Source organism: Anopheles coustani, chromosome 2 (assembly GCF_943734705.1).
Source record: "Anopheles coustani chromosome 2, idAnoCousDA_361_x.2, whole genome shotgun sequence".
Lineage (NCBI taxonomy): Eukaryota > Metazoa > Arthropoda > Insecta > Diptera > Culicidae > Anopheles > Anopheles coustani.
In genome coordinates this window covers 43,424,679-43,564,302 of record NC_071289.1, presented here as the reverse complement: position 1 = coordinate 43,564,302, position 139,624 = coordinate 43,424,679, and the positions used below count along the sequence as shown (strand labels likewise).

The following is a 139,624-nucleotide window of genomic DNA, read 5'->3' as shown; positions in this document are numbered from 1 at the left end:
GTGGAATTAAAAATTAGATGCGAATCTTTCTGGACCTCTTCCTGGTCCAGCTCGAAGCCCCGCAGTATCAGCTCGAAACCCGGAACACTGGACCCCCACCTTCTGCCCACACAACACATATGCATGTAAATCGAATATCAATTTGAAATAATCGTACTTCTATGCAACATGATTGAATCGTAAATGATGCTAAAATAATGCCTATACGTACAAAAGTGAAGGCGCTAACCGTACATTGTTCAAAATGTATATGTTTAGTCGTATATTTTCTAAGTCGGCATCATATACGACTTACGATATACATCAGCCGGACATTGCTCGTTTATCTATACGTATGCATAAAGAAAATCGTATTAAATTCTTAATCGGCATCATATGCAACAAAGAATATACATTGCTCGTACATTGTCTATGCTTTACTGCGATTCCGATTCGAAAAATGCTAATATGTGATTCAATTTCTTCAACTTAATACGACTTCGTGTTGTGTGGGTGTGTTGCTCGGAAGGATGTATCTCCCTTATCCCGCCTTGTTCGTTCCAATTAACTGACCACGTTGCTACCAAAGTCGGCCAGCGCACGGTTGTTCCCGTTCCCCCTCTTATGCTGCCCCTCTCACGCCCCTCCCCCCTCACTCCTCATTCTCTCTCTCTCACGCCTCCACCCTCTCTCCATCTCTCTATCTCACGCGCTTCCCACCCCTCTCTCTCTCTCTCTCTCTCTCTATCTCTCTCTCTCTCTCTCTCTCTCTCTCTCTCTCTCTCTCTCTCTCTCTCTCTCTCTCTCTCTCTCTCTCTCTCTCTCTCTCTCTCTCTCTCTCTCTCTCTCTCTCTCTCTCTCTCTCTCTCTCTCTCTCTCTCTCTCTATCTCTCTCTCTCTCTTTTTCTCTATTTCTCTTTCATTCCTGCTTCCCCAGTCTATCTGACTTCCTCTCCCTCTTGCAGCTTCTTCTCTGTCATGTCTCTATTTCACTTTTTTTGGCTTTCAAGCCCAAGGTATATATATATATATAGAAGGTGACATTACGTCGCTGTGGCAGGTGTGCCATATTTGAGTATTGATATGTCATAAGCTCAAACCTTGTCCAATACTCACTCAAAACTCACAACAATACCAAGAGCAGTGTTACGTCAAGTCATGAAATGTCATTTTACTCTGGACGACTTCACTTTCTAATATATACACCTTGTCTCCAGCCCTCCTCAAAGGTGTCAAAACTGTTGCATCAAGATGTCAAAATTATGACAAAAAATTATATCACCTTGCAATTCCATTTTTTTATTGAAAACAAATGATGATATTCCATTATCTCTATTTGATATGCTGTGTACACCTTGGGTTTGCACAAGATCAGTTTCACATGCCCATTATATTTACATGAAATAGAAAGTAAAACCGATTGCTATCGTGTTTCTGCTGATTGTTGTTCGCATAAACATTTTTTTTACGGAACGCATCACATCTTTTTGAAAACAAAAAATGTGCTTTTACAAAGATACCTTACAACTCTATACACACCTTGGGCCCACCAATGGATAACCAAAGTACTGATTTTATCAGTCTCCTTAAATTTTTGAATGCTCCTTGTACCTTCCGTGGACAAAGTTGTTTTCATAAAATAAACAGCGTTAGGATAGTCGGAGTATCTTTATTTTTCGAAACTAAAAGCATCATTGTATGTTCATCAAATCAAAATATGAAAACCACGCTTCTTCAGTTTATAGTATGCTAAACTAAAAATCCTGACATTTTTAGAACACATTGATCACAAAAACTATTGATTTTATAATAAAGTTACCTTGAAACATTATATATACCTTGGGCCTTGCCTGAAATTGATATTTGCATCAAATAACCAAGGTTGGGACAGCTGACGTATCTATTATTTTTCGATGATAAAAGAATCACCATATGATCGATGAACAAAAATAAAGCAAACAGTTTTTTTAAGCACTAAAGGTGCAATAAAAGCATTTTTTTATCTATTTTGATAACAAAACATGTTGATTTAAAAATTAGGTTACCTTGAAACGATGTACATACCTTGGCCCTGTCAGTGTCTTGAAAAAATATCATTTGCATGAAACTGGCTTACATTACCCTACCTTTACACAGGAAATCAAAGCAAGCTGTCAATGCTGTTCCAAGTTGTTCATTCGTACGTGTGGAGGTTTTGTTTACAAAAGTTTTTTCTAAAATACATTAAAACTTGAGCTTAAGTGAAGATGAAAACTTTATCGTTCAAGACACAGAGGTTTTGTGTTATGCTGTAGTGATTTTGCTCTTGATGTTCTGCTGATAACGATTCAGAGAGAGAGAGAGAGTGTTTCCATCGCAGGTTTGGTTTTAGCTGTGGCGGGCGCGACGGTCGAAAAACGCATGGTCGAAAAAACGCGTCAAACGAAAAAAAACGCTAAGTAACGCTCAAAACTATTTTAAGTATAAGGATACCATAGTTGTGTGTTTTTAAAAAGGTTGTTAACCTGCTTTTTATTGGGTCTGTTGTTGTTATTCTGAATTTAGATCTAAACTTATACTTTTACAGGTATTTGTTAGCAAAATTAGATGTGGTCGCGTATGGGCTAATATTGACTGTTTGTAATAAGCTTTGATTGATGGTCGGATTATTTTTTTCATGAATGCTTAAGGCATAAATGGAGTTGGCGTTGGCTTTATTTTTCAATGTTTGGGTTATACAATTTTGAACCGGTTTCAAGTTTTCTTCTACAGTTAAGTCCTACATCCACCACGAGCTTGATGAAAGGTACCGTTATTACCCTCCAAAGTACAGTTTCTTCCAAGAAGAAACATGTTCAGCTGAACGCTTTCCATCCGATGCTCAACCGAAGTGCTTCAGTTTTCTTGCGAGCAAAGTTTATGAAGTTTGTAAAGTACTTTCTCGTTAAAGAAAGTACTGAACGTTAGCAATCAAGCGACGCACTTAAACTTTTGGAACAACTCTTTTTAAAAAATCTTTAATCTTTACTTGGTGGTTCCGGCGGAAGCGCACAAGGACCTTAAACCTAAAAAGGAGGAAACACAAAAAAGCGATGGTACAAACGGGCAAGTTTAGGTGTTTTTTTGGCTTGTTTAGGGTTGGAACTGTTGTGTTGGTGTTCGTCTTCTCGAAGTGGTTCCAAATTCAATTTGCATAAACATTAGATCGTTCGCTTTGCGTAGTTGCTGCCTTCACTTGAGCGGAAGAAAAAACCTACGAAACTTTGGCAAATTTCGGCATCAAGAAAGTGATTTGAGAATCTTCTGACTATCCTTGTCACCAACCACACACCGTTGTTGAGCTCGGGGCAAACATCGTTAGAACAACCATCGACGAGCAACTTAATCAACCGTTGTCAAAACGTTAATCTTGCTAACCGACGTTTTCGGCCTTTGCTGTGGAGGCAGATATCCAAATACGAGAAGAGAGTTGGAAAGAGAAATTGGCCAGAACAGCATGAAACCCGTTAGTGAGGAATCCCGGTGAATTGAGCACGATACTTGACACGATGGGAGGAAACGAAAGCGAACTCTAATGCGGGGGATGGTGCATCGAGTTTGCGGTCAAAGCATATATTATCCAATTTTGAAAACAAATATAAAATCATTTGAAAGATTAAACCAACGGTTGCATCATGCCGCGATGCCTATCAGGAAGTTAGTTAGCACTAGGAAGACGAGACGAACGGAAGAGAACAAAACTAATTCGACTATGACCTGAGAACTAATCGGTCCTTTCAATAGAACTCTACGTCTCTTCGTCCTCTCTACGAAAGGAAGGAACGATTTTGCTAGTTCCATAACTCTTCCCAGAATCTCTTCCTCTTGGTGACCGTCTAGCTCATTCGGTCAGTGGAGTCCGAATACTAACAGCTGATTACGGCGGTGATTTGTGAAAGGCCGGTTCGGGGAGGTTCACCAGATTAGAAGAAGTAGATCGAGAAGAGAAGAATTGTAAAGGAAGAAAGAAGCAAAATATGAAAGGCACAAAAACCGGCCCTCGTTCCGCGGATTCGGTTGACGGGTATCCGTTCGAAAAGCTTACGACTGTTTTGACTGCTTGACGACGCCACTAAAAGCCGAGAGGTTCTTTGACAGGGACTGGTTTTGTAAGGCGCTAGCAAATCGCGTGGTGAGGGAAAATTCAAATGAGACATTCGAACAAATCCGTAGGTATGACAGTTTTGTCGATAGCGACTGCGCGCTCAATAGTACATTCACCCTGATTGAGGCAGGTTTGTGCGCGCGGGATGATGGATTGAGAGAACTTGTTTGGGACCAAGATCGTTGACAGTTGTTGCCCATCTCGGGAGCTCTTACCCAAACGAAGTTGGTAAGTTTGGGACGTGGTTTGAGCTACTGCTGCTTAATCAAAAGTCATCTCTGCTGTTGGTTGTAGGAACAAACCGACGCTTATCTTGTCTCTGTTGGTGTTACCAACAATTATGGAGTTGCCACCGTTGCAGCTAACGCCGTTCTATGAAGTGATAAATCATTCTCAATTTAGAGACAACAATCACTTTCCATATTGATCGGTCTGTTGTGGGATCTGCATCTCCCAAGTGTGCCTGGATCGGGGTTTTTCACGCGGTGGTCTGAGCCCGTTTGAAACCAAGGCAAATGGCAACACGAGTAATTCCGGAAGCGCTAATCCTACCGCCATGCCCTCATGTTCTCATCCGCCACCCTTCAGACATTTGATTGACTAACGTCAACCGCTTCAGTATGCCCGCCTCGGAACAGAGCTAGTGATGACATAGCAGCATACGTCCTCCTAACCTGCTGCTTGCTCTCAACGGCAAGATAATCACAAAATAATGAAGCCGTTTAAGGAACCCTGCCCGTCTGTAGAATCCCGTCGATCCGAGGGCTGTGGCAGTGACATGCAGTGTTTCTCAAATTATCACCCTCATCACCGTAGTTGGAACGAATAAAGCTACGAATAAAGATTAACGAAAACGAACTCCGAGAGAAAAATCAGCAAAGAAGTCAAATATTGACATCGATGGGGTATCCACCAAGAGAAGAAAGATCGAAAGTCGGTGTAATAGTGACAAGAAAAAAAAAACAGTGACGAAAAAAGGTAGCGTGCGTATTTTTAACCATCATTGGAGTACAATATTAGCGAAGGTGTACCGAATCCATCAACCAAAACCAGGTTTTTACATGGATGAACATTTTTCGGATGTAGATCAATGGTTTCTTATGTTGATCCGATGAGCCTTACGGTGTTCACATGAGACGGCATGGTATCAAATGCTCCTATCCCTTCGTCCGCACAGCTACAGCAACAGAACACCGGAACGATTGTCAATCAGCCGTAATCAAGTAACAAGACCGGTCATAGTCCGGGATGATTAGTTCAAGGTTCGGACGAAATTGTGTGCTTTAGTAAGGATGGGAATTGAATTTATTCCTTACCGCTCAACAGGAAAGGTTTGAGGGATTTCTCCAAGCAGGATTTCGGAAGCGGGCCATTCTAAGGCATGTTCGAGTAGTCCACGAGCTGCTTCAGAATCGATATTTTTGATAGCCGGCTTAATATAATATCACCAACAATAATGGTGGCAGGAAGTAGCATTCGAGTTTTCTGATTCTGCCCAAAGTCATTCTCGTCCCATACACCACCGAACGCTATTCGACAGCAGAATCAGTGAGATCTCCTTTTGGCTGGATCCAGCATGCAAGTATCTTAACAAGTTTGGCGCGTCGTGCAATTTTTTACACACACCTAACAATCGTGATTCGAAATCCGCAATTCTCACCATTGCCCTGGCACGCTACCACCGCTTTCTGTTTTCTGGCCTCTGTGTGGTCTCCAGCAGGAGTAAATTCGTACGGACGGGTTCTACTTGTGCAACTTTTTAAGGTGCACGAACACGTTCGACGTTGCATTTAAATTATACCAAACTACAGATACAGATTCGTGTAGCGAGGAATTGAAAAATAAGAAACTAGAGCCAATGGTAGACAAAGAAATGGCAAACAATTACCTCACCGGAAAAACATTGCCGCCGGAAAAAATATCTTGCACGACACCGCACGGATATAGTTTACCGCAAGCGTGCTATAGCTTTTCAAATGAATTGAGACATTCCACACAACTCTCACACTCACTTTAATGGCATTTTTGCAGCACATAATGAGAAGAGATCCTTCGAGGCCATTGGTTTAGAGCGGCAGAGAGGTATGTATGGACATAAAAAAATCAACTTAAAACAAGAGTCATGAATTCTCGTATCTGCCGAAACGCTACCATCTACACGCAATTTATCGCCATTCGATAAAAGATACCTGTGTATAGTGGATTGACTGGATTCATATACATAAAGCTCCTTCCATAATCAGGCTAATTGAGGGATGTTTCACAATGTATCATTTTGATAATTCCAAAGGTACGCTAAGTGGTAAAAACTCAATTGTTTTGGGTTCCTTTTGTTCCATTATATCGTTGTTAAATTTTGAGGTACTGTTTGAAGGACCCGGAAAAACGACAAGCACATTTGCTCTATCGGTCAAATCGATTGTGAGCTGGTTCAGGGAACAGCCTCTATCTTATCGTGTCCTCTTCGTGACAAGCTCATGCATGGATGTGCCTCGGTTTGCCACTGCAAACGGAAGTGTGTTAACGGATATAGTGTCTGGCATATGGGGCTTCTACTTTTGCTCCTAGAAAATAGGCTCTGCCTACCGAGCCAAAGTCATGTACTATTATGGTACAGTCGACTCTCGATAATTCGAAGTTGGAGGGACCCAGAAAAAAGTTCGATTTATCGAGAGTTCGAATTATCAAGAGTGGTAGGAAATAAGCGGCTACGGTTGCTGAGTTATGAACTGGAAATAAGTATGCGTGTATTGATTTACGCTATGCCTTTACCCACCGTTTTCGCTAACTGTTTTTTCTTCACTTTTCCTTGTGAACCTTCCTACAAAGCATGTGTGCCCCAAATATGTCCGTCTGCCCGTCTACACCATGTAGTCTAATTCGGACGAAAATCTTCGTCCCTGTTCAACAGAGTGTTATAGGGCACCCGCAATGTGACGCGTTCTATTGCGTTTCAACTTGATCAGAACTTCGAATTGTTGCGAGTTGAGTGGATACAGCTTCGAATTACCGCGTGAAGAGAGCAACCTAGCTTTGAATTTTACTTCGAATTATCGAGTGTACCAAATCGTATTGTTTTTATTCGAAATAGTGAGAGTTTTCCAAGGGACTACTGATATACTTCGAATTATCGAGAGTTTCGAATTATCGAACGTTTGAATTATTGAGAGTCGACTGTATATTCATTTTTTTCCTGCTTAGTGTCTCTCAGCGAACTTTACCCATGGAGATGCCTCTGAAGGGGCAAACAACACTGCGAGGTGTGCTAAAAAGATAACAATCTGCTCAGAACTAAAGACGAGAATCCGATTCAAAAGTACTGGAAGCTTACAATGGCGCCTGGAGGTGTGTATCTGTCAGGAAACCGCATCCGGAACCTGCAGAGCTCACACCTTGCGCTAAAAGAGCGGGGGAAACACTAAACGAAACGACAACGATGGCATTCGCTGTAAGGATCATTTGATGGTTTGGCCAGGATGTTTCGCGATGTTGGCGATGAGAAACAAGTGGAAACACATTTTGTATGGGAAGATGCACACGGGGTGTTCGAAATAGTTAAGTTACGAAATGATGAAACAGCAGTGGACTGTTTGTACAGTACTTAACGAAACGAAACCAAAAGTTTAATGATTTATAGCAGAACATATTTGAAAGTAAATTTTACGAAGAACATACAAATTGGTTTAAATTTAAAACATGTTCCATAAGTGATTGAAAAGTTTATTTAATTATTTTATTGTGAGAGGCATTGTTTGCATTGTTTCGTCTAGGGAAAGGAGTCTTTGTTGGCAAAAATGATGCAAAACTCTCAGTCAAACAACGTTCCTGGGTTATCCCGGCCTGGAGTGCTCGATAATAGGACGGACCAGTTAAAAACAAGAAACAGGAGCCATTCTGCCACACAGAAGGCAGGAAAAAGAAGAGCGAAACCGCACCCGGGTAAAGACGAAGGGCTTAGCTTTTCGAGCTTTTAGTCACGGTTCGCTGACAAGAGGGCTCGGTCGTCATGTCAAAGTCTGAAGGGCTCGCACGTTGGCTCAAATGTGTTTCGCTTCCACATCCCTCATGTCCGGAGTCCGGAAGCGGATGGGCGGGTGCCACCAGTTATCGCATCCACCAGAAGGCTAAGTAAACAACCCGACCGCGATTCGTTGTGGCGTCGCGGCGATGAAGCGCTTCTAAAGAACACGAAATGCAATTAGCTTCCCGTGGCAATCGTCAGCGGCATGGCGCTGAGGGAAAGCAATGAAAAGTCACATAAACGAGCGTAAACCTTCTAGCCGGTATAATCTTATCAACCAGACCGCGACCAACCGACAGAACTGGAGTTGAAAGGATGGATGCTCGTTTTGCAAATGTGGTCGTGTCACAGCTTCCTTGAGGTAGCCCGCTTTACATTTTGTGTTGTGGATAGGAGAATCTCCCGTCTACGGCAGATAAAACTGTCATGGTGCGATTTAACATTGCGCTTTAACTTTGTCAAATGATACTATTTTGTTTATTGCCATCTTATAGGATTTCGACAAAGAAAAACGAAATCAACAAAACTACATCAAATTATATTCCTGGGGAGCTTCAACGATGTACAAAATAACCTCTGATTGCATAGCGCTCTGGTAAGCTTAGAATTAATCTCAAATACTTTAAACTACTTTTAGATAAAATTTCTTGTCCTCCGGTTGACCTACACACAGATTCTCACAAGAACTGCATTAAAGAGAAGGGAGTCCTGCCTTGTCTGTTAGCTATATTGACCACACCTTCCATCACAGAAAGACACTTTTCTCGCTTACTTCTAATTTTGTTCTCTTTACGATAAACTCAAAACTTGTGCAAACACAACTGCAACTGCTTTTCGAGATGTTTATCATGCAATTAACACTTCCTTTAACAACATGGATTGGTGTCCAGGGAAAAACCTCGTTATTCCGAGCGTGCCCGACCCACCCATTAGCATTAAGTTCTTTTTCGGATGTATGGTCACATCCTAAAATCTACTCCCAGCGGCACAACCAGGCAAAAACACTCTATAGTAGTGAACGAAATCGTTGGTAGAAGACGAGGATCCACAAGATATAGCGGATATACCACGATAGATATACGGACGATGGAACTCTCTAGTTGTCAAATATTTGCACTTACATGATGCTCGCTTCGGTTGCTCAGTAGGCACCTTTCGTCCTGGGTGTTCGCTGGATGCCGATGTGTGTTTGCGCCAGAGAGGACACAATTCCGATAAAAGCTTAACGCCCCATACAGAACCTTCACTGTCGAAGGAACCGGATGGTGATGATCCATCATGAACGGTTCACTTTCGCAGATAAACTTTTTTCCCGCAAACAAGACGATCGTCCCCGGATCCCGAAATGTTCGACGATAGGAATCGACGACAGTTTCATTTATCCAAACGTCCAAAACCCATTGCTCATCGTTGGTGTCTGTTCGTCAATTTTCTCCATTGCTCGAGTTAAATGGAATGGAAATAGTTCGGTACGCTCTTCGGGTGGAGTTGGATCATCCGGTATTCTTACTGGTTATTTGTGGCGTATTGCCTGTGTGTCCCAGTAACATGAAGGATAAAGTGTGGATTCTTTACTAAACTATGGTAACTTATTTGATTCATCGGTTGGGTAATTTCGTACATCCCGAAGAGAGCCTACCTAATTTTGGACGCTTGACAACGTGCTGATGAGAGTTGTATGGCCACAATAAATAACGAGCCTCTGTTCCACCTTAATTTTCCAAAGCTCGCAGCAAGTGTCTTCTCGGGACTGGATTCCGTTTAAGGCTAAACTTCCAGATAGGAGAACTTGTTTCGGTCGCTTATATTTTTTCCGATTTTTCGGTCAACTCTCGCAATAGGACTCGACCACTTTATGTAGTATATTAGACGAAGCAGTCACATTTTGGATTTACACATAACCACATCAGTACACGTTTCTGCCACCAATTTTCGTTTTAACACTCTGACGGCCGGGTACATCTATAGATGTAATGGCTCCGTTTCAGTTTTCATCCGATCACATAATTTTGGTGTGCTGTCAACGCTGTCACCAGACACGCACCACAGACTACTGGATGTAAACAAATATCAAATTTAAAATAAACAAATTTCACTGGGAGCGTTGCTGTTCGTTCGTAAATTCTATTTTTTTTTTATGTGGCACGACATCCCCTAGTGGGACAAGGCCTCTCTCCGAAGAGAGTTTGTGTAACCGAAAGACGGTATATAATAGAGCCGTTCATAATACCGGAGGGTGCCAGACTCGAGATTCGATCCCACACCTGTGGTGTGGTGTTTCCTCGCGCTACCGCTGCGCCATGGGCACCCCCCGTTAATTCTAATAAAGATTGAAAAAGAATGATCAAACAGAGTGGCCAGATACGGAGGAACTAGTGCAAATGCGCCGGTAGTAAAGCATTGCCACACCTTGAATTGTGCGGCCGTCAAAGTGTTAATACCTACATCAATTAGTTTCTGTTGATTGGGCAGCGGGAGTGAGCGTTTTGAAATGAATCCACGACACCTAAGCGCTGCTTGATATGATGTGGGTTTGTTTAGGACCTTGAATGTGTGAAGAAGTGTCCTAGGCTCGTTATTATGAGGTGTCAGTTTTTAGTTAAATGAACGAACCGACAATATGATTTGTACGTTTCACCTTATTTTTACATCAGAGGATTCTCATTTGTTTTGTTCCATTTTGAGATCCCATTCCCTCGTCTAACCTTTTTCTACGAAAATGCATTCTATCTTTCTTTTTGGTATCTCTTTTTATCATACCAAACCCTCTAACCTCATGGTTTAAGAGTGGATAACAACACCAGTATTTTGCTTATCTCCGTATAAACATATTTCATCAATGATTGATTGTTAATAGCACTCATCAGTAAAAGCCGCAGAAGTTTACCGTAGATAACGTCGAATGTGACGACAGATACCTCGTTTCACCGGCTTGAGCCTTACGGAAGCGAATTAAAACCTATCCCTTCATCACATCCAATATCGATAAGGCACGCGTACTTTGAAGTAGATATTTAGGGACGGAAATAAACATTAGCATTACACTAAACACATCCAACCGGTGGCAGGTGTTGGTATCGTAAAAAGGAGTAATCTAATTCAATTCACCCCTCTATAAAAAGCATTAAAAATACACGCCATCTCTGAACGGGGCAGCCGTAGCCAAACATACCCACGTGTCAAAGGGACTGACCGTGTCCAATGACACCCATGGCCCTGACTCATTGCTCTGAATTTTGGTGAAACATAGACCCACAAAACGAATGAGTTTATCCTGTTTTCCCCTCAGAATGCGGGCTGTTATAATAGCAACTTTTCCACACAAACAATCAAAAGGGAGAGGATTGGTGATCGGGTGATAGTGTTTCTAGTCGCTTCCATTCTTAACACAGAAAAACGAGGATGATCAATGAAACTTCTTTGAAAAATGAAAATTTTTGGATGACACCTGACCTGAATAGGCCTGACAACTGATATGTAAAATCTGCAATTTGAGAGGTTTTTTCGAAGCATTTGTAATCCATCCTTCCTTCGGATAAATTAGCTGTCTTATGCACAGATACACAGACACAAAGCACTTTTTTCATTAAAATTCACTTTATGCGTGTTTTTAGACAAAACTCCAACTTGATCTTTAAGGGGGTCGCAAGTGCTTCGTTCTCACACGTAATGAAAAAAGTATACCTTCACAAACTGCTCAAAGTCCCACGAACGCACTTATTCGGACAGCATGTACAATTCGACTTGTTTGGTAGGAAGTCGGAAAGCAAACTGCAACGAATTGGCTTCCAACTCTCGCACGCACTTACTGCTCCAGGGGACCTGATACAATGTGTGTTCAATCGCCTTCTATCACCCTTGAATACTTCAACCAACGGATGACAGATGGCATCGAGTCGCAGCGTCATGTTCCGTCACTTAATACGTTGTGGCAATGGCACGAGCCTGCAGGTCTTTCGCTCGAGACTTGCAACTGAATAGTTGTGTAATCTTCACTCTCAGAATTCGTGTTTGGAAAGTGTGATAAAAAAAACCTGAAATTCTCCGAAGTGCATCTCACTTGTCGAAGAAATTGAAGGACATAATGTAGACGGATGCGAAAATACAATATGAGCTTGCATTGCAGGAGAGGACAGAAGGCTGAAAGCTATGAGTAGTTTGTTTTCTTAAAAACAACAGTTTGTAGTTAAAACATCTATTTCCTTAAGAACAATGTCATTTAGTCCGACGAGGTATAAACAATAATGTGTTTAGTTCAATATGATTTTTATCGAAATCTAAATTATTCTCGTCATAGACATAAATACAAAAAAGTAAAGCCATCGCATCAATACATTGCGTTCATTGATTCTTTTGTGGCTATTCGCTACAAATGACAAAGGACCTTACGCTGGATTTGCCATCTCAACCACGGTGGATCCACTGGAGGAAATGTGTTCCAGATCCAATTAGTCTCAAGAGGCCGTGAAAATTTGTAAATGCAGTATCCCATCGGCTCGGACCGATAACAGTCGGATTTCAATGAAGTTGTCATAACAAACCCCGGAAGAATTTTGAGAAACTTCACATTCCATTTTGGAAGACACACTTAAGGACATTTTATCATTGTCCTAAAGTCCGGAAAAACAACTAAAACTCCTTTTGTTGTATGGCTCAAGTTCTTCAAGTGGGGAGGAAATTTAAGTTTTTCAGTTTGTCTCGCCTGAAGGCAAAGGGTGTTCTGTAAATCAATTAAAACGAATCCCAATCACTCTATGGTGGAACTGGTTTCTTGGAAGGAATCATTCAAACATACAAACTTTGGTCAAAATTGGCGGAAAACTCTTCCCCGTTGAAGTAATCCTTGTGGGAAGTGACATAGGAAGGATTTGCTTGACGGATAATCCAATTTGCTAAGTCGATCACGAGTTTGATTGGGAATTTTGGGGTCAAGTGAAGCGGAGAATGGAGTGGAAAGTGAATGTTTTCTTTCTTCTTTCCCCAATCCAGAAATTCTTCTTCCCAGAGGGCTTTTCCTCAATTTGTGACTCAAATTAACAGCCCAAGAGAACAATTGAGATTTGAGATCGAGTTCATTTCATTCGATTGTTATCGAGAGCTAGGTAAATAAACTTTTCCGTAAAAACAGAAGTTAAACGCTTCTGCCTAATGCCCGCAAGGAATACATGAATTGGAAATGGGTTCTCAAAAATGGGGAACGGATTTCACTTCAAAATGTTTTCATAAAAATGTTTACAAATTGCTCTGTTTAAGAAATATTTGCATTTATCTCGCGTGCTTACAATTAGAAACGGTTTTCAGGCAAATTTTCATATGATGTTCATGAAACATTCTTAAACCTGGCACTTTTTTCCAGGAGTAAATGTTGCTTAGTATACAAAGTAGGTCAATCCAGTTGCGCGGTTCTTTTTACCCGCATGATGGTCAACTCCAGACATAAAAAACGGAAACATGTGTTTTGATGTTTTCGAATGAAATCTATTCTGCAACGACATTTACGTTTTCCTTCTATTGTACATGACTCTTTGCACTATGCAAGCTTGTCGTTCTTCAGAGCCTGCACTAAGAACGAACGGAAGCTGCTGCTGTTCAAGAAAGAAAAACATGAAAGAAGGAAGAATATATACTTTCTGTCTATATGCAAATCCTAGTGTGTCGCCATCAAACCGGGAAAGGATGCACCTCTGATGAAGCCACACACGGTGCCTTGATTTACATTTCATGCCACTGTTTGCTTGGCCTTTCTCCTGCAGTGCCACTTGGCCTTATTTTTCCGCCTTGTTCCGTCCACAGATCCCCCTTTTTCTCCTACGTTCCCTCGTTGGTTCCGTTCCCATCATGGTTCCTAAACGCTTAATGCACACGAGAGGACATCGTTGCTATTTGTTGAGTGCTTGGCTGGAGAGATTCATCAGTTTCTTGGTGGGCACACGTTTGCTAATTCTCAGACATGTACACTTTTCAACATGTACACTTCTATTCAATTTCGGCTATCTCTTTTTCGAACGAGAAGGTGCTAGCCAGCTTTTCCTAGGTCAAACTATATCCTTCCTGGAATGATTGAGTATCTTTAATCATTATACCATCTAGAATAACCAAAAAAAATCAAAATAAACATGCAATAGAATGTAATTGAGGTCGACTTTTAGCGAGGAAATCTATAAAAGAAGCGTCGGTAATGAAATCAAAGAATGTTATGTGTTTGATAAAAATATTTTAAGTGAAAGCAGATTCTTCTGTTTTCTATATGCACGTTTTTTTAAATCCAATGACCAAAACAAGATCAGTGAACAGACAACTCAACTAGCTTTTTCCCTTTCTAAGTTATATTACAGTCGCATTGAATAATGTTACTTATCTGCAGCATAGTTTTCACTGCTCATCATCCAGAAAAGACGAGATCGTAAAAAATAAACGCGTTAGCACACGTCAATGTTCCAGGACCTCACAGCTGCAGTCCACGGGATGATCATTGACCTACGCTCTCGTCGGAGTTTTTTTGGTTTCTTTTCACTTTCCACGACCGTTATATCCTTTTCTGTATGACTCCCACTTTCTCGTTCTATTTTACCGCTCCTGTTGACTTAAACATTTGATTCCATTCTTGCCACATTCCATGCATTACTTTCACCTCCGGTTTCTAAAGAGGATACAAAAAGAAAACTTGTGGGGGAAAACCCATTAGGAACGAAACACCGAAACAAGGCCCGGTGCGGCAGTTCAAAGTGTAAGGTTCGCAGCCGATGCGCCACAGCGTTTAACAAATATTTAAAATTTTAATGAACCGGTGGTAACAACACACATTGCCTTATTAAGGTTAACTTTAGGTTTTTGTCTTGTTTTTCATTGCTTTCCCTAAATTTTGCACTCGATTCTGACTCTTCCGGTGTTCGACAATCGTTGCTCGTGCGTTCCTCGAGGACATTTTCTTTAAGAGACAGAAAAAGTTCAAGCGAGAAACCAGCATGAAAAGAACTCCAACAGCCATTTTGATCGTTGTCAAAGTCAAACCTTATTGATGGCCAGCGATCCAGCATGGAAAAATATCTCGTGGAAAATACGAACCCCCTGAAAACAACACACATTTAATGTCTCTCTTTTTCCTCGAGTAAAGAAAGCGTTCACCTTGACCAAGTTTTTGGGCTCATGCTCATGCCCATGGTTTTGATTGACATCGCTATGGATCCTCCCCGAATTCTCCAGGAAGTCACGAAACTGTTAATGCTCGGTAATCGTAATTTTCCACACCAAGAAAAACGGTCCATATCGTGAAATGCACTCAACACGCTGCCATACCCTCGTTCAAAAGTACCGCCACCATGAAACCCGCCATTGCTACGAAAAAATGTTCTTCTTTCTAAGCCTGTCCTTTTTTTTTTTTTTATGTGGCACGACATCCCCTAGTGGGACAAGGCCTCTCTCCGAAGAGAGTTTGTGTGACCGAAAGACGGTATATTATAGATCGGTGGTCAGCCGTTCGTAATACCGGAGGGTGCCTGACTCGAGATTCGATCCCACACCTATGGTGTGGTGTTTCCTCGCGCTACCGCTGCGCCATGGGCACCCGCTAGCCTGTCCTTGGGATGACTAAAAAAAATACAGAACAACTTCTCACTTTCATTCGCGGGAAGCACGCACTGTTCACTTCCGGCAGCCGGGCACCGGGTTTATCAATCATCAAATTCACGATTATGTTCGGTGCGATGTTGGTGGGCCACCGGCCGGGAGAATACGCGTAACACCTGGAGTGAAAGTGAATTTAATTACGAAACCAAAGTGATAGTCATTAATTAAGATACGAGATTAGAGATCCGAAAATTTGGATGGTGTAATGGAGGCAAAAAATAAAAATACAGAACGCAAACGAGGCTAGGTGCTGCTGGCAGACAGGGAGGGCACCAAATATGCTAAGATAACTTTGCGCAAACTTGACTCGCCGCTTCTTCGATGAGAAAAATTGTAAGTGTTCAAGAGGAGCTGAGAATTTGTTGTCTGCGACCGAAAAGAGGCAATAGAGTAAATGGAGGAAAATCGAGCTTTGTTCGGCAGTAATGGGTGTCCATTTGTTACGCAGGCACAACAACAAATTGTGCACAACGTGAGCGATAAAGGGAGGAAAAGCTTTTAGCCAAATATCGAGTCTTATGGTAGTGGGAACGTTTCGTGAGCTTTTCCACACGTGAAAATGATGGCAGAAAGCATCACCCCACAACCTTTCCTAGCATTGCCTGGATTTCTTGAAGGATGATATAAATAAAACAGCGATGGATGAAATTTATAACTCCCTTTTAGTGGTGCTCTCTCATTAAATTCTCTCAAGACTAAACATGCCAACAAAACACTTTCACTAGTGTGGGCTTTATCAGAAATTTTAAAAAACATGTGTTGCATCCAACAGCATGTTCATCGTATGGAGGCCTCGAACTACAATCATATGACATTTTTCCTTGAACATGAAATGCATGCGAAGCAACTTTATTTCTACTCAACTAGTAGAACCCACCTGGAACCCGGTGTCATTTGTCATTTAAATAGCAATAGCTAATAGAATGTCATTGATTTGTGCGGAATTCGATGTAGTTTTTATAAAGAGTAGGATTTTCACAACAACTAAACAAACAAAAAGATTACCAATCTTTAATGTTTGGCTGCAACTAACATCGACGCTGCTCAAAAATGTGTGCTTAGATATCTCACCTACGCTCTCATTCAGGTTGCCACATCCTGATAAATTTTAATATTAGTTACCTATGGCATTTACTTTGAGTCTAAAAATATTTCATTTCTTTTATCCAATTCTAAATTCCAATGTGTAACTATCGATTTAACATTAGACAGTTTAAACTAGATACATTTAGATTATTATATATAATTATTAGTGTTCTACAATTCACTGCTAATTGCCCTAAAACTGTAGGATGAATTTAGTTGCGTACATAGAATAATTTATAAGTGGAACGTTAAAATTAATAAAAAAAATTAGTGTTATTTATTTAATTATATCCTAACAATAATCAATTCATAGAAATAAAACCATAAGAACAACAAATCACTATTATTTAATCAATGCTATTAGCAAATCTATCACTTTATGGGAATAAAAAAACACGATAGATGACCAACCATGACCAGATGACTATAATACGAGTATTTGCGGAATCAAAATTTAAAACGCAACTATCAAAAGCATGTCATCTTCACTTTTCAAACATTCCGGTTTATATTTCGTTAATGTTACGTAGACATGCCTCCATAAATCCAAACTGCAGTATCATGCTTTCATCCAGTTTCCATGTGCATGCTCTATTCCCGCGCCACACCAACTGACAGCATAGATAAAACATAGAAAACAAACCAAGCAAGCCGGCCGGCAAGTGAAAACATCGCCCGAAGCCCGTATTTTCGAAAATGCGACACGAGACATTTTCCATCTCTTTCCCTGACGGCTCCCGCGATATTGAACGCACATGCACCGATCAGTTTACTCTCGTCCGTCGTGTGAGTGAGTTCGTATTTCGCCGTGGTGCGCGTAGTGCAACGTGTTTTGATCTGCTTCGTCGCGAAGTGTTGTGTTTTCGCAGCTGGCCGTTTATGAAGTGCATCTTGTTCTGGTCGAGCGCAATTCACAACCTGCAATCATCTGCTGCAAATTTGCAGTTTCTAGTGGAAGAAATTGAGAGAAAATCATTGGATATTCGATTGTGTTTTCAACACGGGTAGATATAATCAAATTTGTGTGGAATCATAGCAGCAATTATGAAGTGGAAATGTGTGGAAAGTACCAAAGTGAAATCAAAACAAAGAAGCGTTGTTTGCAGTTCAAAGATAACGTGTTGATAAATTAAGTATAGAAGTGTTGTATCAATTCCCAGAAAAGATTCTGGACGGATGTTGGTGAAGTGCAGTATGTAACCTTCCTACCAGGAAGATCAAAATTAGTCCAGTTCGTCGTGGTTCAAGTTGAAGTCAGAAATCAGAAAAACGTCCGCCGTCAATCTGCATTGCCTCCAGTGTTGTGTTTTTCCTTCGGTTAATTGATTTGTTGAGTCTGGCAGTTTCCTTTCCGTTCTTAGGTATTACGTGTAAGGCATTCGTCATATCGCAGTTGTGCGTGTATTTGCGCTTCCAGAGTTAAAAAATACTCAGTGTGATGAAATGTTAAGTGTGCAATACAACGTAGAGGTAGTGTGGAAAAAGAAGGCAGTGAAGAAACGAAGCAAGAAAACCAAGTTAAACCAAGAATAACCAAAAGCAATTCGGGAACCGAAAACAAAGCATATCGCGAATGAAAAGGGAAGTAAAGGCTAGCAGAGGATAAAATACCGGAGAAAAACCTCAACAAAAGCCAAAACGGAAAGGAAAGAAGTTGAAAAGTGTGCAGCCGACGACTGAGGCAGCAATTGGGTGGGCAGCAAGATAGAAAGAAGAAAGAGTTTAAACCCCCACGCCAGAATGACAAATTTATGTGTTTATGTTGGATTATTGCTGTCCCTGCTGGTGGCATCTGGTCGGGCTCATCTTAATCTGTACCTCAACGAGATCGAAGTCCAGAGATTACTAGGTAAGAGTTTTTCCATTCATTCGAGGTTGTGCTGGATGTTCGAGTTTATGTGCTGGATGGTTTTATAAACTCGTCTTTAGAACAGCGGCGCACGGGGCGTGAACGCTATTGTTTGTGAACTATAGTCACACTCGAAAATGGTCAATCCATTGGCTTGTAGGTTAGATTGTTGGTTGTTGGAGACTCTAACCTAGATTTTAAAGTTACAGCGAGGTTCAAACCTTCGTCTTTAAACTAAGGTTAGTAGTCAACCTGAAGAACTGCGACTGGCACTTAGCTATGCTGCGTAGTGCTTCGCTGCAACAAACATGATCAGGATCCTATCGTATAAACTTCTTCAGTCAAGAAACGGTATTCTGACAGCTCACGACCCCATGTTTTGGAGACGAGTGTTTGACGTTTCCAGGGCGCGTGCTGAAAGAGTGAAACGATTTCTCAGTATTGTAGAAATCAAAAACATGCTAGAACAAGGAAATGATTTCAACTTCTTCCATTAGCTTGGTGTGGATGGGCTAGGATTTTATAAGATGCTTTCGTTGCTTAATGGAAGAAAGATGGTGTAGAGCAAAAGGCTCAGACACATTTGCGTTCGGCATCATTCCGATCATGACACGTTTGCTTTGACACTCATTTTTTTGCTAACATACGCATAAAGTTATTTTCCTGCATGAGAAAAGCAATTCATACAATTCCACGGTTACCAATGAATTTGCCTAGTAATTGTTTAGTAGCGGATGGTATCTTGTCAGTAAATTGTATTCATATATAATTTAAGAAATAACACAACAAAAGAATTATATTATTTCGGCATAGAATAAAGCTAGGACATAACCCATTTCAACGAAAGCAAATTGTCGGTTGTGTAAAAAAAGGCAACATCCGAAAAAAGGCCTGAGTCACTACCTCTTTCGCTATTGGCTCAAATGCTGGTTTTGGTTCCGTGTACTGAAGATGACATGTTTGTTAGATGCTAATCATGATCCTTTTCTGCACGCTAATAAGATAGCACTCTTTAGCACGCGCTTCTTCTTGCTTCTCATCTCCGTTCCCCCGTTGATCCTTGGATCCAGTTCTATTCATTAGGTCTAAACCAGGATATTTTCCTAATGGATCTATTCCTACCGTCACCCATCCTCTTCTTTGCGAGAGTTTTTCCCTTACTTTTCTCTACAAGTGTTCAATCATTCGATGCGTCCTTCAATGCATATCGTAACGCACTGGACGAGGCTTTTTTCGACCGAACCGAACCGAACTGTTTTTCGATTCCTTCTTCCCGGTGCATAGGTGTCATTGGAGATAACAGACGAAGAAAGGTTTATGAAAAAAGTAAGGTGACAGTAAACGAAAAAAAATCTAAACCCAACAAAACATTCGATGGAAAGATAATGGCTTGAAAAATATCGAGAAACTACCAGGAGGTGTATCAACTCGATCGGCGTGGGTTTCTCTATCTATAGGCTTCAATCAAACCGGGACAAAAATCCTCTAATCTTCTTTTTAGGAAACTCTCACATTTTCCTTCCTTATCTATCCGGCTTGTAGATCCTGGGGAGTGGGGCTGTCAGAAGGAGGAGAAAGGTTTAGGAAGCAATGTGGTAGAACAGGTAAACCCGTATCCTTTTTCTGGGCTACGTGTGTGATAAATCAATTAAAGGACTTTTCATCAATGTGTGTCCCAACGCCTTCCTTTCCACTCCATTGCCATCTCCGGTTTCCGCTTACCTGAAGTTTATCATGCCCAGGTTACGAGTTTCCTTTTTTCCACTTCACACACCAAGACCCTGGAAAGTTTTGGTTACACTCAATCCCCCAAACCCAATCAAACAGAAAGAACCCATAGCAGGGCAGGTACAAGTTGACCTAATCGTCTCTCCGTAGCTTCATAACCTACGTTTTCGTTTCTAGTGTGTCCTCATGGACCTGAAGGCGATTCCGATTATCACTGCGTCACTGATACCCCTTCCGTATGAGCTGGGTTTTGAGGCAAATAATGTGTCCTTTTTTCCTCTATTTTTACCGAAGGACCGGTAACCAAATCACCTTTCTCCACTTCCTGTCCATCTGGTTAACTTCATGTGTTTGTTACCTTTTTGCCCTTATTGAATCCTTAGTCCTTTTTTGAAGTCACGATAGGTACATATTGTCACCACAAAATCGTCGAAAATTTGTTTTATGATATTTCAACAACATCCTTTTCTACCACTGTACCCATGGGAACACACGCATACACATTCTTGGCATACCGGAAGAAATTGTCCCTTTTCATAACTGTTTATTTCATTACGCCCACGAAAGTTTTGAAATTTCTCTTCGCCCAATTACCGTGTCTTGATTTGGTTACACTATTACCATGGACTATGTTTTTGTTGATTTGGATACATAAAATATCTTGAGTATACCCCTTTGCGTCTTGCTCACTTTTCATTCTATAACGCAGAAGGATATGTTTACGTTATTTGCACGAACTTATCGAACGTATGGTTAACTTGTTTTTTCATTACTTTATCCAACACCTCAACAGTTTGGACTTTTTATTTTTACGTTAATATGTTGGTTGACACAACAAGTGCCACTCGAAATATCACGAATCAAAGCAGTAGCTTGTGAACTCTGGCCCGTAAGATAAGGCTGGTGTTTTATTTCAAGGCGCCTGAAAGGCATGAGCAACATATTCACGCCACCCAAACAGTTCTAAGTCAGGTTTAGGACGATGGGAATAAATTTTGGGAAGAAGATTAAACAATTTTAATGCTCAAAAAATCAAACCATGCTCCCATGCAAGTACCAATTTCCCTCGCCTTCTGCTGTGATAAGCAAATCTTATCTCACACGCTCGAATCCAATGATCAGAGCGTGTCATATTATTTTCTTTTACGTTACGGTTAAAAGCCAAAAAATCTAGCTTCAATCGATTATGCCAACAATGTGGTCACTATCGCATCTTTGAACTGTCAGAAAAGCAATAAAAATTGAACATCCCTTCCGTTTGATGCTTCCTCTTCCATTAATTGCGCATTACCACCACACTCCCACTTCCCCTCACGTGACATAACTTGACTCGTCGTAGGACCATCAGAATTGTATTCGTAAAATGTCCGCAGCAATTCGTAGTATGAATTTTAATTTGCGCGTCCACACAACAGCCATTTTTGACATTCCGGAATTCCGGGGGCATCGTGGAGCCAAAGTGGAAGAAAATCGAAGCATGGGATGATGTCGTCAATTGACTTCGTGACTACATCTTTTGCTGTCTCTAGCTCTCTCACACTCGCGAGAATACCCAGACTGTGGTGTGGAATGGTTGGGCGTACGTTCGAAAAAAATTACCGATAACGAGCGTACAGTATCCAGTCATTTTGATATGATAAAATAAGGAAAAGGAAAAGTTTTATTGGACGGTTGACTTCGGAAAACAATATAAAAACTTTTGCCATCTTTTGAACCGTGGAAATTTTTTTAGTAAAACGAGAAAAAGTGTCGAAAGAAAAGTGACAAATCTGACGAATTCTAACCATGAACAGTCCTAATTAAATTCCGAACATACACATCGCCACCTTCATCCCAAACCCGTCTCGATACGTTCTTTGAGTGCTCCAAAGGATAGATGCTGGAAATAAAAATCAATGTATGCTGACCAATGTCGGCGCGACGACAGAAGAACTGTCAAATTTTCGAGATGTCAACCGTAGCGAGGACCTTCGGAACTATTGTACCGATTGCGAATATTCCATGTCGGTGCGAATGGTTTGTCGCAGGAATAATTAAGAATGCGTCCACAACGGCTGTGTGTTGCCACCGTCTTTCCATTATCATCCCTTAGTGGTGCGTTCATATTGGTTTTCTCTCCTCTTTATGTTAAATGAAGCATCTTTAGATGTTGGAGAGCTGTTTCTTGGGGCTTTCATAAATGAGCGCAGGAGACATACAATTCCCTGATGCTGTTCCTGCTGATTTGCGCCAACTTTTTTCGAAACAAAGTTTATTTTGTATTTTATTCTGTTCCCAAGAGTTTCGAGCAAGTCCTACAACTCACAACCGGCAACCCTGTTTAGGTACTGTTGTCGAATTTTGCTGTTTTACGAAACCATGATGAAAGACAAAAACGACACATTATGAATTCAATTCATTGCATATCGATCGATCCGTTGGGACTTGACCGGGACACTTGCTTGTTTTAGTCATTGTTAATGGCCGAGAAATGTGGTCTGACCATACCATAAGCGAAGGAAAACTGGGCACAATAAACCCTTTTTGGTCAAAACTCGACTGCAATGAGCGACGATCAGAGAAGAAAAAAGATCTCAAATGCGTGTGTGCCTCTGTCGTGTTGTGGACTATTTATAACAAGGACGACGTCGATCTTTCGCAGTATTCAGCGCCGCAGTGCGGAGCATTTATATGACCTATTATAAAGATTTTATTGTAGAGTGTATCGCCACTTATCAAAACACATATCTTTTATCCGTGTACTTGAAGTACGTGGTTAGAGTTTATGATCAGCGTCCGAGACACTCTGCTTCTAGAGACAATCCTGTAATTCAGCAAAAGAACTGTTAATTGTGATGGATATGTCTTTGAAACGCAAAATGACTTTCCTGAGTGGTAGGCCATGCTTTCAATAAAAAGAACTTGCTACGAGATTCATATTGGAAAAGAATGAAAAAAAAGAAGATGCCCGTTTCTAAGGCGTATTGTTTACTAAAGTTTGGTCAGCATTCGCTTGAATTTCGATGAAAACAAGACTAAGAACAATGATAACGTATAACAACTCTCAAGATGGGATTGTGGTGTAATAACTCAACACATTTTATTACCATTTATAGCCGGAAGATGGATCAAAGATAGACCCCCCCCCCCCCCCCCTCCCCCCCCCCCCCCCCCCCCCCCCCCCCCCAGAAAAGTAAGTCATTTTTCTGACATCGGAAGGATTGTTGAAGCGGATATACATACGGATCCCTTCCCATTACGTGGTATTGTTGCCATACGCTTCTATTTTTCCGCAGTCGTTGATTGAGCCCTCATAGGTGGTGGTGTGCGACAAGCTTCACATCATCCTCGAAAAGGCAGACTTTAAGACGTTTTTTTCTTGGAAGAGGAAGACCGGTGGTGTTTTACAAATAACCGTAAATTCCTACCGCACTCTCCTCCACGGTATAGATCCTAGGTATAGATTCCATCACTGCGGCGCATTCTCGGTCTCGGATTATCGTAACAAATGTGTCAGTTTAGTGTGGCACACTAAAATCACACACAATTGTGCCCACGCGAACCTTCCCTCCAAACATGACGGTGGAAACGAAAGGGAAAATCCGTTTCCAATACATCACGACTTCTTATTGGAGGAGGATAAGCATCACCGATGGAGAACCTTCCACGGATACCCAATCCGTCTCCTCTACATCCCCTCAAGATTGACATGGTCGATAGACAACTTGTCGACAACAATCGAAACTCTTTTGCCACACTTACCATCGTTCTGTCTCTGGTAGCATATTTTGGAAGCCGTCTTGGGGCTATTATAACCAGAAAAAAAAACAAAACCAACATGCCGGACAGGCGTGCCGAGCCCCCAGTCTTAATGTGGCTACCGCTACAGAAGAGTAGTTTTTGTACCGAAACCTTTCCATTAAGCTTGAAACATTGTTCTGACGTTAGAATAGTATACTGTACCCAGGAATCCATCATATTCCACGAAATTTCCACCGGGAGTTCTCCATTAACATTAGTGATGAGAATAACAACTCTTTTTAGAGATTTGAATCAGAGTGAATAATCATAACGATGATTCGAATCTTTAAGTCACTCTTTTGTGATTTAAAACGTGAAAAATGATTTATTAACCTTCGAGGTGATTTGAAATATTAACTGGGATTCGAATCCTAAAAGAATGAACGAGTGGGTAAAAGAGTCACTAGTCGCCATTGGGATTCGAATCCCAAGTTGTGATTCGAATCCCAAGTTGTGTTTCGAATCCCAAGTTGTGATTCGAATCCCAGTTTGGGAATCACTATATGGGATTCGAAACCCAAAAGAATGAACGAGTTGGTAAAAGAGTCGCTAGTCGCCCATGTAGTGATCCCAAACTGGGATTCGAATCACAACTTGGGATTCGAATCACAACTTGGGATTCGAATCACAACTTGGGATTCGAATCACAACTTGGGATTCGAATCACAACTTGGGATGGGCATGTGAATCTGATTTTGTGCAAACCCAAGGTGTACACAGCATATCAAATAGAGATAATGGAATATCATCATGGGTTTTCAATAAAAAAATGGAATTGCAAGGTGATTTAATTTTTCGTCATAATTTTGACATCTTGATGCAACAGTTTTGACACCTTTTAGGAGGGCTGGAGACAAGGTGTATATATTAGAAAGTGAAGTCGTCCAGAGTAAAATGACATTTCATGACTTGACGTAACACTGCTGTTGGTATTTTTGTGAGTTTTGAGTGAGTATTGGACAAGGTGTGAACTTATGACATATCAATACTCAAATATGGCACACCTGCCACAGCGACGTAATGTCACCTTCTATATATATATACCTTGGGCTTGAAAGCCAAATAACAGTGAAATAGAGACATGACAGAAAAGAAGAAGCAAGAGGGAGAGGAAGTCAGATAGACTGGGGAAACAGGAATGAAAGAGAAATAGAGAGAGAGAGAGAGAGAGAGAGAGAGAGAGAGAGAGAGAGAGAGAGAGAGAGAGTTAAGAGAGAGAGAGAGAGAGAGAGAGAGAGAGAGAGAGAGAGGGGGGGGGGGGGTGGGAAGCGAGTGAGATAGAAAGATGGAGAGAGGGGGGAGGCGTGAGAGAGAGAGAAGGAGGAGTGAGGGAGAGGGGGCGTGAGAGGGGTAGCATTAGAGGGGGAACGGGAACAACCGTGCGCTGGCCGACTTTGGTAGCAACGTGGTCAGTTAATTGGAACGAACAAGGCGGGATAAGGGAGATGCATCCTTCCGAGCAACACCGAAGGTGGGGGATAGCATGCGTCACAGTGTTCCGGGTTTCGAGCTGATACTGCGGGGCTTCGAGCTGGACCAGGAAGAGGTCCAGAAAGATTCGCATCTAATATTTGATTCCACAATTCAAATTTGTATTTTAACCCGCTTACCACCATTTGACACAAAAGACCTTCTACAGAAAGAACTAGAAAAAGTAACGCGGACGACATGAAACCTTCCATGGGGCGGAAGGGGATCCAGGAGTTACCGACGGGCCAGGTACCTGGCCTCCAAAAAACTAGTCCATACATCTAACTTTGTAACGATGATCTACTTCTGAAAACGTAGCTAAGACGATTGGGAATTTCGTTTTATTGGTTTAGGTCTACAGAGAAATTCGTCTAGAAGCCAGTTGAAACAAATAGTTATGACAGTTATTTGGAAGATCGGATCAGGACCTGCACGATCAGATATGATTTTATCTTTGTTTAGGCCAGAACCAGTAAACCAAACATGCGATAGCAAATTGGACCGTGAGGCGTGTGTAAGAGGAACAATCTTCTGTGCACGGTGCATACATGTGTTGACAAAAAGTAAATAAAAATCGAGGAATACGTGGCTCAGGTATATTTGTCCAGTCTCCTTCTGTCAGCCTCTGCGTTGCATGGATTTTCCAATCTTTGTTACTCTTCTGTTTTCTTCGGCGTGTGTTCACTGTTCGGAATTGGAATGAAGGTAATGTTTTTATTGTTTTCTTTACGAGTTCAGGGTGGTGGAAAGCGTGCAGCGATGGAAGACATTCTCACGTTTCTTGATTCAACTGCACTCTGAAGTTATTCTTGTACACCAGGGGCGCATTAACCACGTGCTCGAATAGGATATTTCAAGTCTGTCCTCTCTTGCACACATATTTCTTTTTCTCAGGCCACGTGATGTGGTTATTGAAAAGGAAAGTACGTCAATTGTCTATTCTTATGTGCTGGTCAGTTGCTGGATAAATGTCAGATCTATTCCCATATTCCCTATAAGTCCCATCCGATCGATCGATATGCAATGAATTGAATTCATAATGTGTCGTTTTTGTCTTTCATCATGGTTTCGTAAAACAGCAAAATTTTCATTTCTTACACCGATGTGTCATTTCTGGTCCAAAACTAATCGTATTGAGACGACAGGAATTTTGCACTCGTCTGTCAACGCAACTTGGCTCATGTCTCTTGTTTAGAAAATACATTTTATAGACACGGTGTTTCAGTTTGTATGTATTAAGAAAAAAAAAGTTAGAAAATCTTCGACAGTAATCAGAAAACGTTCTTTATAAATTTGGGAAGAGCAACGAAGTAGAATTATTTAAAATCCGTTCAACGGCTATTTTACCGGTTTTTTACAACTGAATGATGTTTATTTGCAATGTTTCAATGTCCAGCAATTCTTATTCTATGTAATGAAAGTTCAACTCACAATCGTTTCGACGAAGTACAATCAATGCTAAAAGAACCCTCCATACGATAAAATATCCATGAATCTTCTCAAGGAAAAAGGGATGTAAAGGATTTGGGCATTATTTAGTAGTTGTGGGTGCGTCTGACTTCTTTCCTTCGTTAAACAATAACCCAACTTATTTTCCCTACTGCGAATAACTTTCGAAACCCACAACTACCAGTGGGTATACCAGTGATAGTTAGTTAAGGTTAGTGGCTGGCTGTTGGTTTGATTGTTTGTATTTATGGGTTTAAATACTGAATCCCCCGGATACAATCTTTTATCTTTCCTGAGCTTACTTTGAGTATTCTGTTGTTGTGTTTTGTTTCCATGCATTCCTTTTTATTGTTCTTCGAACCGTACGTACCACCAGCAGGGTTAGGAATTCTTCTTAAACGAAATTTTTGGTTCTGAAGTAGAAAAAAAATCTTTCGAATATACAAATCACATCGGCGGTGTTCTCCAACCTTTCGCCTTAACCGCGAACCACCGAAACCCCGCCTGGGCCATAAATCATTATCCCTGGGACCACCACGCCACTTCAATGCACCATGAAGATAATCCGGACCAGGGCTGGGCGTAAACCTTGGTGACCTTTTCCGTGTGGGTCAATCCAGTTTTTATTTCCTCTGAACGTGGATGGCTCACGGAGTTTCGTTTTTGGTAGCTGCACATCAAGCATTTTGATCTGTACGATTTTATTACTCAGATCAGTTTCAGAGGCATTTGCTCTCCTTTTTCGCGGTTCCGTGGAGAAAAGGGACATCTTCATTCAATTATTCAATGGTTTAGTTGCACTATTTCTTCCATGTTATTCCCAGAGCCGAAGTTGGAGAAAAAGTGTCTGTCTTGAAACATTTTTTGCTTTTAAATCTGCGATGATGATCGTTCTTTCATTACTTGGGATCTGTAGGAGAAGAATACAGCACCGCAAAGTGAGAGACTACATGCAACCGTCAGAATTCCGGGTTCGGAAGAGCAAAATGTAATAACGTCATAAATTAAAATGTAATTGTTTTTAATTGTTTTGCGTTTGCAAACGAGTCTCACCGAAACAAGAGATCGGTTACACTGGCAGCAAGGAAACAAATAAAAGTTGCGTTCCATCTCGAACATGGAACTCCTAGGAAAAGGACAAGAAATAGATCTCCAAGGGATCAGCTCGTGGAAAACCGAATATGAAAAGTGAACGTTTATTAATTTAGCCCGGCTAATCTCTCTGACGAAACCCCTACCTTTCTCACTAAATAATCTCAAGGAAGCGTTCACGAGGATCGCCCCGTTTCCTTACTCCATGTAACGGATGTCCATTGTAGGTGCACGGGGTTTTATTTAATTTGTAAGGCTTGGGCCATTTGTATTCTGTTTTTTTTACACTTGATCAATTTCCTGTTTTGTTGCGATTGGTGTTTTATACACTTTAGTATGCACCAGGCTTTTTTTTACGGTGAGCGTTTTAAAATTAATAATAAATTACGATCCGTCGATCATAGATCAACTCTCCTATTACGGCTTTCTTTAGATGGAGTATTTTTACGTTTGTTTGCAAATATTTGAGAACAAATTAAGCGCAGAGCAACATTCGTTACAATAAGAAATGCTAAAAAAGCTACTGGCTGCTAGACTTTCCTCATTATACTTGAAGCACCGTTTCCGTGGTTTGTTCACTGGCCGTCGTTACAGGATGCTGTTTCAAGAAATGGAAAGACAAAGTTTAACGGGAAACTAAAGGGCTTATTGGGAACGAAGTCGTCAAAGCTAATCGACTGTATAGCAAATAGACGATCGTCCAAAAAGGTATCCCGAACGAATTTCATGAACGATCGTTAATATGATATACGATCGATAACACAATAAGCTCGGGCAGTTTTAATTCCATCTAATTGCTTACACATAGCTTTTTGACAACTATTTTGCAACTAGAATATATTCTATATAATATGGGATATCCCAACCAGCCTGGATTTGGGTGCCATTTGAAAATTGAGCATCGCGGAGAAAACTCCATACAAAAAAAACCAGCTCTCGCGGACTTAGCCGATTTTTGCGATGCCACTCTCGACGATTGCCGTCCGCAGATGCCGCGATAGTGGCGGAGACCCGTCGCTCGCGGACTTAGCCAAATTTTTCAATCCCGCTCTCGAACATAGCCCGCCGCAGATGCCGCGATAGCAAAGGAGCGTCCTTTTTGTGCGATCGAACGAGCGCGACGATGTGCGTGTGGGTGTTTTTTTCCCGTTCGCATGGCGCATCTCACACGCAGAGTGATTTTGACACATCGAAGTAAACAAAGCAGCACGGTAAGTTCGCAAAAGTTTTTCGCTGATAATTACATGTTATTTTTACATTTCAGCTGTTACAGAATAACATTTTGCACTATCAAACAACAATCAACCGTTCGACATACGTTGCGAACCCGAAAGTGCCCGAAGTTTTTACCGCCGGATGATAAGTTTCGGACGAGCTGATCGAAGCGCGCATCGAGACGTGGATCCTTGCCAGGCAAATGTAAACAAAGAGGTAAGTTGTGCAGTGAAAGTGAAAGTGGTTAATCCAAAATAGTTTATTATTTAAATATTCATTTCTGTTCTTGCAGCATCGTGATTTGGGTTTTGAATGTGATGTTATTTTTCAATAGCATGACTGTATACGGTGAACACGGAAAAACTTCAGGGTTGCGATGAATCCAAAACCCCTTTTGTTTTATTTTGAGATCGACGAACGCATCCACCGTTTTGATTATCAAAAGAGGAACATCGTAAACAATCAGGTAAGCTGTGACATGTGTATCATTGGGAAAAAATCATTCGCTAATATTTTGTTGTATTGGTCAGGTTGAAAACTACCGTGGGATAACGTCTTTGTGTGTGCTCGTTAAAGTCTTCGAACTAATCATACACGAGGCACTGATGAATGCGTGTAAAAGTATTATCTCACCTCTTCAGCATGGCTTTCTTCCGAAGAGGTCAGTGTCGACGAATTTGGTTGAATTCGTTGATACAGCCGCTACCGGCCAGCTCTGTCGTACGCTCCTCGAACTTTGTCTTGTAAGCCCGATCGTTGGCTTCTGTGCCAATACGTTCAGCTTTCGCTCCGATTCGCTCGTCTTGTTCGTTGCTGAACAAGGTGACTAAACCAAGCTAAACAACTCGCGAAGGTTTATAGAGCATCAAAGTCAAGGTGTATAGTTTTAGTGTCAAAAAAAAATCAATTCTACTGCCATTACGACGGCCATTATTTTTTTATTTTTTTGACACCAAAACTATACACCTTGACTTTGATGCTCTATAAACCTTCGCGAGTTGTTTAGCTTGGTTTAGTCACCTTGTTCAGCAACGAACAAGACGAGCGAATCGGAGCGAAAGCTGAACGTATTGGCACAGAAGCCAACGATCGGGCTTACAAGACAAAGTTCGAGGAGCGTACGACAGAGCTGGCCGGTAGCGGCTGTAAGTGTATTGCGGCTTTTGGGCAAGGAAACCAGGTTGATGCAGTGTACTCGGATTTCAAGTCAGCGTTCGATCGGGTTAATCACCAAGTGTTACTGTCTAAACTGCGTCATTTAGGGATTGCCAATGACTTTATTTCTTGGCTAGCGTCATATTTGTGCAATCGAGTGTATAGGGTAAAGATTGGGGCGGTTATGTCACGTTCCTTTATTGCGGACTCTGGAGTGCCCCAAGGCAGCAATTTGGGTCCTTTGCTTTTTGTTTTATTCGTTAACGACCTGCCGCGATATCTTCAGTGGGATTCTGTGCTGATGTATGCTGACGACGTAAAAATTTTCAACGAAGTGCAAATCCCTAGCGACACTGACCGCCTTCAATCTGTGATACATAAACTGACTCATTGGTGCCATATTAATAAGCTACAACTTTGTGTGGATAAATGTTATGTGATTAGTTTCCATCGTCGTAAAAATCCGTACACTCAGACTTATATGCTCGATGGTCAAGAGATTAACAGGTGTACTACTGTACGTGACCTTGGTGCCATACTTGACGCTAGTTTGACATTTCGTGAGCACTATGAGCATATTATTAGTAAGGCTAACAAATCGTTAGGTTTTGTTTTAAGGAACTCTACGGAAATCTATGACCCTGTGTGCCTTAAATCTTTATATGCGGCGCTGGTACGATCAATACTAGAATTTAATGTTGTTTTGTGGGCTCCCTACTACGACGTTTGGAACCAGAGGATAGAGTCCATTCAACGTAAATTTACTCGCGTCGCCTTACGTAGGCTTCCTTGGTGGACTAGCGGCCCTCTGCCTGATTACCAGACTCGTTGCTTGCTTCTCGGTCTGCAGCCCCTTGAACATAGGAGAGGTGTGGCTCAAGCCATGTTTATGTTTAAATTGCTGACTGGTGAAATAGATGCACCATATATTTTGAGTCAATGTCCTGTTCGTGTTCCTGTGTATTCCACGCGTAATAATGAGTTCCTATATGTGAATCCAACTACAACGAGGTACGCTGAAAATGCTCCGATACTCGCAATGTGTCGTTCTGTGAATAAGTTTAGCAATATAATAGACTTTAACCGAACCTCTGTTACTGTTAAGGAATCACTTGTTCAATGTTGGCGTAGTAATTAGTTATAAATGTTAAGTGAAGATTGTTTTGTATACTGTATTAAAACTGATGATTCATTGGGGTAATTCACCTGTTGAATCTTGAATAAAGAACCTAATAATAATAAATAATAATAAATAATAATAATAATTTATCAAGCTCCAACTTCAAAAAGCAAGTAGAAAAACGAATTCCAAAAGACTCTCGTTGCGTTGTGTGTTCGAAGGCGAGCAGATCAAAGGAACGAAAAATAGCTGCGATTAAGTAATATCATGTCGACTGGTGGACATGTTGTGTTGGAAAACTAGGAAAATGCCCTTGGGAATCATTCTTTGGGACAAAAAAACAGTCATTTCCAAAGACAATTAACAGACAGGTCGCAGCATACCATGTAACGAGCCGAAAACCGTGGGAAAATTTTTGACAGTTGGTTAAAATTTTGTTTACTTCTCACGAACAGCGAAGAAAGTGGGATAAAACTGCAAATTTGGTATGTTTCATCAACAGAACAAAGAGTTGAGGCGTTCGAAATATGTTCTGGAGGAAGGCTCCGTATAAGGCAGACCAACACACTTAATTTCGGCAATCACAGCGAGCAAAAGGATCCATATTCCATGATTTCACACAGAAGAGCAGTTTCTATTCGCAAAACCATGGATACTGTGATCTAGAATTACCAACTACCTATTTCGCGAAGATTTTGGCGGAGACCTCCCACAAGTAAGCTGGAAATTTTTGTAAACACTTTTTTAACCAACTGTCACAAAAATGGCGGAGCAAAAAACAGCTTTGACCCGACCTGTCTGTTAATTGTCTTTGGTCATTTCCAATTCGTTCTGCGTAGGTAACGTGTGCGTGGCAACCCTTCCACTGGTGGTCTGTCCATGTGTGAATTCCCGGTGGGAAAATTGTTGTATTCCTGCACGATGGCGATGTTGTCTCAAAGCGATTAGCAATTATTTCCACTAGATGGTGGTGCTATGCAGGACAGACAGGTGGATTTGCGTCATCCGAGCGGGCAATCAAGTGTTTTTCCTCACTTTATTCCTTCCAAACAACGCCAGCTAATCATTAAATAATTTGAAGCGAAGCGGTATTTCAACAACTCTTTCCAAACACTTAAACGCACGAGTCATTCATTAGAAGAAATGAAAACATTCTTTCGTCGCTCTTCCTCCCTGGGGAAAGGTTTGGAAATACGATACACTTGGTTACATTAGGAGGGAAAATTTTCCGTCCACCTTTTTTTTTAATTTCCAATGGAAAAATGGGTTGAATATTTTGATCAGACTAATTTTACCCACGCTGGAAAACAATCATTACTCAACGAGGTTTATGAAGTAGCATCAGCTGATTTCCCGTTGATCGGTCCTTTCTTTCGATGGACATAAATCTGGGAAGGGTGTTTCAAGATGTTTTCGGGACATGGAATATCATTCATTACGTAAGATTTCTATTTGCAGAAATAGTTATGATTTTAAATGAAATTTTGTTTATTTAGATTGATAAACAATCAAATCAAACCGTAGATGAAATGTAGATTCATTAATTCATTAACCTTTTTATTTTTTAACTAGGTTTTTTAGGCCAGGTACCTGGCCCGTCAGCAGTTCCTGGCTCATCTACCGGCCCATTAAAAGTTCCATGTCGTCCCCGTTACAGTTTCTAGGTCTTTCTGCCGAAGGTATATTGTATTGACAATTGCCGAGCAGTTAGTGGGTTCTAATACAAATATGAATTGCGGGATCAAAACTAACGAAATAATCTGACCCGCTCCCTGTTCGACCAGTGCCTGATCTTGGCGTATAGAATTTATCCCTTTAACTGAAGCCCCCATCAACATAAATGTAAAAGCACTGTGTTGTAACAACAACTTTCGGATTTCGAAGAAGTTCGAAGCGAATAATTATTTTAGACTTAGTCAACTCGTCAAAATTAAGTTAATTCATCCGTTTTCCTGATCCTAACCCCCAGTCCTTTTCGGGTTTATATATCGTCCCGGGCTCCGGTTCAAACATTTGAACTATATAGTTCTAAACTAATATTAGTCCCGAGTGAGCGTTTCCGTTCTCACTCCTCAATTCTCACGCTATCACGCATGCAGCCCTGTCGTTTTGACACACTGTTACATATATCGCAAAATGTTACCAAAAAACTAAACGCGTCTATCAAACAGCTCGGTTAATAGGAAATTTTTCAAAGACAGATACTTGTACCGAGTTACAGCATATTGTACCAGTTTCTGTGCTCCACAGCGCATGCCCTGTGGTTGCACCACTTTTTATGCTTAGCTTACATGAACCGCAAAGCAACCTGTTAAATGTTATTAGTGAGTCAGTCAACGGTCAAAATCTGCGCACATTTGTTTTTCGGCCAGCGTGTGAAAAAAAGGTTTACAAAAAAATGTTTTTTGCGTCTCGTGTAAACTAAGCATAACACTCCTACTACGCATGATAATCCGTAAATGCGAATTGCGATGTGAATTGCGCATTGTTTCGGCCAATAGTAAGAATCCTCTCAAACAGTATTAAAACAATTCAGAGATGTCAATTGCATTGCACCTCCTTCTCTCTCCATGCCATCCGTGCCGCATTCTCTGGAAATTCTGGGGTTCACTATTCCCCGCGTATCAGTTTCTCCTTTCTTTCGTTTGTAATGGAGAATTGCTTCCATGTGTGTGACGATTCGCGAAAGGCGCAGTAACGACTCGACGTTCGGCACACTCTGCCGCTTTCTATCCCGCACTTCCTGTGTTTCGCGGAAGGAACGACCCCCATCTCTTGCCTTGTTCGTTTCGCGGAAGGTTAAGCTACCTGTCCGAACAACAGTACTCTCGGATCGGTCGTCCGTATACTCTGCCGTGGATAGCGGTCCCCACTTCTCGCTTTCTTCTTTTGTTTTCTTGTATTCGTAGATCCGCAAACACATGCATTGAGATTCGAGTACGAATCGATTGGCTGCGTTATAAGCTAATTCTGTATGCGAGCGTGATTGTTCTCACTTCCTCTCACATAATCGCGAAGTGAACTCGGACATACCGTCCAATGCCGTTGGATTTCTCTCTCTATCTCTTTTCTCTCTTTCTGTCTTTCTCTCTCTCCCTCCGTCTCTCTCTCTCTCTCTCTCTCTCTCTCTCTCTCTCTCTCTCTCTCTCTCTCTCTCTCTCTCTCTCTCTCCCTCTCTCCCTCTCTCTCTTTCTCTCTCTCTCTCTCTCTCTCTCGCTCTCTCTCTCTCTCTCTCTCTCTCTCTCTCTCTCTCTCTTTCTATCTCTCCCTCTCCATCTTACATTTCCCATTTCACATCTAACATCTACCACCTCCCACCTCCCACCACCCAACACCCACCCCCCAGCACCCACCTACCACCGTCGACCTCAAACCTCCCACCACCCACCTCCCAAATCTCACCTTTCACCTCCCACCAACATACCTCCCACCTCCCATCACAAACCACAAACCTCCTGCCACAAATCTCCCATCTCCCATCTCCCATCTCCCATCTCCCATCTCCCATCTCCTATCTCCCATCGCATTCACACTGCCTCTCTCTCTCATAATCTCTCTCCCTTTTTATTCATCTCTCTCTCTCTTTCGCTCTCTGGCTATATCTATCCCTATCCCTATGCCTCGCCTTGTCATACTTTCCATTGTTGTCTCTCTGTTCTCCACTATGACTGCCTCTATCTTTACTGTTTGTCTCTCTCTTTCTCTCTCACTTTCTTGTTCTACCTTTCCCCATTTCTTTCTCTCACTCTTACACACACTAACAACACAAAATTCCAACAATTACGCACAGAAGGGTCGGTTTTGTTTAGCAGGCCCAGTTTTCTGATTTTGAATTAGTAGCGACATCGAATGAGACTTCGATCGAATATGGGTTACTTTTCGCGCGCGTGTTTATTGGGCCATGGTCGACCCTCGGAAGGAAAATTATTATATAGGATTTCAGGTATGTTTGCGGGACGTTTGAAAGTTAAACTTACCATTTCAATGAAGAAATTCAAACATGAACCAAGCTTGTTATGCCGTTTGTGTGTAATACGACTTTTAGGTATAGAGTGTACAATGCGGTTTTGTTTTCATTCTACTGGTTTACAGTCAGATTTAAGTTTACAATCGCTATCGATCGAATTATCGTTATGATAAAAATCCTATTAGTTAGTTTTTAGTCCTCCAATATCGCCAGAGGCATAGCCGCGTTAAAGGCCGAGGCATTAACAATTCATTAGCATAATCAAAGCCAACAGATCCTTCCTACCTCCGGTGAGGCAAACTCAGTTTATCCTTTCGGGCAAAAATCGAACCGGCCGTTGCTGCTGCTGGCTAGAAAAATAAATTTATCGCCCGATCTGATGCACCACAACCGGATTATCATCGATATAACTCACTCGAACATCGTTGAAGTTCATTAGTCGTGGCAGGAGAGGGATGGTAGGGTGATGATGGGTGAGTGGTTGTTGCGTGGCTGTACCGCTTCACAAAGGCGAATATTGCTGTCCAATCGACCATGCGTCGGTTGCACTGATGCAATTTGTGTGTATTAACCTGTTGTGTGATAAAAAAAAAGAAAATTAAAAGCGAGTAATGGTAGGACTACGCACAGTCTGTTGTTTACTCTTGTTGTGGAAGCTTTTGCCTTTTGCCGGACAAACGGAGATGTGCACATTTGCATATGGCACCGTGGCGTGGAAAACGCCCACCTTCAGTATATTCATTCCTCGTTGAGCCGCAAATAAGTTGCGGCGAACTCTTCTGCTGCAGCAACAACTCCTAACTACCAGCTGATGAAACAAAGAGACTAACACTGGAATCTATGCGTCTACAGATGGAAACAAAGCAGAAAGACAAAAAATACGGCCACCTAAAGTTGAACTGCATTTCCATGTGTGGGATACACATCCCCATCACAGATAACAGGCTCTTCCTCCTTGTTCACAATTTCGCGTCCTGGTCAACTCTTTGTCGACGATAGCCAACGGAGGGTACCCCCTCCGAACGTACAAGAAATGATCAATAAAAAACCACTTGACCGTGTGCGGGAAAACAGCAGGAAAAAATATTGAACCCCGGAAAAGGAAGCCATCGTTGATGAGCCGAACTGTGGGGAAGATCTTGCGGAACTTGTTTGTCGCAAAGAATATGTTGATGGCGCTTAAGCGAGTCAAGGGGTGAGAGAAAGGAGAAATCATCGAACATGCGGAAGGCCGGAGTCATGATATGCAGTTATGGTGATGCAGTTTTCGACTTCGATGTTCCACAAGGTTCTCGCTCACTCCTATAGTCGAGCTTTTGTTTCGACGTGCAGACAAACATCCCGGCCAGACATATAGACATATACACGGATCCAATAAGTGCAGTAACATGATGGTATCATTTTTATTGCATGATCACTTATTTATTCTGGCCTCATCTCGCCAACCCAGCCCGAGTTATCATAGACCGAAAGAAGAATTGAACGTTGAATTACCGTATTGCAGTTGAACACTTGAAAAACATGCAGGAAGCAAATAGAATGGCGCAGAAAAAAGAGCCATACGATGGGAGGAATCAGAAAAACAGAATCTGCGTATTCCACGCTAGTACTGGCCCTAGCATATTGTTGGCGCGAATGTCCAGTCTACGAGAAATGGCCGGAGTAGTGTCGTCATACCATACCAGGGATTTTTAAGCCAGTTATTCAAGGTTCACACCATGAACACCAGTCGGTGGTCTGTGTTTGTCTGCGGATCAGAAGAACAAAAAATCAGGTCGCTGTTGTAGACACTCGACAGTGCAGAGTGTTGGCCTCGGCAGCACGGTGTAGAGTACCGTTCAGGTGTGCAATACCACACCCTGTGTACATTCGATTTCACGTTCCGAGGGCCTCGAAGCCGGTTGGGAGGTTGGGAAGTGGTTGTGCAGAATGCTTCCTCGTCCCCACTAAACATTGGTGAGCCAAGAGGAACTTCCCATGGAATCCGGCCCGCTTGTCACTTCCTAGCCCTCGCGATGTTGCCTTTTGGAGATACTAATCCACTCAAACACACACCCTCTGGCAGGGATCGTTTAGTTTGTGCAAAGCAATTTTTGTGGTGGCATACCATGGAGCTGATGATGAGGACAACTTGTACTCAACACTTTCCAATGACCAACGGCTTATCAGGAGCAGTTTAAGCACCAAAGGGTGATTCTTGCTTTGGGCTTGTGGTCAGGTGAAGCCATATAATTTTCTGTAACGGATCCTTTTGCTAGTCCTCAATTTTTAACATTACATACGCAAACTTAATGGGAATGCCACGTTGATCTTTCTCCATTGGTCATTTCATTTTTGTTTCTGCAAAAAGTGATTACAGAAGCAATACGTACCGCTTGTTTCTTACCAATGGTTTGCTCTTCACGACTGCATTGGAAATTAAAACCTCTCGTTTTTTTTTAAATGGTCGACGTTTATTAATGAGCTACTGAAAAGAAAAGCATGGCACAATTAGCGTGCAATCAGGGATGCGTAAAACTACCTCAACTATAAAACTGCAATAAACTCGGGGTTCCCTCTTGTGGGAGATAACCTTAACACCGCTGGTGCAGTAGTAAACCATTTGTGCATGGTTTTTGGAACAGAGCGATGAGCAGAAGCCCACACAACACATATGCATGTAAATCGAATATCAACTTGAAATAATCGTACTTCTATGCAATATGATTGAATCGTAAATGATGCTAAAATAATGCCTATACTGACAAAAGTGGAGGCGCTAACCGTACATTGTTCAAAATGTATATGTTTAGTCGTATATTTTCTAAGTCGGCATCATATACGACTTACGATATACATCAGCCGTACATTGCTCGTATATCTATACGTATGCATAAAGAAAATCGTATTACATTCTTAATCGGCATCATATGCAACAAAGAATATACATTGCTCGTACATTGTCTATGCATAATGCGATTCCGATTCGAAATATACTAATATGAGATTCTATTTATTCAACTTAATACGACTTCGTGTTGTGTGGGAGGTGTGTCTGTGCTGGCCATGCCCAAAAGTTCTTTAAATAAACATGGGCCCAAGACATTCCCGAAACGAACGTGCCTTGCGGGGTTCTGCCTTCTGGACAAAACGATAGTTTGTGGAGATTCGTTTGTCTCGTCGCGCGCGCGCGGTCGTTAAAATCGACCCGCTCCGCGCTTGGGGTTGATTTTTATTCTATTTGCTTTTCCTTTACAAGGCGAGGCGATCTTTCCGACAGAAGAAAACGACAAGTAGATTATAGGCGTTTCTTGTTGTATTTTTCCCTACTGTTGTTTAGTATTTCGCCGTGTGCACGTTTCGTTCTTTGCCCACAATTCTTTCTTCCGGCGATGATGATTTTCTTTCTCATCATCACCTTCTCGTCCCTTTGTTGTTGTGGTGTCCCTTGGCTCGGCGGTACCGAAGGAAACCTCTCCACGGGTTTACCTTCCTTTCACCACATATGCAATTAGCTGGTGGTCATTTTGTGTATTTCACAAAACACAAAAACAACACACTCTCTGAAACCTCGTTGTGTTTATTGAAGAACGTATTCTTCCCTTTGTTTTCTCCACCCAATGCTTCTGCTCCCATAGTTTTGGCTGGGTATCCTCTCTTTGGCAGAACGCCAATTTATCGTGCTTGCCATTTCACTGGTATGCCGCGTGTTCCCTTCGTGGGGGAAATTGGTTCGGGCAAATTAAAACCCACAATCTGTACCGCCAACCTCAACCCCCGCCTTCGTGGTCGATATGTTGAAAGAATATACGCAAACGCTATCCTTTTGGCACTGGCTCCTTTTGTAGCATAATTTTTAAGTGGCGTAATTTGGTAAAGATTTCTCTTTTCGACAACGTTTCGCGCGTAGAGTGAATCCGTGTTTACGGCAAATATGAACTGCATTCATGAACTTGAGTAGTAAAATTTTCGTATATAATTTAAAATGATTGATTATTGATTAGTTTATGCAGTGTTATGTGAATGCCTTATTTGTTATATTACCCTTACAACATGCATTTCCCTTGACTTTGATTGATGCACTGTCGAGAGCAAAGCAATGGTTTTTATATTTTTATTTTTATTCCATTTCGATATAGTTTCGAAATAGCTTTTGCCGAAAAAACCTACTGAAATCGAGTGCATATCGAACGTGTTTCATATGGACCATATTTGCCTATTACTCTTTACAGAACCATGTTTGCTGTTTCATAATAGAGCTGTCGGATGCCTTGGGGCGTATATTTCGGTTTTGCTTTTTTCTTGTTCTTTTTATCTCGCATGGACACCAATCGCTCCGTGAGGACTCCATTTTTCCTATTTATGTAAATGTCGGGTGTGAAATTGAACGATTGCTGGGCTGTAAAACATACTTCAATGATATGTGTATTTCTCCCGAAGTGATGATTTTCGGAAAGCTTAGCACCGTGTTACGCTTTTCGAAACCCCAAACGACGGATAGATAGCATGCACAATTTTTCATCTTTTTTACCCAGGTTTTGAATCTGGAGTTTCGTACGGATGCATCTGTGCATTGCATTCTTTGTTCGTTTCGCAAATGGGCTTTTTCCGTTTCTCTATTTTTGCTTTCGCGTTTTGGAGATTATTTCACAATAAAATATTTCCATTAGGGTCGAGATTCATGTTTTTTCTGACCATTTATGGAGCCATTAATTGAGATTGCAGATGATTAGTGTTCGAGTATACGTTTCGTACTTTGTCGCCTCCAACATAGCAAATTTTTCCCCTTTCCTCGTTTTGACTACTCCCGAGTCCTTTTGCTTTTGTCTTATCGGCTGCCAATTGCTTTTTTTTTCCTTTCGCCATGCGGGAGTATCCGGTGCGCGCTCAGACAACAGAAACGACCGACCGTGGCTGAAATATAGGCTTTGGGTAGGCATTGCATTTCCATTTATCTTTCTTCTAGTCCTTGTCCTTTCTTCTAGTCCTAGAAAAAGAGAAGCTACTTTTTCTCTTTCTCGATAGTTTGATATAGGACGATGGACACAGAAAGCTTTCCAGTTTATTGTCGCAATTTTTTTCTTCGTTGGTACAATTTCCTGCCCTTCGACTCCCTTTATTTTCTTGTTGGTGACACTCCATGAAACCGCGTCAGTGCGTCAACAGTCAACGGAAAATTTATACCAGATCGAGTCTTTTTCCGCTTGAGAGTGGGTTCCGTCCGGCGACCTGGAAGCTTGTTTGTGCGTGTGCCTGTCCTCCGACCTCTTCAGGGACCTCCGAAATACCATTTGAACGAAGTGAAACACGGGGTTACTGGTCGCATACACTGACGCTATTGCAAACACGTGGATGGACAGAAGAGTCAGGGTTACATGTCACTGGCGCCTCGGGCCAGACGAGATCATAAAAGTGTGCCTTTAGAATGGTCGGAATTCGCCTTGGAACGCCAGGATTACTCCGGTGAGAAAGTGCACGCGCCGGACTGTCGTCGACGGCCGTTACCATACATCTTTTGTACATTTTTTGCACCATCTTATGTTCACTTCTTCTCCTTGGCGTAACGACCGAGTTGGCCATACCCGCCCGTTAATGGATATACAAGACTATTTCCCTTTGGCTACGTGGATAGTAAGTCATCTTGTCTAAATTCTTACCCTCTGAACCTCCGGCTCGTTTAGAAGCTAGTATTTGACAAAGCAGTGATGATGGCACCATCCTCCATGTACTTGTCCATCAGCGGTATTTATTTTCGGTGTCAACGGATTTTTCTGAAACCCCCTATCCTCCACTCTACCTACTTTCAAACGATTGTCTATCTCTTTCCCAGTGAACAACAATTAGTCATAAGCCAAGCAAAACTAAGCCCCCGGATTCCTGGCCATCGAAGAGCGGTTGGTGTCAGTCAGATTAATTTTAAATTGAAGTTGTCTACCCTTACATGGGGAGAGCTGGAATGTAGTATCATTGGATTTGGGGTGGGAAGTGATACGATCCCGATGTAACTGATTGATGCAGTTTCGATGCAATTTGAGACATTCCAAGCTCTATCCTAAACAGTACACTATCCCGGATCCGAGTATTTCAAAACCTCACGACACCAAGAAAAGTGCATCGTCGTCGCTGAGCGATAAATCCATCAACACCTGAACCATTAAGAGCTATAATCTTCGTTTTACCTCCGTATCTGTTTTTGTTGCGGCGTTTCCGGAGGTCACGGTCTCTGGAATTGAGAAGAGGTACAACAGGCTTTATTTCTCAACGGACTTTTGACAACGGAACGAACTATCTTTACCAGGCCCAACCGAAAATTTGTTGCATTCGAAGTAATCTTCTGTTTTTTTCTTTCTGTATTTGCGATGGGTTCAAAAGGTTTTCTAGTAACGTTTTTTTTTTCTCACCGCGAATAAACTCATCGTTCGCACTTCTTAAATCGCGAAAGTCTGGTGACGCCACAAATATTCCGGGCTTATTTCTCCTGGCTGATTTCTCGACCGAACGGAACATGGCGAGATACTTTTCTGTCCATTGGATGCTTTCGGTAAAAAGAGAAAGATAAGTGCGCTTCAGGTCGATGATCTTTTTACCACCGAAATGGAAATGTCTTGTTCCAAAAAGTTTAGAATAAAGTACACTTCAAAATTTAACCTACTTTCGAGCAACAGCAGCCCATTGTTAAGGTTTACCGTTTCCGTGTTTAAAAGAGCCAAAAGAAATTGATTCTGGCGAAACGAAAAATGACAACTTGGGGCATATCACTTGAGGCAAATACCTTCACTGAGCAATAAAAACAGTTCATAAAGCTCTAGGGGTAACATTGTTTCGGGGGAAGGAAATATCGATGAAAATCTTGTAAACGACTTCCGCTAGCACCCAAAAAGATAATAAAAAGGTGTTAATAATAACATTTGTTTGTGGGCCAGAGAAGGGTTTCGGGAGAGTTTTTGGAGATCAAGCAAAACTGTCGTTATCGGTTTGAAAATTGGGAAAACGAATGAAAACTCGAGCCACAATATTTACACCTAATGATTTTTTACCGTAGCTCTCCATTAGTGTTTTGAAAAGCCTGTTTCAAAAATTGCACTTCAATAGAATTTCTCACTGCAGGAAAATGCTATTTTGCGTACTGGCCAATGTTCGGTCCCGACGGACGGGAAAGTTTTCCATTTTGGAGTATATTCATGTCGTGAAATGTGCTCAAATAATTGAGCTTACGTTTAAAATGGTAGTTGATATACCAAACTAGTCATTGGGGCCCGGTGTCTTGTAGGGTTTTGTTTTTTTTTAAAGAAATTATCAATGCATCATTCACCTAATTTTGGTCACTTGTTTCCAATGGTTCATGTTTGTGTATGACAATCGTGTACTAGTTATTGCTTTTTTATTTTGACCCTCGGTTGAGGAATGTTAAAGACGTCTGTATATTTCATCTGAGGTATTAATTAATCAACCTGGTACTGAGCAACATATGTAGCAAAGTCACAAAAGGTTGCGGAACAAAAACTGCTCAAACTTTGACGCGGACTAAAAAACGAGAAGGTCCAGCATCTTTTCCAGTTTTTCATACGCTTTCGCTTGATTGTGTTTCGTTCCTTGTGGAGGAAAAGTGAGAAGAACAGACTAACATTTTGCTTCATTGTAACAGCTGGGCCTTGATTATCCTAGAATGTCCGTAGGCACGTTCTCACCATGCGTCCTTTCGGCCTCCGCTCACAACTTCCTGATTGTGCATTTTGTTCTTCGGATCTCGAATGAATGGTAGAAGGGTTGTTTTTTCCCAAGCGCTACCTATTCTCCGTCCCTTTATTCCTACGCTATTTGCATCGTAAGTCTAACTTTTTGTTCACCTCCTCTTTCATTGCGGAAGGTGTCTGTGGTTGGTGGTGAAAGTTGGTGGCAAAAGTATGCGTCCTCGCGGATTTTTTTCTGCAAAATGCATCAATGAGACATTATGGTGGAAAAACTGTCACTGTCGATGGGAGGACAAAAAGTGAAATAACTGGAATATGTATGGAGATAGACTTTTCATTCTTATGAAACGAAACTGACCGGAGAAAAAGTTATGGCTTTGCGTCGCATCATCATTCACCCAAAAGGAACACGTGCGGCACGAAAGAATGTCGTGCTGAATAATTAGCACGTGCTGACAGGGCCGCCCAGCAGAGATGGTTAGTGAAATTCACCCTTCATCCCCTTCTATTCCCCTGTCTACAATCCACCACCCTCTCGCAGCCGTCACCAGCAACTTTAGAAGCAACTGCAGTAAAAGTTATGGTCAGTTGTGATAAAATGGTAATTTTATAACCATAGTCACTCATCTTCATCAGCAGGAGGCGACCATTGGGTTCTTGCAACTCCTGAAACTGCTGCTGCTGGGAAGCTTGGAGCAATCAAATGTGTAATAAGAAGAAGTAATTCTGTCCTTTATCCAGGAGTGTGGATGTTGTGGAAGAGATTAGGTTTGGTGTTGAAAGTTGGGTGTTAGAGGAGTAAAACACCTTATCCTTAAGCGTCATCAGCGGAGGAGGTGAACTCCTACTAGCCAGAGAAGGCAAAAGACGCACTCCTCCGATATTAAGGGACTAAATGATGCTGCATTCGCACGATTTTGTTCCAGACCAACAACAAAACCCAAGAAATTAATGAAGTAGGGGAGAAACGTCGAAATCACGATGTCGTTGGCTAACGAGGTGATCGTTACTCCCCACCGCAAGGAAAAGACAATTAAACGCCAAATAGAAAACGGACACGAACCCGCAGCTGCAGATCCTGGTGAAGATGGTGGATGGATATTCTGCGAGGTTCTTGTTGTTCTTGTCGAGGTTGAGGTGCACCGCCACCTATCAGTTGCAGACAATCTTTTCTTAGGTTTCTTTTCTTCTGCCTTGTAGAATCGGGGCTGGTGTCGTGTTTAATCCTCTTTAAACAATTTTCAGTGTTCACGGACTGGTGCTGCCTTGTTGTACAGTATTCAATGGTCAATATGTAAATTACATGTACTCGTAACTGTAAACGGATAGATAAACCGTTGAACCCGTTGCTTGATGTATGTTTTGCATTAGGTCTTATCGGTTATGGTGTTTCGTTTAAGAAAAACATTTGTCCTCCCTCCAGGGTAGATTTGTTATTCTGGTAAAAAGATTCCTCCCGTTTCTTAAAGGTTTTTCTTCCTTGTTCCCTCTCGTATTGAGAAGCCACCACAGGAATTGGAATTGCTACAGAGGCGTAGACCGGTGCTTCTTTCTACACGCATCTTTTTTCCTTTACTTCACACTGTCTTACCGTCTACACGCGCACACAATGCTGGTGCCAGAAACAACAACGACAACGGCCCACAGCTCGCGAAAATTTATATCCAAACAGATCATTATGCACTTTTGGTTTCCCTTCCTGGATGTTTTTTGTTTTCGATGCGTGCGCTTTTGGCAGAGAGGTGTCTTCGGGCATGTCTTGTTGGGTGTGAGTGCTCTTTTTGTGTGGGGACATGTTTCGTGGAGCAGATAATATTCCAAGAAAAAGAGGCCGGACTAAGGATGTATCTCATGTCCTTCGTGGGAATAAATTGAAAAATTAAATACACAATCGATAAAGCACACCCGTGAGCGGTGGTCGCCGCCGATCGGTCAGCAAACAATTGATATTCCTTCTTATCCCGCTCTTCGTAGGAGCATGGTGAAAGGATTTGTTAGCTTTTCTCGGTTTCTTTTGCAGAATTTGGGTTTAAATTGTTTTGCTCTATTTTGCGCGACACGAGCAAATTTATATGCCGACGTTAAGGCATATAAAAAAATTACTACTGGAATTTTGTGAGCACAAACAGGGTCAAGTTGCTGGCTGGCGACTGTTCAAACAACATAAATAAAAAGCGGTTACTTCTAGAAGATCTTTTGTGCTCATCGTGACCAGGCTTTTTAATCTGATTAAAGTTGGCAAGGTCCGGCGCTGGGTAGCTGATGCTTGCAGCCCCACAAATAGCAGCAGCACCGTAAATTATTTGTTTTGGATTTCTCCAGTGCTGGTAGTAGGTTTTAGAATTGTCACTCGACACTTTAATCCTTTAAATGCCTCGTTGTCTTACATTTTCTTTCCTGTTTGTTTTCTTTACTTCCAGGTATGTGAGTCTATAACGATGACAAACTTTTCGACTAGAACGATGCCTGAAGTATTTTGCTACAAGGTAATAAGATTTCCAACATTGAGAACGAAATCTATTGAGTGCGTATAACAAAGACTAGCTGGGTTAGTGATCAATTTGAATATTATGCTAATGTCAGTCCAATGTTAATCTAGTTCAGTTTATAACGCCAATAAGTTGGGCCGCTCGTAAGCAGAATTACTTTAGCAATTATTGGTAAATTTCGAAACGACAGGTGCTCCATAAACAGTTTACCATATCTGCTTAGTTATGGAACGGTTTCATCCAAAACTCGAAGAAGTCAATTGACAGTTGGAATAATTCAATCGGATGTGTAGAATTTACATATTACGATTCAAAACTCGTTTCCTATCCCTATGTTGACATACTACTGTGTCCAAAAAGTAAGGTGACATTGGATGTTAAATTTTGCGCGCCAAAAATAGCCCCTTGTTTTTATTTTTCGTATGTCACTATGCATGTTTTTGACAGCTGTGCCAAGTTTCAAGTCAAAATATCAACCCAGCTAAGAGCAGCAATTTTTTTAATTTGGTGCTACCTGGGTAATCCTCGTTGGGTAAAGATGTCTAGCACGAGCAACTTTGTTGAGCAGCGCTCGTGTATCAAATTCTGTTTGAGAAACGACATTACCGCTGCAGAGACGTTGAGAATGTTGGTAAAAGCATTCGGTGACAAAACAATGTCAAAAAAACAAGTGTACAAGTGGTACAGTGCATTTAAGGCTTTCTCAAACAGAATTTGATACACGAGCGCTGCTCAACAAAGTTGCTCGTGCTAGACATCTTTACCCAACGAGGATTACACAGGTAGCACCAAATTAAAAAAATTGCTGCTCTTAGCCGGGTTGATATTTTGACTTGAAACTTGGCACAGCTGTCAAAAACATGCATAGTGACATACGAAAAATAAAAACAAGGGGCTATTTTTGGCGCGCAAAATTTAACATCCAATGTCACCTTACTTTTTGGACACAGTAGTATTTCCTCTTTTTCATGAGTTTAAATCAGCTTTGTTCAGTTCACCCCACTGGCACTGGGATGTCAGCCAATCTTATCTCTTGACAGCAGCACCAAGTGTCAAACAGCATCAACCGGCGTTATTGTGACACAAGGCACGCTGGTTTCGCTTTGGGGAATGTGTCCCGGAATCATCTGGTATTCATTACTTTTCTGTCAATGCGTCCTTCCTTGAGCAACTCCAGGAGACAGGATTGTTAGCCCACGCATCTGTGCATACATGGGCATCTAATTCAGGTGTCGCCATGTTTCATTTACATACATGTTGTTTCCATATGCAAATACACGCCCGCATTTAACGGTAGGGAAAGAGTCGAGGGAGAGATGAAGCACCGTAACACCTGGCCCATGGACGCGTGTTGGAGTGTAAAAATCAGACGAGAAGAGTTACGATCGTCCAAGTTGAAGTTTACAGTTCGCCTGACTTCGGATGCATCTTTCCGTTGCAACGGCGAAAGATATTTCTCATGGTTCGGTACACTTTCTTGCACGGAAACTTTTCTACTATCTGCACTGTGCATGGCTTCTCGGGATTGACCTCATGGAAAGATATTCTCCTTAGTCCTTATTGCCTTCTGTCTTTATTTTAACGGCAGCTGATAGTGTTGGTCCGCGCATGACTTGTGTGTCGGCTTTTGCTTCCTGGCACAATCCTAAATTCCCGCCGAGAACATTTTTGTTCCGTCTTTCCAAGTTCCTTCCCTGAATAAACCAACCGTTGCAAAACAAACCGCCCGTAATTCAAAATTCGTCGTCAACACACGACTTCCGGCAGTGCTCTGTTGAGCAGGGAAACGGTCTTGCTTTCATTTTCGTACTTCGTCCTTCTCGTTTTCCTCGCATACGAATAGCAACCGGAACGGATTTTAATGAAGCATAAATAAAATAAACGAAATAAGACAAACAAACAAATCCTGTCGCACGCGCCGAAGGACAAACGAATTTTCTTCCTAGCATATATTTTAAGCAAAGGCGAAGGCGGAGGTGAAAACGGCCCACTTCGTCATGCGTCACAGGATGAAGCTCTCCGATGTCACCGATGATCCTGACTGTGTCGTTTTCATCCATCCGTGTTGATCCTTCCCGGAGACAATTTGTGTTCGTCGGGTCGTTGTCAGTGTCTTCTTACGCACGAAAGCGAGACAAGGTCGTTAATCGACAAGATGAATCGATTCAGCTTGAGTGTTAATGGATGACCTTTTCTCGGTATTTCTAGACAGTTGGTTGGAAACCCATTGTAGAGGCGTTCTTTGCAAGGATCATTTTTCGAGTATTCCCACAAACAATCGACGGTGTTAATAGTCGCAGCAAACGCATAAATCTGTAAATCTATTATTTTTCTTCGTGTTAGTGGCTTGACCGTGTTTTTTCGCTTGATTCGTGTTTATTTGCGATATTTTCAATTTGTTTCCACCCAGATATCTCACACAGGATATTGAAATTGAATAACAGAATGAAAAGGGTAAACTTCCAAGCATGGCACTCGAGAACGTAAACCCTATAAACACAGGTTAAGCTCCCGCAGACTTTCGGATAGAGTCTTAAAAAGGATATAAATTTTAAAGCTAACAGCTTTAAGCTTCCTCAATCTTCGTTTCCGCTTCAGGATTCCGCATGAAGAGGTATCCGACCTTTTTCATCCCTGGATAGTCTGCTGCGAGGCCAGTTATGTCTGCCACTAACTTCATGCTCTGTTAGCTATTGCCGCTATTTGAGCTCCACTTGCTCGAGAAGAAACGGTTCACTCGGTTTTAAACCCCGAATCTGCCCGTTAGAGCCCCTATTTCCGGCAATGCGGAAAAACGCAAGAATTGTGATCAAAAAGTCGAGACACATACAACCATAAATCTTTTATCCAAGCCGGTGGAGGTCTTCTTACGTCGAAGAAAAGGCAGGATTTTGTGGAAGGTCACCACGAAGACGGTATTGTGTTTGAAAGCGATAAAAACTACTCACTTCTTCTTCAATATCGTCCCTATCTCACCTACTAGCATCTATTAACAGTAAGAAAAGCGATTTTGGAAAATTTTTGCAGTAATTCTAAATCACTCAACGGGACGTCCAGCTTCGAGTCGAGCGCAGAGAAACGTGCGAACGGATTGGAAAACTGCATCTCTCAACTGTTTTAGTCGAGGAGAACCCCTTCAGATACATAATCAGATTTTTATGGATTCGAACCTTTTTCGGTGGGTGACAACCAGCAGACGACGTGTCTTGTAAGACGAATTAAGCAATGCTTACTCTTCTAGGACTTGTCATCAATGCTTAGATATTTTGATTGGAGATCTTTCGGAGAGTTTTAATTACAACAAGAACCAACGAGGTCAGTATTAGGCCCGGTCACATTAATTAGTCATTAGATTGTGCTGACACATTCTCTGTCACTTACAAACGTGTACATTGAAAGTTGAACTACGTCTTTTATGTTATCTTTTTGCGAAGCGGAAAAAGGAACACGTAGGAAAACTCTTCCCCCGGGCTGAATTTCGGCCCACAAAAGGTGACAAAATGAATTACGACACCAACGTCAATCACCTTAAAGTTTTTTGCACACGCCGGGGACTAAGACCCACGTTTCGTGTAGTAGGAGGGTCAGGAAACCGGCTGGTGTACAGTTCCTAGCGTATCACCTTTCATGAGTGGATGTGTACAAACGCTGCTCTCTTATCCTTAGTTGCACAGTGTCCTCCTGCGTTCTCTGACGATGTTTGTGTCATATGGCCAATATGCTGCTGCATCGTACCTTGGGAGGCCAACCGAGTATGTCTCGATTGAACGACCAGATATCACGTAATACGACACAAAATAACTCCCTGCAGTTCCAGGGCTCTCCCGCCGGCATTAAGCCAATCATATCCGACACCTTTTTTGTTCTTCCTGCGGTGTAGCTGGCATCTCAAACTCATGCTAGGTACGTTTTCTGGTGTTGCTGTTCACTTATTCAAACTAGTTCCCGTGGCGGCGCTTCTGCTTGCCATTGCTCTTCCTGCTTGTCTTCTCACTTGTCCATTTTTTCACAGATTTAAGTTTTTTTTCTCATGCATAACCCGGTTTGAGTTCGATTATCGATAAGGACTGCTCCTCCTGGCCAGTCGACACTCGTTTGCTCTTTTTGTTATCGTTGTTGTTTTGTGTATCGTCAACGTCTTGGGGAGTTTCTTTCTAGCTTCTACATTTTATTTTTTGATCCCGCAGTCCTCTACCCTACTTTGTTCGTGTCGTGCTGCTTCATAGCACGTTGTTCTTCGTCCCTTATTCGGTAAGTGTCTGTTTCGATCTATGGAAGAAGTATTATTTGAAGAAACCGGCTCAATGAAATGATTTTACGAAGCATGGTACCTACAGCATGCAGATCAAGCAAGCAAGAGCAAGAGCAAGGAATGTTGGTTAGAAATAGTGGATCCTGTTAAGGTATATGACTGTTTATTTTTAAACACGGAAATTGAAATGCAACTTTTGTAAATAGCTAAATTAAATTTTAAGAAAAGCGGATCGTCGAAAAGGTAAATCAATGCAGAACAGTATCCAATAAACTTTTGATAATCTCGAGTTTTCTTTTGCCGGTACACAAGATGCAGGGGCTGAGTAGTGGAGCCTGAATCGCCATCCCGGAATTTTGCATAATCCCGTAATAGGACCAACGTACATCGCCCCGTTTTCAAACAGAACCTTCGCTGCAACGATACAGAGATCCTTCCTGATTCCCCCTCCAGCATCATCTCTTCGCACCCAATAATCGTCCTTTGCTTTGGGTTTCTGGTTTTTAGAGTCTGGATAACAAAGGAAATCATGATTGCTTATATGTTAATTTCTCAATTATTAGAATAAACATCGAGCAGCGAGCTATTTGGGAAATCTTTGGAAACGAGGGCATTCGAATGCAATTCGTTATCCTGTAGGGTTCCACTTTGTGGCGGAATCGATCGTACGGCTCTGTTTATGCCACTTTAGGGTCTGCATCGGAATAAATCTGCATTTGTGCATTCGTCGTTTCAGTCTTCCTTTTCAAGCGAAGCGAATTTCGTGTGACCTCCACCTGTAAATTATAGATTATGCTCAGATTTATGCGGATGCTTATCTGCTCAACGTGATCAAAAATCTTTTTTTCCGGCACGTTAAAACATACGAAATCGATCTATAAATGAAGCTATTGTTCGTCAACCGTGCAGGAAGAAGAAAGTGGCAATAAGGCTATATTGTTGTTGTCCGCCTTTTTATTCAACTGTGGTGGATATACGGTATCCATAACTCGTGGTCACCTTGTATCAACGCATACTGCGTGAAACCACTCGCGGTCGCGGACTTATCAAAGCGGAGGGTTTGTCATCGTGTACAACTTGAACTTAGATGAAAACTCAGAAGTTTTTAACTTACTGGATGCGCGACGGGCATTACGACCACGTCCGATCAGTGTCCACCGAATAGTTCCTTTGTCTATTCGGCATCGATTTATTTATACTGTTTCTTAAGGCTAGTTTACAGGTGGTTTAATAAGTGTTGGTAATGAGGCTGACCTACTTTACAAAAGTTGTTTATCGGTTCTATAAATGCTGGTTTGATAATTTTGGTGTTTTTAATCATGGTTAGGTTATTGACGTCGATCGCGCAAACGTTTTTGCGCGCATCGTTCCCTGTCTGTTTCATAACATCCGGCCCGCCGTGGGTCATGCTTACTTGGCTCAAATGCCCGAACCTGTTGGTTCCCTGTTTTTCATGCACCGGCTTGCCGTGGGTCATATTACTTAGGTGCAATGCTCGCGCACCATCGTGTCGCAACTTGCTTGCGCTGTATCGCTGGGTGCGTCGATCTATCAATTTGCCTAGATTGCAGTTTGGGGTATTTAGTTGTTGTTTCTGAGTTGAGGGTTTATCGAAATGTGTTTTGTTTGTTTTCTGGCGGTGTCACCTGATCTAGTTGTTTTTGATACTTAGTTCATAACATTTGATTATGGAATGGAGAGTTCATTGTGCTTTCCACGCTCAGCAAAAACACGGTACTTCAGTGGTGGTGGATTTTAGGCCGTATAGCATAGGCATGCTACACGCCCCCCTTTTCTTGAGGAAGGTTATGGTTCTTACTCAGTTGTCAAGAATCATGACCTTACTCACTAGGTTGTTTAATTATTCTGTTTTTATGAACTGTGCTCTCCTTTTTAGATTGACAATTTTGTATTACGCAATTGGTTTCCTGTATGCTTTTTATGAAAAATGGTCCAATGTACATGGGATCTAGTTTTCTTCCTGTTTCATTTGTAATGTACACTGTATCTCCTATTTTTAGGTTTATTGGATTTGTGGTTTTGTTCAAGGTAGCCTGTCGTTTTACTTTTGTTCTGATTAAATTTTCCCTGGCTATTTCGTTTGATTTTTGCAACTTGAATTTCATTTCATTGTAGTATTGCTCGATATTATAAACTGGTTCTGTTTTAGCTTTATATAAATCTTGTGGTAAATTAGCTGTTCTCCCGAAAACTAGTTCAAATGGTGTATATCTTGTATCTGTATGGGTTGTGGTATTGTACACAAATTCGTAAAATTTAGTCCAGGTATCCCAATCATTATGGTGTTCGTTTGAGAATGACCTTAAATATTCGTTTAAGCATCTATGGTTTCTTTCTAACGCTCCTATGGTTTGTGGATGATATGCGGTTGCAAATGTTTGTTTTATTTTGAGAATTTCTGCTACTTTGCTTAAAATTTCATTGTTGTACTCCAGACCTTGATCAGATTTTAGTTCTAAGAAATTACCAAAAGTGAGAATAAAGTTTTCTACCAATGCTCTGGCTATTGTGTTTGCTTCTTTGTTTTGTATGGGGATTATAACAACGTATTTTGTTAGGTCACATTGAATTGTAATTGCGTATCTATTGTCGTTGTTTGTTTTTGGAAGTGGTCCAACTGTGTCTATGGATATTACGCTAAATGGTTTCGAAGGGGTTGTCGTCACAACTGTCTCTTCTTTAGTATGCTTAATTGTTTTATTCCTAATACACGCGTTACAATTTCGTACGTAATTTTTTATGTCTTCCTTCATGTTTTTCCATCTATACTTCTCTCTAAGTTTTAGATACGTTCTGTACTGGCCTATATGTCCTCCCGAAGGGGTCATATGATAATCGTGGATTATTCTCAGCTGATTTTCCCTTTCTGTGATCCAACTGGTTGGAGTGAACAGAATTATACTGAAATTAGAAATAGTCCTATTGGCTACTTCCTTTACCATTTCATGGGAGAAGTACTTGAACAATATATCTTGCATTGACAAAGCTAACTTGTCTCTGTGGTAGTCTTTTGCTACTTGGCACAACTTTAGAAGAGCAAGCTCTAGTGCTTGACTTCCATTTTTCGGTGCATCATTATTAGAGGGGATTATTATCGACCCTAGCGCTTTATTTCCTTTATGGTTATATACCATGAGCTCTATTCCTTTTCTACTTTCATTTGTCTTTATTTTCAGTATTTTGGATACCTCGGAAGGTCTATCCGTTTCCCACATCGATTCATTTTTTCTTCTTCTTTTCCTCACTCTTCTCAGATTTGTTTATCTCCTTCTTCTTTAACATTGCTCTCGTTGTCACTGTTAAGATTGTGCTCTTCATCTGTACATTCATCTTATCCTCCTTATTTTTGGGAATAAATGATTTTAGTTCATCTGAATTGATGACTATTCTGGACAATGCATCTGCAGCTACATTGGCTTTACCTGCTAAAAATTCAATCTCGAAATCGAATTCTTCTAAATCTAATCTCATTCTAGTTAACTTAGACGTTGGGTTTTTCATCCCAAATAGATATACTAGTGGTCTATGATCGGTTCTTACTTTGAACTTCCGACCATACACATAAGGTTTAAAATAATTGATGGCCCAGTGAATCGCTGTAAGCTCTTTTTCAATGATGGGCTTATTCTTTTCTCCTGGCGTGAAGCTTTTGCTTGCGTACGCAACAGGGAAATCATTTCCGTCTGTTATTTGGGATAATACGGCCCCGCATGCCAAGTCGGATGCGTCCGTTGTAATAATAAATTCCTTTGTAAAATCTGGGTATTTAAGGATTGTTGGCGATAGCAGACATTGCTTTAGCTGCTCAAACGCCAGCTGACATTCGTCAGTCCACAAAAATGCTACTCCTTTCTTCTTCAACTGGTTGAGTGGCTTTGCAATCTTTGCAAAATCTTTGACAAATTTCCTGTAATAATTACAGAATGCTACAAAACGTAACACTTCGTCTGCGTTTGTAGGTGTTGGAAAATTCTTTACTTTATCGAATTTTGATTCATCCGGAAAAATGCCCTTATCTGTTATTTTATGTCCTAAATAAGTCACTTCAGACTTGAAAAATTTACATTTACTAGGGTTAAGTTTAAGATTGTATTTTCTTAATCTACAAAATACTTTAACTAGGTTACTGATATGATGCTGTGCACTGCATCCAGTAACAATTATATCATCTATATATACAAATGCGAGTTCAGGTGTCAACCCGGCCATGGCTATTGCCATCATTCTTTGGAAGCTGTTGGGGCTAATGTTTAGTCCAAATGGCATTCTTGTGAATTGGTAATGGCCTGAAGGGGTTGAGAACGCTGTGTACCTTCGCGAGTCTTTGTCGAGAGAGATCTGGTGGAAGCCTGACATCAAGTCTAAAGTACTGAAGTACTTGGCTCTTCCTAATTGATCTAAAATTGTGTCAATCCTTGGTAATGGAAATTTGTCAGTTACGATTTTCTTGTTTAATTGCCGAAAATCTACAACTAATCTCCATTTCTTGTTTCCCTCATCCGATTTCTTCGGTACCAAAAGAATTGGAGAGTTATATGCTGAAACAGAGTGTTCTATAATGTTGTCTTTAAGCATTTTATCGACCTGTTTATTGATTTCTTCTGCCTGTGAATGAATTTGTTTATAGTTTGGAATGTAGCTAGGAATGTTATCCTTTAACTGGATTTGTTGTGTGTAAAAGTTATTGGTTGTAATTGGATCATCGTTAACACAAAAGACGTCTGAATAATCAATGATTAATTTTTCGAGATCTTTTTGTGCTTCTATTGGTGCTTTACTAAGTTCAATTTGATCAAGAATTGTTTGTATTCGCTTTAAGTTGTTGCTATTGTTGTTCATGAACTTGAGAACGTTATAATTTCTCAGTGGTTCTGTTTGTGGTTTAAATGAATTCAAACATAAAATTACATTTTCATCAGTTGTATTAATGAATTTAACATAATGTTCATTTTGTGTGATAATTGTGTTTCCACAAAATATACCTGGCTTAATTTCTTCGGCTTGTACTATTGAGTCCTCCTGAACATTAGTTAATTTAATTCTTCGAATGACTTCACTTCTAAATGGCAAAACTATTCGATTACTGGCTTCTTCCTCAATTGGGTGCGATATCACTTCACCTTTATGATGAAATTGAAGTAACCAATGTTCGTAGTTAATGTTGCACATGAATTTTGTAAGAAAATCCTTTCCAAGGATTCCATCTGCATTAATGTCAATGGTTGAAGGTATGAGGTGAAATTCATGTTCAATCCAGTTATTTCCAAATAGCATTTTTGATGATGTTGCCGCTATTGTTGTAGTTACTGTGCTACTAAGGTCTTTCAGATTGATCTTTCTGTTAGTATTTAACATTTGATCTGGTTTAACTTTATTCATTTTGAATAGGGATATGTTTGCACCTGTATCTAAGATAAGTATGCTATATGCATTCCTTGACATATCCAGTTTTACTTTAATGTAATTGCTTGCTGATAAGTTTACTGCAAAAACTGGCAATCTTGTTGAGATTGCGCCTGTTGGCCTAAAAAATGGTCAGCGTTGGCGTTGGGTGCTTGGCGCATTTTTTCTTCCATATACGCTTCGCCGCCCGAAGGTGGATTCATTTGTTCACCTTCCTGCGCGATCAAAACCCGTTGCGAGTTTTGACGCCAGTTTTGCTGTGTTTGCACATTGCGTGCATGGCCTGGAATCACCTGTCTGTTTTGGTTATTGGCGTGGTGTTGGAAGTGATTGGGTGGGTTGGGTGGGTATCCATAACGATTGGATGGATATCCATTGTTAGAGTGGTTGCAGTTTTGGCAACCTCCTCTTCTTCCTCTTCCACCTCTTTCGTTCCTGTAGTTCGACTGATACCTCCCAGCTTGGCGGTATCTGTCTTCGTTTCTGTTTTGATAGGAAGGCTCGAACTGTCTCCTATAAGGTTGTCCCTTTCCTGATTCCCTTTGAACTGCTAACACTCTACTGGTGTCAATACTTGCTGCATCGAGCTCCTGCATTCTTTGCACTGCTTCTGAGACAGTTGCAAATTTAGTTGCCATTAGCAATGTTTTCGTTCTCTCGCCACTAATTTTTTCTACCAGTGTATCGACTGCCAGTCCTACTACCATCTTGTTTGCAAAGTCGTCAGGGACTTTATTTTCCCTATACAAAGCCATCAGCTTGTTCGTGAGGAGCTCAATCTCCTCTCCTATTGCCTTATTGTCCGACTTCCTGATTGCTTTGATAGCAGCGATCACTTTCAATGGATCCGTTTTTTCTTCAAATCTCTTCTTGATTTCGGCGATGAAGTCATCAATTTTCATAATGTCCTCGGGCATCGCTTGAGCTGCCTTCCCTATCAGCTTTGTTTCTAATACCCTTACTAACGTTGGCTCATTATCCTTGGCCAGCTCCCTGGCTATCTTGATCGCCTTGATGAACATTTTCACATTTTCTGGCTTGCCATCAAACGACGGTACAACCGCGTTAATCGTTTTGAAATCGAACGTAGCCATTTTCTTATGCTTTTTGTGTAATTTTGTCAAATTAATAATGCAACGTACCAGTATACTGAACTGTACGTGTTGCGGTTTTGACATATGCAACTTGACTAACTCTTTAATCTTTGTCAGCAAGTTTCTTGCTGCTACCATATATGCAGTTACTTCGTGGTCCGAGTACTTGCTCTCATGCTTAAGGAAATAATGTTGTAACCCTTCGAATGTTTCTTCTGAAGTTAATTCGATTGCTCTTAATGTGGCCTTTCTATGCCTTTTCGTATAATCTTTAATCCTATCTAAGATCCTTTCTAATTTTTTAATTCCATCCGCGGGTTTAATATTGTCTGGCATCGTTCATCTTGTAACTATTTGTTGGATTAATTGTAAACTTTGTTATAGAAATTCTCATTTATACGCATATTATCCCCAATGTCTCATATTTTCATATTTTTTCGTTTCATTCTTCATATTCTATTTCATTGTCGTATTATTTTCTTTTATCCGTGGAGCATCTTTCTTTACTTTAGTTCTTATTCTTACTCTAATATATTTATGATAAAAATGTAATGAACTTAACTTTCAAGCTTCTCGCCACCATCGTGTATCGTTGACCTGGGGTGCAGGGATATTCGTCATCATCCTATATTGCTGCTATCGTCGTCCTTCCTTCCTTCCTTCCTTCCTTCGGTAGAGTCGTCTTCACTGCTGTAGTCGCTTGGTGTGCGCCTTTTCCTTTGATACAAGTGCCGTTCCGGTTACCACTCGATTCATTTCCGCCAATAACTGTGTTTTGCGTAACATAGTCACTCATACACACAACATAATTTTCTAACGATACGCGTTATGGATTTCACTCTGTTTTGTTTGCTGCGTGCGTCGACACTGCTTTTTCGCGCACCATTATTTTAATTGTTTTTATCTTTGTATAATTGGCACTTAGTGTCTGTGTTCGTTAAACTCAAATTTACGATAACTATCGTCACTTTTAACGTGGTAGCTCTAATGCCTTTAATGCTTGTTTTTTGCGTTTTTCACAACTTACTCTTACTTACAACAACTCTTACTTGTATGCATAGTAAGATTGCTGTCACCAAAACCAAAAGAATGTTGAGCTTGAACTCATGTGCTACGTGCATTTCTGTGTGTATTTCCTGATTTTGCACAATTGCAATGTCTTTTGTTCCAGAGACATCAGCCTGCGGCTTGGATGATTTTCCTCCCATTTTGTCTATTTTTTAAAGGTTATCGTTTTTGAATTGACACTTTTCCGCACTCTCAACCATCAAGGTTCTTGTTGGTCACGATGATTCGAGTCACTTATTAATCACTTCACTCCGAAGATTGCTGATTATAATCACGGTCGCCATGTGGTGGATATACGGTATCCATAACTCGTGGTCACCTTGTATCAACGCATACTGCGTGAAACCACTCGCGGTCGCGGACTTATCAAAGCGGAGGGTTTGTCATCGTGTACAACTTGAACTTAGATGAAAACTCAGAAGTTTTTAACTTACTGGATGCGCGACGGGCATTACGACCACGTCCGATCAGTGTCCACCGAATAGTTCCTTTGTCTATTCGGCATCGATTTATTTATACTGTTTCTTAAGGCTAGTTTACAGGTGGTTTAATAAGTGTTGGTAATGAGGCTGACCTACTTTACAAAAGTTGTTTATCGGTTCTATAAATGCTGGTTTGATAATTTTGGTGTTTTTAATCATGGTTAGGTTATTGACGTCGATCGCGCAAACGTTTTTGCGCGCATCGTTCCCTGTCTGTTTCATAACATCCGGCCCGCCGTGGGTCATGCTTACTTGGCTCAAATGCCCGAACCTGTTGGTTCCCTGTTTTTCATGCACCGGCTTGCCGTGGGTCATATTACTTAGGTGCAATGCTCGCGCACCATCGTGTCGCAACTTGCTTGCGCTGTATCGCTGGGTGCGTCGATCTATCAATTTGCCTAGATTGCAGTTTGGGGTATTTAGTTGTTGTTTCTGAGTTGAGGGTTTATCGAAATGTGTTTTGTTTGTTTTCTGGCGGTGTCACCTGATCTAGTTGTTTTCGATACTTAGTTCATAACATTTGATTATGGAATGGAGAGTTCATTGTGCTTTCCACGCTCAGCAAAAACACGGTACTTCAGTGGTGGTGGATTTTAGGCCGTATAGCATAGGCATGCTACACAACCCTCTGGCGTTCTTCATGTAATGAAAGGGCGCGATTGATGCAAACTGACGATGAAAAACATAACTACACAATCAGACCTTCAGCATAATGGGCGCATGAATGTACTATCGATCAGTAGCATTGTTTTCGTCTCCGTAAATAAAACATCCAATGCTCTGTTGATTTTTCTATCCTTTTTTCCATCTGCCGAGGAGAGGCACCGGCCGGAAGCAAGGTGGATATGCAAGGTATACATTCTTTTTACCACTTATGTTTCTTTGAGGTTAATTCCATTATGACTGACGATCACCTGTGCCTGATTCCAACAACGGGATGAATCGAAGCGTGCGTTATCAAAGCGAGCGATTAGCGTTGGTTGTTTTATACAGTCTCTGCTCTACATGCTGCTGGTCCCAAGGCTTTTGGAAAAGAAATTGATTTAGTGAATAGCGTAAAGGAAATTTTAAATATCCACAAACAAATTCGTACTCCAATATTCATGATTACGACTTCTGAATTTATAATGGTGAACCCAAGATCGTTTGAAGACGTAATTAATTTCCTTTTTACCCTGAAGGCTCTACAACTTCTCCCACCTTCTTGGTTACACCAGCAGAAGATTGGCCCTCCTTTCTTTACGTCTCCACTTTTTTGCAGTGGTCTGCTCAGCTGCTGCTTTTCCTCGGGCGTCATTCTTGGGTTGCGGTCGAAAAGAGCAGACCAAACAAAACGCAAACCTCAACCCATGTCTTAAGGCCGTAGATCGCGCTTTCTCTTCACTCGTCAACGTATTGCAAGAGATCCGGGCGTAATTCACAACGTCTTTTCCAACTTGGCTAACCACCCGACCAAGCGACGACCGATCTTCTGAGCTTGTTAGTCTCCGTGGACGTCGTCGAAGATGAGTGGTTTTGTGAGTAATTGCGCACTTATCATCGGTCTGTCCGGTGGGTTCCGACTTGTTCTGTTATAACTGAGGTTAGAGGAAGCTTTTAAGGAAGGTGAGGCCCATTAACGCGTTAGTCCACGGACAAGAAAGGCCATTCATCACGATGCAGGCAGACGGACCTACATAGCCGCGCAACCTCTTACTACTTTAGCTATGAGACTCAATCTCTCGATTGCACTGCTGATATCTTTGGGCACAGTGCAGTTCTCTCCCTCATTGCGCCAACAGGATCCACTCTCTCGAAGGCAACGACGACGGCACGGTAGTTCAACGGTTGTTTGTTCGAGCATTGTGCAGGTTGCGAAAATGCCCGGTTAGGTGATTGGTGCCAGCCGAAGAAACGACGATGGCGTGTCTTGAACTGGATGAGCTTTTAAATCTTGTTTTAAGGATGTATACTGTCGCAACGAAGGATTATTATTTCCATTCCTAAAACCATGTCAACTTTTAGCTCGCACACAGAAGAAACCCAGCTGTGCAAATTTGCACAAATAGTAATTTTGCTTCTCCTCTCACCCTGCACGAACATGTGACGGGAACGTTTATGCATTCAACTGAGGTACTGCAAAGCGTTAGCCTAGGGCAACTGAAGTAAAGTGGGGCGCTTTCGAAATGATTAAATAAATGCTCGCAATTTCGCATTTGGTAACAACCAGGACATAAGTGTCCGTCTCGAGGACGGTCATTGAAAACATATCGTATTTCTGTTCAAGGAGAAATAATAATCCACTATTTCTCATCAGGTGTGACTAATATTATGTCACAAAAGGTCCTCCAATTTTGTATTTGTGATTTTTTTCCTTTAAGACTTCACTTTTCTCGTATATTATTTATCTGCAGGAGGAATATTTCAAACCAAAACTCATGAATACTTGTTTTAATGAACAGCAGAAGAGCATAGTTTACGTAAGGTATATGCAAAATAATTATCGTCCATCCATTAAAAGTCTCCGCCCTATAAAATGCTGTTCAACAGAATCTTTTTAAATCTATTGCTTTTGCTCACGAATCCTCGTGCTAAGCAAACGAGCACAAAAAGTGTAGACCTTCATAGGACGTTGAATCGTATCGTTTGGATCGGCCCAAATGATACCAAGGCCCAGTTGTGGAAGCTGATGTCATGGATGGGTCATCCAATTTTTATGCAAATTCCATTAAAAATTACATCGTTTTGTCTCGAGACTTAATTACTGCTGCCTTTATCCTATCTATTATTATTTGAATTTGAATTTATTTATTTGTATAGTCGTCGGATCTCATAGGTCCATTATCCTGCCATGATGCTGTCTACACATGAGGCTCAGTACCTGCAAGTATTGGTTGCTTCACACTCCGATTAAATTGTTGGTTGTTCGTCAGTCTTTATTTCAACAACGCCATCATGCCCTCGGTGTAATCTGGTCAAAGTTGTTCCAGCGACGGCGTCTTTCCTTTTAGGCTAACATGATGCCATTTTGGAAAGGGACATATGAGATCAGAGAGCACAAGGTTAGAGGTCGTTTTTGTTCTCCTGTGAGCGCATAGGGGAGCTTCAATACAGTTTTATTTTCCTTCTTTGTTCCCTTTGGATGCCAGTGTCATCAGTCCAGTTGGTTACATTTTTACATGTAACCAGTTGGTTACATTTTTGTGTACGGTCGAGTAAAAGAAAATGATGATAAGGAATAACGTCGCGAAACCGATTGACGATGACGGTATTCATTCTATAGGAAATTCCCACAGGAATGTACTACAAATCCTATGCCGTTGGTAGGCTGGCGATGTGGAATCTTCTGCTCAGTGCCATTACATTAACGATTTACTGGAAATCCGTTGAATAGATCCAACACCACATCATCCTTTGCACCCACAGTGCGTGTTTACAAGCATTAACTAAAAGCAACAGTCTCTCGCTTCCACACTCTCCTCCCAATGGTTTGCTCTTCGCGGTATCCTTGTCCTTCGAGTACGTCCTGAGTGATCCTTATCTAGACACTCTCGGATGAGCTGTGTAATGTGAGCACACTTCACAAACGCTTGTGTTTCAGACCGTTCCTCAAATCCGCCTCCAGATGTGTCACGTCATACAGTTGGCTCAGTTGGTCGGTAGGCGATAGACACACGAGAATCGCGTGCTTAGCGCCACGGATGATGAGACGACACTTTTCCTTCCTGAAACATTTGTCGGAACGCGGGCCTAGATTTTCCATTTCCCTCCTGGCTGCTTTCGATGTTGATTAGGATTTTGGTTCTAGTATGGAAGACGTTATACTCGTTGGCCTTGAACGAACTTGCTATTATTGACGAGTCGTTTCGTGAGTCGAGAATGCCGGCATTCTGACGTTAATCTGATAGTACTCTTGGTCAAAAATTAGTGTGCAATACTTTTGTATGCTCAAGGGTTGCAATAGGGAGATTCTGGGGTGTAAGGCTGGAGGAAATAAAATAAAGAACATGACATCGACAAGCCATCGTCGCCTTTCGGTTGTCGGCTATTACTTCGCCAACCGAACGCCAAAACGAAAATCTGTATCGCCATTAATGACAAGTCGTTGTCAACGCGCCATTCCCTGCCTGAGGATGGAAATAATTTTAGAAAGCGTTCGCCATAAACGCTGCATGTATTTCCACATAAATTGACGGTTCGAGAAAAGAATGGAGAAAGAGTGTACCCTTATGTGCAAAGCCATATGGCATTCGAACAACGCCAACTTTTCTTGCTTTTACTTCATGGATCGTATTAATCATTCTTGAAGTTTGTAATTCTCTTGCACTGCATCGTAGCGTGTAAACTATTAACCAAACGTTGAGGCTGAGGATTGGGTTTCATCTCTTTAGCCCTTGGACCTGCTACGTCCCCTTCCCCCTTATTCACCCAAACAAGTTTCTGATGACCTCAACAAACCGCAACCTTCGCCAACGACGACGAATGGGTGCAATTCCTTTCTGGTTTCAGTGCAGTGATTTTCCATAACTTTCCTCAATAGCACCACCTTACCGGACAAAAGACCTCGCCAATGGTGGTGGCAGCGTTGATTGAAAGCCACCACCTTTCATCTGCATGCGCACACGAGACGACAACGTTGATGGCATTTTGTTCGAGGTTGGTAATTTCATGGTAGAGTGTTTTATTGGATTGAGGATAGCGTGTGCAAATTTCCGGGCATCTAGTGGATGCATCTCTGACAAGGTGGTTGCTTCGAAATTACCGCAACCGATAAGGCGTATAGTTGATTATATCTTCTACGCACACAGGTGCTGATGCCTCTGGACTTTAACATTCACAGAATCAATTAACCGATGTTGGAAGCACAATAAAAGTGGGGCCAGATTTTCTGGACGATGCTTCCTGGACGGAAAGCTTTGAGCAATTGATTAATGAATTATTTTCTTATTGTTTCCCTTTTTGAAGGAAACATAATGAGGCCTGATTTGGAATCTGAGTTAGGTTTACTGTTTTGACGTTGGTTGCTCATAACGATGCATAAGAATTTTTCAAGATTTCCTTTTCGTCTCTCGCTACGGTTTCGGGTACAATCCGAATCCGCGATCGAACGATGGAGTGTGTGGTCAAGAAAAAGTACACCGTGGCTACGTCTTTTCGTGCCCCAAACTTATTGAAGAGGCGCCTCTACTTGATCCGACTTACGATAACGTGAGGACGAAAAAAACGCGATGGCTCTGATTGAGTTCCGATAATGTTGGATGCTAACGAGGGTTAGCCATAATCGATTTTACGAAGCCCATTATTTCTCAAATTTTTGACAGAGCGCGTAGGTCGAAGATCTTGGATCTGGCAATGTTTCTGTCCTTCTTTCGCTTTTTGATTCAAGGATGGATGAAGCCGGCATTAATGTGCCCTTGATCGAGCGAGATGGGCAACTGAAAACTATCAACTGGCTTCCTATCGACATATCGAAAACTGTTTGAACGCGTCCCTTTTCTCTCATTTATCAGAACTTTTGTTTGCTTTTTGAAGTTCGAAAAACCCTTTCAGGACCATAAGCTATTTAAGACTAAAATTGGCAATACAACACAATAGTTTGGCTATTTGGGGTGTAAAATAAGAGAATATCACCAGAAGAACCTAGCAGTCTGTGCAGGTTTTGTTTTTATAATTTAATGGGAAATATTTTTTCCAATGACCCATAAAAGTACATGAATGACGGGTGTGTGATATCGGAATTGTTTTTGAATCCTTCAAGTTTTACTTCAACAGGAAATGCTGGAACAGTTTTACCAATAGTATGTCGGTACAAATTAATCAATTGGTAAATTAGTAAACGGAAACCAATAACCTCCGAAGAAATCAACCGTCATGGCAGACCAACACGCCAACCACCAACAACCCTCTACAATCCTCTCGGCACTCAACCTCATCATTTTTCTTACGCCTGCCGTGGTGGGTTGAAGTGATCCATCGAACGCTTAACAAGCTGTCAAAATGTTATGCCTTTTGTTGAATTTTGTGGCGGCGGCGAGCTGCTTTCGGCAAAATAATGATATGGTCATCTTCACTCAAGGAAAGGTGGCGTTACCGCAAGCTGAATTGTTGAAAGAAAAATATGAAGCAAAAAGATTGATAAAGCGCGTGAAGGGAACTCAATTACCAACAACTTTTTACCGCTTTCTCCACACCGGGGTTTGAAGACTGGAGCTTAGGAGTATTCTACTGTGGATGTACGTGTCCATTAACGTCCTCACCACCGATCATTAAGTTTCGTGCCAAGACTTGGAGCGTCAAGTTTACTCATCCTCGAGCTGTCCACAAATCGAGCTGTCCACAAATCTATTTACAAATTTGCTGTATCACATAAAATGGTTGGTAATTTGTTTGAAAACATCGATCGCAACGATTTCCTATTTGTTCTGTGATAAGATCCGTAAATTCGTGGATTTGTTATATCCTTTTTTGAACGTCGAAGTTGTTTATCAATGTTTTATTAATTCTTTTTTGGTTGAACTCATTCATTTAAGCTTTTCAGAAATCGTTATGCTGATCACCAATTCTATTTTCGTATAATTCATCCCTTGCATCCTACAACAAATCATTTGAGCTGTACAAAGCGACCTGTCCTGACAAAACCTGCTTACCCTTGGACCTTTAAGCGACGGCTAGACACAGCGGTATTCGCACGAATATTCCCGCCGTCCAGCGGGAATCCCGCTGGACGACGGGAAACTCCATATGAAAAAAACGGATTTCGTTCCCGCTATGTTTAAAAAACGCGAAACTACGACCCGGCGGGAACGGACGCATTTGCTTAATTGAAACGTTTCATGAAAAGTTTCATTCGCTTGCTACAACAACGTCGGTATGGGCAACGTATATGGATGCGGCCGATGTTGTTGGAGAGAAACCAAAATGCGAGTAGTCTTCGACGCAAAATTTTGGAGGAGGAACTCAACAACACCATTCATAAACTTTATATTTGATAATGACTCACAATTCCACTTTTACCTGCCGCCAATTTAGATCACGTAAACAAACTAAAACGTAAACAAAGCTTCACTTTGACAGATCGGACGAATAAGCTCGTTCCCGCTGGATATTTTGTCGAATCTGGGCTACTTTTTCCCGTTCCCGCCACCGGGAATTCCAGGCAAGTTTAAACAGCGGTTTACGCTAAAAAGGAGTGTTTTCTTCCAACGTTTTCGTCGCGCTGCGTCTTCCGTTTCAATCGTTTGTAAAGGCATAAAACCGACACGGAAGGTGCTTGCGTGTACAAGACGGCAAATTGATGATTTAATTGCTTGGGGAACGCCTTCCTGCCGCTTATCCTCGTCGGTGGAAGCTTTCTTACGGCAAATCATATCCCTATCTTCCCCGTTGCCGGGTAGCCACAATGCCTGCTTGCCTCTTCTGTCCTAGGCGTGGTTTGATTGTGGATAACACTAATTTACTGGACCACGAGAATTTTGGCAGCTTCGGGGCACAATTAAGGCTGCTTCAAGTAAGAGCACATCTCTCCCACAGCACACAATTTGTTTTGGGTCGCCCAGGTTTGAAGCAGGTTGTATCGTATCGCTTTTCCCCGGTCCCAACTGTATTAATCTGGCGGTTGAAAAGGTATGTTTCTGGTATATTGATCTAATTAACTCAAGCACCTACGTCTCTGTTAGATAAGCGGACGGATTCTGGCTACACGGGCAAACTGGGCGCTTCTGGCAAACAGTACCATTATTTACTAGAACCATCAGTAGTCTTGTCGCAGGAATTTCACTCCGAGCGATACGGCGAAATTCGACAGGTTAAGTTAATTATTGACCAAAGGATGCGTACACATCACACATGCTCCTTTTTTGCGAACATCATATTGTTGAATGGAGTGGGTAATTTACCGTAAGTACCGACGTTTGTTGAGAACTCAGGAGTGAAGTTGATTGATTAAGTTAAATAGTACCTCCAATTACGGTAGTTTAGCTTTCGACTATGAAATTCAAATGAAACAATGGAATTTAAGCGAATATTTCAGTTAAGGATTCCTCAGAAAAGCGAACATTCCGCGTCTCGATGTTCAGATACTAATTCGACCATAGTAAGTGCCACATTTCTCTCTGCCATTCAATGATTTGTGCTCATCTGAATGCATACATTTTGGAAACGTTGAAACCATGCATTTGATTACCTTTCTTTATGAGTGATTTTCTGCTAGAATACGGAGTTTGAAGTTCAAGGTGATCCAAATGAAGTTTTGTACTATAAAGGGCTTTTTTTTAAATATTTGTGACTTACACTTAGAATTTCATTCCAATATGTCACGCTTATATTTCCTTTGTGACCTACGAATCTAAATGTGTTTAAATCAGAAGGTCGTCTAGACAATTCAACACCATCAAAATTAATAGAGTTAATTCAAGCAAATACATGCAATGTTTGATGTTTGCACTAGGTGTGTTTGTGAAGAGAGTTATCCCAAAACTGAGGAGTAAAATATCACGGTTTCTCTATAAATCCCCAAATTACATTTTCCACCAAGTTCAGTAATTTTGTCGGCGTTTTTGCACTTTTGTTTTCCTTCGATCGTAATCATCGAAAACGGAAAAATCATCAGGTCTCCGAAAGTCGTGAAGCTGTAGGAATTCACCTCGAATATTCATGTGTAAACACTTACTAGTCCCGCCCACACAACACATATGCATGTAAATCGAATATCAACTTGAAATAATCATACTTCTATGCAATATGATTGAATCGTAAATGATGCTAAAATAATGCCTATACGGACAAAAGTGGAGGCGCTAACCGTACATTGTTCAAAATGTATATGTTTAGTCGTATATTTTCTAAGTCGGCATCATATACGACTTACGATATACATCAGCCGTACATTGCTCGTATAACTATACGTATGCATAAAGATAATCGTATTACATTCTTAATCGGCATCATATGCAACAAAGAATATACATTGCTCGTACATTGTCTATGCATTATGCGATTCCGATTCGAAATATACTAATATGAGATTCAATTTATTCAACTTACACCCGTTTCCACTTAGGGTGGAAGCGCGCCTGCCTTCTGTGCAATGGCGCGCTATAACGGTGGAAACGCGAGTATCAACGGTGGTACGCGGCGCATGATGACTGAATCTCGCTTGCCTACTGTTGAAATGCGGACGCGGTCTGTTGGAGGGACGCAAATTTTGACGGCCGCACAAGATCTGTGAAGTGAGAGGTCTGCTCATACCATGGTATAGCAAAACCTGTCAAACTACCGCATAATCAACAAACTGACCTTCTTTAAATGATGATACTGTACGGATGCAAAGCAGTATTTGTTACACTATTCAAAAACATCTAATTTTCCACCCGCTAGCTTTATTGAGAGCAATCCCTGACGCAATATCCAAAACATACGCCGTTCGTGGCGCTTCAAGTCGAATTGAAATATTTTATCGCTTCTGTTTAAGATGTTTTCGACAAGCACTGAGTCGAGGGCAGCGGAAGAGGTGTCTCTCGTAATTGAAGCATTATGGAAATGGTATGAAAACCACGATTGTATGGAAAAAATGAAATGAAGATGAAAAGACGTTCTTGAGGGAAATCCGCAAAACTACCGCTACGAAATTCAACGACTCGTTGCCCGTAGCAGGTTATTTTTCACATTCTCTGGAATGCATTTCCTTGTTCTTGTAAATGTCGCGGCACGATCGTGTCTCGAGTAGAAGATGTTCGTAGATCTAGAAGGAATAGCAAAAAAAAAAAAAATTAAGGAAGAATTAAAGTCTCGAGGAAACAGTCGCATAATTTTACGGAAGGAAAAAAATAGACACCTCTAGATTTTAGTTAAATGAGAAACCCATTTTACCCCTTTGTTGGAGGCATGTTTCATTTTTCTCTCACCGGGTTGTTTAACTTATCTTTGATCGTCATCGGTTAAAATAGGGTTTATAGATCTTGTTTAAGGTTTCTTCTTATCTACTCACGGGAATCTGGGGTTTCTGTTTTTCAATGGTGGCCGATGCCCTTAAAACGCTGGGTGTTTTGTTATGTTTTGCAGTAGTGAAGGTGAGAGCCGCTTCACAGCGTGTCTCTTTTTCTCGCTCCTCGAATAGAGAACGTAAAATGATCGGTAGAAAATTATTAATTCGAAGATCGATTTAAGTGATTTCTTCATTGGAACGGGCTCGGGGTTCGTGTAAAAGAAAACTAGAAACCAAACGCGGGCGACGCAGGACGCGCAAAATTAAATTGGTTCGTGTTCTGATCTAAACGTTTCTATAAAACGGGAAGAATGCCCACACAACACGAAGTCGTATTAAGTTGAATAAATTGAATCTCATATTAGTCTATTTCGAATCGAAATCGCATTATGCATAGACAATGTACGAGCAATGTATATTCTTTGTTGCATATGATGCCGATTAAGAATGTAATACGATTTTCTTTATGCATACGTATAGATGAACGAGCAATGTACGGCTAATGTATATCGTAAGTCGTATATGATGCCGAATTAGAAAATATGCGACTAAACATATACATTTTGAATAATGTACGGTTAGCGCCTCCACTTTTGTACGTATAGGCATTATTTTAGCATCATTTACGATTCAATCATATTGCATAGAAGTTCGATTATTTCAAGTTGATATTCGATTTACATGCATATGTGTTGTGTGGGTGGCATGTATAGTCATGAAGAAAAATGGTCAACTGTTGGCGAGGAGTGATCAACGGAGAAGAAGGATGTCGTCGTGTATTTTTTTAGGTGGTTTGGTTTGGCGGGTTTGCGCATTTCTTCTACGGTGTGTTAAAGTTTGTTTTTTTTTTATGTGGCACGACATCCCCAAGTGGGACAAGGCCTCTCTCCGAGGAGAGTTTTCGTTGACCGAAAGACGGTATATTATAGATCGGTAGTCAGCCGTTCGTAATACCGGAGGGTGCCAGACTCGAGATTCGATCCCACACCTGTCGCGTGGTGTTTCCTCGCGCTACCGCTGCGCCATGGGCACCCCCAAAGTTTGTTTATTGAGGCTCAAAAACAAATTGTTTCGAAAGGAGTGCGACACCTTTCCAGTAGCTACCGCGAGAAGGTCTTTCTTTTAATTCGAAATTAGTTGAAGACGTTCTCATCGCACATGAATGAAATATGAATCGGGTTTCCTGTTTAAAACCAGTTGAAGTCGAGTTTATTTAATCAACCATTGGATGAGTGTCTTAGAAGGTGTATTCAATGAATTACGGTCTAGACCAGGGGTTGGCAAAGTTCGGTCCGCGGTCCATATCCGGCCAGCCAACTGATTTTATCCGGCCCGTAAGAAAACGTTAGTGGTTCATTCAAAAAACCCATCTCTATTTTTATCGGATTTGTCAGGTTCGTTTTCTTAGCAAACATGAAGATTTCAACGAGTGGTTCCTGTTTTATGTTGGGATCCAAAATCAAAATTTAGCAAAAACAAGAATGAAAATGTTTTAAAAAGTCTAATGCAAAAATTTCAAATATTTTATCTTTTACCACTTTTTGAATGAAACTCCATTGAAAAGGTTACTACTTTGAAAAAAATCAGTCATCGTTTAAGGTATCCGGCCCGCGGTATCAGTTTCCTTTGAATCATTTGGCCCTTTAGGGAAATGTATGCCGACCCCTGGTCTAGACAATAATTACAATTCCTTGTCTTATTTGCAAGTAAAAATTTAAAGACACATTTTTGCAACACTTTATTTTCTATTATTTTATGATCAAAAACGATCTACTTTCTCCCATCCTGACTCTTTCTCCCATACAGCAAGATTTGTAATTGTTTTTTGTCTCTTCGTCCATCAATGAAACCGGTTCGTTTTCGAATCTGATTGATTGGTTTCCATGATTGATTCCCGTGTCGATTCATTTGTGACCTAGAAAAAGATGGCCTTGGTGAAAGTTGAAATTTATTTCGCTCCAGATTCTTGTTTTAAACATCTTTGTCCTCGGTCGAATTTCCATCGAATGATCAAAACCCATTACATGCAACGGAGATGATAGCATCTACCCGGGTTTTCAACTTTGAACTTTTAAAACAAATGGAATTCTATAGCGCAGTGCTCTTGAGTGTAGGGAAAAAAGATCTTTCATTAACATTATAATATTAGCCCCCTTAATCTAAAACAGGGGGTCCGCGACAGCCGAGCGGTAGCGCCGGTTAGAAAATCGGCCCATGAGCGCCGGGGCTCACCACCTCGACGGCGTGGGTTCGAATCCCAACCGAGACCAGACCCTCCCCTGTACGAGAGGATTGACTATCCACGTGCAACAGGGAAACAAGTCTCGTAAGTCTTTAACGGGCAGGCATGACCAAGAGGTCGTTACGCCAAGAAGAAGAAGATTGTATAACTTTAGATACTGAATGAAAACACTCTTTCCGTTTGAAATGTATTTCTATCTGGATGAAAGCGGGTAGTCGAGGTATCGGTCTCTCTTTGGAGAGAGTCCTTGTCCCACTATCGTGAAAAAAATGTCGTCGTGGGGGGATGTCGTGAAAAAAAAAATTATTGGTGCAGCTGAAAGCACCAAGCCGGCATTCGAGCCCCCACGCTGCAGGTTCATGGTTTGTTCATGGTTTGTTGGCAGGGAAGTAGAGATTGTTTCGCACGTGTGTCCGTTTATTAAATTTTTCAGCTCTTACCAAAAGTTTGGCGACGGCCCGTTGTCCTATTCTGACCTCTTCATCACCTGCATTTTATGAACGTTATTCACCATCTGACTATCGCCATCCTGCGATACAAGCTGTGCGTCCCACTCTACAACCCTCTGGACATATGGTTTTTAAAGAGTGTGGTCACTTTAATGTTCCTGCCATTGGACGCAACACATAGGAAAAGCCACGACCGGATGACTGTCTTTTAAATCTCAGGGTCGTCTCCAGGTGGTGTTGGTTCTTAACTCGCCGCGTCATGACTTCCGGTGACTGTTGTAGTGATCTTCCTCCCCATCTGTGTCTGGCGAAAACCGCAACACCGGGGCAAATAGACGATGGCAAGTGTCATTCCTGGATTGGTCTTTCTAGCCAGAAAACGGTGGAAGTCCTCTGGCTATATCTGAACCCTCCTCGGACGTTCAACTCGGACGGTGGCACATTGGCGGTAATACGTATTGCACCTAAAGGTCATAAATAACCACACTACACTTAATAACTTTGCTTATTGTATGAGCTCTACTGCCCCTCGGGCAGTCTGTTTGTGTGTAACTGTATAGTGGTTTCCAGTACTCTCCATTCTATAATCTCTGAACGCCTCTGTCTATTTTTAGATTCAAAAAGATTCAAAAAGGGACACAATCGTTTACGGTGGTTCCTTTCCGGTTGTGAAGCAAAACACTCGACCGAAAGCGAGCATTGGCGCGCATAGACACACTACGACCATTGGCATTTTCTTCGCCTGCTGCAAACAAGTCCAATCGGTAAAGAACGACCGCAAGCTTTTTATGATCGCGTAGTCCAGATGGTAATGGAGGACATATAGGAGCTTGGAGATGGCACTCATTCCACACCAACATGAGGCAATCCTCGCAACCGACACAACGGTGCACGGCTTTGGTCCGCCTAGAAAAGGACGAAATGTTGCTGCTACGAGAAAACCACTATCGCCAGACGGTGCTGCGAGTTTTGGGAACGATTGCATCCCATAAAGAGCCTGACTACCGGTTGTTGCTGGTCGGTCGATTGTTTTCGGATGGATTCCAACGCCGTTTTCCATTTTATAGGCTTATCGAGCGTAAGGAAGGAAGAAAATAAGCATGGTAGTTGAAGTGAGGAGTAGGAATTGTCTATGATTTTTGGACAGAGGGGTGAAATTGGCTCGGCCCGTTTGCACAGATTTTCCCAGAACATCCTACGACAGTTTTATCCTTTTGAAAATCCACCGGAATCGTGTCGAGTCGACTGCATGTGGAAAAAGCCCGTTCTCACCTGTGGTTTGTCATAAAATGCCCCCAAACTATGGGGAGGGAAAACTGCTGAAAAATAAGAGCAAAAACGGAGCGAGAAACGAGAAAGTGTATAAATATTTGAAAAAGACTAGATTGCATCGCATGATGGAGAGGTGTAGGTTCTCTTGCGATGTCATCTCCGTTTCTACCCAGGTGTTTCCCTCAGACATATATTTTTCTTTTTGTTTTTGAGAAAACCGAATGAACGAAAAAAACGCGCGAATCGTTTTCATGATCAACTACGACCAACTTGATCAGATAGCAAAGCATAAACTACGCGAAAGTGAAAATGCAGCCGTGTAGGAGTGCGGCTGTGGAGTGAAAAGTAGGGAAAACTAATTTGAAATAAATCACGTTTTCCCAAGTCTCCTTGCGACGCGACTTGGTAGCCAGTGGCTTGCTTTGTTGCTTCCGGAACAGAATATCGAAAGGAAAAAAAGAAAAGAAGCAGTAAAACATCGTGGTAATGGGGCATACTATTTGCGCAATTTCCTTTAGAGTACAGAGTCCCGTCGATTCTGTGTCGAGTCTGGTCGTAAAATCCACCCATTCAAGTTAAGATACGAGTTATTGTACGAGTTATTTCGAGTAGAACGATGCTACGAGTAGAGGATCGTGAATAACTCAACAGTACATCGGTAGCTGTAACACATAATAGATTTTTCCGTATTGCTGGTTTACAAAATAACATTTTGCCAATTAATTTTTTTGTACTGGGTTAAAAATATGTGCAAAACTACTTTTTTCTCAAATTTATTGCACCAAACAAACGATCAAATTAAATTTCTCTTATATGGCTAAAATAGTTTATTATATGACTGGAGGGGTCAAAGAGGATCAGCATCGTAAAAAAAAAATTATTTCCGTTCGCATAAGTGGTAGAGTTGGTACCTTGTGGAGGGTAAAATAAATTTTAAATGGCGATTCAACATATGAGACACTGGAGCACCGAATGGAAGGGGAACATATATTTCTTCTGCCAAAAGTCCGACGTAGCAAAAAGGCAGACTTCGCAGTCTGTTGGAAGAATCATCTTTTGATATGGCTCTACCAGCAACTGCCCGCGGCCAGAAGCAATTTTGCTCAATTGTTGGTAGCGTGGAGTATTCAACTAAAGTCAACAATATTTATGGCTACCACAATCAACCACCATCCTCTTGGCGAAGAGCCGATGATCAAGAGACGAAGACGATCGGTACCAGAGCACGAGAAGAAACAGCGTGCTTGCATTTCCTAAAGGCGATTGAAGAAAGCGTGACAAAACAAATACTTTTAAGTCGAAGTTGTGCTGGAACCGGCAAAGCAGCCAGATTCTAAAAATAAATAAGCAAAAAGCTAACTCTCGTGGTCTCCAAAACCGTTTTAACATGGCCAACGAAGTGATGCGCCAATGATGGCGACAGCTGCACGCAGCTTATTATATATCTTGTCGGCGATAATATAGTAGAAATAAGTGTAAAAATTCTACCGAAGACATATTTTTGATGACCCTGTTGAAGTTTCGCCTGACGATATAACGCGGCGCGAAGGATGCAGATATGTAAGATATGACCGAGGTTAGCATTGGTGCGAGCAAACACAAATGCAATCGATTATATCATGATCAAAACTCAGCTTTCGAACGTCTCATGGCACTGCACCCCCCCCTCCCCCGTATGCAATATCCATTAGGTATTTTTATTACGTAGAGAAAATTAGGAATATATTTTTAATCTTTCTAAGAATGCGTTTTTTGGATTACAAAAAGTTTAATATTTCAACAACATTTAATTTGTTCCTACCTTTAAATTTCTGCATAATTAAACGGCAAACATTGCGACGTTTACCGGTAAATTCCGTGACCCGCTCAAATTAAAAATCAAGGGCAGGAAATCCTATCACTCGTAACCGGAATAAGATGTTGACAAAAACCTGCTCCCAATAAAATGAATTCTCTTTCACGTAAACAGAAATGTAAAGATAAAAGGCGAAAGATCAGACAAGTCAAGTCGAATTAAAAGTAGACCAATTTATTAGAAAAGATTCCCTCCTGGCAGAGAAGGAAAAGGAAGGGCAGCTTATTGGTGCAAATTGGAACAGAGCAACATCCAACATACCACTCTCCCTGGTTTTTTCATTCGATTTGCTTGAGTTGATTTCAATAATGCGGTTTTGAAACCACGCTGATATTTTATAGAAGGAGGAACCACATCGGAGCCGCCACCGTACCTAGTTAAGGAAGACAAGGAATATGACGGTCAAAATAATATTTATTGCTCCAGCACCGAAAACCCTTTCCCCGGTTGTCCAATTTAACTACTGTCTCGAGGATGAATACATTTCAGAGCATGATTCCAGGAATCATCATCTTTCAGCTGGGCAATAGTTGGGAAGCTCCTTATATTTTCCAACGAAGCAAAAGAGTATCCAAAGTGATTCCTGCACCGCCATACCAATGAAGAGTGCTCTCTTTAACCAGTAGTGGCACCGCCCTAGTTGTGCAGTGGTGCAATGTCGTACATCCCACATCACTCCTAGCGGAACAGGGGCAAAAGTGACACGCGTTTGCAATAAATCTTTTGTCAGTTTTGCATATTTTGTGAGCTGATGATTACGTCTCTTAACTCCACGAAAATCTACAAGAAGCTCGTTTTGAAGAATTTCAGAAAAAAAGTTATCTGTTCCGCCTGGATGAATCTGGCTTGTTATCGCTTCCACCAGGAGTTAACCGTATTTAGAACATGGTACCGCTTGCTGGAAGCTCCCTCAAGAGAGGGAGACTAAAATATCAATTTAGAACTGTCACACGTCCTCAATCCCTCTGATAAACGGAGACGGAGGGCGGCCTCGGCCATTATTGGCATTACTGCTGCTTTCTCTGTTCGGCCGTAGAGAAAGGTCTTTAAAAATTCACCCCTTAAAGAACTCTGAGTTCCGAGCAGAAGTGGTTGTTTGCGGGATTGAAAACACCACCGGAGAGAATAAATGCCAAACTATCAATGTGTCTGGTGACAGACGGAACAGAAACGCAATAACTACAATCACGTGTCATGCATGTGTTAGCGCGTGTCTGAACACAAACGGCGTGATGCTGCCTGGTGTCGTTCACAGCATCCTTTCGCAGGAACAACGACGCCGTCGCTTCAGGTTAATTTGATTTGCATTGGAGAAGCACCAGTGCAATCCAATTAGAGCAAGGGGTCACAGGTTTCCGCGGCGTGAGTGGAGGGTTTGCATAAATGTAAACAAATGCTAATATTTTCCCAACGGGTGTTATTGGTGATCGATTCTCAATTTCATCCTTCTGACGATATGTCGGCGCTGTCAAAGTGTCAAAGAAAAGTGGCCTCTTTTGGGAAGAGAAACTCGTCTAGCTTTTCGAGAATATTGAATTTAGCCCGTCGATTATGACGAATGAAGAAGGCGGTGCTTGGGGGAATGTATGATATGCCGTCAATTTCGCTTTCGCTTAGCTGTGATATAGACGGATGGAATTGGATTCTTCCCAAAATTCGACTTTTGACTGACACGAATGTCTACATTTCAATGGGGGGTCCGCGACAGCCGAACGGTAGCGCCGGTTAGAAAATCGGCCCATGAGCGCCGGGGCTCACCACCTCGACGGCGTGGGTTCGAATCCCAACCGAGACCGGACCCTCCCCTGTACGAGAGGACTGACTATCCACGTACAACAGGGAAACAAGTCTCGTAAGCCCTTAACGAGCAGGCATGACCAAGAGGTCGTTACGCCAAGAAGAAGAAGAAGAAGAAGAATGTCTACATTTGTTAACCATTTGTCTATTGAAATGAAATTTAATTGAGTTATGTTTGTTACGTATTTGTTTTATTCAATCCTTCATTACTTTACACTCAACTTTTAATAAGCCTGGAATTGTGCTACTTGTGTTGTAGTATTCTTCACATCTGCTTGTCCCTCGCAACAGTTTGCCTTCTTGCAACCATCCAACAACATCTGCGCGTTTTACCTGCACCAAGGGCACAAAATCAAAGACTGCGTGTTGTGCTAACAAACTGAATTCGCAAATCGCGATTTGGTCGGTTAGTTTGGGAAATGTTGGTTGCGTGTCCCCATTCCATTGTCTCAAGGAGAAGAAAAACAGATAAGTGAAACAGGAGGTCCTAGAGAGAAGAAGAGAGAGAAAATGATAACATGCAATCGTAAATTGCCTTCCACTCACTCACTCGAATGCAGGTTCTATCAAGAAAATGGTGTGCGAAGGTGTGTGAGTGTGTGTCTCAGAGGTGGTTGTGTGGAAACCGAACACCCTCAATATCGCAACGATCTCAAAAATTTAAAAAAAAAACCAAAACTTCTTATCTCGATCGCAACACTTTGGCGAAGGCCGATTTCACTCTTCTCCAAAAAATGAAAGGTTGTAACCACAAAAACTCATCGATCCTTCATCCACTCCAACTTTTCCTCGAAGAAGCAAAGTTTATGTTGCGAGTGATCACATGCTCTCAATATTTATTCTTCATAAATTTAACGAAATGTTTATTAAATAATGGAAAAATAGTAAATAACTGAAGCAAATTGCTTTTCGCCCATCGAACATTCATCGTTGAGGAAAGAGGAGTTCGGTTGTGAGAGGTGTCCATAAGAAATCGGGCTGTGACTATTCTCGACGCCCAAGGATGTGTCCAAATAAAGTAACACCACATTTTGGAAGATCTCAAAGATGAGCGTCGAAGACGGGAGGTCTGTGTGATCTCCACGGGAGAGTCGTCTTAGCTTGGTTTGGTTTCGTTCAATACATTTTATTCGTTGGAACATTTCCTCTTTTGCTCATCTTGCTTTTGATTTCATAATCTTGTTGAAAATTTGGCTAACCATGGTATCGCCTGTTCGCTTTGCAAACTCTTTCTCCATCGGATGCCACGTTCCATATTATAAGTCCCTTTAGTCTGGAGAGGTCGAAAAACTGAAGAGTTAAAAATTTTGGTTTCTTTGGTGAGGCGTAAAATGATCAGCCTTTAATTCACCTCTGTCATGAGGTTCGCGTGCTGAACAGTATTTTATTTATTTGCTTTTGCTTTTTCACGGTTCGGTGAGTCATTCAATTGTATTGCTCCAGCAGTGATTCGATTTGTGCTGCTGTTGAAAGACGCTTTCTCTTCAGTGCATACAAAAAGTGACTGCAAATAAAATGAGAAATCAAGTTTACTCCGTTTACCATCGTTTTATTTTTGTACCTCGTGTTGCCAACTTCAGCTGCCTGGTTATATGATGTGGCTAATATTTTTATTTTTTACTTTCGTTACAGGTAAGCGGATGTCACATTTGTCAACATGGTAACTGCAGCAAGAGGACGAACACAGACGATTCGATTTTTGTTAGGTTTTGCCGCGGATTGCAATCAACCGGTATGAAACCCAGGAAAATTTGTTTTTAACAATCATGTCCGAAGTCCGCAGGAATACACGATAGAAACGGAATGAAGAAAAATGTACCATATAAACAAACAACTGAATCTAGGAAAGCAGAAATGAACTCAACCACAGATCACAGATGCGATGCGATTCTCCGCTTGTGTCAACTGGTGAACAGAAGCAACAGAGACGCATCCTAGCTGATGTTTGGAACTGTGTGCAGAATCCAAGTCACGTGGGCGAGTTACTGTGGTTACGAAATAACAATTTACAAAACTCTCCTAACGTCAATCAAAGATCCGCCACAAAATGTTGGTTTATGGTATAGTCTTTTTTCACATTCTTTGTTGTTTGTGTATCCATCAGGAGGACAACTGACAAACAGAAGGGAAAAAATGAAAATGGTGAAATCCATAAAGGAGGGTAAAATGGTGCGTCCGTCAATTGTAATTGCAGTAAACGGTTTTTACCCATGTGACTTTTTTTATTCGTTACATTCTTCCAATTCAAATTCTACGATCCGGATTTAAAAACTGCTATCTATCACAATTTGTCCGAATGTTCTTGGTGAATTCCTCATGGTAAGACTACCTAAAGCAATACACGGTTTACCTACTCAAAATGAATTGCACTCAGCGCAAGAGCGCTTCATGAAAGCTGAATCTGCTGCGATTCGAGTTGGGAACCGTATCGTTTCGGTTTTCTAAACATTTCACCTCCACGACGCTCCATTGCGTTAGGCATTTAGCATATCTAAAACGGAGTTCGCGTTGAAAAGCTTTCCATTCCGTCGCCTGCATATGGACGGAAAGAAGAGTATTGATACTCTTGACGCAAATCCATCAGAATCCACAACCCACGAGCCAATCGACCGGCGAAAAACGCTCACTGGAAGAGTGGAGTGGATTTTGCAAAACTATTAGACGGCGGTTTACCGAACTGTGAGCACCACCGAGCTAGTTGGTCAATGGTCATCAGCGGATGAAGGAAGGACATCGAACAACAGAGTAAGACAAAAAGAACATGGCAGAGCAAGTCTGTCCTAATATCTGAATACACATAGATATGTGAGCCCATCGACCCAGGACACACTAGAGCCTCCTTACTAAGCCGTCTGCCACCTGATCACTTGATTAACGATGCAACTTCGGTGAATAAACATTTCTTCCATTCTCTGTGCCCGGGGATGCACAGAATTTTTCGATCGCTTCGAAGCCTTCCAAAGGCAGCAACCACCAACTCCGTAACTTGCCGGTGTGCACTTGTCACCGGCGTGCACTTGTGTGTGTATGTCTTCGATGTCCATAAATCACTTCCTACCGTTTGCACGTGAATCGCCGGGAACGTTTCATCCCGCAATCTCGTCGGATGGAGTGTAATACCAAGAGAAATTATGGATGGAAGGAAACTAAAGCGAGAAAGAGAAGAGGCACAACAAAGTGTTGTTGGTAGTGGTAACCAATGTCGTCGTCCCCGTCGTTGTTTGATGGAGTTTTATCAACTTGCCGGAAGTTGCTCCATTCTTCGACGCGTCGAGTTGCTCCAGCTGGCCATCCTTCCGGCGGTTGGCAGAGATAAAAGGGTATAGCCACGCACTCAGGAATAAGCGACGGCACCAGGAGTCGATGATGGTAGCCAGCATCGTCGCATTGTGTCAGGAATTTAAATTAATGACATCTCTCAACCGGGACGAGGTTCTTGCGTTTTCCTAAAAGAGAGTGAGAGTGAGCCAAATGCATGGGATAATGATACAGAAACTACCGGAAAAATGACCGTATGGTTGCTGTAGATGCGTCCAACGGCATAAGTAAATCACATTTTTCGATCAATCATTTAAAGTACCAGGATCGCCTACTCCTCGTAAAGTTTTTGGTCCGGGTCCAGACTGCTTTCGGTAAAAGCTTCCATTCCGTTGCTAATACTTATCGTTTACCAGCCCAACCTCGTTAATCGAAGGACGAGAGATTTAGACGCCCACATATCAACGCGGAACCTTGCTATCCGGTAGCAATAATTACTATTCTTCTCTAATGGATCTTCGTTTGAAAGGGGATCCAAACGGCAAATGGTACTTCGTAGAAGCATAGATTGCGTTACCTTGAGGGTATCAATAAATGATAGTGAGCAGAGCAGTTTGACAAGTTTCGACAAGTTGAAGTGAACGTTGTTCAACCTGCCTTCTAGTCAGCCATGGCGATGAGGTATCTCAAAGCAAGGCCTTCCTTTAATCCTCGAAAATAAATCGTGTACCCCTACCACTCCTCAGTCAATGATAAGAAATTGTTTCACGTACCAAATCAAACAACCAACAACAATTTTCATCATGAAGACGACACAGTACCATCAGTCTGGTTGAAAAGCTTTTTACCCATTCCCTATGCACTGTTTAACTGCATGTAGTTTAATATCAAAAAGAACATTAGAACATGCCATTGTAAGCTTCTTGGAAAGGGGCAAGTTCTTGCGCGTGTTACACTCCCTTTTTCTGGCTGTTCCATGAACGATGTTGCTTGTTGCTTGCATCCCCATCGTCGTCCCCACCGACGCATAACGTAAAAGTCTGTAGCAACCATTAAAGTAAACATCAGAGAACAGAGAAGCAATATTAACTATTCTTGCAGTCTCATGAAACGAACCGGAATGCATCTTGTGCCTCTTAATCGTACCACTTTCGAAATTCTTCCAAAATTTCACGAAATTCTCCGAAGCGCCACATTACATTCTTCAATGAATCGCTCATCTAATTCCCGCATCATTCTGCATGCCTGGGAGACTACATCGACGTTTTGGTCGTCCTGTGTCGGGTCGACGTGAAAAAAGTAAAGCATTACCATTGGATAGACACCTTAAGTGGGACCTAAAACAACCTCATCGACAACGTTGTTTTTCGTTGAAGATCGGCATGCAGATTCAATTTTCGGCCCTGTTTCTCAAACCTGCTGCCAGCTGATGGAGATACTAGACAAAAAGTCTTATTCCGTCAGATTTCTTCTACCTATTTTAGGTTGCAGCTCCAAGTGAGAAGTAGCAGGCCTTTTGAGAAACGCTCGTCGGGCCAGCTATAGGCATTAAACACCCAGCAGAACACTAATTTATTGCCTGTGGAGTAACAAGCGCGGACGTGCCGCTTTTACGTCGAACTTAAGGGAACAATGAGAGAACGCAAGATCCAACAGAAATAGGGGGACCTTATGGTCGCCTCAGAGCCTATCCGCATTCTCGTTCCCAACTCATTAAATTAATCGGATTATCGGTCACCACCGGGACCCTAGAATCGCCGTCTTTTGTTGGTTTGGCAACAACGGCGCTCCTGGAAGAAGACGCGATTCTTTCTAACAGGTATTTCCACGCGAGAGAGTTATTAGGCGCCCGAGTGCTGGTCATAAATATCTCGTTCTCGTTTTTGGGACCATCGTCTATAGACTCGATCAAAGTTTTATTAAATTTATTAACCAGACTCGTCGCTGCTGGACAAGGTTCATTTGGACAAAGTAAACTTGTAAAACGTTCATGACATCTTCCCGTTGAATCAATGCTTCATCCACGCTTCGTATGTTGCATGATAAGTTATTGTTCCTATTAAAATTACATAATATTCCGTAACATACGATGTGCGGAATTTATCATCTAGTTGGTTAGTTGCTTACCTGCGATAGGATGATTGCGCTTGTCGGAATCAGATTGAAAATGCACACCCTCAATCACTGGAAAATTGCATTACGCAATTATTTTTCTGTGGTTTCCTACTGGTGGTGGCATACCTTTCTGCTACTCTCAGGCAGGAGCGTCTAGGGTATAAATAAAATCAATGTTCGATTTGGACACATTTAATTATACCAAACCCTTTTTAAATTTAATTTTTTTGTTACCATGGAAAATTATGCGCTTAAGTCGTAAGACATGTATCAATTCCTCTCACCCGATTCTCTTCATTAATGTTCGAAATTGTATTTCCAAAAAACAAATGCAGTGTAAATGCTGCTTCCATTTTTCATTGCTATGTGCTTTTCTAATCAGTTCATTTGAAATGCATGAAATGGTTAAATTTCCAATCATCCTACAGTGTCGCTTGTATTTGCTTTCGTTTGGACGCTGACCGGTTAACCGATCAACTTATCACAGTGACACAATATCAACTTCATATTGACGCTCATAATTTGACTCCCTGCAACACAATGGACTTTCGTGCTCGTAACGTTATGTTAAAATGTGGTGATGTGAGTGGGAAGCTTGTTAATGTGTATGGCGTTTAAATAGGTGGGAAAAAGCCGCTATAATAAATGATAAGTTCGTAGTTTCAGCAAGTGCAAACGTGTTGGCATGAAAGCACTTAAAAGCTTTTACCTGAAGAGGTAAAGCATCAGCTGCTTAAAAACACTTGCACTTGATTTTTCCTCGCCACGTTTGAAGAGGTATGGGTGATCATCAAAATGAGCCTTTTACAAATACGATTCGCTTTCAGCCGTCGATTAAAACCCATCTCACACCATCAAGTTTCGGTAAAATTTCCCGCCCCGCGTGTCTGGTTTTAATTGGTTTAATGAATGACAACAACGGTCTACTATAATCCCGACATGCAATAGTGGTGTGTGTGTAAGTTTGAGTGTATTGCACATACTGCATTCTTACAATCGGTAAAGTGCGAAAATCGAATGGGGTACAGCTTTCCCTGTTGAGACAAAGCAACGATTATGATTAATGAGTCAAATGAATTGACGGTCATTATTTTCGTGAATATAAAATTTATTGTTTTTAATTCGCCGCACCTGGTGGTTGAAGTTTCCATTTGGGGGAAAACTGGTGCGTGCATCAAAAATGGTAAAATTATGGAGTGCATCTCAAATGGTTCACAGTGTTATTTAATCCCCGAGGTCAACGAAGGGAAAACCTCAATTCAACGTTCTTCTCAACTGTGCTTTATGAAAGGGTTTTGTGTGCAAAGTTTCTGTTTCCAGTCGCAAAGCTTACGGTGTTATAAAAACTCGAATCAAAGCCCATTGTTGTAAACTTTTCCTCTCAAATTATTTGCCGGCACGTTAATTTTTGGACCATTCGAATAGAAAACTACGTGGAAAGTCACAACTAGCAAAACTACGTCACCATTCGGTGAAAACCAATTAAACCGGTACTTCTGAAATCCTCTCGATCGAGCGGGTTTTCCTCTAGTTTAATTTCCGTTCATTAGTTTGAAACAATCCTAGCATAGGAGGGTATGAAAGTAATCACGGCCAACATCCTCGAGCATGTGTGAAGTTTGGGGACAGACATTTCGAAACACCAATCGACAGATATTCCGCATTTGATAGACGCGCAGGCATTTTGGTTCGATATGGACACAATCCATATGGACAGGTTGTGTTGTTTCAATGACCATGAAAAGGAGCTATTTCTGGAACTATTGATTTCTCGTTGACTGCCAAGCTGCTTTAGTACAGTTTTTTATAACAATTGTTTTTATTAAAATTTTATTATCAAATTTATGAAACCATCGATTTTTGAAAACTAAGCAAAAGCGAGGCTTTTCCAAAGGATACATTATTCTAGCCCACTACTGCATAAGTCCAGTACTTTATTAGTGTAAAATGCTGATAGGCATTGACGCTGTCACACTTTTTTTGTGGCTCGTAACAAAGTACTCGACTCTTAACGTTTGATTGTTCATCTCCACATAGCGCACTCTCCCCGGACAATCTGACAAACTCGGTTCCCGCAACAGACGGGAAACTGTACTGACTCGTAGGAAACTGATAGGAAACTTTTGACAGCACTACCAAAGCCATTTGTTTTGACGTTTTATAACTGTCGGATTAAGAAAGAAGAAGACTGTCCACCTAGCGCACTCAGGAAACTTCCTCATGCTCCAACATTCCAATGCTCATTTCATCAGTTTCCTAGCAGAGTTTCCTATGTGGAGATGAACAGTGATGCGTTAACTCAATATTTGTCGATCCTCCATCGATTACCTGGCTTAAAGCACTATGTTGTTTATAATCTTGTTATTTGTTCAATTGCCTTTGACTTCATAGATTCCGGAGATTTTGCAGACTTCAACTACGCTTCAATCATCCAACCACCCGTTTGTCTCCGCAAAAACCGAAAGTGCATCAAGAGGAATAAATGGTGAAAAGGCAAAAATACCACCAACTCCGGGTGCCGGGTTTTCCATTAAAACGCACTCACGCGGCAGAACTTCCGGGAAATGCAGGCAGACAAAACTGCACGCACTTCCGATCCCAGTCAGAGTTGAGTCCTTTAAATTTGACACTTTACAACACCCCTCTACAGAAGAGCGAGTCCACTCGAACGTTGTTTCCCGAGCGTCGTATGTACCTTTAGCTCGAAATAGTTGACCCGCACAACGCTTTACAATAGGTCGTTCAAGAGTTCACCTCGGCTCTGAAGTGATTCTGTGTCCGTTTCCCGTTCCTCTGGTGCGTTCCGATGGAAACAAAAAGGAAATTTAGAAACGTAGCAGAACAAATACACTCACACTTATAATTTTCAGCGAAACGCAATGCATTTTCGACTGCACTCCGTCGCTTCACCTTTCTCGTACCAACTAGATTCTCCACACCCAGGAGGTATTTTTATACCTACAGGAAGGAGAGGAAATGGTAAAATCACCTTTGTTACACAGCAAACTAATACTTATCATTTGGCCGTTATGAATTGCACATAGAAAACATATAGGAGAGTTTAGCTCATTTTCGAATGACGGTGGCAGGACGATATGGAAGCTGAAGCAAATACCATGTGTCCCTTTCAAGAAATATATCGAAAAAGTAGAAACATGGTTTTGGCTTTGGCCCCTCGTTCTCTCCACAGTTGAGCCAGCGGAGGGCGGAAAGTTGGGAAAGCGGAATGAAAATTACTGTCCACCGTAACGAATGGATAAGTCAACCAGCGTCAACTGCGAAATCAAATGGAAACTCCTCTCAAAACATTACATCCGGCACGTATAAACAAACATTCTTCAATCGACGGGAAAATAAATGTTAACTGTTAATTATCACTTTGATTTGTTGAAACCCAACAGGAACTTCCGGTGTGTCCTAGCTTTTTAAATGAAGAATCCTCTCTTTCTAAGAGCAACGGAAAGTCGCCGTAAATGTGGGTAACGACTGCATCCTAACCTCACACGTTGCTGTTTGTAAGGAGCGAACAAATTCGCATTTGCCATAATTTCGCCGTGATCCATATCCTCCTCTCACTCGCTGATCTGGGAGTCTTTAATCATCGCGACGGGCTAATATTAAAACCAACCATTCGACTCTCGACAACCATTTGGTTCTGTATGGAAGGTCGCTTTTCCTCGGCCGAGGGTGCGAACAACATCACAGATTCCAAATGAGTCCCTTTCGGATTCATCTCATCGGTTGGATGGAAAGAGGAAAGACAAGGAACTAGCGTAATTACATTTTCCGCGAAGTGATCAATGAAAATGTATTTAGCTGAGGTTCTGTGCCCCTTCGGCGACAACAGCAGTTTATATTTACACATGGTAATCAGTCTCACTCTCTCTATCTCTCTGTCGGAACGTGTGTGCAAACGAAGGGAAACGAACCATGAAATTGGGCCACGTGTTGGCATAAAGAGAACAGAGCACACCAAAGGACATCCGCTGGATTAAAAGCGAGAAAACAATTCGATGGTGTGATGCGGGGAGGGAAGATTGTGGTTAAATCAAATTTGCGTAGGTTCGATATTGGATCTTTTTTTATGTTTGTTGTCCGTTTGGTTTACTTCCCCGAAGAGCAAGCAGAAGGTAATTGATGGATTTTGTTGGATACGTCCATCATCATCTGGATTTGCGACGTGATTTAACAAATTTATTATGGGTTTATGTTCCCTTTTTTGTCGAGAAAGTTTGCGAGTTTACGTACTGTATTAATGTTGGTTTGTTTGAGCGTTCAAATAACGATGGAATTTTTACCTGATCATTGAATGTATGTTTATATTTTTCCGTCAGGCCAACCAGCAATAAAAAGTGAAGTGCCTAAGTATTTCTCAAAAAGAATCAAATCTTTATAATACTAAATAACATAGCCTTATGCTTGCTTCTGAAATAATGCTTATGAAATAATGCTTCAACACAAAGTTTCATGAAATTTGTTGTGGAAACCATTTTGTGCCTTCGTTTTTGGACAAATGTTTTTACTTTAAACTTTAGCCAACATGCTCCCAGCTCAGTTTGAATTTAACTTTTCCATCGATTTTTCCTTCGATCAATATCTTGGGCCGTACCGGGAAATTTACTTATTATTATCTCATTTGAAGCTCATTGTGTGGAAAGTCCAGCGAGTGGACAATTTTCCAACAAAAGAAGTCTTGCTTGTTGGAATCCCGTGTTTTTCTTGTTAATAACAAAGCTTCAGCATTATTGTTATTAGCCCAATTTGACCTGATTGTGAATATTTTTCGACGCTTATTTCTTCAGGCCAAGAAGACGAACGAACTTGCCGTTTGAATGTACTAAATGACGCCCTTTCATTGCCCGAATGCTCCAAATTTTCCTGCCCAACTACCGCTACATCGACAGATCGCAAGACGAAGAAAACTAATTCCCAAAGCGCATTACATTCCACGTCTCCTCTTAAGGAAGCTGGCCGTTTGATGGGCATTTTCCCTGAAATCGTTTCCATAGTTCCCAGGCGCGAGAAAATATCCAATTTAGCAGACACGACTCAGAGCTCCACCCAGAATAGCTAACAGAATTGTTGGACTCTCGGCGGCCAACTTAGTGTTATGCCATCGCCAAGCGCGGCATAATTTTGTACAATAATAAGCTTAAATCATCGTTCCATCATAAAACATAGAAAATGAAAAACCATTTAATAATCGCCGTTGGAACGGTAGAAAAGCAACACTTCTTTATGTAAACGTCAAGCAAAGTGTCATCGTTCCGCGTTATGGTTTTGCAAATATTTCGGGACATTTCTCCTGGCGTGAATGTGTGTTCTCTCTAACGTCTTGCAGCTTAAGCTATAGTCTTTTTTGCCCCTGCTTGACTTCGACTGATGAACGAGAAGCCGTGTCCTACACACGCCTCCTGTCAATTTCGATGAAAGATGATTTTACTTTACACTCATCTCCACTGTAGGAAAATTGTATGTTGTGCTCTTCCCCAACGAGAGAGTACTCCATTTCCCCACCTTATTGTCCCGCCCCATTCGTTTGTTTCGTTTGAAGGAATTTGTCATTCAACTTTGCAGGGAAGAAGGAAGGCAAAGTGAAATGTGTAGCATTTAATTAACATCGTCTAGTGACAGGGCTACTGAAGCGATAGAAAGGTGATGGAATTTGCTATTTATGTTGTGCTATAAAAGCCGCGTGTGTGTCTTCATCTTGCTTTTCCTTTTGTCATCAATCGTTAGCGTCGTTGACGATGTCTGTTCTAATTTAATTATTATTAGCCAATTTTCCTAGGTGTCCCTCCTCCTTCAAGTGTGTAGAAAGCTGAGGAGGACACGCGACGCTCCTCAATTTTCTTAGAAACCCAGAAAATACGGAATTGGAGCGTGTTGAATTAATGCTAGAGAGGACGTATGTATATTCTGATCGTCTGCCGCCACCACCGACGGTGTGGGTATAATTGCCCAATGAGACGCCAACGCCAGGAAACTAACGAATGGGAAAACTGACTGTAATTAGTGCCGCCGCAGTTCCCTTCACTGCAAAAACCTTCCCATCAATCTGAACGATGGCTGATTTTCGGACCAAATGAGCAGGAAACGATGGACCTTGGAGGATCATTTGCAGTCTTCCTTCAGCATACGATTTGTGCAGCAATTATCTGCCTCAAAGCTGTAACTGTCCTCCCCTCGTACAAATCTGGCTTTTTCTGAAAATTTGGGGGTGAACTGCTGAGCAGATCTTGTGGAGAAGAAGAAGGGTGTCTAAGAATCATATTCCTGTCACGCAATGTCTTCAATTAATCAAGCATTCATTTGGGGTTTATCGGAAGTTTATTTCTTTCTACAGATTGCGATTTTCTGGGGAATAATGTTTGGAAGGATTAGCTCTAATCTAGGTCGTTGGTTGGTTTTGAGTATATTAAAGATTTTTTGATGATTCAAACGAGACCATTCATTGGAACATTAAGGAGAAATTTTGGCGAAACACCAAATGCTTTATTTCTATGCGTTGTACTATACTGAGTGATATCGTTTACTTAAACTAACACTCTCATTATTGAAAACTATTCTATAAACAAGTTACAATAACAACATAAGTTTAATATTCTGAAATAAGTTTAATATATATGTGAAATTCGGATTGTAGGTGTCTGCCGTCTGACCTTTATTTCTAATTACTCTAGGTCTTACTTTTTTAAATACCCAAGAGTTTGACGATCCATGTCTGAAGGTAATATTCTGTTCTCCAGTCCGATTTACCTTAACAAATAAAACGGTATTACCTGGTTTTACGGTATTATATTCAAAGTGTGTGGTCAAATAGCAGGCCTAAACACATTCTTAACTTAATTAGGGTCTAACAGTTCAACACATGAGACGCAGTTTGTTTTTAAATTGAAAAACAGACGAGTTGAAGTCAAAAAGATGGTACATGCTAAAAATAAAACGAATTTTTCCTCCCAAAGAATAACAAGGGAGTTTCCAGCAACAGGTGTTTCTGGTTCTGGATTCTAGTTGTGTTCAGCAAAAGTAAGTTGTAAGCACCCTTAGCAACATTTTGGATGCACTTATCCTTCCCTTAAAAAATCCGATCTGGGATGCTCATTTCGTTTTTGAGACGATTTTTCATTAATTGTTCAAAAACCTTGGAGGGAAAAGCAATGCGTCCCTTGAGGGGCGATGGTCGACTTAAAATAATAGCCTCGGCCTTACAGATACCGCAAAAATCACCAAAACTTAACGATACGCCAGGTTAGCAGGAATAGAAATAGAAATTTACGTTGCACTGCGTAACCATAAACGAGAGAAGAGGAGAGATCTCTACTGAAACGACCGCCAAAAGGGTGATGCCACGCTTGAGGTGGAGTCCCGACGGAAGGTGATATTGTGGCTATGCCACTTATGCTCTGATGAGTTAGACCTAATACGATAATCTCTCCAGCGGGACTTCGAATACAATCAAAGCTTTCCGCAATCCCTATTTCTGCTTCCTACTAAATCGATTTCCTACAACTGTTTGGTCAGAAAACAGAGAAGAAGGAGACCATATGCTGAAATAAGTGCGGGTGGGTCATGGATTAACGTCAGACATAGGTGCGGCCACCGACCGCCACCGCATTTCCTTGAATGTTGAAGAACAATTGGCGAATCGGTGGTAATGATTTCCAGTCCATCCCATTCCTATCTCATTATCTTCGCTTCCTCGCTTCTTGTCCTATAGACTCCCTGGGAAACACAACATGGACGAGCTTTTTCCTCCTCAGCTCGTTTCCCAACCACTACTATCCTTTGCAGAAACCAATTCTGTTTTTGTGTGGTTCCAATGGTGTCCGAATGAAATTAATTAAACGAAGAAATTACACCCGTTTCCACTTAGGGTGGAATCGCGCCCGCCTTCTGTGCAATGGCGCGCTATAACGGTGGAAACGCGAGTATCAACGGTCGTACGGCGCGCCATATGACTGAATCTCGTTTGCCTACTGTTGAAATGCGGACGCGGTCTGTTGGAGGGACGCAAATTTTGACGGCCGCACAAGATCTGTGAAGTAAGAGGTCTGCTCATACGGAAAAAAAGTGAGAGGTCGCGTATGTTTTGGATATTGCGTCAGGAATTGCTCTCAATAAAGCTAGCGGGTGGAAAATTAGATGTTTTTGAATAGTGTAACAAATACTGCTTTGCATCCGTACAGTATCATCATTTAAAGAAGGTCAGTTTGTTCATTATTCGGTAGTTTGACAGGTTTTGCTATACCATGGTATGAGCAGACCTCTCACTTCACAGATCTTGTGCGGCCGTCAAAATTTGCGTCCCTCCAACAGACCGCGTCCGCATTTCAACAGTAGGCAAACGAGATTCAGTCATATGGCGCGCCGTACGACCGTTGATACTCGCGTTTCCACCGTTATAGCGCGCCATTGCACAGAAGGCGGGCGCGATTCCACCCTAAGTGGAAACGGGTGTAATTGAAAAGATGCTCCTTCCATTGTCTCCACTATCGTCGATGCCGTCCATTTCGTGTACCTCCTATTCGCGTCCCATTTGGCTGCTAAATTTCTTTTTTGATTTCTACACGTTCCGTTCGCAGGATTTCCCTCCATCTACAGAAAAGAAGGGAACTGGAAACCTATCACCGATCATCGTACAAACCATGCATATTAAAGTGGAAAATTATGTTCAATTCCATCCGCGTTCATCGGAAACTGTAACATTTTTCGCACTGTATGTTTGTCGGGTTTCTTTCACTTGCATTGTTGTCCGCTCGTTGGAAAATTTATCAAGCTTTGAAAGAGCATAAACTTTGTTTGTCTCAACCGGCGATAAGCTTGCCTTTTTTCAGTGCCAACAAACTCGAGACGTTCGGAATTTGCTCAAAAGTTCCGTTTTCTTAACGGAAACAAAAATTCTTTTCAATCTTCTTTTTTTGGCTTTCTGTATTCAGCTGAAAATGTCACCGAAAAATCTTATCTTTCATGGATGGTCTGATGGAAGTGAGGTCACGGTCGTCTCCACCGATTATGTGAACGGAATAAATTAACTGCTGACAGTCCATTACTCTCTTGGATGTAGGACATTTTTCTTTTTTCTTCCCAGCTTGCACCGCCCATGATTTGAGGAAATTAAGCAATTAATTCCAATTAAAGCGAAGAACGTTGAATAACCGAGTTGAATTCCGTACACTTCCGTGGTCACCATCCAGCATCTTCTCTGTGTTTGTGTGTGAGAATGTGGAAAATCTGTGGAGGACCAGACGAAAGTTTTGTGTGTGTCATCCTCGTTTTCAGATCCGTCTCGGATCGTGGATCATTTTCAAGACAGCAGAAGAAACCATCTTCGCAAAGTCGTTGGACCTGCCACTATAAATCATTCTGGTAATTCTATGGCCACACATACATACACACAGCCTTAGACCCGGTATGATTAGCTCATCATCCTATCCACTTATTTTCTTAGGAGCTTTTCCTTGGGAATGGGATGGTAAATAAACATCGTAACAGTCGGTAAAATAATAGGTGACGATTCAATGACGGTTTTTCAAAGTGATGTAAATAGTTCAGAGGAAATAAAAGAAAACCAATCCCAACTGTTGGTTTATGATTGTCTATGCTTTCTTCGGAGCAAGAACTAAAACGAAGGAACTAAACTAAATTCAGAAATGTGTCGATAAAATTAAAATCAGAAGCAATGGAATATGAAATAAAATATTTCGTCTACTAGCGTCTTAAAAGCTACAAACAAACCATATATTTGTTTTCTATTAATCCAAAGCCTCACAACGAGGTCTTTGTCATAACATTTTTTCATGATTATTGTACATATTGAGTTCTCTTTCTGGTTCCCTTATTTGATTGAGTTCCAATTTTCTTTTTGATCGGTTTCAAATTGTTTGCCGAAATTTTATTGAAAGAATAGATCATTTTATTTTTCTCATTCGATTTCTGTGCTGAACCGTTTCTATTCTATTGTCTGTTGGGGTATTACATTGTATTGTTGAAAAATATTTAGAACATCGTCTAACAGGACGAAGGACCGTTTACCACCGTGCACTTGGCATCGCGGATCCTCTGCGCTGACCTGCATTTGATGATTGCGTGCGTGTGTGTACGAGAGAAGCGTGTTGGTTACCGAGAATAGAATTGAAATTCAATCCTACTGGCGTGAAACTTATAAGCAATGCTCTTCTTCCAACAAAAGGAAAGCAATAAGAGCAACACTGCAAGAAAAATGCAGCAAACAGGGACAATTTAATAGATTTCACTTACCGAATCTCAAAAAACAATCATGCCATTTGCACACAAAGATAGCGTACTTCACTCCTTTCAGAAGTTTGAGTTAACCCTTTCTAACGTTACAATGAAATGACGAGGAGAAAAAAAACGAATATAACCCGCAACGAACAAAGAGTTTACACGTAGACAGAAAAGCGAAATAAAACTTTCCGTTCCGCCAGATTGTCATCACCCTGGGAACCGCGGATTGTCCGTTCCCTCACTAAGAAAACTCTTTTCCCCATTTCCCTCCATCTTCTGGCATTCTCCTTTCGAAACCCTTGCCTTAAGTCTCCAACACCTCGTTCGTTTAGTACAAGTGATGTCCGACATGAAAAGAAAAGCGAAATTGAAAACACACAAATTCACTCCCAATCATAACGACGATTTTAAGCGGCGTGTGCTCAGATTATAATTGAAAAAGGACCAGGGCCTTGCAACGGGAAAAGGGTTTCACCGGACACAACCCGAGGTAGGTTATATAGAGCCGGTTTCTTATCTTGCTCAGACAGAAAGCGAGCAAGGAAAATGAACGCAAACACTTTGCAGTTTCTCAAATAAAAACAAAAAGATTCTTCGTTGCATTTTCTAGTCTCAGAATTTGAACTGCTTTAGTTTCACTACATACGCAAATGAAACGCAAATAACAGATTCATCATAAAATATTGGCAATAAACAACTAACATTTTAAAAATAAGGTATTTCACGCTAATCTCCAGGGAAATGCATTTACTTTCGGAGTCTTGAAATTAACGAACTTACTTTTGAAACTTGTATAAATTAAATCAAACAGTAAGTAGTGCTTGCCCGATATTATATATTTTATGTGTTGAATAAAATCAATAAAGAACTAAGGGTAATCAAGGAAACAAAAGATTTGCAATAGTTCATTAACAATCTACAGAAAATAAAATGTGGGTAAAATCTCTGGTATCACAATTCAAGGTTTTTTCCCACTTCAAGTCTCTAAGTTTTCAGTCAGTTTTCCTACTGTTTCGTTTTTTTATCTGCCACCTTTCGCGTTTTAAACCACGTGCTCGAAGTGAGTCGTGATAATGATTTTATTTCTAATTTGAATTTCGATTATGTTTTGCGTAATCATAAAGTACATATTTAGTAAAATCGCCGTCGAAGTGTCAACTTGTTCCTTCCTTAACCGGTCGGCAAACTTGGGAAGGGATGCAATTGGGATAACGTAAACAACGAAGAAAGGAGCCGAGTGTGCAGCCTTGTGCAAGACAGTGTGCGGAGGATTGTTATTACAATTAATCGGATTATCTCTTAATTTTTTCGTTGGTTGTTATTATTATCTTTTCGTCAGGAGCCACCAGCTTCACAGGAGCAGCAGTTGCTTTTCTCTTCAGCAGTTAGGTTTTAATAAATCAACGGATCAACCAGCCAGAGCCAGGGATCAGATTTATGTTGTTTTCTTTTCCCCTATGGCATCACCATTAGTTTCCCACCGAAAAAAGGGGCCCAGCTGATAGTGGTGTGTATTGGACGGCATTGGGCCTTGGTAAACTGTTAGATAAAACCTCAGTACTTCGATTGAAAGCAAATTTATTCCCAAAATCCATAACGAGATAGCCAGTAGAATTTTTAAACTCTAGGTATCTCTACATACAACCATCACGGTGCAAACGGGTGATGAACGATTTTCTCGGTGGAAAAGTGGCGTCCAAAAGTCTCGTGTTCAACTGGAAATGGCACGCTTGTCTTCACAGTATGCTATGCATCATTTAATGTCACCACAGCTTTTTTACTTCTCACTGAGAGAGCTGAAGACGGTGGGGATGATCCAATGTAGAAGTCACCAAGATTCACCTCCGGTCCCAGCGTTGTTTTGGCAGTGATTTATCTCTCTGTGCTGTTTCTCGCAGTGGAAAACTGAGTGTAGAAATGGGGCAGCACCGGACGAAAACAAATGATTACAACGAGGTTGCCAACAATGATAATGATGATGATGACACGCTACGGTGCGTGTCTAATGTATTTTCATTCTCATCTCGCCAAAAACCCTCGCAAAAACGTCTCGCTTCGACGATGAGAATATTTTGCTTTCATCGTGTTTGGATGTCTCAGAACATCCTTTGCGTTAAGTGCGAATGCTTATAATTGCATAAACTGACTTAATTTGAAAATAGTACCTAAATAGTAGAAAAGCTCCTACACTTTACTGCAGGTAAAAAAATGGACGACGTAGTCATAACTGTTTATCTGTTTGGTCAGGACGTATGCAATTTGAGCGGATTAAAATTTATTTTATAGCAGCTTACTGCCGTATTAAGCAACAGTACACAAGCGCTTCGTAATTCTCTGGCGATAATTGCCGGCGGACGGTGGCGATATAAATCCAGGGGAAAAATTAACAAACGCGCCCTTTTTTGTCCCACAGGAATATGTATTTTTTCGCTGTTATGCTTAATTGGTGGATGTGTGTTTGCGTCCTTGTTAGCTTGCAATTTTTTACCATTTTTTATTTCCACTTGTTCGTCGGTTCTTTGCACATTTTTGTTTTTTTGTTTTTCCCACCAGAACCAGATTCAGCATTGTTTGTGACCACTACAAACGCCAAAGTACCTTAGTGTGTCAGAGAAATGGCCCTACAACTGGAATGAAACAGCGAAGATGATAAACAAAGAAAACGCAAGAGCTCAACCACTTTCAAATTAATCCTGAATTATAGACCGTCCGTAATACACTGTCGATTTGTCCCCGTGGTTCAATTTCTCTTCTGCTCCTTCGTGTGGCTTTATCATACTGTGAAGCAGTTAGGTTCTAGGATTACAGGAACATCGTTATTATCCGTTTCATTGTAATTAAAAAGGTTGTTCGCATATGACAACACTAACCTATCTAACCTTCTTCTTTTCCAAAGGACTTTCCGCGGAAATCTACTACGTCCGCGAGGGTCAGGTGAACGAGTATGCTCTTCATTTCACGGTTCCCGTTCCGGCGGAAGTTGAGGAGATCTCATTCACCTGGCAGAGCCTGGCCAAAAGGCCGCTTCCTTACCAGATCAACATCGTTTCGCCGGATCCGATCGCACTGCCGAAGCCCTCGATGAATATCTCCCAGCAGGGTGAAATCCCGGAGCATATCGAAACGTTTGCCATCGGCCTGCGCTGCAGTGGACGAGAAACGGCCGAGGTTGACGTGACCATAACGGTGGAAGTGACACTCGATCGACTCACAGGAAACGCAACAGAGTTGGTGTTTCGACGGAAGAAGATCTGCTTGATGAGGTAAGTCGTGCGAACATGAAGGTGTTTTGACAACTGAACGTCGAAACTGAACTTTTTTATTGCCCCGTTTCCCAGTGAACATCCAGATGCAAACCAACCGGATCCTTACCTACTAGAAAACGCGTCCAACGGTCAGAATGGACTGATCACGCTCTTCATCGGCGGGATTCTGGCGATTCTTTTTGTGGCACTCATCATCTTGATTGCTTATTGCACCCGAGGATCATTCCACCGCAAGCCACACAACGCCCAACCGATCCGTACTTCCAGCTTCCAGCGCCTTCAGACACATGCTCCATCGGCCCCCTCGTCGATCCTATCACCACCTTCTATTGCTCCCACGATAGCAACCCTTTCCCGCACCCGAATCTACGCGAATGCCGAACCGGAAGAACTGCAGCGACGCATTTCCGAGCTGACCGTGCAACGCTGCCGGGTGCGCCTCTCCAGCCTGCTTCAGGAAGGAACCTTCGGGAGAGTCTACCGGGGCAGCTACAACGACAGCCAGGAAGTGCTGGTGAAAACCGTCGGACCGCACGCGTCCCAAATCCAGGTCTCGCTCCTCCTTCACGAAGGCATGAGCTTGTACGGTGCACAACATCCCGGTATCCTCTCCGTCCTGGGTGTCTCGATCGATGACCATACGGCACCATTCCTACTCTACCTCGCGCCAGAGAACTCGCGCAACCTGAAGATCTTCCTCCAGGAACCGGTGGCCCGAACGCTGACCACGATCCAGATCGTCAAGATTCAACTCCAGCTCGCACAAGCCCTAGGACACCTGCACAGCCACGGTGTGATCCACAAGGACATTGCGGCCCGTAACTGTGTGTAAGTATTACCACTCATCACGATCGTAACTCCAAGGGCATTTTTCTAACCACTCTTACCTTTCATTCCTTGCAGAATTGACGATCAACTGCGAGTGAAGTTGGCGGATAACTCCCTTTCGCGCGATCTCTTCCCCGGCGACTACTACTGCCTTGGGGACAGCGAAAATCGACCGATCAAATGGCTCGCACTGGAGTCGATCCAGTACAAACAGTTCAGTGAAGCTTCCGATACGTGGGCGTTTGGTGTTCTCATGTGGGAACTGTGTACCCTGGCGCGACAGCCGTACGCAGAGGTAGGTTCCTCACACTCAAAACCCTCTCAAAGGTGTGCTTTATAGCATTTGCATTCTTCCCTCATAGGTCGATCCGTTTGAGATGGAGCACTATCTGCTTGATGGTTATCGGTTAGCGCAGCCAATCAACTGTCCAGATGAGCTGTAAGTTGCACATTACCCAAAATGACCCCCTAAATCAGTCTTCAAAAACTCTTAACTTTCTATTCTCGCTACAGATTCAAAATAATGGCGTACTGCTGGACGATGCTACCGATGGAGCGACCCTCGTTCGAACAGCTGCAGATCTGTCTGCAGGATTTCTACGCACAGCTGACACTCTACGTCTAGGGATTGGCTAGCTCCGGTCAACGGTTCTACGTGTTTCTTACGCCATATCGTCACCATTAAACACACAGATCGCCCAACTCCGCCATGATAGCTGTTACTGGCCCTAGTACCGCCCTTATTTCTCTATCCAGTGTACAGTATGTTTAACGATTGGGAGAATTCTGGGATCAATGTTCATAATGAATGTAGCTTAATTGACGCTATTGAAAATGCTTCACGAATGTTCACAAAACAAGACTGCGGAGGTTACATAATGAAAATGGCCAAAGACATAACTTATCCCTTGAAGAATGTGCCTTGTATAGTATAGCATTTAAGATGTATTAATTAATGTAGAAATAAATAGTATTGTTTCTGTTATTTATCATTATTTAGAAATATCGCGATGTTCCTATGTTGTCTATAAGCTTGAATGTAAATATGATGTGCAACTTTTCGTCAATGTTCAGCGTTTTATTGTCTTCCTTGTAACCCTTAAAATATATGATCAATAATTTAGTTAGTTGGTAAAAACCTCAACGTGTTCCGTCAATCGCATGCCAATGATACAATAACAACACATTCCAATGATTTAGGATACTTTCAGCGTAATACGAATTAATAAATGAAAACTAAATCAAACCGATGTTACTCTTCAGTCTTGGAGGTAGGAAGTGAGTTGAAAGAAAACCTAATCAGGCAAACGCTGTATGTCGTATAAGGCAAACCCTGTGTGTGTTAAACCTCCCTTTTATATATTAGTCCAATGAAGTGCATTTAATATGCATCAAAACATCGCAATCACTTCCCCAAATAAATGTTTCCCCATTTTGCGCTCGGTGAAGGATCCAAAAGGTAAAAAACACGACAAGCACACCCTGTCGTATTGCTTCTTGCATTATTTGCCATCCTTTTAGCATCAACCGCAGCTGCGTACGATGCATTCAGCTGATTAGCTTTATTAAAGCAGAAAGAGTTGCACCAGGACAGGTGAGAGAAGGTGATGGGAGAAGTGAGCCCCATACTCTCTGCAGCTTGAAAATGCTTTGCTAATTGATCGATCATTCGCAATATACCAATTCATTGCCAATTCTCGCCGCCATCGTCCGCAGGGTATAATCGAAGGACTAAATCGTGCACTAACCTGCGAGTCGGGGTCTTCCGGTTCTTTGTCCTCCCCCGCTGTCCGTAAATGACAGAAGTGGAGCTGGTTTGAACGTCAATCGTTTCAATCGTCATGGACGTGTCGGGTTCTGAAGGGTCCTGCTTTTCAGCCGGTTTAAACGTTGCGGTAGTACACATGTGGAACGAAAACTCCACTCCACTCTCTGTTATATGAGACGGTATTTAGTGTCCCGTTTTTTTGCCTCGCGACGCTCAACGGCATCGGAAATAAATGGCGTTTATGCTGTTCTTCCCGAAGCGTTGCAGAACGCAACGGTAGTTGTCATTGTTTTTTCGCAGTCCATTTGATTCAGATCTCTGAAAACGTGCGTTCGATTCGGCAAAAGCGACGATTTACGCATGAAATGGTGGCTGCCGTGTGCAAGAGTGACCAGCATTCAAATATGCAAATGGTGCTTTGGTAACCAACACGATTGAAAAACCACCATCGGCAAAAGGTGGCAGCTGACGTCGTCGTCGACGTTGTCATCATGAGCGTTGGTCGACGTCGAGGTTCGGTTCCATTTGAGTTAAACTAGAACTGAAAAGCTATCCTTCTGCATCGAGCAACAACCCCTTAAATCTGGGAGGCAACGGAAACTGGCACGGGGATGGAAATCCGGACAATCTCCCTCGTGGCAACAACCGGAATCGAAACGAAACGACGGTTCTGTGCATTAATACCAATTATATTATTGTTCCGAGATCGATATCGAAACGCTTCGAGCGGAAGGGCAAACCCTCAAGGGCATCCCTTTGCGTTGCTTAGTGGATTCTGCTGCTGCAAAAAAAAAAACTACAAGCCAGTGACAACTGTTTTTGAACAGGTCGGAAGTTGGGGTATCGAAAATATACGTCGATTTTACTGGTCTAAAAAAATCTTTTGCAATCATTTTAGTTCCAATATCCTCTCGATAAAATAATGTTACTCTTTTCTACGAGCACCATGCTCCCCGATAGACGAGGCTGGTAAAAATTGGAGGAAGCTTTATGATGCCCAGAACCAGTAGTATCTTTTAGTTTCGCAGTTTTTCAATTGAAGTTATTCCCAATTAAAAAAGGAATGCGGAAAGTAACAAAACTGAACCTGTGCTCAAATGTTGTTCCTTGAAGGCAATATTGTTTAAAATCGACAATTCAATAAACAATTTTCAACTGCGTTCGGTAAAATTTAGCCTTTATCCTAATGGATTATGGTAAACATTGTTTTAAGCTGCGGATAGACGGATGCAATATTTCACTGCAATGAAATAAAATTTGACATTCCTACCAAAAATGACAGTGAAAGCAATATTTCGATGCTTAACCTCCCCGTTTGGATCTTTGCAATGTTGCAATGAAATACGCATAGAAATATTGCAATGACTGTCATTTTGGATAGAAATGTCAAATTTTATTTCATTGCATTGAAATATTGCATCCGTCTATCCGCAGCTTTACGCGATCGAAAACCCTGAATGTTTCCTCGTTTCCAACCAGAAGCGTACATTTTTAGCACCTTTGCGAAAACGACCAACCACTGGGTTCTAAACGAGCAAGGGACAGAGAAGAGGGATCGGGGAAGGTCACACAATTATGCTAAACTAAGTTCATAAATAAATAATTAAATGTAAAACCTCGCTCCATACCTCAGATTTGCGTCTGGTGAAACAAGCACAACTAACGGTTGTGTCATACCGGGTTATTTCAACCTGGTCTGGCCAGAGCATGGGGAGACATTTTAGTGCACTTTCTGGGTGGTGGTATGTTTTAATGGAGCAACATTTTTCGCGTTGAGTCTTCTTAGGGCAAAAACGACAACAAACCCACAACAACACGGCATCACAGTGGAAAGTGGCACTAAACTTACTACCATTTTTTGTGCGGGAAATGCGCGAGGTCGCAACAAGCGTGACAAGGATTGGTTGTAAAGAATTGAGTTAATTTTATATATTTAAAAAAAAAATAATACTTTTAATTGGTGAATTTAATATTTATAAAGAAATCACCGATTCTATAAATATTATGAAACACTGCAGCCTGGTCGGACTTGAACTTGACGGAAATGTTGAGGTAGGCAAGAAAGAAGAGATACCGAGCAAACACTTGAGAAAAAAAACAGTGTCACAGCTAAAGTGTGTTGATAAAAATGGTAGACGAAAAAACTGTTGGAAGAATTAGGCAGGAAAACGAGGTGGCAAGGCAAACAATGACGTGCAGTGTCGTTGCATAAATCTCCATATCAAAACTGTTTGTAACCAGTCGACGCCGACGTGTGCATGAGCAACATTTATTTAAAGTAATTCGCCGAAAGAATTAAACATCGCATCCCTGTAAAGCATTAAAATGTCTGCTTATGTTTGATTATTTTTCCCCCGAATGCTCTTACATTGAAGTGTAGTTAGTGAAGTTATCAAGTCAGAGGCTCATCGTTATCAGGTTTCGAGTTTTTGAGAAAATTGCACACAAGAAAGCACTTGGCACCGGTAATGTTTGTAGCATTGGTGTGCCGTGTTGGGTCTGTAGTTAAAATGATAAAAATAAATTAAAGCTCCCTTGTACACACACACACACACACGTCTCACTATAATTTTTCAAGCCCATTCTTGAAAGTAGTTTTCATTAGCGGTAACTATTTTTTCCGCGGGCTAATTGGTATCCTGATTCCTTTTATGTCTAGGTCTACTCTTGAAGGAAGTGCCACTCATCTCAACATGGGATGTTATAACCCTTCGAGTTGACTTTTCCCGATCACTGCCACTCCTTACAAGAGCTTCCCCTTGCCAGCACCTGCCTGTCAGCGTGTTCAACATCAAACGGCTTTTAGTACGTGCCCGGCATCAATCAACGCTTCTGCACGTTTGGAAAAACAATGAAAACTCAATCTTTCCTTGGCGCTACACCTGCATCCTCACATAGTGCCCCTTAAAAAGGGTTTGTTGTGCACCAAATTATACAAAACTCCTCGTCGTTGGGAAAAGCTTGTGAGTACCGTAGGGCGAACGCACGAACTCTTCTTCCGCGTCATTTCAAGCTCGTCATCAAACAATGCTGTGCTCAAAACGTGACGCAGCATCGCACCGGGCTCAACCGGAAAATTTCTACTGCTTCCTGTACCAAAGATGGATTTTTCAAGCGTGGTACCAGAGGGATGAAAGAGGTACTTGGAGAATTGGTCATTTCCGCTAATGTCATCGTCAGCATAATCATTGTCGCATAACACTGAAAGTAAACACACACACAATCTTTGTTGCTCTATTTTAGCAATGACAGGCACGGAGAACTGAGTATATATTCCCTTTCCCATTGGATGGTTTAAGCAGCTTCAATTGGCATCAAAATATGTCATGCCCCTCGAATAATAAAGGAAATTGCATCCGAAAATGAATACAGTCAGGCCATAATGAATCTTAACCCCTTTTTTGCATTTATTGTTTCAAGTTAGCCCCTTTTCTTTTGAGGGTATGCTCGTTAAGGATCGCTTTTTTTCTAATTCCAACGTATGGTAATGGTTACTGGCATCATCTTCCTTCCTTCGATTAAGGCCCTGTTTCACGTCCTGGTATGGGTTTGTGTCATCATCATCTTCATCATCGGCTGCGGTGCGTATAATTATTGTTATCGTCATTGTTCTTTCCTTTTCGGGGCGGTCTTAATTTTCCCAAACCACATCATCGAGGGGGGATCATCATCCCATCCATTAGACCTTCTTGCTTTGTCCAGTTTCTCAATCTCGGTGTTTAGGTGATTAAGAATCTTTTAATTTCAATAAAAACGTTGCTACTCCGACTCTTTCTTTCAGGAGTCTAATGGATCCCAGAGTGAGTTTTCGCAATTCGTGTCCGATGCTGATAAGTTACTTTGTATGTAACACCTCATCAGAGCATATTTTAATGTTTCGTTTTCGAAGAGGTCTCTAGAGGTCACGCCATGAAAACAACTCCCACTTGCCTGATTCCTTTTATATGTAACATATTTCATACATTATTCATATTTGTTTTGCAACAGAAAGATAAAAAAAAAACAGAAAAACAAGTCTGACCCAGTGTATGTGTGTGTTGGAAGTAACAAATTCGCCACGTGATGACATAATGAAACGTGTGTTCGCTTTGACAAATCAAAATATAACCGCAAAAACAACATCCAAGCCCTCAAATTGCGGCAGCGGGGTTGGAGTGTAGCGTGGTGTTACCTGCCCCCCGATATGCTCCCGGAAGCGCCCGGCAAGTGCAACATCATTTCGTGCCGAATGCCAACACTATTCACCGGGAAAACTAACGAACCGAGCGAACCCATCACCGTCACAATCAGTGGCACCTTGCTGTAAGCCTAGGGAAGAAGAGGAGAGGGGTGGCGAGTGGAAGGATGTGTGTAGATGGAGTATCGGACGGGTTCCAATTCCGATTCCGTGCCAACAGCGGTTGATGGGCGAACGAAATGAGACACCCGAATAGCAATTCCACACGCAACCACAACCACATTGCGAACCACCGCCATCATCATCATCATCATCAACGTACTCCTGCGTCTCCGGAAGCCCCGTGCGTCAAGCCGCCATTTTCCCTTGACCAACTGGTCAAGGTTGGTTCGGGTCAGAAGCGAGAGTACAGGTGAACCTTTGCACCATTCGCCGCAACTGCAGTTGGTCCTTGTCATCGTACTCCACTTTATCGATGACAGAACATGTCCGATGGTGCGCCGGAAGAAGCAATTTAGCCGATTTCCCCGGAAAACAGTCTGCCCGACAACCGAGATGGAAAGCGTTGTCCGTTTGCATCGGTTTCCCGTCCTTGTCCTTGTTTCGCTAAATGTCGGGAGTGTTCCCAACGGTGATCAATTCCCAACAGCGAGGTCCTTGAATCTCGCCGCTCAAAGCAAAAAAAAAGTGGAAGTTTCATCTACATCCATGTCTCTGCTCTAAGTCCTCGTGGAAGATGCGAACCTTACTCCTAAGGAACTCTGTTTCCTCGTATCAAGATCGTTCAATGTTTCTGTTGCGACTGCCGAAGCGTGGTTTATTTTTCCAGAAATTTGTTTTCGCCGGACGACACGACAATGAATTAAAGTGTGAGGTACTGTGGCTTTGCGCGGAGTGTGTTTTTCGTTTTTTATTCATTGGACACACTTCAACGGATCATTGATGAGATAAGAAAATACGATACGAGCAGCGAAAATATTACACACACATACACAATATTAGTTTGTGCAAACATCTTACCACCATGGAGAAGTGATTACGATGCCCTTTTGCTCTGAATAGTGCTTGTTTATTCCCTTTTGCTTCGCTTTGGAATCGAAGCAATTTTAAATGCGAGAGGAGACTAAGGCAAGAAATCTCTGGAGAAAAGCGCACAAGAAATTGCCAACGAGAAATTCTATAATCGAAGATCATTAGTTCACCGAGGTGGAAAGGCGCAAGCCGCCATCAGAAATGTAAGTGGGAAATCAAAGCGATGGAAAAATATAATCACGGATCGTGCACTTCGAAATCTTGCAAGCGATACGATGATTTTGTCGGAATTCTTTTAAAATGTCCTACGCGTGGTAATGGAATGTAAAAATGGAAGCATTAAGCTCGCTTGAATTATTATTCTACTGTGCATTGGACGCCAAAACCCCCCATAAACTATGGTTTAACGCCTTGGAGAAGGTTTTCGCAAGATAGAACATTTAACACTCACTCGTCCCGAAGGTTTGGGATTTCCGATCGTTTATTTGTACATCTATCGGGCGCACGGATCTTGTTATCGTGTACGAGGGCGACAATGATAAGATTAATAATGATGATGATGATTATTCTAGATTCTATTTGTGATGTCATCTATATTTCTGCAACTTTTTGAACATTTCGAAGAAAATGGAGCTATAATCATGACATGTTATTAAGATTTATTCCATTTGTTTGTTAATTATTTTGAAAATGTTCAGAAAAGCGATTTTGATTAATCCCAAGTAAAACAAATAAGTAATTGAGTACGATTTGTCGTATTTCATTTCGATTGAACATCAAAAAAGTTGTTAATAAAGGCTCCCCAATTCTTTTCTAGTACACCGAAAATTTTATACAAATTGGGCTTTGCTTTGTTCCAATATTTTTTAATTCAAAATTCCTGTCGTCCCACGAAATTCAACAAATGTTTAAACTCACTACGAAAAGTAAACTTTGAAAATGATTTGAAATTATAGTTGTAACGTTCAATAATAATTGCATATTAGCAAATCACTTCTCTCGCATTTCTCTACCGGAAAAAGGATTTCAAACAAACTAATGAACTACTCTAAAGCGTAACAGATGTTAACGATGGGCCTGTCCCTCGATACAGGAATGTCGTCATCCTAATAGAAGGACAAACGAGCTCTGCTATCTGCTAGCAACTTAATTCTCCACTTCAATTTTCCATAACCCACACAAACTCGGCGAATACGGAAGAGTAATTCGTTTGGCCTTCCTTTTAATAGACCATCCCCCGGTGTGTTGGTTCCTACCACCATCAATCAACGCGGAGGTGCAATTCGAGGCCATTGCCACTTAAAGGACAAAAGACAATAAGATGGAGGAGAAACAAAAAGAAAACCTAATCACCAACCAACCTTTTGCCCGCAACAAATGCACAGTCCATTTTATGGAGCGTAAATGGAGTGCTAACCTCCTTTTACAACAACCCTCCAAAGTTCGGTGACGTAAGGATAATTTATTCGATGAATCGTATTAACACACCACATTGAAAACAGTGCTTCGACAAGGGGAAACAGGAAAAACCATCCCGATTCTTTTCGGTTTGTGTTTCCCCACTGTTTATTTAACGCTTTTCAACGTAGGAAAGCGGAAGTCCTACCGTTGGCTTTGATTAAGATATCAAAATCAGAACTGACCCTTCCCTCTACGGAACCTGTACGTGCTTTTTTGGTTCGATTTTCCTCCATCGAAAAACGACAAGAGGTGAATTCAAAATTGTTGTCAGTCGAGAAAAGAACCTATCGAATGGTTCTTCGAATTGGTAATATTAATCTCCTCTGCGGATGTTGTAAAATATCCGACCAGGGGACACTTTTATAATGTCTAATTAGTTTTACCCTAAGCTACGAAAATCGATGGCCATCGGATTGGCTTAGGGACTAAATTTAGAAGCATGTTTCGGCCTCTCGTTTTGGATTGCCGCCTCTTCGTAAATCCTTAGAACGGACCGGGGCGGAAGCGAATAACTGGATGCGCCAAAACGGGATTGTTTCTACGCATGGTGAATTGTAGGTTTATCGTGGCCCCTAAGGTTCGATTGGTCAGTCGAGGGAGGAAGGATATATTTACGTTGTCGATGTCCTCGAACGCATCGAAGAAATGATGTTTGCTTTGGCCTCGGAACTGAAAGGCCACCGTATCTTACTGTGCCATTTGCATAGTTGTTCGGCTTGTATATAAAGGCCGTCCGATACCAAGGGACCGAACTTGTGCCATTTTAGTCCAGGCTTACCCCAGGCGCTCTCATTAGCTCTACTACGCTACGCGGGTCGTCCAAAAGGGTCAAGGCACATTTTCTCGAGTCCGAGGAAATGGATGGAGAAGGGTGTTTGCAACCGGCAGGACATTTGGCTGCTATCTTTACTGATTCATTATGGCTATTTGTCTAGCATTTATTTTTGGAGAGTCTGCAATATTGATTTGTGCCCTCGGTCCCGGCATGAATAAATGGAAAAGCGTTCTGGCGAACTAGTTATACCGGAAAACAGATCAAATCACGAGGATACTTCACGAGGAACCTTACGAGACTATACGTTTAATTTATTGGGCGAGGGCGTTCATTCCGGAAGTGTCGTCTTGGACGAATGCCTTGGCCATCGTCATCGTGCACATTTTGGACCGACGATTTCCTAATATCCTGTGGTTCAGGAGTTTACCAACCTGAACCGTTTATCTCTAGTGCCAACAAACTATTATTTGTGCTGCTAATGGCTTCTGTGCTACGACTCGTTGGTGTTAGCAGGCGTTTCTTGGCAGGAAGATAAGACTCGTTTGTGCAAAGAGCGGATATGTTTTGAGCAAGTTTCTTCACGCGATTATGCAACACACCTGCTAGCGGATGTTTTTGAAGAAAGCGTTCCCGTTTGATTCCCCTTCTTCTCGTTATAATTTTGCGTAAAATTTAAGAAGATCGGAACATAATTTAAGCTTGGACTCATAGGTAACGAAGTTGTCTACATTCTGGCTTTGAGGGATGCATCAGAAAAAAGGTTAACGTGAAAGAAACCAGGAACTAAGTCAAACGAATTGCTAGATAAGCCCAATGAATCGGTTTTAACAGGAGAAAAAAAATATAGCAAACTGAACCTCAAGGTGTAGGTTTTACTTCTATCGCACGTAGATCATCCGAAATTTCTCACACAACGTTTGTATGTTGTAAAGTGGATAACACTAAATTATATAGTGGGTTCTATATTTATTGAAATGCTTCCCAGTTGGAAGCCAAGATTGAACTTCCTTGTAAGCTGGCATTTTCTTCTTTATATACTGATGCACAGCTTGCTTCATTTATTAAATTTTACTTAGCCTACTTATCGCGATATTGTTATGCACACTACAATTACTATATTTTATTTTCTTATTTAATATATTTTCATTGTATATAGCATATTTCCTTTGAAAAGCAATATTGATGTTCTTCATGTAAATAAGTTTTGCCGTTTCAATTACTTTTTTTATCGTATACAAATGAATGTATTTGCATTTACTAGTTTCTAAAAGTGAAGTAAAGTAAAAAGTAAAGAAACGTGTATCCAGTATGTTTTGAAGCCATATCAAAGATATAGTAAAGAAATACAGCTAATGATAGGAAAAAATATTTTGTTTGGTTTAGTGTGTCAAAACCTCCTTCGTTTTCCTTCTGAATATTTGTCATTAGTATTTCATTTGCAAAAACTTCAATCAAAATTTAATTTTCTCGCCAACATATGGTTCACGATGCATAAATTATGCTCTCTCAGGTGCGTTGTCAAAATCCATAAAGCGCATCGGGACACGATACTAATGGTATGACGAAGACGGAATGTAGGTACGTACGCAAATTAATCACTTGACGAAAAATTAATCACTCCGATTCACGTCGCGAAAAAATAAAATCCAACCTCTTTTGGGAGAAGATTTTTCGGTTGGTTGCAAGTATGTTTCAATCACCGGTTATGATGATTTATGACTTCTGTTTTTCCGTCCAGTGTACCACCGGTTGTGTGTTTTTTAATGGTATTTCCACGAACAGGATGGAAACATGGATCTAAGCGTTTCTATTTAACGTGTTCGTGCATTTCCTCGTTAATGTCATGGATAGATCGGTTTGAATCAGTGCAATCGCGACGGCTCTTTCCAAAAGTAGCAGCGGGACGTTGTGCTTGTTTACGTATGCAGGCACGTATAAAAATTAAACGCAAAATTATTTAAAAATACATAAGAATAACTTTAAAGTATACCAAAATAATAATGTTTATTGTTCTTGGAGTCTTACAATGTATCATAACGACAATTACTTTGGTTTTTCCTTATTTTTATCCTTGCCTGCGTTAGAGGCATAGTCAGATGAGTTAGAGACAAAATGAGATGCGTTAGAGACAACTGTCAATGAGCTATTTCAATACCAGTTGCTTTAGAGACAACAGATGATGAGCTATTTCAAAATAACGTGTGTTAGAGACAAAATCACCCGCTTTCGAGGCAAAGCTGGCTGGCAACGGCTGTATTATTCGCTCCACTCGTTGGAAGCGCGTCACGTGAAAAATCATCACCAGGACAATGATGTGGAAAACTCGATGCTGGCATGTGCACGGTGTTGCAACGTCTCTTTGGTGCGAATCAGATTGAAAGTGTGGAAATCCAGTACGAGTTTCCGTTCGATTGCTTTCATTTTGCAGAATTTGTCTCTTCACCACCAAATAAACGGACGCTTGTAGTGAAAAATTAACCACCATCGTCCGGAGTGAATGAAGCACGAAAGGATAATGGAAAATACAAGTCCTGTCCAGCACACGGAAGCCTGGCAATCGTCAATGGATTTAATGGGACCTCCCTTTTATCATGCAAACTCAAGCCCCGGCAAGGGTGTCGTTAATTTAAAGTTGATTTATGATTTCCAAACCATTGGATAAGTGTGAGAGAAATGACAATAGGAAGAGGCAAGTCGTATCCGAGGGTAACGCAGCTCATCGTGTTAATGCAACGTTGATGAAAACTTGGAAAATACTTCGTTCGAGATGAGATACCGATAACGGAAGGATTCGTTTCCCGAGCTGCTTTACTAAAGGTTATTATCCTCCCCCACTGAAAGTGGGCGGGTCGGTTCGAAAATTTCCTGGATTCAAGAAGCTTGCCTTTCGAGGTTCCCTACCATGAACGGGGATGAAGTATTGCTGCACCGAATTAAAATAAAGACAAACAGAGCTGCGTTAAGGGTGTTTCGATTTTCATTCAAATGGGAATTCATTGTCCGATCAAAGATCATGCATAATTTGGTGGGGATGAGCGACCCATCATCGACACTGTTGGACGTCCTATGAAAAGATATGGAACTTACCGAGAAGAGTTTTAATTTCTCTTCTCAAGCCCAGGCCACATTTTCCAGAAAAACGAGACGAGGTAGGCAACTTTAGCATCCATGTCTGCTCACAACAAGGTTATTTCAGGCGCTCGATGGAAATGGAAAAATTTAAATAAAAATGGGAACTCTTTTTACAATTTATGAATATGCCCCGCACCTTCCCGGCAAACACCAACCTCGACCACAAACTGGCATCCATACACGCCGGGTTGCGAAATGGTACACGATGGCAAATATGCGTAACTCCAAACGGAATGTAGAGGAAAGTGGGGCAAGATACACTGATGGAGTAAAATGCCCCGGTATGTTTTAAGCTGAATTATGCATACTAAAAATTTATTTTAAAGAGTGGAGGAAACACATCTTTCACCTCGTGACTCAATTTGGTCAATACTACTGCCATTACAACGGCAATAGTTTTTTTATATGTGTTGTATAAGTTTGACATTCAATATATACACCTGAACGGTGTATGTTTCTATGAAACGCCGAAGATCTCTCTTGAAATCTGATCTAATCTTGAAAATGTTTTTTTTGCAATTTTTTTTAAATTTTTTATCTTATTAATATCTTGTGGTAACCGAACAGAGACTGGACTATTACACGACGTCAAACATATTCTTATACAAATTAAACGTAAGATTTTCTGGATTTATTTTTTTAACTTAAAGCTATTTTTTCATTTCATTTCAGTTATTTTTCTGAGCCTTTTGTGCGCGCTCTTGTTCAAAGAGTTGATTGTAGAGGTGGATCCTTCATTTAGTAGTTGGAATTTTCCGTTACTTATCAATATTTTCGAATATTTTTTGTTTAGCTGAATTGTTTTTTTATTGATGTTTGGCATTATTTTGACGATTCAACAGAACTTCGAGTTGGGCAGAAAGCCGAGTAATGGTTTGCAATGCAACATTAGGATTTTCCTCTATAACGAAAATAAAATAGCCTTTTCCCTCCATTCTGTTGCGTTGCATTCTTGTTTTATTATTCGCTCCTAATGAAGACGTCATCACACACTCATGATTGTTTTTTAGTACGTTCCACGTTTCGGTCTTTTGGGAAACAGACATGCTGGACAAACAGAAAGAAATCGTTCGGAAAAGGGGTTTTTTTCTGGAGCGCCTCCAACAGTTGGTCCAACTCTGGAATCACAATCCATACGGGGCGTTATGCATGCAACAAAAATGTATAGGTCTCGTTGTGGGAAAAACATATGAATTATCCTAATGTGGAAAATGATTCCCCCGTCGTTTGGTTTCGATTCGGCTCGCTTACAAGCAATAAAGTCCACTAATATTCTTCCGAAAACACCTAGCCGGGACGACGGCTACGTATAACGTATGATTGAACACACACACATTTGATGTCCTCGGCCAGATTCCACCTATTGCCTCGTTGTCAGTCCTGCACAATGATAGGTGCATGTGTGCGTGTTTGATGAAGGAAAAATTGAAACGAAGGATGCCCCTTGTTTCTGGTGGTTGGATAGCTTAAGAAGAAATGAAACCCCGAACGTGACTCTATTCGAATGTCGGGGCTTTTTTGCAACATTGCACCGGATCGCAATGTGTTCGGAATATGCTCTGCCCCCTTGTCACAAGATTCCACCGATCCTGGAGAATATAAATAATATTACACTTTCCCTCTTTTTTTCTGTTTGCAGCCCTTTAAAACTAGATCTTCATCTTTTTCCTATCGGAAATGCGAAATACCGGCAGCCAAGACTCGGGGCTTGGAGAAAACGTTCTGTCAACATTTTAATTCAATTTTTGCCACCAGCCCCTAGAAGAGTTTCCGAGTACCGAGCGATTGCGAAGGAATTTTTCGGTTGCTTTCAAATCATTTCCGATCCCTCCGGCTTTCCGCACACGGCGGTGTTCTCAAAGGCAAAGGGGGTTTGACTTTCAGTCGGCTCAGTGTTCCCATTTTTCCAACTTTTTCCTGTATAGAAAATTGCTTTTTAATGGTGTCGAATTAAATTATGTTTCTCGCCATGCGTTTAGGAAACTCCGTGGAAACCGTTGGAAAATTCTTAGAGTGCCACGAAATTTGATCGGCAGGAGGAGAAAACATTTCCAGGAAGTCAAACAGGCGTTGATTGTTGACCGGATATTGGTTGGGCTTCCGAATTTCCCGACATTTTACGGTGAAGATTTGGAAAGGGGATTAGATTGACAAGAAGGAACGAACAAGAAATCAAATTTAGGATTCAAAATACAACCCCGTTGGGCAGATTTCATAATTTTATTTCATATCATAATTTTATCACATTTATATAATCCCACCCACACACAGCATCATGAAGGAATTTTAATCTATAACCATGAGCATAACTCCACGTCTTACAGCTCATTGGAAGTCACTGCGGTGGGTTACAAACTTACGGTTACACGTTACGAAAAAATCGAACCTATACAGTCTGTCTCGTAAGGGTCGTAAAACGTACACATTCTAACGAGCGGTGAGGTGCAAAATGTTGAGGTTTAACATTTATCTCATTTAAAAATAGTCGTTTTGGTAGAGAAACCAGTCTGCTGAGGATCGAATTTGGGATCAGTTCGGTTCGGTTCATTTAATGCACGAATGTTACGGTACTTTAAAGCAACACGTTTTCAGACGTTGTTCTTTGCTTGCGGTAAGATCTTAATTATGATCTTTAATCTATTTTTATTTCCGATCAATCGTCTGAAAGTTGGAAGATTTTCAATGTTTACCAGAGATAAGGATTTAAGGCAGCGTATTTGTTAGGATACTTTTTAGATTTGGTGAATTTGGCACTAGTAATCAGCTTATCAATCTCGCATTCTTCTTTCGATGTCTGATTGTCAGCTACATAAAGTCAAATAAAAATAAATTACATTCAATCAATAATTTGTTTTATAGCCATTTAACGAATTTAACACAGCAATCGTACGACTTCCATAACCGCCTTTCTCACAGCAGGTGTTAATTATTTGTTTTATCTGTGTGTCCTTTTCTATACGCCGTCACTGCATACAGAAGTTACGAAAGTCGTAAGTTTGCTCTAAACTTTCCTCCCCACTTTCTTGGTAATGTATTCCATTCCGGCAGGGGAAAGGAGATCGCTTCGAATTAAGACATCGAATGCGGAGCAATGTGGTTCGCTTTAATGGCCAATTTCCCGCATGAGAGTGTTGGCGAAAGATAAAATATGAAAAACGACCAAATGCATTTGTTGCCTGCTGCTGAGCCAGTTTTGTGTATTTGCAAGCATTTTTTTCACAAACTGTACATGTTTAGTGATAAAAGTTGGCTCTAAAATTTTTTTTTATTGCTGTCGCTATCGGAAAGCGCACGTTTTGCTGTTAGTCAGTTTTTCCGAGATAAATGGGGAATGAATAAAAGGGAATACCTTTCCATAGATGTTGCTTTACCACAGGATTAGTTGTTGGCCCTTTTTCTTTTCTCAGCATTCTCTTTTTCACTCCTTCGATCACGCGGGGACACCGGATTCATGTTGGCGTGGCAAATGTCTGTTTGTCGTTTGCTGTTTTGTCCAGCCAGAAAACACCCCGAAAGACTCCTTTCACTGGACCGAAGAAGCAGTTTTTGCAGTCGTAAAAATGGTGCTATCCTCTTATGGACGATTCCCGATTCCAACGTCAACGAGGGCGATGATATGGCAATGATGATCCTACTTTTCTTTATTCCAAGTCCTTGCAAGTTCCTCGTCTCCGTATCTTGTCCTGACCTTCCTAAAACACCATGCTCATTGCAGCGTTTCTGTTTTTCACTTGCGTAGTTGAAATCTCTCGCTGGGAACTTTTTACGGGCGGCACACATTTGCCTCGCAGGGATTCGATGGTGTCAGTAACTGGTTTGAGTCATTATACAAATTATTCGTTGGGTTTCCCTATTCGTTCGAGGTGCGAGTTTTCTTTGGCTAGGCTCCCTCCAAAAAAGGATAGTAATGCACGCAGCGATGAGCATGTAGTAAGAATTTTTTTCCAAAGTTATCCACTCCAATTCAAGAGAATTTCCAGAAGGGAAAATACGCCTACTAAGACATGACGATGAGGTTGTTTAGTGTTTGAATAAATAATTCCTCACATTAAAATTCATAATCTTAACAAACGCTTGCTTACCTTTCAAGCCATCGATGGCAGTTTGGCGCAGTTTTCACAGTGGTGAGTCTTTTTCCCCCAGCAGCAAAAACCCCTACAATCAAGTTTTTCTCCCATGAATTGCTACAGACCTTCTTGACGGAGGTGAAACCGTCGAGGGTTTTATTCCATTGCAAAACTTCACCCGGATTCCCCAGGAAAATCCAAACACAGAACCCAAATCCCGTTGGGGATGGTTCAAAGGCGTTAGAGCGTAAATCCCCGAAGTATCTAAAATCGTCCGGGGGCGACTTTCCTTGACGAGTTTTGTCCTCCCCTGCCGCCCTTATCCGTTTCCATCCACGCATGACCCTTGTGGACGTGGAAACCCTCGGTTGCATACTTTACAACTTAATGATAAAACCCATTTTCTATGAATTATGGTACGGGTGTGAATTTGAAGTGTGCAGCTTATGCATACACGAAAACGGTTCCCTCGCAATCGGCAACAACTACGAGGACGACAACGCAATGGGTAATTTTCTTCCCTTTTCATTCGGTCACCGACAGGAGGAGTAACGGAAAATTAGTAAAATGGAAGGAAAAGGGAAAATCTGACTATCCCTTGAGTCTACATTTATACATTCATTCACTTGGATTTTATTAAAAGCGTAAATTCACCCATCGAGGGGCCGGACGGAACGGACAACAAAGCACGAGAATTTGTTTCTCAGCTACAGGCGGAATTCCCAATGGTGTTTTTCCGATTCCGATTGTTTAAAGGCTCGGCTTTGACCGCCCACACGATGGAGTTTGGAGACTCGGCTCTGCGATTGTGGCTTTAGCGTTTCGGGATTGGGTGTAAGACTGAAGATTTCGTTCCAAACCGTTTCGATAAATTAGGTTTTTGTCTGTTAGGACTTTTCACCATTCCCGGCTTTCTCCAAATTTCTAAATCCTACTATCTAACCCTAGAACCAAAAGAAACGTTAGGCTACTGCTCCGCTATTTATTGGGTTTTGTATGGGTGTGTTGGGTGCACCATAACCACTTATCACACCCATTCTAAAGTTGGGAAAGTTTCCACTTTTGCCTAAACCGTTTCCATAAATTCTTGTAATTGTGTTTTATTTACTACAAAAAATGTTCACCTCATTACGCATCAAAGAAAGTTGTGGCGATTTTTCCTCGATTCGTGGAAAAGTTGTAGCCCTAGCCCTAAAGAAAATTCATTCGCTTTGTCCTTTCTCGAACTGTTAACGACTGGACCACTGTGGCGTTAATAAAATGGACCCAAGTAAGGATGAGATAATGAAATGATATGTAAGAAAGATACTAATATTTTTTCCGTTTCGTATTGGTGTATAAATTCTTTCGTAATCCTTCGGGTACGTGGATAGTCAGTCCTCTTGTATAGGGTAGGGACTGGTCTCGGTAGACATTCGTAGACGCTGTTCACTGTTGAAATTTACATTTTCCATGACATTAGTCGAACGCAACCAAATCAAACAGTTGATAAAAGTTCCCATATAATAATTTTCCTTCCGAGGGTCGACCATGGCCCAACAAACACGCGCGCGAAAAGTAACCATCATTCGATCGAAGTCTGATTCGATGTCGCTACTAATTCAAAATCAGCAAAATGGGCCTGCTAAGCAAAACCGATCCTTCTGTGCGTAATTGTTGGAATTTAGTTCTGTTAGTGTGTGTAAGAGTGAGAGAAAGAAATAGGGAGAGGTAGAACGAGAGAGTGAGAGAGAAAGAGAGAGAGACAAACAGTAAAGATAGAGGCAGACATAGTGAGAAAAAGAAAGCCTAAAATGGAAAGTATGACAAGGCGAGGCATATGGAAAGGGATAGATATAGCCAGAGAGCGAGAGCGAGAGAGAGAGAGAGAGAGAGAGATGAAGAAATAGATAGAGAGAGAGATGAAGAAAGAGAAAGAGAGAGATGAAGAAAGAGAGAGAGAGACAGTGTGAATGCAATGGGAGATGTGGCAGGCAAAGTAAGAAAGAGTACGATTGTTGATGAGGGATGGGAGATGGGAGATGGGAGATGGGAGATAGGAGATGCGAGATGGGAGATGGGAGATGGGAGATGGGAGATGGGAGATGAAAGGTGGCTGGTGGGTTGGTTGGTGGTGGTTAGTGGGCGGTTGGTGGTGGTGGGTGGATGGTCGTCAGTGGTGCCAGATGGGAGATGTGAGGAGGGAGGTAGGAAATGAGTTGTGGAAGGTGAGAGGTGAGAGTTGGGAAAGTAAGGGACATAGAGTGGTGAACAAAGAAAGAGAGGGATTGGGTGAGAATGAGAGGGATGGGGAGAAAACGAGAAAGAAAGACAGAGTGAGAATGAGAATGGAGGGGAAGGGAGGGAGAACGCGAGTGGCATAGGACGTTATGTCCGAGTTGTGCGAGCAGGTAGCTTTACCTTCCGCGAAACGAATAAGCCAAGAGATATAGCAAGCGGCAGAGTGGGCCGGATGTCGAACCGATACTGCGCCTTTCGTGAATCGTCACACACATGGAAAGATTCTGCAGTACGAACGAAGAAAAGAAGAAGAAACCGGAAACGAGGGGAATAATGAGCCGCAGAAATTGCAGCGAATGGGCACGTATGGTATGGAGAGAGAAGGATGTGCACCGGCAACATTCGCTTTTTCGTTAAGCTCAGGCTGCGAGTAAGTGCTTTTGGCTTCTTTGAATTGTTTTGTTCCTGTTTGAGTCGATTTATGCTATTGGCCGAAACAATGCGCAATTTAAACCTCAATAATGTGGATTATCATGCGTAGCTGCAGTTTAATGCTTAATTTGCACGAGACATAACAGATTTATAATACACGCGCGAATGTCAGTTTTGCTGTCAGTTTTTTCGTTTCGTGTCGACGCTACTATTCGTGAGCCGATCCAAATGAAAGTAAAAAATAGCTGAGAGGTAATGTGTTCACCGAAATCTTTTAAACAAACATTAAACATCATCGCAAACCACTATTTACCATGCGCTTGCAATCAATACCTGGTACGCAAATTATTGCAAATCTATTTGTCACTCGACGATTGAAAACACATTTACGCACATTTTGTCAGTTGACTGAGTAACTGACAGCATTTAACCGTTTGCAAAGATTGCAGTACCCGGTTTCATGTGCTGCGAAGCACAGAAACCGGTACAATATGCTGTAATTCGGTTCAACCTCCAAATAACCGATCTGTTCGATAGACGCGTTTGGTTTGGTTTTTGGTAACATTTTGCGATATAACAGTGCTTTTCATTTATATCGATGGGGACTTCAGTTAAGTGGTCGAACAGAGAGCGGGTCAGATTATTTCGTAATTTTTGATCCCGCAATTTGTATTTGTATTTGAACCCGCTTACCGCTCGGCAATTGTCAACACAATTTACCTTCTGTAGTAAGACCTAGAAATTGTAACGGGGATGGGATGGAACCTATCAAAGGGCGGTTGGTGAGCAAGGGACTGCTGACGGGCCAGGTACCTCTCCTAAAAAACCTAGTTTTGTAATAAAAATTTCCCTCTGACTCAAGACCAACATATTTTTTCGAAAAGAATCGAAAATGGTATCGATTGTCAAACACGGAGCAAGAAAAAGAAAACAAATGCTCATTCGAAGATGCATGCGTTAATTTACCCAATTTTTGGTGCAAAATATTATTGGAACCCTAACTGATTGCTTAAACCATCAATTGAATCTTCCAAAATGTCAATTGAAAATCAAATCAACTATTATTTATTCTCAAATAGACAACGGTGATAGGAAAACTACGCTGTATCTTGTTCAACAAACACTTAAGTAGTTTGTACAAGTTCAACTTCAGTTTACGTGTTATTTAACACGTTGACTGCCAAGCGTTTTTAGCACACTTTTTTAGTTCAATCTTTTGCAATAAAATATGCCTCAAACATTTATTAAACCAACGAGTTTTGAAGGCCAAGCAAAAACTTAGTTTCTCAAAGAATTGATATTAAATAATACTATAGTTTTTACGTTGCATTTTCATTTATTTATAGGTCAAAAACTTGTTAGAACTGATTTCTGCTGTCACCCACTTCTGGGTGACATGACAGTCAACGTGTTAACCACGACATTAGCCAACAAAACTGAGAGACAAATCACACCCAACTCGTTGAATAAAACACAGGCGTTAACCAATCAATCAGCATTCACAAGCTGATCAACAAGTTAGTTTGTAAAATTGAGATAAATGGATATATACCAACCTGGTACCAGAAATCTTTCCGATATATCTTCAACCAATTAAAAAATAAGTTGATGTTGAAGTAGTATCGTCTACTATTTTATATAATCATCACAAATACTTTCCGACCGGTATAAAACAGCCAAAAAAATTGTATAAATAAAGAACCGATAGTTGGACTAAAGTGCCAGTTCATCGGATATAACGATAAATTCAACCTCTTGTAGTTTTATTTATTTCTCTCGGAACGTCGAAGTCCCTCTATCCAAGGTAAAGTCCGATACTTCACAACGTACCATACCGTGTATTTGAGAAACACCATATTTTCATGCTATCCGGTCTGCAGAGTCCGCCCATAACTCATACGCAGGATAAAGTTTGGTGCCCTCTTCTTTTACTACAAAACTTAAAACCTTAGGGGAGATGTTAAACATACTTTAGGGGAGATGTAAGCAAAATAAATAATAGCTAACGCAAAAGATGAATTTCCACCAATTGATGCAATCTTTGTTCATTAGGTTGACCCAGTTTTTCCGAGGCGTCTTCTATCACTTCGGTGTTTGTTTAGCATTCTTCGTTCGTCCTGGCCAACAAGTCCCTCAAAAAATATTTCCAACGTCAGCTTTGAGGGGCATTTGGCCTCCTGAGGCTGTGCATAATATAGTTTGCTCTAACACTTTTTTTTAAACTAGGGCATTGCGCAAAGGCCCAACCAAAGCAGTAAATCTGGACCGGTGTCGCACCAGGAAAAAAAATAATTTTCCACTTCAAACCAAGCTAACCGTTGAGGTTTCAAATTCCACCCGAGCGGCCACTGGATGACTTTCGGCTAGGAAAAGTGTTCGTGCCCGGTTGGCAGAAGTCAAACATGCATCCGACAACACTCGCACAAGGAAATGGGGAAGGAGGCAATAGTTCTTGTGTCCTTCGGCAAACGGTTGACCCTTGCTAGACGTTTGCTATCTTCAAACTTCATCCTCACCTTAAAGCTGCCCTGACACTGCAGCAGATGCATACCACAAGAGTTTTAAGGATTCTCTTATTTAGGGTGAAACAACATTGGAATATGGAATGAAACGGATTGATGGAGTCATCCAAAGCACAAAACGTGTTGCAACTAGATAAAATGAAACATCTATAAAAGAGAAGCAACTCGTGTTATTTTGCACTGGATGCCGATAAGACGCATAATTGCTTAAAGTTTGTGTCCCAAATGCATAGAACGAGTCAGTTTCCATTTGGGAAGTTGATGTTAATGAGTTTTATAGTGAGCGCAGATAGACATGCAAATGTTTTCTGCAAGAGGAGAGGCTTTGAAGGATCCCTATCAGGCGTGGTTTAAAATTGTCAACAAGACAGCACGTGGTTTAATGAAGTAAAGAGCCAGAAGTGGCGTTTCCTCCATTAAAAACTGTAGTTTTTCAATAGATAAAACAAAATGACGATAATTGAAGTAGTAGTGGTTGTGGTTGTATCTGTCGGTTTTCTTATGATGCCTTGTTTTCACCCAAGCAGACGAAGCTGCATGTGAGTTTGTATCTACCATGCATTGACCGGACACTTTGTTTTTCTTTTCTAAAATGCGCGGCAGCCATCAGTGATGCAACCATTCAAGACGCTTCACCACTTCACTTCCTTAAACCGTATTAAACAAACTGTCTTTCATCTAATACACCTGCACTGACGATTTGCTAGCTTTTAAAAGGAAGCTTGTAGGTGAGCTATTCTGGCTACAAAGCGGCAGCGAGCGTTGTGAATGCCGCTGAAAGACTCTCGGGGATTAAAGATCCACTTGTGGGAGAAGTTTGAACATATATTTCCATACGAAAACGGTTCGTCTAAGCGTAAACGGTGCAGAGTGCACGGGAAACACTGGCCGAAAGTCGCAAGGCGGATGCACCTCGAAAAGGTGAGTGCATCACTTGGCGCACGGGCTCGGTTTCGAACTAATATTTTTGCACAAATATTTACGCTCCAAATGCGTTTGCTAGCGTGGGCGTCGGGTTGCGGTTAGCATGGCATAAAATGAGCATCTTCTTCATGCTGCTTTTTGGGTGGCATCTTTGCATAGAGGACGCTGATGTTGGTTAATTTTGATAAAAGCCTGCTTTTCTTCGTTCACTAATTCACCCTCCATGCATCTGGGGGATGTGGCGTGCTCTGGATGAAAAGGGCTTTTCGTTTGCACGGCGCAATTTTTACGCCTTTTCGAAGGATGCAAAGTGCAGCTTTTCTTCCGTTGTATTCTGGAAGAACAGCCGACCTTATTGTGTCGAAGCCAGTAGAGATTCACGATGTTCGTTTTATATGAAAAGTGTGCTCTTAGGAGGTGCTCTTAAGAGGGATGAAACAAAATAAAGGAGACGTCTCATGCCAGCAGTGGAGGATAATGTTAAGAAAGACATGCAGTTCATTCATTTGAAACACATTAGCAAAGTTTGACATCCAGCCTCGGATCAAGAATAAAGCAAAGAATTTTACTATTTCAACACTTTTGAACGGTTAGGTTCTGTGAACAAAAAACTATTCCTGTACGTTGGTTTAACACAAGTCTATAATTTGAAAATCAACAATAGCTTTTGTTTGATGTGTGTGCTAATTTTTGTTTTAGTAACATAGTGAAATGATCATTTTGAGGGTGGTTGCATTACATAAAAAACCATTGACAAATTCTTACAACCGAATTACTTTGCAAGGCCAGCTATTCAGATGCAATTAATCTGTCAATTAATAATATTGGTCACGAATGCGTTGATAACATTTTAAATACCAATTTTAAACATTTAAATGCAAATTTTTGGCAAAATTTTGCTACGTTTTCACTGGAATATTTTATTCAAAAAAACCATTGAAAAACAAATTCTTCATTCATCTTCACACTCGATATATATTTGAACTATTATATCAAAACATATATATTATGTTTTTGAGCCACAATGAAACTTTTTTTTTAATCGGTTATGCCGGTATTGATCCAAACGTTTGAATAATTGTTTTTCAGTTATTGAGGCTTATTTTCAGAGTAGTAATAGTCTTGTTAAGGGAAAGCTAACAAAAGTGTTGAAACGCCTTCTTGTTTAAATAATAAGAAAATTTCATACAGAACTAATTGTTTCATCAACAACAAAATAATTACATATATTTGTAAACAAGAAATCATGAGTACCAAACAAAAACAGTTCCATTATATTTTTTTTTTATGTGGCACGACATCCCCTAGTGGGACAAGGCCTCTCTCCGAAGAGAATTTTTGGTGACCGCAAGACGATATATTATAGATCGGTGGTCAGTCGATCGTAATACCGGAGGGTGCCAGACTCGAGATTCCATCCCACACCTGTGGCGTGGTGTTTCCTCGCGCTACCGCTGCGCCACGGGCACCATAATCACTTATCACACCCATTCTAAAGTTGGGAAAGTTTCCACTTTTGCCTAAACCATTTTTATAAATTCTTGTAATTGTGTTTTATTTACTACAAAAAATGTTCTCCTCATTACGACTCAAAGAAATTTGTTGCGCTTTTCCCTCTTTTCGTGTAAAAGTTGTAGCCCTACGAAAGGAAATTCATTCGTTTTGTCCTTTCTCAAACTATTAACGACTGGCTCACTTGATCCTGCCCCAAATTTGGTATCATCACCATCATTATCATCGTTTCTTTTTGTTCCATACACACACACAAACATATAATGATATGCGTTTGTATGTACCTAATCCTGTGGTTCACCCATCGAAACCATTCTACACGATCCGGTGTCTTCCCAATCCATTGCGGAACGAGTCGAAGCGTAAAGGACATTTTCGAAGTCGCATTGTTTGAAGGGGTGAGGGGGGTGGGGTGGTAGGGATGAGTATTCCAAAAGAACGCATCGTCCGAGCAGGCGGTGGCAAAATTAAATCGATTCGCAACATGTATTTAATTATGGTTATTCCCGCACAACTCTACGTACGCTTTTCCACTCCGATGGTCGGTAGCATGTGGAAATTGGTCCTCATTCGCATCTCGGAAGCGTCCACGCGATGAAAATGGAAGTCGGTTGGCATCCAAAAACCGACACCACCGTTGGTCAACGAGCCAAACCGAAGTCGACTGAAGGAGAAGTCGACTGAGTTCCCGGCATGGAAACGATGGTGGAAAAAGCAATACACTTTTCCGCGTCTGCAACATCGGTGCCAACATGTGCCATCTACGTGGACACTAGTCGCGTCACAAATTCGCTTCCAAAAACCCATCGTCCGCTGATGGTTTCATTCTTTCTCTGGTTTTGACTGCTAATAGCTTTGGTTAATGTTGAACTGTGGAGGAATGAGAGGCATAGGGGAAACATACTCTGATATGCCTGTTTCAATTCACCTGCACTTCACACCTCTAACACTGCGGTGTGGAAACTCGATGAAAATTCAACTCAATTTAACGTTGGTTGTTTTTCCCGCGCTCGCGTCGACGATCCATTTTCTGCCCCAAAATGATGCTCGACCGAACATTGTAATCGAATTTCGCTTTCCCGTGCGTTGCGTGCTCTAAATACCGTGGTTGTACGGAAAATGGCAATCGTTTTCCCAATATCGTGGGTGTACGGAAAATGGCAAACGTTTTCCCAATACGTGAGCAGGCCAGTGTCCACCGCGTGATCTCGAACATGTTCGTGAATAATATTTCACCGAGCGATTGTAAATATGCAATAATCGGGATAATAAAATTACGCACACCAGCCACACAGGGTTTGGTTGTGCGTTGGTGTGTATATGTAAGGCTGGAAAATATGGATACGGATACAAAATGTACAGCTTCGTGCTTGCCAATCTGGCTTCCGCCGCAGCTGGCTTCATTCGATTTCCATCCCACCCAAGGCAACGATGCCACTGGACAAACGACGGGACGGAAAATCGAAAATGCTCCCTGTTTGGAAATGTTTCCCTCGTTTTCCAACACGACGTCCCTCCAACCAGAATGCAGCTGGTATTCGTAGTGTATTCATAGCGTTGATAATGATTCGATACATTAAAGCCCCTCCTCAGTTCCTTGCCCCCCAGGGTGAAGTGTGGGAATCGATTTGCAATGTCCGAGCCGGTGGACGATAATGACAAAATGGCTCCATCGACACTGTCCGTCGTCAAAACGGTTCGTCCCTTGTCGAGGGACCTTGTATGGTGTGAGGTTTTCGGTTTTTGTGTGTTTTCCCTGCCGTTCGCTTCCGGAGAATTATAATGAGGCAAATGTTTCCCAAACATGTGGTTTCGCTCGTGGGAAGCTTTCATTTCATTCGATTTTCGTTGCGCTCGTACTTTTCATTTATAAGCTTACACAAGGGCAGATTTTTCGGTTAAAATGAAAAATATTAAAAACAGTTTAAATGGAAAACAGAAACCTATTTGCCCCACTCCAACGGTCATGAATTTTCCGATCGTTGGCATATGTATTCATCAACACAATAAAAAGGCACATCTCAACCGCAAACTTTGCTTTCGGCGGCATCGGCTACATAATAGACTGGAACGGAATCTGCGAAAGCGGGGAAGCTTCATAAATCCTTCATTTTATATTCTAAACAGCACCCGCCCGCTGCATCTGCCTAGGCTGAGAAATTTTCCGTCCCCTACTTAAAACGCCCCACAGCTTTCCAACATGCAAATATCCGAAATCAATTGCAGTTCCGTGCTACAACCGTCTCATTTTGACCATTCGCAAAGCCAGGCCCGGAAGTATGTCCATTTCACTGCCCGGAGATTGTTTTAGTTTATTAAAACGCACATAAATTAGCCACCCAAAAATTCAAATCCCCGTGCAGTGATAGAAACCGGTTAGCTACTGTAGTAGCGAACTGGAGTGGTTTCAAAGTTTAAAATGGAACGACATTCATTAGAGCGTAAAGTGTACATCGTTTGAGAGCACACCGGACATCCGGTTTTTCGTGTTCGAATGTTCTCGGGGTGACGTTTGAGTTTCTATACGCTTTCCCATGGGAAACTTTGGCAAATGAAAAACTTCAACTCCAATAAATACATGTCACTACGGATGAGTGGACAATGTTAGAATCCAATATTATACTCGCGAAGCTAGGGTCCGGAAAAACTCAACGGATGGCAGATGGGTTCAATAGTATAGCCGGTTTTTAGCCGAAGTTTTTAGTATCGACCAGAAAGGGGTAATTCATGGCGACTGTTTTACGCTTGGATTTTTCGGAACTCCGGTTGCTTTGCCGTTTGTTTGAAAAGCGAAAGCAATATGTGTAGTCTATTGAAAATTCTATATAAGTGTTTAAGCGTTTGTGCCATGTGCCATCTTCAGCTATTGTGCCGGTAATTTTTTATTTGAGCAGCATGTTTTAAAAACTTTTAACACTTTGACGTCCGTACAATTCACGGTGTCGCAACGCTTTACGACCGGCGCGTTTGCACTAGTTCCTCCGTATCTGGCCGCCCTGTTTGATCATCCTTTTTCATTCTTTATTAGAATTTACGTACGAACAGCAACGTGCCCTGCGAAATTTGTTTACTTTCCTTTTGATATTTGTTTACATTTGATATTTGTCTGTGGTGCGTGTCAGGAGACAGCGTTGGCAGCACACCAAAATGATGTGATTGGATGCAGACTGAAACGGAGCCATTACATCTATAGATGTACCCGGACGTCAGAGTGTTAATAACCTTCCAGTTTTCAATCAATTCCATGCGAAGTGTTGAGCAAGCATTCGAAAAATCTCATCCAAACAGAAGAGATATTTTACAAGATAAATTCTCCAGATTTGGAATAAATTATTTTTTTAAGTGGCCTACACTGTTCATTTATGTTGGTTTTGCACCACACACACAATTAAACTTATGTAACATGTATAATTTTCTGCCACATAAATTGTTTTGTTTAACTATGTTGTATAAGGAACTGAGCTTTTAACTGTTCAACTGTTTGACAACTTTTTCCTTGCGAATCCTAACGCTTTTGAGCGTAAAATTTATCCAGATGATATATGAATCGTCACTGATGAACTAAAGACGGATAGCCATTAAAGCCGATACTAGTAAATAACTGTATGATGCATTACCCATTATTAAATGTTCTCTAGATCCGTCAAGGGCATAACACTAGTTTTTCAAAAGCGTAAGCTAACAACCTCATAGAGTATAAGTTTGGAAACACTTCCACGTTTATTCCGCACGCAGAGACCACTAAACAATTTTCCAGGACATCCACAACTTTTGTTTTCCGTATAGGCATTTATGTCAAATGATTTGTTCAACTAAATTTTAGAAATCCTTTGAAAACTTCTAGACATGATGACATGATGGGGACGCCTAGTAGGTGGTAAACTATAAGCTTCATATATAAAGTATGAAAAAAGGTAAAGGTCGCGCTCGGGCGCAGAAAAACTTATATTTTTTTGTTGAAAAAGATACTAGAGTATTAGTTGGTATGCATCATAATACAATCTTTTACAATCCTTAGCAATGGAGCAAGGTTAAAAACGGAAAAAGGAAACATTTTCCAGGATTGCTTAATATTTCATATCATTCAGCTTCATCTCATACAATTTGTCAGTAGTTCAAGGGTGCTTGAAGTAAAATTCCGATCATTATCATAGAAGTTACAAACCTTCAAACTTGATACATTTTTTTCTATTTTTCTTCCAATATTTTCACAAATTTGGACTTTCACGGGATATTTCTCAGAACCTAAAAGAACGGAGACTCTAATATTTTTGTCATTTCTTAGGTTCATCTTGTAGTTAGTGAAAAATATTCCATTTAGTTCAAATCCATAGTTCATCTTTTGAGTTTTATCCCGGATTTGTCCCATCGAGGATACGAGTAAGATAAAAAAAAACACAGCATCAAAGCACATCATTTCCGCAAAATCTTCCGCCCCGGACTGACTTCTCATTCGCTAAACGTTGGCAGGGTGTCAACAGGAAACATCGTGAGAAAGTGAAGTTACACGATTATGCATGAGCCTTTTGTCGCCTCCTCGAACCCCTGGTGCCGAAAATGTCCTGACAGATTGTACGAAATTGACTACGAGTTGCTTGCCGTTGCCTAGAAGAAAGGACGTCAGGTTAAGAAAACGAAAAAGAAGATCCAAGAGGATTCACAACAGAAACCCGCAGACGTTTTCATGAAGGTTTTAATAGTCAACGCCGCCAAACGGTCCTTTTCCCCTCTTCCTTAGTTCCAACTAAGCAAATTTCATACGCAAGGATGCAACCGAGGGTTCGAAACCCTGTCAGGATAACTGATAAAACCAGACAAATACTTCATGAATATTTGATAAGATTCTGCATCTCCATTGAGAATTAGATACGGCTCATGAGGATATGCGACGAAAAGAAAGGGGACGTATAGCACTCTACTATTCCGTCAATTCCATACGTTGTTGTTCCCTTTTTGTTGTTTAATCTATGACTGAATTGAATGTCTGAATTTCTGTAGATATTTTTTCCGTTTGTTCTCAGTCAGTCAAGCCAAGGGTGAAAAATACATCCACCTGTTAAGGAAAAAAAATGAATTAACGCCTGTTGGCAACAATTTCATGGAGTATTAAGGATATAACTTTTCTATTGAAACCATTTGTACCGAAAATTGTTTTACGATGAAGGCGGTGGCAAATTGTGCACAATGACTTGTTTGAAAATACTTTCCATTGCATATGATTTGCCATTGTTGTCAGTTAAGCCCGAATCGACAGCGTATAGGACAGTACAGCATAACAAATCAGTTGCTCACTACAATTTCTATTCTTTTCACAACAAGAAATCATTTTTCCTTTCCCTCCACAATAAGAGAAAGCCTTAAAAAAACATAATTTTCTTTAGACATTTCTACTTCTTCTTCGTGGCGAAACGAGCTCTTGGTCATGCCTGCCCGTTAAGGGCTTACGAGACTTGTTTCCCTGTTGTACGTGGATAGTCAGTCCTCTCGTACAGGGAAGGGTCCGGTCTTGGTTGGGATTCGAACCCACGCCGTCGAGGTGGTGAGCCCCGGCGCTTTTCTACTATATTTTTCGAATCTTTCACCAATTCCCGTCACGATAGTTATAAAGTTTTGTGTAAACAGATAAAACCAAGTATCGAAAATTATCTTCCCGATCCGAACGAGTTGCGTCTGCTTGAAAATGTGCTGATCAGGTTATAGCATTTTCATTTTTCTTATCCCTTTCTCTAACGATTTCCACCAACGATTGGCAGTTGGAATGGACATGGACAGCCCTGCAGTAATTCATCCCCATGTGGAAAACGTTTTTCACTATCTTCACCCATTTAACTGCCCTGTCATCACCATTTCAAGACTGCGAATCGAAATGTGCCAGTCAGCGTGGGCCAGTAGATTGTCGATAGACGGAAGTAGTTTTCGGAGCGAACGAAACCTTCCCCATCGTCCCAACCCTCGAAGAAACCAATGCTGCACAATCAGAAGCACCAGGTATCCGTTCGGGTCGTTCGGGTTCGAGTTGTAAAAACTGCGAATTGACATTAGCGAAATAGATCGCCTCAATGAGCCAACATATTTGCGATGTCGGTGGAAAACAGGTGGATATTGCCTCACCAGTGCACAGAGGTACAACTGCTCGGTGGAAAAGTGCAAACTTTTCAGTCCGAAGTTGCACTCCGGTCCACGTTAAATTGCTCGATCTTGGTTTGAAATTCGGGATGCGTTTAGAGTCATGGCAAGCCAGGAGGAAAATTACCCCGGCATCGATCAATTCGTTTGTTTCCATTTTTCTATTTCTTTCACCCTCACTCTCTTCCTCTTTATCTTTGTGATAAGGAATCGACAGCTAACGAATAGAATGGCAGTCTGCCTGGAGTTCAACGATAAAATGTTGTTTAAGATGGAACTATTCAGCTCGGTGTGTGATCGGAATTTTTATGGCACCACGTTTTTGCATCCGTGGAAAACTATTTCTATAACGATTTTCTTGATTATTGTGTTCGCCCTTGATCAAGCGTTTCTTTTCTTATTATATTTTTTAAAGTTCCACTTTGGCTCCCCTTTTCCCGGTGAAAATAAACTGACGGGAAGCTATAAATGTGTTTTCTTACACTTTTCGCGTCGTTCAGTGACGGTGCGATAAAAATCTCTTTTCATGCGCGTCCCGCTAGGCAGCTCGAAGTATCGTCCTTAAAACGTCCTACGCGCGGAACAAACGTCGTACTTTTTTGTATTGGAGTGAAACAAATACAGAACGTTTTCGAGCAGTCGTCCTACTTCGTCCTACTTCCCATACAGCTCGATGTTTGTTTCATTTTAGGATGTTTTTAGGACGATTGCTCGAAATCGCCTAACTTTAGACACATTTCACCAGAGCCATCACGTTTCTCCCACACACCAGCCATCATCGTTGCTCATAATCGTAGTTAATTTCGGTTAAATGGATCATTACGATGGCGCCTTGTGCCATCTTGAAAACCTTGGAAAACAGCTATTTCTCTCCTTGACAAGAGCACGAGCAGAAAACCAGAGTCCAGTCCTTTCCCTGCATTTCCCACAATGGAATTTTCCGGAGAAATCTGATAACCATTTAAAGCGACGATGACTAAGATGTCGATGACGATCGTGAAGAAGTGAACACAGTCAGGAGGTTTTCTGGACCAATAAATTATTTTAATGTCGCTCCGCCACACAACAGTTCGTTTCCGCTCGTGATGCGGTAATGATTTGTGAAACGGCACACACGGATGATCTTCGGATGAAAATTGATTGTGTAACTGAGTTAGGGTGGAGAGTGTGCATTCGAAACCCGTTGTCATTAGTGGAACGAAGTTGGAGAGGAAAATCATGCTGAGAGATTTGGGAAGTGGAGGTATCTAAATTTGTATTTTTTGCAAAGTTGTTGGAGATGAATGATTAAAATTGAATCGATATCGAAATTCATTTTCTTTGAGCTACAATGAGCTAATGAGTACAATCGAATGAGAGGAATTGATCGATAAATGTTAACATTTTCAAGACAATCGGAACCACCTTCACAAACCATTTTTTCAGCAAAAAAAAGTCAATGTGTCAGAGGCGGATAGAGAGTTCTAGGAACCTCCAGCAAATATTAGTAGCAGGTTCCAAAACCATGCAAAATATCAACCATACAATTTTTTACTTTGAAATTGATAAAATTACAATCCAGATTGAACAACACATTTGTAACGAGGAATCACATTTGAATAAACTTACACTTTACTCAAAGATGTTCCGTTAAACAAATTTCATTGAAATATTCCTAATTTTCAAAACCTTATTCCATGCAAAATCATCAATAACTTTCCAAGAGTGATTTTTGTTTTCCACGAATATCATTTTCTATGAATTTCTACATTTGGAAATTGGCAGGCCTTTGATAATCCATGGTACCTTCGCACTATACTGAGAATTTTCCTCATCTTTATTAAAATCGTTACTCTAATCTCTTTAATTCTTGCTAGTACTTCAATCTCTTTTTTTATAAAGACGATACTTTTTATGCATCAACACACAATTGAATCATTCTCACGTTTAAACTCATTATACATTCAAAAAGACAAGCAACTTTCTTACAAGGTAATAAAAATAATAAATAAAAAATAAGGGCCAAAAGAATGGAACCTTTAAAACCTCGGAGCCCCCAAGCAGCTGCTGAGTTTGATTATAGTATGATCCGCCTGTGCAATGAGCTATCCGTTTCTTGGTTTTCCCCCATCCGCACCCTGCCGGTGGAGTTGGGCAAACAAGCGAGATGCTTTGAATGAATAAATGTGACTTCCAGAAATGGTTCTTCAGCCTTGCAGCAGAAAACTCGGCCAGCACAACAATGCAAACATATTGCATGAGCCATCAGCCACTGAAGAAATTAAAGAAAAAAATATTCGATCACGAAGAGGAGCACGAAAAGAATAAGAAAATAAGGCAAACAATCCTCCCCATGATGAATGGGCAATAAAAGATCAACATATGAATCTGATCGGGATCCCTGTACCTTGTTCTCCTCGATCCCCAAGCAGAATCGCTTAGTAGAAGACAGAATAAGATCATTTTTCTCTCCTTTTGTATCCCAGGCTGGAGGATAAACTGATTTTCCTCCCAAAACCCCACTCCGGATTTCTGTTTCTACACCCCACTCCGGATGCCAATCCGGTTCTGATTGATGGTCTAAGGATGAACATACATATGCTTTTGTCCCCTTGGATGGTACTCCTCCAGCCACTTCGTTTGTTTGGGTGTGCATAATTTCATGAATATCAATCAATGCAGCTCGAGGTCAGTTGCACATATATTGCGAAAGGTATATTGAAGGGAAACGATGCGGCTGATGCAGGGTTCACCGGGAATAAGGGAAAACATGAGCACAAAATCAATCAAGATACAATCTATAGCTTTAAAACATGTTTAACAATATATAAATTATAACTAAATGATTAAAAATTAGATTTTTAACTCCAAAATGCAAGGTAAATTCAGTTTTAAAAACAAATAAAATGTTTTCTTCACCTATCTAAATCCACTAGTTATTGTTAATATTTAAGGTAAAATCAAGGCTTTTTGCACTACCTGAAATACAGAAAAGAAGCGTAAATTTTCGAAACATATTATAATAAATATATTGACATGTTGCATAGTATAAAAATAAACTGTTTCACCGATGATGATTTGTTATCGCAGCTAGTAAAAAACGAACTTTGGGTAAACAATAATTCAACAAATGAAATATAACATAATACAAATTAACTACATTCTCCTTTTTGTCCTCGCCGATCGAAAGTGTCATGTAAAAGGCTCTAAGTTTGAGTTATATGTGCGTCCAGAACTGGGAGAAACTAGAAAAAACTGTGCAGGGAGAAAGACTGCACAGAATACAAAAGGAATGGACAGGAAAACTGCAACTGTCAATCACGAACGTCCCAAACAGCAAAGATCAATCCGTGACCATAGAAAAGAAAGGATGACGTGAACATTGCGATCATTTTTCTCATTCCCATCGACGAGTTTCCCTACAAAAGGGGCGAAAACGGGGTGGCAAAACAGCTCCGCCAGAGGCGGATTTTCCTTTTCCAGTAAGCAAAGTGAGTCGCGGTCGTAAGGTCGGGCATAACACAAATTAAAGACGAAGGGAAGAAACGTGTCGTGTGTGTTGGGGAAGGGTATGGTAGGGACAAACGGGAGCGTAAATCCAATCAATGGTTCATCACAATTTGTTTATGTGTCCTCCGATGATGGACCCGCATCCGCCTTCCGTCGTACTTCCGCCATGCGTCGTCATCCGGGACTATATTTATTTTTGCTTTGGGGCCTTCTTTTGCCTCGTTTTGTGGGCTTCCGCGAGCATTATATTTAAATTCTGCCCAGCTTATTTCCATGGTCATGTAGAGAGCATTTCTTAGTCGGGAGGCCATTTTCCCAACTGCAACACCAAAGTTGGCCCTGCCAAAGACAAAAGCGCTGATAGCGAAAAGTCAAGTCAAACAAACGTGACCCGGTTCGTGACACAAATTCTGGAGCCCTGGAGGCAGAAAATGTCACGCGACGCGTAAAAATGTTGTAAACCCCGCGCATTTAGCGCGCATTTGCCGCGCATTGTGACAGTGAAATGCGCGAGTCTGAGATACCCTCGTGGACAATTTGCGCATGCGCATGGGTCAGTAATGGCGGCCCCCGAGTACCCTGTATAGTGATGGTCATCATAAAAACATAAGTCCGCCAGTTCCGTAATATTTTTATCATTATATATTTATTTAGGATTATCATACGTTAACGACACTGCCCTGGAGGCAGAAAATGTCACGCGACGCGTAAAAATGTTGTAAACCCCGCGCATTTAGCGCGCATTTGCCGCGCATTGTGACAGTGAAATGCGCGGGTCTGAGATACCCTCGTGGGCAATTTGCGCATGCGCATGGGTCAGTAATGGCGGCCCCCGAGTACCCTGTATAGTGATGGTCATCATAAAAACATAAGTCCGCCAGTTCCGTAATATTTTTATCATTATATATTTATTTAGGATTATCATACGTTAACGACACTGCTTAAGACTATTTTTAATGATAAATTTCACTGAATATCACTACCCTACACACCACTCTTGCACACTAGGGAATATCAATGTCGAAAAGATCTTCTGATGCACATCCGAGCAGCGGGATCGGGATCCAAAACAAACTTCCGACGGAAGATGCTCTAGAAATGAAAATAGAGAGGAATTAAATTATTATTGATGTTGATACGCAATAATTGATGAAATACTTATCTTGTTTTGTTTTCCATCGATGAATTCTGCGAGATCGGATCGGACGCCGCCAGCAGCAATACCTCTCCATGCGGAAGAGTAGCGATGTAAACAACACTACAACTTCCATTTTTGGGCTGAATATGAGCCGTAAACGAAACACATGCACAATTTCTTCAGTCTTATTTGTAAAGTTCACTAAATAACACTGAAAACATCATTATTTTACGCACTTTTTTATCACTGCGCTCGACGCGCACCAAGCGGTCCCGGCGGCTGCCATCACTGAACGCTCCCCTGACAGCTTGACTGTGAGCGTGGGTTTGAGACTATGGTGGCCAAAAATAAGTGTGATCGTTGAACAAAAATAGCGTCTGACGAATGTTTATCTGTCCTAATTTTTTTTAAATTAGATAATGTATTTTTGTACGCGGTTGAGGTTTCACCTTTTCAACAATTGCATAAAAAATCGGTGATAAAAATAATTTATCCACCCACAATAAACTTTGTCCATGGGACAACCAAATCCCATAATAGTGTAGGCTGTTTGGCTTTGCATTGAGTGATTGTAAATCTGGTCGGAGTGTGAATTTGATTTTCATTGTTATTTTCAAATATATGGACGTAAATCATATTTAAATGATGGAATCAAACGCATAATCTCTTTTCTATGTTTATTTCCGTTGTAAAATGTGCTGAAATTATTTCAAGTGCATTATGGACATGTTTTTTAACTTTTTTAATCTGTTTAGTCTTACAAATACGTTTAGAATTTGACAAATTGATTGATCATTGATCAAATCGACGTTATTTATTTAAGTTTTGCAAAAATGAAAACGGTTTGAAAAATTGACTAAGTCCCAAAAGAGAGAGTACGAAAATCCGGGGTCGAAGGTGGGAGTAGGATGGCCTGCTGAGTGTATCAACGGTGTTGCACATCGTTTGAAAAGTGTGGGCCAATGAGGGGTGGAAACGGGTGGAGACGGGAGAGACGTAGACGTGACACGGAATTTTGAGTTACCGCTGCCAGCAGGGTGCCCCGGGACAAAATCAGCATGCTTTCTCATTCTGTCCAATTGACAATTGATACCACCAGAACGAGAAAGCATGATGATTTTGCCACCAGGGTGCTTAAGACTATTTTTAATGATAAATTTCACTGAATATCACTACCCTACACACCACACTTGCACACTAGGGAATATCAATGTCGAAAAGATCTTCTGATGCACATCCGAGCAGCGGGATCGGGATCCAAAACAAACTTCCGACGGAAGATGCTCTAGAAATGAAAATAGAGAGGAATTAAATTATTATTGATGTTGATACGCAATAATTGATGAAATACTTATCTTGTTTTGTTTTCCATCGATGAATTCTGCGAGATCGGATCGGACGCCGCCAGCAGCAGTACCTCTCCATGCGGAAGAGTAGCGATGTAAACAACACTACAACTTCCATTTTTGGGCTGAATATGAGCCGTAAACGAAACACATGCACAATTTCTTCAGTCTTATTTGTAAAGTTCACTAAATAACACTGAAAACATAATTATTTTACGCACTTTTTTATCACTGCGCTCGACGCGCACCAAGCGGTCCCGGCGGCTGCCATCACTGAACGCTCCCCTGACAGCTTGACTGTGAGCGTGGGTTTGAGACTATGGTGGCCAAAAATAAGTGTGATCGTTGAACAAAAATAGCGTCTGACGAATGTTTATCTGTCCTAATTTTTTTTAAATTAGATAATGTATTTTTGTACGCGGTTGAGGTTTCACCTATTCAACAATTGCATAAAAAATCGGTGATAAAAATAATTTATCCACCCACAATAAACTTTGTCCATGGGACAACCAAATCCCATAATAGTGTAGGCTGTTTGGCTTTGCATTGAGTGATTGTAAATCTGGTCGGAGTGTGAATTTGATTTTCATTGTTATTTTCAAATATATGGACGTAAATCATATTTAAATGATGGAATCAAACGCATAATCTCTTTTCTATGTTTATTTCCGTTGTAAAATGTGCTGAAATTATTTCAAGTGCATTATGGACATGTTTTTTAACTTTTTTAATCTGTTTAGTCTTACAAATACGTTTAGAATTTGACAAATTGATTGATCATTGATCAAATCGACGTTATTTATTTAAGTTTTGCAAAAATGAAAACGGTTTGAAAAATTGACTAAGTCCCAAAAGAGCGAGTACGAAAATCCGGGGTCGAAGGTGGGAGTAGGATGGCCTGCTGAGTGTATCAACGGTGTTGCACATCGTTTGAAAAGTATGGGCCAATGAGGGGTGGAAACGGGTGGAGACGGGAGAGACATAGACGTGAAACGGAATTTTGAGTTACCGCTGCCAGCAGGGAGGTAAAAACAAAGTATGATGTCCCCCCCCTCTCACGAAAGTCGAGCACTGATCAATTCTGCTCGATTCTGCTCGATCTTGTACGCAAAGGCTCTCGGGTCTAAAATAGCCGTCATATTGCGCGCCACACGAATCGGTTATATATTTTAAGCCGCCAGTACCAATCGGTTGACCCAACAGATGGCACTTTGCGCATGCGCGTGACGAAGAAGCTTACGGAAAAGCTTTATTCGTTAGGCGAGGCAATGTTTATTTATTATTTGTAGCTACTTTTTTACTTTCATTTTCTTTTGTTACTGTTTAAATAAAGCATAATTAATTCCAAATCTCTGATGGATACACGCGCAAGAAATTTAGAGTCATAATTGTGTGTCATAATTGTTTGGGATTACATGATTATTGATGTACAGTATGTTAAGTGACACTGATAAATCCTACAATTCGCTTATGAAATTCGAAACGATTGCTTGATATATATTTACTTTTTGTTGTATGAATATGTGCTGACTATTCTACTGATAAATTTTTACAATCAAAATATGTGAATGTTTGGGTCTCAAGCTAGTTATTTTGTTTCAACTCTTTTTCAAGCTGTAATGTACGAGGGTTGCCTTTTAAGTTTCGGGATTTGGAAAAACTGGTGATGCAATCTGTTATTTAACAATTTTATCGTAAAGTTTGACGTTTTTAAGGTTATACGTTCTCAGAACGTTTTGACATACGAACGCTATTTGTGTTGTCAACAAAATGTTTAAAGTTTCAATCAACACGAGTCTTTTTTGAGAGATTGGCCAATTGTGTGGGATCCAACGCGGACAAATTTTTTTTGACAGTCAAATGTTCACGCAATATTAAGTATATGCTGGTCCCAGTAATACCTAAGGTTGTCTCTATCTCACGATAAGTCACATGACAATCTTGCTATATCCGTTCACGCACAGCATCAATGTTTTTCGGAACATCAACTGATTTTGGACGGCCTTCACGAAATTCACCTTGGAGTGAACTCCGAACACGATTTAATTCTTCAAACCATCGATAAATACTGATTATTGATGCAGCTTCATCGCCAAAAGTTGAATTAAGTTCATTCATGCACTATTGCCGAGTCAATCCACGTCGAAAGTTGTAAAAAATAATCGCACGAAAATGATCGCGATCCAATTTCATAATTTGATAGAGATGAAACTTTCAACATTTTTTTAACAACACAAATAGCGCTTGTATGTCCAAACGTTTTGAGAACGTATAACCTCTAAAACGTCAAACTTTAAGTTAAAATTGTTAGTTGGTTCATTGCATCACCAGTTTTTTCAAATCCCGAAACTTAAAAGGCAACCTACGTATTAAGGGTTTTGGAGACCCGAACAATTTACCGGATTTATTTGATCATCATCATCAGCCAGCAGTCAGTAAATCTGTTTTAATTTGACTCAGAACCAAAAACAAAAATATTTATTGGTAACTTAAACAATTTGTCAAGTACAAATCGTGTAGTTCAGATCACCCTGAAGGGTCCTATGATCAAATTTGACTATGTTGTGCCATTATGCTTTTGCGTGATCGATTGTACTCCTGGAGGTTACCAGCTTTGTTGTTCCATATGGTACGGAAACACGCTTTTTGTCACCTGTCCACCTGTCCACGGTTTGTACTTTAACCTCTTTTTTACGTACGATAACTATCACAATGTTTTAGTCACGTCTATGGTTCACAGAGTCTGGTCTACGTTCAAATTCAACGATAAACCTATACTTCCGAATTGTGTTTCTAACTGTTCCGACACTTACACCTTTCTAATCTTTTCACCGGCACTTGAGGCTGACTGATTTATTTTATATTTATCATGATATTACGGACGTTGCCGTATTGTTAAGCTGACTGATATCCTTAAAAGTAAACTATCATATACAATAATCATCAGCTACAAATAATGACAACCGAGTAAACACAAAGTCGTACAAAAAACGGATCTTAGGAAAATATGAATTGTATAATTTGAAGGTACTTATTGTGGATTCAAAGTAAACATATTCTTTTGCCGCCGGATTGTTTACGAGTTTCACGCAGCTGGGAATTTTTAAAACGATCAAGAGTAAAATGTGATCGAGAAAGTCTAATAATAATCTATGAATATGTCGCCTGGTATTGAACACCTCATACAATAGTTTCAACGCCAACTCGATCGAATTGTTCTTTTACATGTTCTTTTCGAATTTTTCTCCGAAAATTTTCTTACTTGCCAGATCAGTTGGTTGTCCGGATTTGACCGTACTATGCAGACTCCTACTTTAGTGGGGGTGAAGAGAGTTACTGTGATCGAAAGAAGGTATATTACAGATTGCTGGTCATCCGTTCGTAATACCGGAGGGTGCCAGACTCGAGATTTGGTTAGACCTAATAAAAATTGTCGATAGCTGAGCAAACATATTTCCATACTGAGCGTTTCCAATCGCTTTTCCAACAATAAGTGAATGTATTAACGAATACGAATTGAATATTAAAAGATGTGCAGACTTGTTGTGACATTTATTCGACAAACATCGATTGATGTAGTGTTTCAATTCTGATTTGATTTGGATCAATCATAAAACATTCAAGCAGACTAAATCTGCTTAGTTTAGGTTTGCTTATAAGTTCGTACAGGAAGTAGTTTTTAATGCTGTTAAACAGTGTGAAGATCTTTTGCAAGTAAACTTATTTTGTTTAAAAATCGAACATAAATAATATACATTTATGTTTATGTATCTACATTGTCGGTAGCTTAGAAGAATACGATTAAAAGCAGAATGTTTGAATACTTCAAAATTATAATAGGCTATTCCAGTTGGGTTTCAAATGTAGGTGATCCAAACTTGAAACAACATTTATGCCGTGCCATACTGTGTTTGGATGAGTACTGCCCATTGGATTCTTTTCACCCTCTTACTTGCAAGGATCATAGATTGCGGTTAAGTTTGCTTCAATCTAAATAGTAATACTGAGACAAAAAAAAATGCAAAATGAACAGTTTAAACATAAAGAGTTTTGTCCAACAAATCCTGTTCCAACCCCATATTGAAGCACTTAAGATCCAGAGCACACATAAAACATGTTTTTTTATATGATCTTAATTTGTCACAATACATGAAAGCAGTGCTGAATGCAAAATTTACAATTTTCATTCATAAAGGAACGATTTCCCACAACAGTTGTTGATACAAATACCAAAGCAGCATATTTTTTACCACACGTAAATTCAGTGTATAGCGACGACATCGGATCGAGATTGATGATTCGCAACCGTACAATCTTCTATATTTCATTTCATTTTTCGGTGCAGCTTCTGGTTTTCTTTAGCAGAACATTAGAACATTTTTGCTCAGAACTCCCGATTTTTAAAAGAAAGGAGGTAACAAATGCTGACCTGCCTGTCGTACACTAAACGTTGATATATTTTAGTTACCTTTATTCGGCATAAAAACAACTAATGCGTAAATAATTAAAAAAGAAATGGAATTTGTGCATAAACATGTAGCGCATCTAGCCGCCGTACAAAAGTAAACAATGATTTTTAGCCTCCAGTGCGGCGGCTATATAAACGGAGATGCTCTTCATTTCTCCCTCACACCCGTGGAAAAAGGGGCGCGTGCGTGAGCGCTTCGACACATCAAGCGGCCAACTTATCATCTAGCCGATACACAAAAGGCTACCTATAGATGGCGCTAATACCAACCGGTTGAACTTTTAACGTTGAAAGTTTATTTTTAAAATTAAGCTTATCGCACTTCCTTTTTGTTATGTTTCTAGCGCTGTAATTGGCTTATCGCTTGGTACCACTGCCATTTTGTTCCCACGACCAATTATGATTGATTGCCAATGAAGAGAAATTTTGTTTTTTACTCCAAATAACCGGAGATAATAAAGTAGATACAAGTACAATCGACATTGAAATAAATGTTTTCATTTGCTATGTTAAGCTGGTTTGAATAAGCAGGCAGTATGAGTTTCAATTCGTCAATAATTTAGTTTTCATTTCACTCCACTACCCAAGCTTGTCGCTATTCTACTGCAATATGTCTTTTAATGCATATATTGGAAAAAAATGCATGAGGTAAAATCCCGTGGGACCGACAGCGTTCTTTCCCGCATGTCGGTGCCGGTTCGCTCGGACCGACAGAGCCGGTTTAGTAGGCCGGCGTTTCAACGAATCACTTGTTACAATTCGTTTCCATTGACGTTAGATGAATTAAAATTGATAGCTCGGATTAATTCGATTGAAGTCCATGCTGAGGCTGAAAGACTTTCTCCGCGCAGAATCGAGGAAGAATTCACTTGTATCATTTTCTCTTTCTATATATTTTAAAGTAGTAATAAAGTCAGTCGGGTCAACCTATGCCGACCGAAAATCTACCGATCGATCATCTCTTGGTCTCCTTACGATAGCAACGGTAGATATAAGTACCGTCATGTCTGGTGAGCGGATATGCTGCCTCGCCCAACCTTGCCCACTAGCTACCGTTTACTAGGTATACATTTATGATTAACATTCTTTGATGTTGCTACATGTATCTCTATTTTAATCTCGTTTTAGAGCTAACTGTCTTTGTTCATACTTGATCTAAAACTGGTGATTAAATTATTTGATCTAACAATTGAAAAAAGAAATAGATATTTGATTTCTTTGCTCATATTAAAAGACCAATGAGGTGTCACCTTTTCCAATGAATGTCTAACTTCAAAACGATAATTTTGTCATTATCATTAGTATAAAAAAAACTGGCACCATACGAAAAGCATGGAATAAAAGGCACTGATTGAAGTTCGAAAGGAACGGTTCTAATCCAAGAAGAAAAGTCACAAACGTAATTCAAACTAAAACTGTGTTAACACTGTGTTATTCTTTTGTTTCTTCTGGTAACCCAAATTGTACATTCTTATCATGGTAAGTTTCTGCAGTTCAATTCTTGGATATTTTTACACACTTTTGTGATGCGCGTACATTTTTTTTTGCGCGCAGAGTAACATGGATGTGAAATGTGGGGTGGGTCAAAAACAAGGGTGTGCTTGTTGAATCAAACACATTGCACACACTATTTAATTGAAAAGGTGTTGCTGAATAAATAAAGATGTTGTATGATACTTTACTGTGCTACCACGAATGCACAGCACAACAAACTGTGTGTGGTACCACAGTATGGCACACCAAAAAATGTTACTTGAGCGAAGGGTACAAAAATATGCTAAGAAAAGTTATTATTTTTTTAAATGTGCTGGACATTTCTTTTGTTAATTCATTTCCAACATCCTCAAACTGTTTTGAGAATTTTCCTCTTGTTTAACAAACAACAAACAAACATATCTTTACAATGATCTCTTAATTTACGTTAAGGCGCCAATCATATATTTTCATCCAAAAACCACTTTTATGCATCAAAGCATAATTAGGATAATTTGAATCATTCACGCATTTTCATATTTTTCATTTTATTTTATCCAAAAGTAAATTCACAAACACATTCGGAAACAGCTGCTTAGTTTGCGTACCCTATGATCCGTCATTGGTTGAATCATAAAACCATGTTGGGTCGGAGAAATGTACGAGCGAATGTACTGGAGGATGGAGGAGTGGAGAATTGATTTGGAGGTGGCACAAAGGAGGAAGCTGCCTCAATAATCAACGAATGATGAAAGGCATTCCTTCGTTTCAATTATACAACCCTGGCCGATTTCAACATATTCTTCGCGAATGCGCGATAAGAGATGCGCCAAGTTAGCAACGAGAGAAGCCCCGCATCCATATATGAATAACGGAATATAAACGAATCAAGGAGAGGAAACTAATTTAATGCATGCACACTAAAAATTGAATTCTTCTTCGTTTTGATAAAAACATTGCTAAAGTAGTTTACTCGATTTTTGTGTTCGGTCGACGAATTGATCATTACCATTTCTACGACTCGCCGTAACGAGCGTGAAAAAATGTAATCAACAGAAAATAGTTAGGAACGATAGCTAGAGCGAACAAAAATTCTAGTTCTTTTATTTGTTTTTTTCCAAACTTCACGACCATTTACAAATTCAGTTCGGTGTCGATGGACGACCTCACAAATAATTAATCTTTACGATCCCAGTAAGCAGCCAGGTGATCACTAAAGATCCAGTTTTTGGTGTTTGCGTTATCGGCCATGCCGATCGGTATTTTCTGAGCCAAATTGAGGAAGGAGGTGTTAGAAACGAAAAGTGTTTCTAACATGACTAAAATATTCCTGAAACAATAGCTCATATATGCAGCAATAAGAATGATGGACACATTTACGAACCTTATTTGACATAGCAGTAAGAACGCCCTTGCTAGCAGAAAATTCGTAAAACGTCCGGCACTTTTGCATGCCGAACTATTATTTACAAAGACTTTTACGTAATTATTTTCTTATTTAATCTATTCTTCTTTTGTTCTTTTACATTATGTTTTTCATTAGTTTCCCATTCAAAACATCATCAACGTTTTATCAACACAAAGTAGGAGGCGCATGGTTTAGTATGACCGTTATGTTCAAACCAATGAGTTTTTTTAAACTGAACCGATCTGACCGGTTGAAGCAGTTTTCTTGCGGAATGTGAAAACTGGCCGCCTTGGTTTAACTTTCATAAAAGCTGCTTGTGTTGTACACAATTTTCTGTCCTGCTCTAGCGTACGGGCTAGTGCGGAAGGTTCGTCTGGTTGCATACTTTGCGGAGTTAACTAAGGACTGTTGCATACATCGCGGTGTTAACTTGGCCGCTTACCTTTCTCGAGCAGCGGCTGCGTTTTGCTACGGCGGCTGCAAAATGACGTCACACATGCCATATGTTTACGATTTGCTACCACCGACAGGGATCATGTTTTATGATCAACGCATAAAGTAAGCATTTGAAACATTTTCTTTTGATTTTAGAATTGCATTCCATCATGAGATTTCTAGATGTTATATTAAATTTTTATTTTAAAAACAAAATGATATTATGCTGAAGACACACCAATATAATACGATTCAACTCATTTCAAACCTTGCTTCCTATTGAAGCATA

General features: G+C 41.1%; 1 protein-coding gene across 1 annotated transcript; it reads left to right on the top strand.

The window, feature by feature from the left end:
- Window positions 1–18,398: 18,398 nt before the first annotated feature.
- LOC131267108 (tyrosine-protein kinase Dnt-like) lies at window positions 18,399–96,485 on the top strand. The gene is made up of 6 exons (XM_058269884.1): window positions 18,399–18,684; window positions 94,233–94,599; window positions 94,675–95,430; window positions 95,506–95,725; window positions 95,793–95,869; window positions 95,944–96,485. The coding sequence occupies exons 1-6, from the start codon at window positions 18,576–18,578 to the stop codon at window positions 96,053–96,055; spliced, it is 1,641 nt and encodes a 546-aa protein (XP_058125867.1). The 5' UTR covers window positions 18,399–18,575; the 3' UTR covers window positions 96,056–96,485.
- Window positions 96,486–139,624: the final 43,139 nt, after the last annotated feature.

Coding starts and splice junctions, on each gene's coding strand:
- LOC131267108 (XM_058269884.1), top strand. CDS start 18,576: ATGACAAATTTATGTGTTTATGTTGGATTATTGCTGTCCCTGCTGGTG. Junction 18,685..94,232: donor CGAAGTCCAGAGATTACTAG/GTAAGAGTTTTT, acceptor TCTTTTCCAAAG/GACTTTCCGCGGAAATCTAC. Junction 95,870..95,943: donor ATCAACTGTCCAGATGAGCT/GTAAGTTGCACA, acceptor TTCTCGCTACAG/ATTCAAAATAATGGCGTACT.